Raw genomic sequence first — 144179 nt, forward strand, 5'->3', positions numbered from 1 at the left:
CCTCTAACTCCAGCCTCATGGGATCTGATGCCTTCTTCTGGCCGTTGTGGGTACCTATACTCATGCATGCACACTCACACACACATACACTCTCAAAAATAAAACACTTTTTTAAACAAGAAGACCCTTTTGCTTGCTCTTGGGACTCTTTTCCTCCTACTGGGTTGCCTTGCCCAGCCTTGATATGAGGGCTTTTGCTTTGTCTTATTGTATCTTGTTTTGTTGTGCTTGGTTGTTATCTTTTGAAGGCCTGCTCTTTTCTGAAGGGAAACAGAGGGGAAGTGTATCTAGGGGAGAAAAGAGGTTAGGGGCAGTTGGGAGAAGTGGAGGGATGGGAAACTGTGGTCAGGATGCATTATGTGAGAGAAGAATCTATTTTCAATAAAACAAACAAATTTCTACATTCAAAGTGCCATTGTCAATGCTGTGATAGCCAACACTTGCTTTTCCCTCCTGTTGCTAAGTTTATGAATGTACAAAACATGCAGTTATAGTCTAACTAGATTGATTTGTTGATTGGATCCTTCTTGGATAGTACATGGCAAACCCATGATGAGATTATTAGCTCTTTTGATCACCATGTTTATATGGAAGAGCACGGAAACTTTATATAACTGTGAGGATCTAATAAGGATGTAATACTGTGGTTAGTAAAGCAGAATTGTGACTGAATCTGAAGGGCCCAAACTGGAATGCTTTCATAGTTAAAGATAAAAATAATTTAATCAACGTAGAAGAAATGAACTTAAATATATTTCTTAGTCTGCCAAATGCTATGAAATGATAAAAAGGAGAATATTTCTATTTGCTCAACTTTTGTAGTTGGAAGTGAAAAAGGTATATGGAGAGTGCCATCTTTTATTTTCTGTTCTATCACCTTGCACTGAGCACATATTACTTCTCATAAAAGATTCATTTTCACAGCCTGCAGCTCGCTCTGAATCGGCTGCTGCCTATTCTGTGGCGATCATGTGATGCTCATCCTGACTTTTCTCAACCTCAAAAGTTATAAAATGCAAGCCTCAAGTATGAAATACTGAAATGAATCACCGTGGTTACCGTGCAGCTGGGTAGAGATTTGGGAAGTTCTCTGCAGCTTAAGAACAAGGAAACTATTAATTTCTAAAACTCCGTATTAACCTGGCAACTGTACATACCTAGCAGGTGTTGGCCAGGAAGCTGTGTTTCCTCAGAATTAATGACATGCCATTATTGTAGCAATTTTTCTAAGTCTCTAGAGTGTCTGTAATTAAGAAGTTTAACTGTACTTAAAATGATATAAAGTGCCATTAGTCCCATGCTAAATCATTTCAGATTACTGATTTATTCACCAGTGAAATCATCCAGGTAATTTTCTCTGCCTGAGTAATGTAAGGTTTCATACATGAGCACTTCTACTGGATAAAGCTTTGGGTTTTCTATGCAGTTAAAAAAATAGTAGGGCTAGTGCTGGAGCTCAGGGGCATAACGCTTGATCGGCACGTGCAAGGGTCTGTAATTCTTCCCTCATAGTGCAAGAAAGCAGCACATTCCTCAGTGCTGTCGTATGAACCTTCCGCCCATTGTCTTCCACCAAAATCAATTTCTTCATGGAAGGTGTTGGACTAGTCTAGTGGTTGCCATCAACTTTGAAGTCTTTCTTTCTATATTTCTGTAACCAGTGAAAATCTTCATTCAAATACAATGGTACTTGAACACCCTGAATTCCTTTGGCTGAAGGAGAAGTTCAGTAGACCCTGGCTGACCTCCCGCACCTTTCTCCACACTTTCAGAGACTCCTCAGCCTTTCTTTAGGTGCTACTACTTTTACTATTTTATTTCTAAATAATAAAATCTTAGCCTGAGTGTTTAGTCCATTATTAAACTTGTATTCTTAGTTCCTGTCTCCTAATAACATTCAAAGAAGCATTTTTTTTAATAATCAGGGAAAAAACTTGGATGGAATTTCTCTTAAGTACATGATCTACTCTATTGTTTTAAAGTAGAAATATTCAAGAACAAAGTACTTAGAATTAACAAAGTGTTCTCATTTTCCATATGGTTGGACAGAGTTAAATTCTCAAACAAAAATAATTATTGTTTTTTCCTGATCTTGTCTTCAATGTATCACTCTGCTGCATTCAATTTTTCTGAGAGTGGCTTTTCTAATAAATATATGATTATGGGGTAAATCTTACTATATGTCCAGCATTGTGCATGGATTTGTCCCAGCTTCTGCTGCTGTGGTAAGAGATACAGTACTATAATTCAGTTAGATCAAAACCTACCATACAATATGAGAGAGAATGACAGGATTTGATTCAAGAAACCTGAAATGTGTGTTCTTATATCTCACCACTCTTTGATATTGACAAGATCTTCCAATTTTCAAATTTCACCCTTTCTGGTAATGTTTATTCCTCTGACACCTTCATGCTTCACAATGCGCTGTCTAAATCCTGTAAATCTTTTTTTTTCTGCCGAAAGCAACTTCTTTTGTATTTCCATGCAAATCTGCTGTTTTTAATTGGTGTGCAAAACCATCTCATCGCCTTCAGTTTAAACGGATAACTTCACATTGATATAGTATTCCACATTGAGAATAATTCTCCCAGCTTGTTAATAATGCTCTGTTGTCTTTCTGCGTCCATTGTTGTTAACACAAAGTCAGTTGCAGTCTTGTGGTTGCTACTTTAATGCATTTCTCATATTTTTAAGACTTTCCAATTTCAGCCATAAGCAGTTTTCTTACATTTGCCTCATCTGAAATGTTTGAAACTGCTTGACTCTGGATTGAAGACCACCATTGGTTTAGAAAACTTTTTGTTTCTATTCTTGATGTTTTACATGATGTCACAGCAACAAAAAATGTATTTGCATTTTATTAAATGTACATGTGACAACAATGACCATCTTGAGTAAGAAAGTTGGAAGTGAAAAGATCAATTAGAAGTCAAACCAAGCTGACAACCAGGAGCCAAGGGCTTGATTTCTTTGTGGCTATTTATTTGATCCTATGCGTGGAAAGCTGTCTACATATTAGTCAGGCATTTGCCAGAAAAGGATAAATTCTGCCTCTCTACGGTTTTGGCAGCCACTGCCATTTTTGTCAGGGCGACCATGGTAAATGTGTCTTCTTTCCTGAGTATTTCTTTGCGCATTTAAAGGCAGGTGCTGCATTTCTCTGTACTTCCACTCTGTTATGATTTCCACTCTCTGCAGATCACAACTCCCACTCTATGTAAATTCCAAGCTCACATTCCAATATTCTGTGAGGAACTCAATTTTACCACAACTAAAACCAACAAGACCCCTCACGAACAGCTCCAACAACTCCTCCTCTGGATAGTCCCAGCGGCAGAGGAGTTGTCTTTGAGTCTATTGTTTGCCCAGCAGAGTCTGAAATGATGTCAACTGCTATGCCCTTGTGAATGTTAGCTCATGTGTCTCCCCATCCTATTTCCCCTCCCTCGGCTAGCACCCCCCTCTGCCCTGGACTGCTAACTGATCTCTTCACTTTCAACTGTCCTTTCTCAAAACTGTCATTGTTGTTTCACATACATTTAATAAAATACAAATTCATTAGACCCATGTTAGAGGTAATTCGTATCGTGTTCTGACTCTAGGGAATGTGTCTTCTGCCAGATACTAGTAGTCAAAATACATTGATTCAATTTTAACCTCTACTGTATTTTATATAAAACGTATCCTCTAGAACTGTGTCGTCAAGCACAGTAGATGCCAGTCAGTCATAAGCGGCTTCTGAGAACCTGAAACGAGGCTAGTACAATTTAAAATGTACTACAACTGTAAAATACTGAATTGTAAAAATGGATTATATGAAAATAATATACCATATGGCAATAGTTTTATATTGATTATGCATTGAAATGATAATATTTTGTTATTTTAGGTTAAATTTTTAAAACAAAATTATATACCTTGTCTTAACTTTATAATGTAGATTTTTGGGAATTTTAAAAATATATGCATGGTTTGAATATGTGGCTCCTTCTATTCCTATTGAATAGTTCTGCTTTAATGCGACAATACATATGTAGAGAGAGAGTTGCTGGAAAAAGAAAATGATTATGGAGTCAGGCTTATTTTCTTTTTTGGAAAAATCATCTTTGAATTTTGATTGTCTATAACAAAAATGTAAAGTTTAAAGATGATCATATTTCCCTCGGAGCTAACTCTACAGGAAGCCTTCCTTGGAAATCTCACTGGAAACATTTTTTCCTCAGTGGATTTAGTCTATCTATACTGGTTCCGAAGCTTACTGAGCAGAGGAGACCCATTCTGAGTATACTTTAAGAATTAATAAGATACCTAAGCCACATGAGCTAGTTTCTGAGTGGAGTCTGGTACCAACTGGGTAACCAATTTATAACCAACGGGTTATAAAATCTATACTGGAATCAGCAATAGACTATACCTGTGGCACTTGGCAGGTGTCGCCTTTTGGTGTGGTAATTTGCTTATTACCACACTGAAGTCTTGGCCCCTCTACTTCCCACCCTTCTACAAGGTGTTGTGCCTCAGTGCTACTTAGCAGGTTACAAAACAAACACTGAAAACCTGAGATGCATTTCTGCCAACAAAATCTTCTAAAGTAAATTCAGTGAACTTAGTGTGACAATGACTCCATTAGGTTCCTCCTAGTTCATTTCTTCTTTAATCCATTTCTACCAGGTAGGTGTTATCAGTATCCCTATTTTGAAGAAGGTGAAAAATATGAGTGCTCTGAGGCTATAAAAGGTCCACATGACCTTTGGGTATGACCAAAGGTCATCCCAACCAGAAGGGTACACAGAAAAAACATGTGATCTTTCAAAACTGGAGTTGAATGGGTGGAGGTGACCATACAAAGTCCAGCTGGGACTAAACATAGGGGTACACTAGAATCTGTTGCAGGAGATTTATATTTTATGATTTTCTCACCAGACGGAGAAGTATCTGCAAATGCCAGCAAACTAAATCATGTGCCCTCCAACATGCAAGGTCCTCAACTAAGAACTGGTGTCTGACGTTTGGTAGACACTAGCAATGTTGAGTATGTGACCGACTTCACAAATGTCTGAATAATGAATTTATAAGATATAGTTCTTGCTTAAAGAAACACAGTCCCTGGGGGGGGGGGCAGCGGTGGAGGCGGCGGCACACGCCTTTAATCCCAGCACTCGAGGCAGAGGCAGGTGGATCCCGGTGAGTTCAAGGCCAGCCTGGTCTATAGAGTGAGTTCCAGGACAGACAGGACTACACAGAGAAACCCTGTCTTGAGAAACAAAAAATAAAAAACAGCAACAATAAAGAAAACTCACATTCTGGTGCTAAAAAGTACTAAAGAATTAATGAGTCTAATCTGAGATGTGTTACAAAGCAGCTAAGTTCGGAGGGAAGGGTGAACATAAGAACTTACAGTGCCCCTCAGGGATGACCCTTTATGGAGGCAAAAGACCACAGACTTATCTGGAGAGAAAGGTTTCCCACTGAAGCATGACATGGCTCCCTTTATTTCAGTTATCAAGTATCCAGGAGTATGCCCAGTTTTTTGTTTTGTTGCTTTGCTTTGTTTGGTTTTGCTTTTTCTTTTTTTAATTAGCACTGACATCAGGGAGCTCATGTTACCTCACAGAGTGGAATTCCATCCATGTAGGAGCCCCCAGAAGCCAAGGTATTGTCCTCAACCCTGCTTCCCTCTTCCCTGCCTTGTTCAATCAGTAGCAAAGTCCCTCCCTAATATTGCTCCTTGATGGCTTTCTGTCTCCTGTTGTCTGCATCTCTGTAGCTACCACTGTAGTCGGGCTTCTGATAAATTCCCTCTTGGATGACCGTGTCAGCCTCCACATGGGTCTCCCTGCCCACATCTTATCTTCTGCTTCCACTGCATGTGGAGAGAGCTTCCTGAGGAGCAAGACTGATCAGGGCTCCCTTTCTTTGAATCTTAAGTGGCTCTGTATTGCACACATGTAATACATGACCCCTTTGATGGACCATTCGAGTTTCTTCTTGTACTTCTTCTTTTATCTGTGATGGACTGAATTGATTACGTATCTTGAATCTTGTCATAGTGGATGATGCTCCCAAGCTTACCACTGCTACTGTTCTCATGCTGAATGCTCTACACTTCTCCTTCACCCTTCTTCACTGGGTTTTCTTCTAGTCATCCTTCAAATCTCAGCCTCAGTGTGGCTTTTTTGACAACTGCGCATTAAAATCTCTCATACAGTGGTTATGCTACTGTATCATGATTATTTCTTCAACTGAGTTTGAGCACCTTGTGCTAGAGAGAAGTCAGGGTCTATTCCTGAGCCAGTGCAGCTCCCATCACACAGTGAAGAGCAAAGTGGACAGTTTGGTGGGCAGCCCTTTGTAGTCAATCTGCCCTGTAATAAATATCTTCTCTCTTTACATGCGGGAGCATCTGACTAGAGATGTTGTACTGAAGAACTTTCTGGAAGTTAGAGGCTGTGTGGGGTCCATAAGCAGACATCTGTGGGTATCCCAGCAAATGAAGGACAACTGTGCAATATTTATATAATCAGCACTAACTGAATAGACTAGAGAAAATGAGCCTGGAACCATTAAGCCCTCCCCTGGCCAATCTCATCAGTATGGATACTGACCAAACCATTGCTTAGCTGGCCATCTGGAATACCTAACATCCCTAGGGATACAATGACAGCCAGAATTGAAGAAATTTTCTATCACCATTGAGGTTTTCCTTGTTTTCAAAACCCTCACTCCAGTGAAAAGAAAACAGAACCATGTAATTTTCTATACAAATGACAAGAATACAAAAGCCTGAATGTAATATGAAGTTCATGTCTCATTACACATTATATTTTAATTAGATAAAGTGATATGAAAGTTAATAATGGGAACTTTTTGTGTAGAAACTGCTATTATTATCAGCAAAAAATACAACACTGAAACAAAATTATGGAAGAGAAAATATCATGCCTTTGTTTCTAAGAAAATTTGCATGCATTCAAAGAGAGCAAATAATGAAGAATAAAAAGTCTTTGTTACTCACTGAGTTCTGTGATCTGCCAAAATGCCAAATAATCCATTTTTAATCAATCAGAATATGAAAGAATGTGACATACCTCAAGCTCGTTTGAGAGTACAGCTGTGCAACGTATTTCAACTCTCCCTAGAAGTTATGTCACAATATCAATTACTTAATGCCATTTTTCTATAACTTAGTTGACGTATGAATACAATTTAGGTTGCAAATTAATTTCAGCTGTACTGACATTTGAACCTTGTATGGTTTATCTAAAGCTGTTTACACGAATCCTTGCAACTCTCAATTTAACAAATATTATTTTATAGGAAAATCATATCTATTAAAGTGGAATTCTAGCTAAAATGAAAGCTTAGTCAAAATTTCAATTGCAACCACCAAATCTATTCCTTAGACTGGACCAAGCTATGAAGATGATTTGGGGGTTTGGAAAAGAAGCATCAACTGTTCTAATAACTTACCCGAGGATGGAGAAACTATTAATTTCAATTATTCAACAAATGTTGAGTCCCTCCCATGGACCAGGCCCTCAAGTCAGCATTGAAGAAAACCAGACAAAACCAGAAGCAGCCCAGGCTTTCACAAAGACCAAGCGCTGACAATTGGAAAGAAGACCACAAACCAATTAATGACTCAGATGAATAATTAATAAAAGGCAGAGTCAAATGTCCCAAAAGGAAAAAAAAGAGTGCACTGGTAGGAACACAAGGCAGATGAATCTTATCTGGAGTGGACAACTATGGGATGAGGAACTGAAGTCTGAGAAGATGAACTAGCCAGGAGGATGAGGTAATATATTTGGAGAGGTTTCCAGTGGGGAGCTGCTGCTGAGAGAATAGAGGGGAGACCAACAAGGCCATTTGAGGACTCAGAAGATGTGGCAGTGATGCCCAAAGCAATGGGGATAGGCTTCAGATCTTACCGGATCATATATCCCATGCTGGTGCCTTTCATTTGGCAACATTAGGAAAACATCAAAGTGGGACCAGGACCATATCTAACTTGGTAAAGTGCTTGCCCAGCAAGTGAGATGGCTTAAGACTGATTCTTAGGACCAAAGTAAAAGTTGTCAGGTGCTGCAGTGTGTAGCTGTAATTGTGACAGAGACAACAGGTCCCAGGGCCCTGCTAGCCAGCCAGTCAGGCTTAATTTGTGTGTTTCGGGAAAGGGGATGGGGCGCTGTCGTAAGGGCAGCAGATGGCTCTCCTTAGGATGACTTAAGGTTTTCCTCTGGCCTCCACATTCATCTTTAAATAAGTGCATGTGCAGTTCTCCACATCCACAAACATTAAAATTATAAAGACTGCTATAGGACTTCAGAGAGAGAATACCGATATGTTGGTATTGAGTCTGCTGAGCTGTGTGGAGTTGCACCATGAGACTGTAGGCATGGAGAGGATGCAGACTGGAACTGTGTGGAGTTGCACCATGAGACTGTAGGCATGTAGAGGATGCAGACTGTAATTAATTGTACGGAGCTGCACCATGAGGCTGTAGGCATGGGGAGGATGCAGACTGGAATAGTGGAGAAGGACAGCAACTCTGTCATCATGAACTTGGGAAGTGGCAATAGGACCCCGATGGGGAGATGTGTTTAACAGATACCAAAGAGATTAATTTTAAGGCCATCAACTGATAGGAGATTAGAAGTGGATCAAGAATTGTGTCGCAGATTACTCTCCATGCTTGATTTTGTACAAACGGTCTATGAAAGCATTCAGGAGGCCCAGGTTAAGGTCAGAAGACAGTTTCTTTTTGGAATGTAGTGCAATGACATGCACTTGGAACCTTCTATTCAGGTTGTCTAGAAGACAGTTATTTATGGTGTTAGAATTGAGAAGATAGGTAGTATCAGTTACTTGCCTGTTGCTATAACAAATACCTGGCAAAAAGCAGCTTATGGGAGGCAGTATTGAATTTGGTTTGTGGTTTAAGGAGAGATAAAATTCAGTAAGAGTAGGAAGACATGGGTCCGGAGCTAGAGGCAGCTGGTTAAGCTGTGTCTACAGCTGTGTTAGGAGGCAGAGTTCAGCTCTCATCTTAGTCAAGGAATCCAGCCCACAGAATGGTATCACCCAAAGTTAGAGTGGCACCTAAAGCAGGTATCTTCTCACCTCAACTGAAGCAATCTAGAACCTGTATCACAGATATGCTCTGAGGTTCGTTTCCTAGGTGATTCTAGATACCGCCAAGTAATCATCATATTAATCATTACACAGACCAAGGAAAAAGCTGTGGAAGTCAGAGGCCTGAAGGAGATTTTTAAAGAGAGAAAAAGACTGATGTTTAGGAGAAGGTCCAGAACCTTGAGAGCTTTAGGTCAGAAATGGAAAAACAACAAGAACAACAACAATCCTAGGAAAGATGCTGTAAGCCAGCTATGGTGGCTTCACTTCTGGAATCCCAGCACTTGGACGACTGGAACAAGGGTATGGCAGCAAGCTTGAGGTTTGCCTAGTCTACAGTATGACACCTTATCTTAAAGGAAAAGAAAGGAAGGGAGGAAGGAAGGAAAGGTAGATCTATAGCTACATAGATAAGAAGGTAAAACATCATTATGACATTATAGGAAAAATGACACTGGAGAGAATATGGTTTTTTATAAACTCTGAATCAACAGGATAGGTGGTTATAGAGAAGTCAGCAAAAAGAAGACTTACATAGCTCATTAGATTTAGCTACACGGAAAGCACGTACGAGTCATATTTTATGGGCAAATTGGACTGAATTGAGAGTAAGTAGAAAGTAAGAAAACGGAAATGCAGGTTGCAAGCACAGTATCAGCTTACACCTTTCCAAAATGTCCTGTGTTCCAGGTACGATTTTAAGTCGTTCTTCATCAATGCTAGAATCCTCCTAGGATTCTTGAAGTATGACTATTTTTCTTTAAATGGGTTAAATTATGTGGTCAGGGTCACACACAATGACAACCCTCAAGTTTTATGTGTGAGGAAGAAAGATGTGATTAGGAAAATGGCTCACGGCAGCTGGGCGGCTTTGGTTTGATTTATGTTTAACCTTTAGAGGGAAGCACTTGGCTTGCATATGTAGAGATAGGAAATGGATTCTCATCCCCTCAAGGAAGGAGGGATGCGGTTGCTGTTTTAGACCTGTCAGGAGAAATGGGACTGTACTTCTGCTTCATGTCACCATGAGGAGGCATCAGGCCCTGCTCAGCAACCCAGGGAGGATCCATCAACATGGAAAATACTTTGTGGAAAAATTACCACCCTTTGGCTATGAATTCCTTTTAATTTTATTTTTACACCTGTGTGTGTGTGTGTGTGTGTGTGTGTGTGTGTGTGTGTGTGTGTGTGTGTGTGTGTAAGCAGACTGAATTGCCTTGCATCCTTAAATAAGGTATGGAAATTGCAACACAGTGAACTATGAACTCCTCATCCTAGCTTCTATAGTAAGCAAGCCATGGCTTTTAAAACCAGGGTGTTGTAGTTTGTAGTGGGTAGCCATTCCAGCTTTGATCTGGAAGTTCCAATCCCCATTGAGTCTTCGGTAACTGTCACACCTACAAGGCGGGGCCAAGAGAGGACCCTGAGATCCGGATGTGCGGGCGCTCTTGGTTCCTGGACCCTGGACGCTGAAGGTAGACTGAGCAGAGTTCTCCAGAGAACATCGCCGGACTGGGCTACACCTTTCCCGGACCCTGCAACCTATCCCTTCACTTGTAAGTCACCCCACAATATAAACCTCCCTTTTAACTATGTGGAATGGCCTTAATAATTTCACCAATAGTGGTTTAGATCTTAAAGGTGTTCCAAAAGTTTATGCATTTGTGGCTCAGCCCTCAATGCAGCTGTGTTTAGAGGTGGGGATTTCAGGAGGTGATTGGATCACAAATAACAATCTAGTGGATCAGAATCAATGGGTCAATCTATGTATGGACTCACAGTTTAATGGGCAATTGGAAAACTGTGGTAGCTAATATTACCAACTTGGTAGGATCTAGGATCATGGAGAAGTTAAACTTCTGGAAATACCTGTGAGATAATATCTAGATTCAGTTCACCTCTGGCCACGCCTGTGAGGGATTTTATTGACTAGGTTACCGATGGTAGGAAGACCCACCTCGAGAGTGGCCAGCACTGTTCTGTGAGCTTGAGTCCTGGACTTCATATGAAGGAGGAATCCAGGTGAGGTCTGGATTCCTCGCTCTCCGCTTCCTGACTATGCATTGTGCCTAGGGAGGCTCCTGTCCCTACTGCCCTGACTTCCTGGCCATGGCAGACTACACCTCTTCAGAAGTGTAAGCCAAAACAAACCCTTCTTTACTTAATTTGTTCTGTGTGGGTGTTTTGTCACATCAGTGATGGAAGTGACCAAGACAGAGGCAGAAGAAACTTTAGGATTTGGGGACCATTTGAGCAAAATAGGTCACTGGGCATATCCTTGAAGAATGTAGTCTCTAGTCTCTCCCCCTCACTTCCTTCCTCTCCCTCTCTTTCTCTCTTTCTTATTTTTCTTTTCTTTCTTTCTTTCTTTCTTTCTTTCTTTCTTTCTTTCTTTCTCTCTCTCTCTTTCTTTCTTTTCTCTCTCTCTTCCCTTCCTTCCTTCCTTCCTTCCTTCCTTCCTTCCTTCCTTCCTTCCTTCCTTCCTTCCTTCCTTCTTTTCATCTTCCTGCCTTCCTACTTCCAGTTCCCACGCATTGAGCCCATCTATCCAGTCATGTTCTGTGCTTCCTTCATTATTTGTCTTAGCAAATCCCGTAGCAATGTGGCTGAATGATCATGGGCTGAAGCTACTGAAACCATGACTCTTATCCTTCATCCTTCCTCCTTTTAAGCTGTTTGTTTAAGGAATGTTGTGTGCATATGCACTTTTATGTTCAGGTGTATATATGTGCATAGGTGAATACATATATGCATATAAACACACATGTGGAGGCCAGATGGCAACCTTGGATATTATTTCTCAGGTGCCATCTACTTACTTTTAGATACAGGGCTTCTCATCGGCTTGAGCTAGCCAATGCAAGGTTGGCTATCCAGACAGTTCCAAGAATGTCTCCACCAGCTCAGTGCCGGTGTTATCAGCGCTTGTCACCATACTTGGCTTTTGTGTGCAGGTTGTAGTCATAGAACTCAGCCCTTCATGCTCGCAAGCAAATCCTTTACGTACTGACCAATCTCTCCAGCTCTGCCTCACAGATTCTGTTATAGGGCTGGAAAGCTAGTAACACACCAAATTGGGTGTCACTTCTTCAGGAAACCTTCTTAGACCTTCCAGCAAAGGTAGCTCTTTGCATTTCCCTTGAACTCTGGGTATTTTTCCCAATACCCATTCTACTCTCATTACTTGTTCACTCTGTGTCCTTCCATCATGTCATTAGTCCCTACTGGAGACTATCCTTCCTCTCTTCTTCACAATATCGACAAACCTGGCTGTCTACAAGACATGGCACATGACTCCAAGAAGGAACTTCAAATGTGCATATTAAATTACAAGCAAATTGCTTCTCAGCCTTTTGGCCAGGATCATGTGTAAATTTCAAATGAAATGACATTTTTGCATTTTACAAAATAATAACCGTGCAGAAGTTATATGTCCACAGTGATGTTACATTTTACCAAAACAGTTCAGGAGATCAGTGTCCTCAATATACCTTGAGATGGTAAGGTTGGAAATCATTTCTGGGTTACTAATGAGTTGGATGAGAGTAAATGACTTCATGGGCATACATCCAACATGGGGCAGGGTTGAACCTTGAAGTTTTGTTCTGCTGTCTTGTTCCCCATTTGCCATTGTCTACTGTGCTCTGTGTTTTACTAGAATGTTTCCAAGGATAAAAAAAAATCATTATGGTGTAACAAGTCTTTCTCTGTCTCTCTGGCCAGCTCCCAAATAATGGCACAGAGACATATTAATTATGAAGTCTCAGCCTATAGCTTAGGTTTATTCCTAACTAGCTCTTATATCTTGAATTAACCCATTTGTCTAAAGCTATGTTCTACTATGTGGCTTTGTACCTTTCTTTCATTCTGTAACTCCTATTTGTTCTGTGTCTCCTGGCATCTCCTATGAACATAGATTCCTCTTCTTCTTTCCTCCTGCCTGGAAGTCCTGCCCATACATCCTACGTAGCTATTGGCCATTCAGCTCTTTATTAAGCCTATCAGAATGCAGTCACATCTTTACAATGTAAGCAAATATTCCACAACATTATGGAATCTCTAAAGTTTCTTCTTCCTTCCAGTGAGCTTTTGACATAATAGCAGGTGTACTATTAAATTCTTTTTTATTGTTGTTGTCATCTTTTTTTTTTATTAATTAAGTTTCTTTATTCATTTTACATCCCATCCACAGTTTCTCCTTCTTCCTCTTCTCTCATTCCCTCCTGCACCTCCTCTGTTTCTGTTCAGAAAGGGGCAGGCCTCCCATGGGTGTCAACAAAGCATGGCATATCAAGTTGAGGTAGCACTAAGTTCCTCTCTTTGTGTTGATGCTGGGTGAGGCAACCCAGTATGGGGAATAGGTTCCCAAAAGCTAGGTGAAGCATTAGGGACAGGCAGTGATTCTGCTGCTAGGAGTCCCACAAATAGAACACGCTTCACGACTGTCACATATATTTAGAAGCCCTAGGTCTGTCCCATGCCTGTACTAATAGAATTAGAATTCAGGCCCTCTTCAATTATGTTTTCACAAAGAGGAGGGGAAAAAGAAAATCTTGAAACTCTTCTCCTAAAAGATCAAGTGACTCTTTGTTGGTCTCATGAGAACTCAGGAGACAAGGTGTCTTGATAAGGCCTTCCCTACTTATTCTGGCATCATTTTGATTTTCAGTAAGCATTGTAAAAAAATGATTGACAATGCAGGCAGAAAGATACAGGGAGGTTACAGAAGGCATGTGCATAGGGGTGTGTGTGTGTATCTGTGTGTCTGTGTATTTAAAGCATCTGGAAAAGGTGCCTTGGGCATAGTGAGAAATTTGTAATCACAACTGTAGTGACATTTGTTATAGCTACTATAATTGAAATATACCTGGCATAGGCATTAATTAGGACAGATTTTCTTCTGGAAGTTGTAGGCAATGCTAGCCTGTTTTTCACTTTCAAGCCTTTCCTTCTCTGGGCAGTTTCAATCATTAGATGCCTTAAGCACAGGGTTATATTTATGGACAGGTGCAGTGAGGCATCGCTCCTTGATTGTAAAACACAGAAAAGGAAGATAAAGGTCTTTTATGTGTAACCAAAAGCAAAATACACAAGGCGGGTTGGACATGAAAGATGATATCTTGATAGCTGCTACATTCAATAAGATCCATGCCTTAGGTTTAAGCACTGATAGCGGGACAATGTAGGATTAATGTCAAAAGGAACCCAATTAATTACACACAGTACCTCAGAGTCTCAGTTCCCAAACCCTGATATATTTTTTTTGTTTGAGTATGTTAACCTGTTAGTGATGTTGTCGAGAAGATGAATCAAAATCACGTGTATAAATGACATGGCTTTTTAACGTGCCACGGACAGACTGTGGTTTTCGTGGTTCCTGTGCATATTGTGGTTCCTGCGCATATTGAAGATACTGAAGGAGAAGACTGTGGAGATGGATGGAGAGACTGCGAAGTCACAAACACTTCAAGAGGAGTTGTTTTCTAGACTTGACCAGACTGCAACTGTTGACAGATATGGGGAACCCAGCTAGCTTTCACAATTTGGATACGGCAAAGCTAAGAAAATATGCGCTGAAATTATTTCTATTATCTTGATAAGAGCAGGGTGTCATCAATAAATATATATTTAAAGCAAGGCTAAAATTTGCAGCAGTTTTTCACATCCAAGTATCTCTCAGGAGGGCAGTATGCCTTTCAAATAAGTTTAGGTTCCTCAACCAAGTGGATATAAACACATACACACACACACACACACACACACACACACACACACACACACACACACACACACACGCATGCACACGCACACCTACCTGTCTACACAACCATACCAAGCCATAGTTAAACCATTTCTCACAGCTCCTGGTGGGAACACAGGTCAATTTGAATCATTTGTTTTACCTGGGCTCTTACATTTTCTTTGGAGATATTAATGCTGATCAGTAAACATTACTGTGATCTGTGTAAAGAGTTTGGAATTTAGACCCCCTGCACTTAGTGTAGGCATACAGGCTAAGACTTACATGTATATAACAGTGGCTGTTCTGGAACACAAGGTCTTAGATAATCTATTAACTGCTTCATTCTTCACCAGCTCTGGATACAAACAGAGCCTATTAATTGTGCTTTCTTTTATCAACCATGTCAACTGCCATTTGGCTTTCTGCCCTGACATTCTTATAATAACCCAATATATGCATAAGATGAGAACACCCTGACTGAAGAGAAATTATGTGAAGATATGCAGAAAAAAATTCGAGGCCACTTTTGAAGATTTCAAAAGAAAGACAAAATATAATTCCGAATGTTATGTTGATGTGTATTTCTCTGAATAAAAATATGGAAGTTTATACATTTTTGTCTCTGAAAATAACTGTTGATATGCCTTTCTTTACAGGGTATAAAAGTGGATATGTGTGCTTAAATACTCCTTCCCCCAAAGATCCAATCACAATTTTTTGTGTTGACTGCAGAAAAGCACAACAATTTTGTCTGTAGTAAAAAGTCTATATATTTGTTGTATTTGTATTCAAAGGAACATGGCCAACACTACCAGCCTAGTGTTTATCTTCTCATGTTATGAAACTCATAAAGAAGATAAATATGAAGAAGACAGAGTGTGTAAGAGACTAAGACAAAGAATGGCAGAACTCATTAGCAGCAGAACATGTAACATGGCTTGGAATTGCATTCAACATACCATGAGCATAATTCACCTCTCAGGATCAAGAGATAATTCTTTGGACACTTTGACACTCATTTTAATAGAGGCAGGAAGACATTATTAACATTGTAGGGTAGTGTGGGGCACACTTGTTCTTTTTAGCTGACTCATGATTTCCACCATTTTCAAGTGCTGATTTGAGTCAAATACCCTGAGTCCCTCACTCTGAGTTCCGCAAGGCACCAGTAGATTGGTGACAGGCCACAGTTTCTCAGAAGGAGAGTGTGAGGGGTGAGTGTAGGTGGGTGGAATGCAGAATTGCAATCTGTGGCTTTCTTTGACTTCTAAAATAATTTCTTAATTATTTCTAGATAATTTCTTAAGCTGAAAAAGTAAATGAAAACAGTAAAATTTGATGACTACTCCTAGGCAAAATGAATCAAAGAATGGAGACAACAGGAAGACTGGAAGATCTGGCCACCTGTGTAGACATAAGCATAATATTGACATGTAAGTAGTCAATGGAATTCTCTGCATTTGAATTCTCCTAAGAGTGGGGTTGGTGTATCACACCTAGAAAGTAGTTTGGATACATGTGTGAAGACACACACACACACACACACATACACAACAAACAAACAAACAAACAAAAAAATAAATAAATATTAATTTTTTTAAGGAAATTGAGACAAGATCTTGGTATGCAGCCCAGACTTGCCTTGAACTTGTGAATGTGTGGTCCTCCTGACTCAGCCTTCTAAATGCCAGGATTACAGGCTTATGTCACCTACCTGTTAACTTATGATTTGGAATTTATTTCAAGATGGAAATGGATAAAAGCTAAAAGGCAAAGATATAGTGGAGCACTATTAAGTGGAAAAAGAAGGAAAGGAAAGTTATATGTGTGACAAGATACATGTCTAATTCATGCAGTGAAAACTGTAGACTTTTCACTGTGGTCCTAAATAGTAACAGTAAATAGAGCCTTGAATGCCAAGAACTTTCAGATAACCAGCAGCTTCAGCAAATGTTTGTGTATCTACTCGACATGGATGGGATTCTAGGCTTTGGGGAAGAATAGTCATCAGCAGAGACAGATTTACTCCTGGCCTCTAGAGCTTATGTTCTACTCTGGTAGAACAACAAAAACAAGCAAACAAGTAAATATGTAGTGTACTGGAGAAAAGTTAGCTTTACCCATGGAAAAGAGTCAATCGGGATGAGGAGTCTGGAATCCAGAGGAATCCGGGGAGACACAATTTTATAAAAGACAATCAGGACAAATATCACTGATAAGAGATTTCTGAAACATTTATCTCAGAAATTTTATCTCAGAGTTCTGAGGCCATGAGAAAGCCACATAGGTGGGTTTCCTAGAAAAGTATTCAGGATGGGAAACAGTACCCTCAAAAGCTCTAAAGTAGACGTCAATTCGGTATATTTCCAGAATAAGAAAACAGGAGTAGATGCGTTAGAGGAATGTGATCGATGAACTCAGAAAGATGTGTGACTAAGGGCCATGTGAGCCTATGGGTGACTACAGGGACTTGGAACTCAAGCAAGTGGCTGTCACCAACTGAACCTTCATTGTGAAACCTAATTTCAGACTGCAAACAAATTGCGGGTATAGTTTCTACTAAGACATACTCCAGTGAAATTCGCACGTCTTGCCTAAAAGCATTTGGTATTGCTCAAAACAGGAGAATGAGAAGTAAGCTGATGGAATGAAACAGTGAATGTTCCCTTAAATCAACTCTGCATTCTTTCTGATAAGGACTAGAGGTTAAAGGCAAGGTTGGAAGGCCAGGACATTACTATCTTTACCTATGTCTGGACTGCCACAAGTCTACAAGTTTCCTTCATGGGACGTTATAGGGAGAAGGGCCATCTAGTAGAATAATAACAGATGTTCTTAAACCTGATCCCACCTCATACTGGGGCCATCGGCATTTTCACTCCAGTGATAGTGTAATCTGAACTTTTTGTGGCAACCCTCCCTGCCTTCAAAGCTTTGGTTTAGAGATGGAAAACCTAGATTTCATGCTCAAGGTTCATGCTAACTATCACACACAGCATTTCTGGGTCCCCCTCTCCTGTGTGGATCTCCATCTCGATCTGGAGCTGCTGATTCCTCCTTTGTCATGCTTCATGAGCAAATGTAGGTGATTTTGGTAAAAAGGATAGTAGAGACAATGTGTGTGTGTGTGTGTGTGTGTGTGTGTGTGTGTGTGTGTGTGTGTGTCCGTGTCTGCACGTGTGCGTGCTTGTGAGTGGGCCCACAAATATATGGCTACCCTTAAACTCATGGGTACTCTGGCAGCTTATAGTCAGCCTATCATGCAGAGTAATAGCTAATTGCAGCCCACTGAGACTCAGCAGTAATTAATTAATCTAACAGTGTCCATTCAAATCCATTCTCTGCTTCTAATGATACTTGTGAAGATTTTTAGAAGTAAATACCTTCTCTAGGGTATAATGTTTTGCACGTTGGAAATTTTTCCAAGAACCATTCATAAAACCTTTTCATAAATTTTTTGACAAATGAATTTCAAATCTTTGACTCTGACCTTGGAAATTTGGCTGTGCTTCTAACACAGATTTTTTTCCCCTTGATTCTAGAGAACTTCCCTTGTGTGGAGCCATACACTAAGCTTGTCTGTGACTTTTGCCTTGAGTGGCCTAGTGCTCCTAAGATCTCTTTATTATTGCACACCAGTATTTACCTGTGTACATGTTTTTCCTCCCTTCCTTAAACAGCCATGTTTCACATGTGACTTAGTCTTTAACTCTTTTAATCCCCCTATAATTCTCCCTCTCTTCCCCCTTCTCTCTTGCTCATTTCTTCTTTTTGCATCCACTGGTTTACCAATGTCTGAATACCTCATAAATGTTCGGGCCATTAAATAGGAACTGACGTAAGGGTAGTCACGAGATCTAAAGGGAGACCCCAATGATAACAAAAGCACTCTGGATGCAAATCAAGTATCTCTGGTTTTCACCATATTCCCTTGTGCTATGCAATCCAATGCAATGCAATGCACTTACATCACTGTGGAATTTTTAAAAGTTTCATTATGTTTGCTCTTTCAAAGTTCTTTTCCTGACCCACAATTATTCTACAGACTTTCATGCTTTTCAAATTCTAATTTTTAGTTATCTTAAATAACTAGAGAAATGATCACCAGAGTTGCAATTACCCTGGCAATTCTTCCCCGCACACTGACAGGCAGTGGGCTTTGAAGGAGAAGGGAAACAGGCCTCATGGTACCCTCAGTGGAGAAGTGTAATTTGTCCTCTTGACAGCAGTCAGAGACTTAGAAAACACATGGCACTGTCTCATTGTATAGAGAAAACAGAGAGACAAGAGATAATAACACAAATAAAGTTTTATTCGAGTTCTCTTTTAAGAGTCCAAAATGAATATGCAATTCAAGAGTCAATATTAAAGCAATTCAAGCAAAAATAAATACAGAGAGCAGAAAAGATGAATATGGTTTGATAGTGCATCTTAAACAATTCAGGTAAAAAAGTCATTAAAACCATATGGAAAGGAGTCTTTCCTTGGAGTCGTTTCTTTCTCAGAGGTCCAGCTTAGATCCTCAGGTCTCGTTCTAGATAGACTAACATCTGAAGAAGGAAGGGGTATAGGAGGGGGAGAAAAGGGGACAGGAGGAGGGAGGGAGGGAGGGAGAGAAACTAATATTTCATGAGCTTTTTAAAACAGAGTCAAGGTCAAACATTGTGTCAAGCAAAGTTTAGATCTGTTCTTTCATTTAATCCTTATAACAATGTTGGTATCACCCCACCCCTGCCCCCCATTTAAAGATAAGGAAAGAGTCCCACAGTTTAATTCATATGCCCCAGTCACACAGCTGACTTGGTGAAGATATCCGAGCCCAACCCCTCTCCAAATATTTAAAGGCCTCTCCGTTACACCACACCTGCGAAGGGAAGGCGGCTCTTACGGAATCTTTGGATCTAGGTATGGAGCTAGCCCACTTGAGGTATACCTTTTTTTGGAGATTGGGAGTAGAGAAATCTGGACCACATTCCCAAGAGGACAAATCTGGTTTGTCTATTTCTTCTTTGTTTCAGAAGAAAGACCTCAAAAGTTGTCGGGGGGAAAGTCACAGACGGTTTGAACGCTGCCTACAAGTGGGTGGGCTATTCAACGTTTTCCCAGAGCATGTTCGTTAGTAGAAAAACGGAGGAGAAAATGTATGATAGACAGAAATGCGCAAAGTCGAATGTGCATGTTAATCGGTGGTCAGGAAGATGAAAAAACTCTCGCAACCTCCATTCCTTAGCTGTCAATGCCTAAGGATAAAGACACTCAAGGAAGACCGAAAGGTAGCAGAGCTGTCCACTAGCTCACGTCTCCATCACGTTCCACAGGCTACAGTTCTCTATACTGACGACCCCTTCTTAGTTGATGAATTTTCACAATGTATTTCATGGCTTCCATCCCTACATGAGACTTTATTACGATCACATAGGAATAAAAAGCCATAAAGCACTAGAGTGAATTTATCTTGGTCGGATGGAAAACTTATTTTCTTCACACGACTTCACAACCATTTCCAAGCTAACCAATCATTTCATGCTACATTAGAGAACATTTTAAGCTACATGTAAGTGACACAAAGCAACACTTAAATTTTAACATCACAAATTAACAAGATTTTATCCTTCAATGACATTCTTAGCTACGAAGACCAGAAACAAGACCAGGAGACACTCAGTAACATTCAACCATAGAATGTCATCAAAAACAAAGGACACTGGGGAGAATTTCTGGAGAAAAGCTCATCACTTGGACATTGAACTTAGAAACACATAAGGAGAGACAGAAGACAGACAAATCACTGTACAAACTGAAGCCAGGAGAATTATTTCAAGCCTCCTGTTTGACTTCCTTCCACACTCTATCTGTGTTCAGGTATTTCATGTGATACCAAATGGAAAGGAAGAATCTTAAAACCTGTGTGTGCTATATCATCATTAAGTCATATACACCCAAATAATAAAAAAGAAAGAAGAGAGAGAGGAGGAGGGAGGGAAGGAGGGAGAGAAGGAAGAGGAGAGTGAAGGAAGAAGGGAGGGGAGGGGAGGGAGGAGGGGAGGGGAGGAGGGAGGGAGGGAGGGAGGGAGGGAGGGAGGGAGGGAGGGAGGGAGGGAGGGAGGGAGGGAGGGAGGATCAAACCCATAGCACCAAGGGTTCACAAGTCCTGCCTGCCTATCTGTAGCCATTCACAATGGTTGAGGGCATCCCCACCCTTTTCTATGGAAACAAGTTTCTAACTAAGCCAGAAACAATGCTGGGTGCTGAAGTTGCTCAGTGATCTAAGGAACACAGGTCCAAACTCCAAGAACATTTCTCATGCTGCATTTAAGTGGCCTTGTTCCTGGCATTATAAAAACACTTACGCATGGCCGAACCGAAACCCTGAAAGCTTGATGTTGGAATTTTCCATATTTTTCTAGCCTTTCAAAACTCTATCTGAGGTGCCTATTTACCAACTCCAGAAGCAGCAGCATTCCACCTTGTCATCAACTGCCCTCTTCATTTAAAAAAGAATGCTGTTCAAATTCGAATGTACAAAACCCCAACCGCTTGAGTTTTTTCCCTTAGGGGTAAAGTGCTAAGCGAGCTATTTCTACCCAGAAATCACTAGAATGAAGTTTTGGTTTATGGGAATCACAAGGAGACTGGAAATAGTTAATGAAAGGAAGTGCATACATAAATTCAATTATCATGCACGAACATGCAAATGATTTAAGTGCTGCATCTGAAACTCTGGTTGATATTCATTAATCTCAGGTTGCACTTTTTTGAAGGAGAAAGACATGCTAATTGGGTCCAGATTAATGCACTCCCAAACCTCTCCAATTTGTTTTTAGGTGAGGGTTAAATGATATGTGTTAAAGTAAACACAGCTGTTCCCCTGCCTCCACCCTTACCTCTCTGCCTTACCTCTACCTCCTCCCCCAGCTGGCAATCTCCCCTGCCTCACTCCACTCCCAGGTGGCTCCCCTCTCCAACACAACCCACCCACAGATGGCTCACCCTCTCTCCTGTGCCTCTTCCCTTAGAGAAGAGCCCTGCCTTGTTCTTTTTGGAAACACATGGAAGAAATGACCCCTCTTCTTAGCCACTTCAATGCCTTCCCTTTCATCAGGAACCCCCACACTCTATAAAGGGGATCATCCAGATTCCTGCCCCCAGTGATGCTTAACTGTGGCACCAAACACATGTACCAATGGGAAAGCAGCCTGGCGTTTTCTCAAATAATGCATTCTTTCTACATGTCTTTGCCTTGGCCCTTTGGAATAGGATTGATGGATTGTTTGAAAGACGCCAGGCACAGGATTGCTGGGAGCCAAAATTGCTTAAGGTTGGCATGGCGATCCTGTGACCTGGCTGTGTGGGAAATCAAAGACTGAGATCCAACGTGGGGGTTTTGCTGCATTCTTTCTCTGTGACTCACAAAGACCCTGGACTGTCCCTGTCCTTACTGCCTAGCAAAATTAGTCTTAAAAGAAGAAAAAACATTATTACTTATTTATTTTCCTACTTGATGAAACATTAATTTGGCCCACATACAAACGACACATTTGGGGGAGAATAGTGCAATGACGGTCTTGAAATAGTAAACTATTATTTTTCTTGAATCTAATCTTTAGAAAAATAAAATGAAACAAAGATCTACAGTGTACTGGGGCTGAAGTCAGGGACTTTTTTTTTTAAACAAGTAAACATTAAGGGGTTAAAATAGCCATCACAAAAGAGAAGGTAGCTTCAAACTAATTTGACACCAAAAATGTCGTTCAATTTGATTCCTGATTGTTTGGTCATGTGATGACTCACACCCAATTGGCACCCTCCCTCTCTTGGTATGAATTGAAAATGGTGTGATACATTTTTTTTTTTAACCTTTTGCAAAAATCCAATGAAAGTCTTGGTCCCATCTTCTGGAATCCTATCCTTTGACTAATTCTCCCAGTGCACGTTCCCAACAGAGCAGAGACAACAAGAACACACACACATACACAGAGACATAAATTACTGGGCACACCATACAGCACAGCACTGCACATGAAGACAGACAGCCAGGGACAGACATGGGGCTCAGAGAGCCTTTCCATCTAAATTGATTTCTGCATATTTATAAATGTAAAATTAGTCATCATAAATAACAGCAAGGGCGGGCGAGGCTGATATTAAATCTGTCAACATCCCCACAAATGCCCCTGAGCGTTGCTTGGATGGGAAATACGCTTAGGATGGTATTCGCTCCTAAAAGAGAAAGTGATTATACGCTAACCAAACCCTAAGTACAAGCTAAAGATATTCACCTCATGAAGCCATTCCTCAACTAGCCCCTTGGCACTCGCCGGAATTATTCGCAGCACGAGCTCTACTTTCTCATTTTCTGCTGTCTCCATGTGGGTAATTTCTTTCTCATGATTAAAAGTGAGCTTGGCAGATCCTTCAAAACGTGGTTTTAGGTGTGGCGGGGCTCCGAGTGCATCATCCTTTGTCTAAGGTAGGATTCTAAGGACGGACCTTTAGAAGAGCAGGTCTCAACAATATTCATGTACCTAAAAAGATTGTGGGTTTTTTTTTTAAAGACAGACTTTATAGATATCTATGTTTTTATATATACATATTTTTGCCCTGAAACATGGGACTGAGAGATGAAATGAACTGTTTACCTTTGAAAGAATAGGCAGGGTTTTCTCTTCCAAATAATCACTCCAGCTTTTCTGAATGTCATCCAGAAGGGATTCTGCCTCCTTCGACTTATCCAACATCTGAGGTTGTGAGATAACCCTTGTAGCATTGGCCTCCTTCCCCGGCCCCTTCATTATTAGCCTCCTGGTGGGTGAGATAGAATACAGTGGCTGTAATAACCCTCCTTCACACAACAGGCTCACTCTCTCTTTTAAATTGAAAATCCCCTTATTACAAAACAAGGGGTGTTCTTTTTCTTCTACCTTTAAGTAGGAATGCCACATTCATCGCTTCTTACAAAAACCGCAGCTGCTTTTTAAGCTACAGATAAATAGAATGTGCTAGGCGGTAATTCGACGCAGTCTGAATGCATTATTTTCCAAGACACTTTGGCAAGGGGCTTTTTATTATAAACTAGAAGGAACAAGGGAAGTCCTTTCTCTCCTAATTATGGATGCGTTTGGTTCCCCACTATTAACCTATACTGTCAGATTGATCTTCTTTTGCTGTAGCCAGTTCAATGAATCAACTTTTTTTTTTCTTGGAAAATTAGAGGGCTAATGATTAAGTCTTCATGAACATTAATGATGAAAATAAAATTAGCGCACGAGAGAAGCAGATGCTGAAACTAAAAACACACAAGGGGCTGTGCAGCGGAGACCAAGGAAACAAACCGTGTTTTGACACCCAAAGTTAAGATCAACGGGACAGAGTTGTACATTTTAACTAATTTAATTTGAATGCAAGGAAAGCGTTGCAGCCATCTTGTCAGGCTGGCTCGTGCAGAAAGGGGCAGGGGAAACACATCTGAGAGCGCTACTCTACTTCTACACAGAGTGTCATACCATTGGTGTTTATTGCTTACTGGTTCGATATGGGTGATAACAGAATAACTATGCTGACAGTTAGTCTCATGGTTCACCTTGACCCAAGCAGTGAATTAAAGAGCTAAAGCCGAAGAAACTCTGACGAAGTGATCAACTTGAACTTCTACCGAAACCTCAAAGATTAACAGGGAGAAAAATCCTGAGCTCCTAACACAATCACCAAAACAAAAATGAAAATTGGAATACCAAGAAACTCCATCAACCTTGGTTCAATTTGGATCCCAATGTTACTGTTTCCCAATAGACTATCACGCCCAACCATGGCAATCGTGCTCTAGGTCTATAGGGATATATTGCCTTGCTAAGGGGGAGAATCCCACAGGGTGACAGTGGGGTTCCAATTAAGGCAAAATAAATGCTGCTGCAGCCTGACAGCAAGAGGAGTTTCCCAGTGCATGGGCAGGTGCAACACTCCGAAACCACAGACTGAGCCAGGCTGTCAGCAAGCAAAGTACTGAAGAGGAGCTGGGCGTGACAGGAGAGTGATTTATTCCTGTTTGCTCATATTATTTTAAGTGTGTTTTCCAAGAAGGTTGATAGTGGCAATCAATGGGGATCTTGAGCAAAGTGCAAAGTCTTCCCTGAACCCTGACTGCATGCATATTTAAGAGACCTCAGACCCCAGGGAAGAGAGAAAGAGAGAGCAAGGGAGGGAGAGAGACACTTTTAAATTACATTTGCATTTAAAACTATGCTGGCTTTTTTATGTAGATCTGTCTGAAAATTTTTAAAGGGGTGTATTTGTTTCTAGTGAAATGGTGACTGGATTTTCCAAGTATTCTCTTTAGGAAGACTGTGTGTGCAGTAAATGTTGGTGACCGCCTTCAAGACCTTCCTTACCACTCTGATTAAATTTGAATCAGTTTCCCATCTGATATGCCTGGGAACACAGGATGTGCTGGGCAGGTGCCCACCCTGACTTACAAGCCTGAGTGATGCCGTGGCAACCCAAAGAGCCCCAGTTTACCCTGGTAAATAATGGAGCCCTGTCCCTGAGCCACATCACGAAACGTATTAGACATTGCCATAAGAGGGAAATTCAATCCCTGGGTGTCGATATCTCCATTGAGCGGACAGCAAGTACTGAGCCTGCCTTGGAAATCAAGAGTGTTTTTGTTACAGAGATGTTGGAGGCAAATAGAAAACAAATTCTCAGCTGTGTGTTTGAAGGAATGTAATATTCCTAGATATCCTGATAGACAAACATTATTCAAGTGGAAGCAGATTTTTCACTAAATAAATAAATAGATAGATAAATTACCTCTGAGTACACTCCTGCTTCAAGTTGTTTCCCATGCTCCTGTCCCATTTCCCCTGGGTGGATATTATCACAAACAGAGATGGGCAAGGTGAATGTGACCTTTGTGAGAGTGATGTCCCGGTCACTGTCTTCTGATACCTGTGTTGCTCTAAAGTAATAAGAAAAAGTATGGTGATAATATGAGCCACCAGTCAGACCTCTTGGCCACCATTAAAGCTAGTAGCTTTACTGAAGGCCATTCTCTGACAGAACAAGCATGGCAGCCCCATTTAAAAAATAAATAAAAATGAAAGAAAGAGCCAAAGTGATGCTTCAACAGTCTGGCATTATTCTGTCCTCTCATTGGAAAAAGAAAAACAAGAAAGAGAATTAAGACAAAAAAAGAGGAGATGTAGGAAGATGAGAAAGAGGAGGGAGGCATCAGTAAAAATCAAAGTGCCACTCAGAACAGCTGAGTGATTTTTTTTGTTCTCTTCCCATGTAAAAATAGTCCTCTTCACATCCTTCTTCGGCTCCTCAAAACAAATCCAGTTGCAAATTCTCTAGGCCTGACTTCCTTCCTTCTCTATGGGACTGCTGTCCTTGTCTTATGGCCTAGGACACACCTGACAGCTATCTTTTAAGAAACAGCTAATATTGTCCTTGGCATTGTTATTTGGGCTTCTTTTTTCTCTTGTGCCTTTCCATCTAAAAGTTGCTTTCATTTCCCAGCCTCCCTAAGAACACCCAGCAAAGTAGATGAGCACAGTACAAACCAGTAGTGTGAATTCACCCAGGTTTAAATCTGATAGATTCAAAACACTTTACTATTTCAGTGGTAAGTCTTCATAGTGACTTTATTTTATTTTATGGGTCCTGAAGACAGAAAAATAAAATGATGTCTTAGGAATGAGACAGAGGCACCACATGCACTCTGTGTTCTCACAGACAAGACATAGCCAAGTTTCCAATGCAGTAAGAGAGGCATCCCTGGGGAGAAAATAGAATCTCCGGGCTCTGTGGTTGCTGCCTTCCATTCCCAAATTCAGGGTTGTGTGCATGCCTCCCACATGGCTGTACACACATGTCCGCACAGAGATGTGTACACTTAAACTCACAACTCCTCAAGTGCATGGTAGCTCCCCTCCAGAAATCAACTGCTTTCATTACATATGAAAACCTGTACTCTTTAATTGGTGAGAAGACACTTATCTTATTTCAAATAGTGGGTAAAAATGAATTTTAAAAAGGTGTCATTCTTTTTTTTTAACTTCCTCTCTACTGATGTGCCAGCTCACCATGTCCAGGTTGTCAAAGGACATCAGGATCGAACACTACTAATAAGATGGGTTAAGTTCCAAAGGACAAAGTAGCAGCCTTCGCTCAAACACACTCTGAAGATAACATTTTTAGTTTATTAAAAAAAAAATTAGGTACTCCTTTCAATGGAAAAGAATGCTATATTATGAATGGTGAACTTTGGTATAAGTCCGTGTGGTCTAGCTCTTGAAGAACAAAACCAACCACTATATATAATATATATATACATAATACATATGTATATATATATATATATATATATATATTACATATAAAAGCAGATTCTTTCCCCTTTCCCCAAGCCTGCTTTTTATCTTTTGTTTTTGTTTTTCAAGGCAAGGTTTCTCCATGTAGCTTTGGTGCCTGTCCTGGATCTCACTCTGTAGCCCAGGCTGGCCTCAAACTCACAGAGTTCTGCCTGGCTCTGCCTCCCGAGTGCTGGGATTAAAGGCGTGCGCCACCGCTGCCCAGCCCAAGCCTGCTTTCTGAATAGGGTTATATGGAACCACCACAGCTTTATGAAGCCATGGCTCTTATGTGATCAAACTCAACAAACTGCTACACAAGAAAGAGGAGACTCTAAGATGGGCAACTCAGAAAAAAGGTGTCCTCCTCCTGGTGGCTGTTTGTCCATGAACTCACCTCCCAAGTCAGAAGGGGGCTCTGGGCTGGACAGACCATGTGGCATGCTAGCCAAGGGTCTACTCGCTACAGAAAGCAGCACAGGGACAAGGGATGGGGCGACGGGATGGGGTGAACTGTCGAGTCTGTAATGTCCTCCAACACCAGAGTCACATTCAGCACGTGACGTTGTGACTATGAACGTCAAGGCTTCCTGACACCAGGAGCTTTCAAGAGGTATATATATATATGTATGTATTGTGTTCCTAGCTTCTGTTTCCTGTTCTCCTTCAAGGAGAACAAGAAGAATGGGGACCTCAGCTGCATTTTAACATGTCACACTCGGATAACTCCCTTACTTACCAGAGAGCTTGTCCATTCCATTTGGGCTCACAGAAGAAAAGCAAAAATCGATTCAGAACAAAAGAAACTCCTATGTTTTTGCCTCTTTTGTATTTTTTTTAAAGAGTGCCCACAGTGTAGCTAAGTTGAAAAAGTTTTTTTTTTTCTTCTTTTTTATAAAGACCACTGAGGCAACAAATCACACAGGTAAAAACCTGAGATTTAAGAGGGAATGAAACTTAAAAGCTAATTAAATTCAACAAGGGCTTCTCAAAGGACCACATAATCAAATTCGTCTCAGGCTAACATTTCGTCTTTTGAAGGGGGCAGTAAGTGGAAAGCCGACATGGTTGTAGATTCCATACTGTGGTAAAATAAAAAAAAAAATAAAAAAATAAAAAACTGAGATGGGGTGAGAAAAGATGAGATGCATGGATTTCTGTACTGACTGAATGCCAGGGCCAGGATGCAAGGAACAGATAAGTTCCAGCTCTGGAGGAGCTAAATTTGAAGGCAGACGGTAAAACGGATTGAACCTTATTACCTCGAGTCCCTGAGAAATTCCCGAGACAGTTGGATGCAATTTGAAAAGGTCAGAAAAATATTTCCTGCGCAGCACAGCTTCATGCTTTAAGGGTGTACATTTGTGAGATGCCAACTCTAATCATTTTTATTGACTTTGCTTTCTAGAGACAGACAGACAGTCTGGGAGACAAGACCAGCAGATAAGAGAAAGGCAATCTTACAAATGAAAACCTCTCTTACTTTGTTCTCTGGTTTGTGACTGTGAAAAATTCCAAGTCTTGCCCATTTGAAGAGAAATTACTCCATCTTCCTTCTGCTGGCTGACAAAATGGACGGGCAATACAGGGAAGCATCAGTTTAACTCTAGTGTGGCTCTTTGCTTTCAATTGCTATTTCGTTCACTCTTACTGTATGCTAAGCACAGGGAAACCTATGGGATGCTGCACTTGATTCTGGGGAAATGATTAAGATGAAATATCAGGAAGTATAGCATCAGCTTTTGACTAGCATGTCTTTTAAGGGTGGCTGTGGGGAAGCAGGAACCCATGGGAGAGAGTGGAATTAAACAAAGCATATAAATATCCAATGAAAATACGATTCTACTAAAGATTCCACTGCCATTTAAGTCTTCCCCCAAAACAAAGGAAAAATGGAGATTTCTCCCTTTAAATGTGATTGATGTTCAATAGGAACCTCCGTTAGCAAATATAGTTGTGGGTCTTTTATTTTTTCCTCTCTGCCTTTCTCTTCTTTTCTGTTGGCAGCCAATTAGAAGTTAAAGCTGACTTTTCAATACAGAATGCCATGATCCTTCCCAGCTCTGCAAAGTTTTAATTAACATCTGACTTCTCTTTCTGTGGGGAAGCAAACGCAATCCTGTTTACTCTTGTTTAGAAGCAGAGCTAAACTCTTTCATGGCCCCTAGACCTGTCTGCATGCTTTCCTAAGATGTTCTGGACCCACAGGGGCGTCTTGGCATCTCACTAGCCCCTTCCAACCAGCAAGCTGTCTTTTCCTATGGGCAGTCTTCACGCTGATCAGTTCTGCAGCTCTGTTACCCACAGACCATCACAATCAACAACGAAGGAAGCCAATCACATGGCGGCTTTGCATAATGTCAAGTACCCTTCACAAAGAGAAGCAGCAAGCTCATTAGTTGGACATCTGAATTCTTGGCACCAAAGGCAGAAAGTTCTTTTTGTAATTGCCTTTCTTTCAATGTTACCTGAATGTTTGGTATTGGTTAGAGATAAGCAACAAAATTTGTGAAATGTTAAAATTCCCACCTTCTACAATATCTTGAAACTTTAAAAAATAATCAAGTTCATAGGTTATACTAGACCTTTGTGCTATAAGCCTCCACTGAATCGTGTTTAATATATGAAGTTTCCTACATTTTCATTTTTATCATTTTACTTGCAAAAGAAAGTGTTCAGTATCCATCTCCTTGCACTGTTTATGTTACTCAAGAAAAGTCCAAGTCTTTTACTTGTGAATATCATTAATAACAAAAGTAGCAAGAATCATTCATATTAAAATGGCAGTGATCATAGAAGATAGTATTTAATAGTAGTGTCCATTAGTTGAGCACTTGCTGTCTGGAGCATTCAAAAAACACATTATCCTAGTCCTCTTTAGCCCTCACAGACAATTTCAGTAAACTGAACTCGAGAATGGGGCCAAGGGAGGCCAGAATATTTGTCTAGATTTGAAAATGTGTGGGTCTTCAAACCGAGACTCAGACCCAGGCTTGTTTATTTCTTCCAAAGCTCTAAGCTTCAAACCATGTTCCACAGGCAGAGAAGAGCCAGGAAGGCCAGTCCCAAGTCACATTGCACACCCTGGGAGGTGTGCCGAGGAGCCAACTTGAACTGCTCATGACTAGTGAAAGCCAGAACCACTGAAACTTCACTTCAACTCAAGCAATTGTAGCAGATTGTGTGTAGCTCTGGATGTTTCCTGCCCTCCTGGAACACAGTTCACAAAGAATACAATATGCCCACAGCGGCCTCATTAATCAGGTTGTGTGGTTCACAGTTTAGAGGACGCACCTGATAAATTTTGGTGCCTAATGACACACAGATTGTTGTTTTTATTTGGGTTATCTTTGAATTATTCACTGGAAAAAAAAAGAAGATGAGGAGGAAGTACTTCTTAGCTGGAACTGCATTAGGGCTAATGTGTTAGTTCAATAAATCATTCTTTAGACACAACTTTCGAAGGGGAAATGTGCAGCTGTTTTGCTATTATCACAGGTAAGTAGGTAGAATAAAAAGATAATAATGATGGGTCACTGGAGTTTAGCACATTAAATAATGCAGGTCTTTGACTGCAGCAAAATGCACCACACATTGTCAGATTTCAACAAAATACAATGTTATCATTACAAGACAAACATTTATTTTAGCTGATTTACTAACATATCCCAAGCAATGGTTCATCTGTTTATTGAGATTATGGCTAAAAATGTCAAAACACTGCTTGGCCGTCTGGTACACGCTGTTCATGTAGCGAACTTCACCTTGCCTTTTGTTGGCTTAGGAACTCCCTTCATTTGAAGAGAGCTTCCTTAAGGTATTAGGTCCCTTGACAGAAAGGGACTTTTTTTCCCCCCCAAGCCTGAAAAGACACTTTTCCTACTGACAAAGGTGTCTTGGAACTCAAGGGCCATTAAAATGAGCCAGTCAGTAGTGAGATATTCTAACAGCTGAGCTGCACTTCAGGCAAAATGATGCTACCCGTAAGGACTAAGAAGTGGAAGCCTTTGAAGTATAGAAAGGCATTCAGGCACAGCTATGGACAGGTGCAAAGAGGAACAGGTAAAGAAGAGGCTTAAGATGGAATGAGCTTCAATCTGCAAGAAGGCTCCCCTCCCCACAATATTTCAGACTCACTGCTTTTCTGCAAGGACCAACAACGATGTGGAGAGTCTAATAGGACATTCTGGCACTCCTAAAGTGCTTGGAAACAAAAGGAGTCCAATTTCCAACCAAGAGAGAATGTAAAGCACTATCCCAAATTGTCTACCTTAAATACGTTTTGTCAAGGAATTACATATCAAGCCTATTTATCTTCAAAAGAGGAATGCCCTGAAAAATGTTTTAAAGACGGGCTAATTGGCTAATTTAATTTTTTTTTCAAATAGCAATTTGCTCGTACGACAAATGACAATTTCATCAAGAAAAATCTCCATCATAAAAGTGCTGGAAGAAATGTCAAGCTAGCTTATCACACAAGTTTTTTGTTTTGTTTGTTTGGTTTTTTTTTTTTTTTTTTTTTTTTGCTTTACCTGGTCCTTCCTGTGTGCACAGACTCAGCTGCAGGCATCAACACTATCAAATTAACTGTTTAGAAATAATGCTGAAGAAAGATGGCACACAATTAAAATGTGGTATTATAGCAAGAGAGGCACTGACACATGCCAGACCTGGTGGAGAATTGAAAACAGCCGTTTCGTCTTTCCTGGACCACACAGAGTAATTTAGTGATTTCTCAACGCATATTATTAGATTTTTATTTTAATCATTCCTCCAACACTTCAATGTCAGAATGTTAAATGCTTTGTGTACCTGGCTGTCCTTCTCAGGAGGACTGTGGTAGTATGAGAACCCGAATGTTATCCCAGTCCATTTTCTGTGAATTAGAGGGTTCTCTGGAGCATATTATTTCTTGTGTTGGGAAAAAGCGTGGCTTAAATTTTTCTGAATAAATTTTCAAAATCAAATTTGAAAGTTTTCATGAGAGATGATCCTCCCTGGTGGGTGATGTGAAGCATAACCTGAGGGGCAAACATGAAAATAATTAGCATAAAACGTATTAGCATATAGATGCCTTTGAAATAATAAACAGCAGAAAACCCAAATGCTTATCCCCCAAAGAAAGTGATGAGAAAATACAAAATTAGAGTATTCTTCTTGCATGGCAACTCTAGCTTGAAAGCCAAAACGACATTCTCATTCCGTGAAGAGTGCAATGACCAGGGAGGTGGAGAAGTAACTCCCAACTCTTAACTCTTAGTCCTTTGCTATATTTGGTTATCATCACCATGTGAATATTCTCTACTTATCCTTTAGCTGGTGCTTCCCATCCCCTTTCATCATTAAACAGAAATAAAGCCAAATAGCTTCCTTTCACTTCCTTTACAAGCCACAAGTCACTCAGAGGTAAAGCTTATATTGTTTTTCCAACCCCCTTCTTTTATCAGCCTTTCTAAAGTTTTCTCGATGGCATACCAAATGCTGGAACTGGTAATTCCATTACCAAGAGGACAGAGGAGCCTAGTTTGAAATGGAATAATGAAAATGGAATAATATTCTGTGTTTTTATTAGCGATGGTCCACGAACTCAAACTAATTCTTTCTTTTTATTTATATCTGTAATACATGTTACTTCTGAGATAGTAGAATGATGTAGGCTGTCATGGCAGCAAGAACTCGGTCTTTGGCATCAGTCTCCATTTGAAAATCTGTTGTAGCTCACTTTGGGAAAGATGGCTGAACACAATTAACTCAGTCATCCCTTTTATAAGACACTGATGCATTCTACAGATCGGAAGGATTGCTATGACAAGTATAGGGTACATAGGCAACCTAGGTGCTGTAGCTCTGTTTACCTTCTTCAATAACATGAATGAAGATTCTACATCTTGTCATTTTAGGATTTGGTAAGTTCAATGCCATCCCACGTTAACTTGTGTGTATTTAGAGAAGAGTGGCCCTGGTGGCGTTGAGGAAAGATACTATAAAAAGACAATGGATCCATGGTGACACGACATTATAAACATTTACTCCCCCCTCAAAAAAAGTAGCCAAGGAAATAAAGATCCTAAAGTTTGAATTTATCCCATAGAAGCAAGAATGGAACTTCCAACTGAACTTTGTAACAACTGGCAGAAATTTATGACTCTTTCCCATAGTGCAATAGATGTAAGGATTCGCTAACCCTACTTTAAATTATCTAAATCAAAGGACACAGATAAATCCCTCAAGCAAGAATCCTGTTGCATGATTGAAACACAATGTATCCGTCTCTAGACTGCTATGCATTACTTTGATTTGTTTGTTTCTGAGACAAGGTCTCACTGTGTATCCAAGGCTGTTCTGGGGTTATCTATGTAACCCCTGCTGTTCTGGAAATCTTCTTGCCTTTGATTCCCAGTTTTAGGATTATAGGCCTGTACCACCATGCCAGGTGCTCGTTTTAATAATTAAAAGGTGTCAGTACAACACTTGGAACCCCAAGAAAGGGTACATCCACCGAAATATCATTTGGCTTTCTCAATTTGCCCTCAATTTTGAACTTCTGATGGAAGGTAATTGCTTCACAAAGGTGGGTTTTGGCCTCTTGACATATGGAAGCAGGAAAGAAACAGATACTGCCAAGCAACAGATTCGACGGAAATTGGAAAGTCAGTCTTTGTATATATCTCCGGTTTTTCTACGCGGCTCAGGCCTCAGACCTGCCTTTCCGTAACTAACACTGCTTACAGTCAGAGCTCATCGTCATCACAACCTATCTTTCTTATGTCTCATCCGTGCTTCACAGACTCCTGGCACAGCAGAATGAAACTGGGAGAGAGGAAATAAAAGCTTGCATTTGTACATTTGCAAGCTGCTTGGTTGTGTCTATGATACCATGTGGCTGAGGAAGTTTTCAATGCTCTGCATGAGCAGGTTCATGACTCTGTTTATCTCTTCCCTTTCAAACTGACCTCACTGAACCTGTATCAAGAGACTGACATCACACGTGGGGCCTTCCTGCCAAATGTCATTCAGACCTCATCTTTCTTCTTCACCGGACCACACAGAGGCTGAGCGCATTGCATTTCAGACTAGTTTGAAAAGGAAAATGTCAGCCGGGAGGAGGTAGCGCATGCTTTTAATCCCACTCTGGAGGCAGAGCCAGGTGGATCTCTGTGAGTTCGGGCTAGCCTGGTCTTCAGAGCGAGATCCAGGACAGGCTCCAAAGCTACACAGAGAAACCCTGTCTTAAAAAACAAAACAAAACAAAAAAATGGCAGTAAACAGTCCACACGCTAGTGTGTCCTTGGCTTTCAGGATGCACAGATATTCTGGTGGCCTGCTTGCTGCTGAGAATGGATTCTCTGGCTATGAAGGGAAAGGGCCTGTTTCGTGAGTTCTCTAAGTACAAATCTATATAAAAGCTGTACTATGTGCTTTGCTCGTCACTGGGAAAGGTAAAACATGCCCTCTGCTATCCAAACAGAAGTCCAGGTCTAACAATTGGTTCCATTAAGAATATTCCATGGTTCTCAGAGGACTTTGCTTCAATTCTAATTATGGACAGATAAAATATATTAGGCCTAAAGTTGGTTTCAAACTTTGGACCACATGGAAAGAATAAAATAAAAATAAGCCTTCCCTAAACAATTGCTATTGGTTGTTATTGGCTTATTCACCTGGTTAAGTTCATTTTTTTAATGTGTAGTGAACTTAGTTTTTCTTTCTTCATTCACATTTGAAGAGTGTTACTAAGCACTTAGGCACTCACACACCCACCAACTCTGTTTCCAAATATTTCAAAAGAAATTGGGAAACACAACTTTATAAAAGAAGATGGATTTATTTACAGTTTGTTCTTTTGGGGGTAGACAGCTCCTAGATACTTTCTACCTTGCCTCTATCAGTATTATAGTTTCATAGAAGAGATGAAGCCAAAGCCAGAAGATACACGCCAGTGGAGCTGTGAGTTGGCCTCAGGCAGAGGGGTGTTCTTCCTGGAAGGCAAGCTCCTGCTCTGTACTAGGACTTCAGCCTTTCCCTCTACCAGTGACAACCCCTAGGGAAATCCTAATTCTTTGTGGTCCATTGTGTTAGGAGTCCTTTTTCAGCATCTCTGAATTCGAGTAACAAGTTATCTAAAAAAGAAACCATGAAACCAATCTCATTTATAAGGGATCTAAAAAATTTAAGTTATATATACACACATATATACATATATGTATATCTATGAAAGACTTATGCAATAAAACCTACAAAATAATGAAAGAAATGAAGGAAACATCAGATTTTCCATGTTCATAGACTCAGGTTATCAGAATGCACACACTACCCAGAGTAATCTATAGATTCAATAATATCCCTATCAAAATTATCATGTTGTTTTCCACCAAAGTAGAAAAAAATAAAATTCATAATGTAGCACAAAAAAACCTTCATTAACAAGAATAAAGCTCCTGGAAACATCAGAATCCCTAACTTCAAGATATACAAGGCTATAGCAATCAACACAGCATGGGGCTGGCATAAAAACAGACACTCAAGCCAATGGAATATACTAGAAAGCCCTGAAATAAACTAACACTTTCAACAGTCAATTGATCCCCAACAAACATGCCAAAAATACACATTGTGAGAAGATTGCTTCTTTAAACTATGATGCTGGGGCAATTGGGCATCTATGTACAGGAAAATGAAACCAAGCCTATTTTATAGCATACAGAAACTCTAAGTGGATTAAGTTCTTAAGTGTAGGACCTGAAGCTGTAAAAGTACTAGAGGAAAACAGAAAAAAAATCTCCCTGATAATGGAATGTTATGATTTATTATTATTTATGTGCTCTTGGAGAATTTCATATATCTATACAATGTGTTTTGAACATATTCATTCCCATTATCCCTCAGCTCCCCCTGAACCACCACTCCACATTTCCCTCCCAATTCCTTATCCTCTCCCTCACACCCCATAATAGCCTGCCTAGTCCAGTTAGTACCGCCCATAGGCACGCGGGTAGAAGGTTTGGTTGTTTTATGCCTAAAACACAGATAGGAAAAGGAACAAATGGAAATGGTAACAAGCTAAAAATCTTCACATCAGGAGAACCCATCAAGAGAGGAGCAACAAAGAATAGGGGTGGAGGAAGTATCTGCAAGCTACACACCTTATAAGTAGTTAATACATGAGGCATAGGGGGAGCAAAAAGATTCAACAGCAAGAAAAGAAGTAACCCAAATAAACAATAGGCAAAAAAGACACAGGAGATGTCTCAAGAGATAACACACAAATAACCAACAGATACATGAAAAAAAAATGCTCACCTATCACTAATTACAAATTAAAATACACATTGAGAAATGGCTCCACAGCTCTCAGAACGCTATTATCAAAAGATAATGTGCTGGCAAGAACGTGGGGAAGTGGGAAACATTGTAGGCCATTGGTGGGAGTGTAAATTAGCACAGCCATTTCAGAACCTGGCAATCCCTCACTGGGTGCAAATTACAAAAAAATAAAATAAAATTAGTAGGCTGGTGAGGTATCCCTGAGTGCATGCTCATTGCATCATTCGTCACAATAGCCCAGAAAAAGAATCAACTTAAGTTTCAATCAACAGATGTGTGGATAGAGAAAATGAGGTATAAATAAAAACTGAGATGCTCTCGGGCTTTCAACAGAAGGAACTCTGCCATTTTCAGCAGCATGGATAAAATCAAAGAACAATGTGTGGATGAAACGAGCCAGGCCCAGGCAGGTCTCTCTTCCATGTCAAGTCTAAAAGGCTGAACCCTAAGAGGACAACATGGTACCAGGGGTTGGGGCATGGAAGTGGGAGTTAGGGAATGCATTCAAAGGGTAAAATATTTATTTTGGATAAATATGCTCAAGAGCTATGCATTGAACACAGTGACGATAGTTTAAACAGCACACATGAATTTTTGAAAAAATCACTAAAAATAGATTTTAAGTGCTCCCAACACGCAGAGAAACATCTGTGGGATTGTGCATTACTCAGCTCACTTCAGCCATTCTCGGACATATGCATATTTCAAAATATCACGTTATACATTTTATATATAAAACCTTTATTCAATTAATTATAATGGATGTGCCTCTTAGCTCAATACTCAGAAAGTTGAGGCAGGAGGACTCAAGATTGCGGTCAGTGTAGGCTAGAAAAAATAACACAATCTTTAAAAAAAAGTTTTTAAATCTTCTACAAAAAATAGTCACAAAATTAGTATTTTTCATAAAATATAGAGGACTAGGAACATAAAATGCTAACAAAACAGCTTTGCTCATCTACCCCAGGTAGAAACCATTTAAGGATGAAGGTGGCATCTAAGTCATGAAATGGTACTGATGACGCATCTTCTGCTCCCCTTAAATTGAATTGTATGTTTCCTTCTTCCTTAGCCCCCACAATTATCCCCCTTAGGGATGGTAAATACTGGCAGTGAGTTTTGGAGATGAAATTATCATGGTGATGATAAATGATTATTAAATAAGGACCAGCTGATTTCACATATACAGAGAGCCTAAAGTCTGCAAGGAATTCCATCATTTAATGGAAACATGGCTTGGTTGATGTATCCCTGACTGGGAAAAATCAAGAAGTTATCTAGGAAGTAAAGATGTTTTGCATTTTTCTTCCAAGGTATATCAAGATCTTCACAATAAAGGCCTAAAGATATATCATTGGGGTGTGTTACCAAGTACTCAATATTACTCAGAAACTTCTAAGAATGGTCTCAGGTTTGGGGGAGCAGGAATTGAGATTCTATGGCATAAGGTAATAGCAAGATTGCATGATATACAGCTGCTTATTATATAAAAGGAAACAATAGGCCAATAGGATGCAAACTCCAAATAAAGCCATGTCATTTTGGACATTATGAAACTGATAAATTCACGGGAGGAATGGATGTAAAAAAATTGATTTGGGCATCTGGAAGGATAGGCAATTGTGAAAAGGGAATGAGTTGGTGAGATCATACTGCTGTGTGGGGCATGGATAACTGCTAGGAAAGGCAGGAAACATATAATAGGCAAATTTCTTAATTATACTAGAGTTATGGTGTCTTTGGTCATGTACCTTAGCAGAAAATTTCATTCCTGAAAATCATACTATTATTCTGAAGACGTCTTAACAATTACATCCTATATACCAGGAGTTAATGTTCACCTGTTTAAAAACAGGAACTTATAATTCTGGTTTGGCTTCTCCATATTTTTTCCAGCATTCACCTGGGGCAGAGCCTGGAACACCATATCCATTCTGTGCTAAGGCACCAACTAACTACTTTTGAAAATAAACCTAACTAAACCCAACCGGCCAGACACATTTGCTCTTAAATGTGGTGTGTGTTCATCTTCTATTTAAACTTCATCGTTCTATCATAATTTGTGTCAAAAGAATCTGAGTCACTATGAGTAAGCTAAGATTAAATCCTTAATGCCAAATTTTCCATTCAGCCTGGCAATATGCTTTGGGCTTGTTCACGCACTATTTTAACCAGCACAGAACCCCACAGTGCTAATTTATAGCATTAATCATGCCATTTTCTTTTCTTTTCCTCTTCCTACTGAAGAGAAGGTAGGCAGGGAGATCAATGAAAAAAGCAATTCAAAACAGGGAATGTGACCACCTCTTTAGATAACTGCGTCTCAGAATAAAAATGGAACTGGTTCTCCTTGCACTGCTGGGTTGAACTGAATAGCGTGTTTAAAAATGACATAGAACTAATAGACCATGGTTGTGATAGGTTTTGCTAATTGAAAGGGTGGATGAATTCCTGAAATGACTTATAGCCAAACCCCAGAGGCCACATTTCAATAATATGTGATCTAGAATATCAGGCTAATGGGTCTCCAAGGGGCTCTGTCACATGACGTCAATGTTTCAATGTCCCTACGCATAAAGTTGGGAGGGCTGTGGCCCCTGCTTCTTAGGTTCCCGTTTGTGTTAGGGGTAAAGTGCTGAGAACAGTGTCTAGCATATGGCAGACACCATGAAAGTGTTAGGTAGGCATCACCATTGTCCACAAACACATGTCTATCATTGGATACAAAAGAAACCCCTCCTGCTGTGTTGCCTTCAGCATGAGGGAGAACGAAGTGCCAATCATCACCTTAGCACGCCTTAGCACGTGCCAAGCACCAGAGACCTAAATGGCATAAACGTATTCGTCCTTAGAGTTTACATTGTAGGGGGATGATAGATAATAAATGCATTTATGTCATGGATTGGTGAGTGCTATGGAAAACAACTATAAGACATCATAAAAAAAGATGCTTAGGGGGCATTCTTCTGCCCCCACATTCAGCCCTGTTTGACAAAATGGCTTAGCACAAGGCCATGTTTTGCCCTCCAGGAAAATTCTCGTGCTGACATTCTAGGTAACCGCTTCACTGAAATCCCAACCATTTGAATGAAACAGAAATAATCCAACATATGAACACATCCAGACAGACATATGTACACCGGCTCTCTGAAATGCAATGTGTATGCAATTTGCCGAATGGCTGCTTGTCACTTCCATCTGGTCTCATTTCCCTAGCACTTTGAACGCACCACCAGGATATAAACCCTAAAAGCTAGAAAACAGAATTTACATACTCAAACACATAGGAGGGTATGTTTTCCAAAGCAGCAGACCTCCAGCGAACACCGTGGTAACTTCATTAATTCCTCAGCCACAGTGGAGAGTAGCAGGGCCGGAGCACAAAGGCCATAGAGCATAAAAGACATTCCACTGCAGACCTCATTACAGCGGCTTAAGATAAGCTTGACAGGCTAATGACAAAAATCTAATTTGGATTTTCTGGACATAACCCAGAGTGAGGCCAAACACACCGCAACTCTACCGTGTGTACTGTCAGAGAGGGTAGCCACTCAGGGTCAATTAGCCCCATGGAGTTCATGAATCAAAGGTCAGGGGTGGATAGAGTCCTATTCAGTCACACTGAATAGAAAAAGCATGCCCTGTGTGTTTTGGGTTTGAGCTCTGGTCCTATTTAAACGGCACAGATGTCATAGGTCCCTAAATTAACAGTGGTTACCAAGGAAATGTTCATCAGGCTGCATCTGCTGAACAAAAGCATGGGTAGCTCTAGACACCACACTGTACAGGAAGCATCTTTGTTATTTGCCCTTTCTCCAAAAGCCCTTTCCTAGTTCTACATTCAAGACCCATGGAATATGGGTGGTGTTACACAGTACTTTTTTATGGCTATATTATGATTCACTGGTTGCTCTAGTATATGACTATTTCAATTCAGTTAACTACTTCTCCATCTCCAAGTGTACGTACCTTGCAGTGGGAAGCTCCTTATACACATTCTTAATGCCCATGTCAATTTTATCAACCCGTCTATAGTCAAGAGAGCTGAAGATTCAAATAATTTACCCTGTCCCTAATTAGGACAGCAGCAAGGATATGAACCTTGGCCATCTGTCTTCTAAACTTATGTATGTATCCTGCTACCCACTGTGAGGATAAACAAATGTTTGTTGAATGGATGTAGGAGTGAGTGGATGCACTTTCTTATATCCCATGTATTAAAAGAGGCAAGATTTACAGTTTTAATCACCGTGCTTTTGAAGAATAGGTACATAATCATAGCTTAGTGGTTGGTGGTTTAGAATACATAAAGGCAAATGCCCTGTAGTCTATTTTTCTATGATACCTTTTAAAATACCTCACAGATAAAAGGTGTTTGTGTGTTCCTCTCCAATCTCTTCTGTGTCTTGTGATGACCCCCTGAGCCCTTATCTTCCTGCCTCTATCACCAGAATACTGGGACCAAAAGCATGGCTACTATACCTATCTAGGTGCTAATTTCTCAAGAAATCCTTAGACACTTCCCCATGCTTAGATCACTGGACATCTGCCCCAGCTTAAGGGAGACCTCCGTTCCTCGTCTCAGGTGTTCCAACTCTGACCCACCTAACTTTCACTCAAGCCCTAAGAATAATACAGGTAGCATATGTTTAACTACTGTAAATAACACGGGGATATTTTAGTAAATGTGTGCTGAGGAGGAGATACTAAATGCTTTGCTTGTCAAAGCCTGGTTAGTATGCTGGATTTCTCAATAGGCTCATCCTGGGCTCTGATCTTGGATACAGTGCTAGTTACAGAGAATATCCCACAGATACAGAGCACTGTGTGCTTTTATCCAAACCGTCCAGATGAAGATGACAAGTACATCCTACATCTCTCCTCCCCTCTCTTCCACTTTAGTAAGTGGCCTGAGCTAAGTCACTATGCCCCATTCCTAAGTGTGAAGGCAATGTTCCCTCTCCCGTTCTGCCATGAAATCACACAGGACAATATGTACGGAACTGTTTCTGAGCTGAAATGTTAGTGCTTAGAAATTAATAGACAAACAGAAACCAGTAGCTTATGTAGTGCGGACTTTCAAAAGAGCCAAGGGTTTGATTTTGTCTTTTGCCCTACGTATTTGTACAAACACACAAAAACTTCAAGACATGAGGCTTAAAAGATATGAATACAAGTTGAAGTAAGTTATGAGTGCCATTTAAAAGTTTTCACGGGTTGCTTGTTTCTCTCTCTGCCTCTCCTTCTTTCTGTGTGTATGTGTGCATGTATGTGTTCACATGTGTACACATGTGCACGCAGGTAAGAGGCCAGAGCTTGACATTGGCTGTCTTCCTCAGTCACTCCTCACCTTGTTCTCTGAGACAAGGTTTCTCTCTGAACCCAGAGCTCAGGTTGGCAAGGCTTGCTGGGCAATGAACTTCAAAGATCTGCCTGTCTCTGCCTCCCCAGAGCTGGGATCACTGACTTGTGCCACCCTGCCTGGTCTGTGGGGGTGTAAGGGAGCCAGAATCAGGTCCTCATGTTTTCGTTGCAAGGCTTTTCTGACTGGAGCATTCTCCAGCCTTATGCCTGTTGGTTTTTAGTAGAGAGTTACTGCATTTTACATAGTGGCTACAGTTAGCACTTTCTTCATGATGCTAGGAGTTGAGTTAAAGCATGCATCACACAAACATACATGACTAACATAAAGAGTTATTTTGCAGATGGGTATACTAAGGCCCAGAACAGTTAAGAAAATGCCCCGAGGTTAAACAGTTAGCAAACCCTGAATTGAAGTACCTGGCACAGAGCTTTGCTAATCACTCCAAACCCATTCATTCAAAATGTGCAGTTATTCAAGGTAGCCCACCCACCCACGCTATGCTTAACTGAGACCCAGTTCAAATGAACTACATCTGTTGTGAAACATGAGAGATCCTTTGGTCAGAATACAGACTCATCAAGACTTTACATCTTCAAATACCTCACATGTCCGGGGGCTTTAAAAGTTTTTGAGTGTCCTCAGAAGGTTTGAATCCCTAGGTTAGGGATACAGATCCTGTAACACAGTTACTAAGGGTTACAAATAGGATTATTGGCCATGGTTCTTAATCTGGTACAGCTAGTCATTCCAAGGGCACTTAGAGCACCTACTGTGTGCATGGCGCCCTCTTGAGACTAAAGCTGTGGGAAGGGTCTGAGGAAGGCTTACTGAGGCAGCTGATTTCCCTCAGGGAGCCTTCAATCTACCCTTTGGGAAGGGACCTGGGATAAGTAAAGCAGTAAGAGTCAAATTAATCTTAGAATACATTAGCAATACTTACAAGTATTAAAAGTAAATCAAAATTTCTTCAAAGGATTAAGTCCTTCAGCCTTCAACTCAGTCAGACCTGCCTCCCCCACATGCCAATTAGAGTTCAAAGAAAAGATTCATACACCTCATTTGGCGATCAGTTGAACCTTGGGCACAAGTGATAAATCCTTAATAAGTCAGAAAGATAGATCTATTTATTCTTAAAATTAACTAATTTTCGCACCAAGGTTAAGTGTTTTGCCCCAAGACAATTTACTGGGATGTCTGATAAGACGCCACAGCCACATCTCTCATGTGGCATCTCTGACCCCACTCCCCTTGTCAAAGTGCCCCTGCAGGAACGCTTCCATGTACCGACACAAAACAAGCTCATGCCTGCACATGGAAACAGGAAAGAACTATTTTCACTGAAATACTAGAGAGGCTCAGGGGTGGCAGCGAGGAGTAGCCCGGACATTGCTCTGTAGAGAACAGGGAGCTGAGAGGTAAGGGGGCTGCTTCTTATGGCTGCATCTTGTATATAGTCTTGGGTTTTCCAGCAGTTTCTTTAGCACACCCAGAAGTACAGAGGTTAAAAAACAAAAACAAAAACAAAACCCTCCCAGATAATTGAACTAGTTGGCCAGGCACAGCATTCAAAGTCTTTGTTTATGTCGTGTTGTGGTTTGGAGTGTGTGTGCGCGCACACACACACACACACATACACACACACACACACACACACACACACACACACACACACACACACACACAAACACACACACACTTTAAATCTGTAGTGCTGAGCTCTCTCAGATTATCCATACAACATTCAGCAAGTTGCCTTCAGCCATTGGGAAATAGAACCTTCCAAAGTGTGTTTTTTTCCCCCTCAAATATAGGAATCTATACCAGGCACCTTTGGAAGGAATGATAGTGGTCATCATTATGACATGTATAAATTTCATTTTAAAAGATTCTGAGATTATCTGCATTAGATAGATAGTAAACAGCCCAAACTGAGTGTATGCTAGCATTGGTATTGATACAGAAAATGGAAACCTGGATACACAATGTCCTCCCAACACCCTGCATGCTTTTTATTTAAGCTCTGTAAAGCACTTCAAGTTTTCCTGAGCTAGTCAGCACTACATTTACATTTTGATAGCAAAACTGTAGTTAGGACAGATTCATTGCTTCAGATTTCTTATTTTGCCTATTAAATTCCATTATGATTTTTTTATGTCTCAGTCTATGTTAGAGAACCCAAATTACACAAAACTTTGGGGATAGACATTAGCATAATTGAAATAATTAAAATTTTGGTAATTATAATTCTCACTTAAACCTAAATTAAATATGCCAAACTATAATTATGTTCAAATTTGCATCATGAAAATTATCCCCATTTTGCTCGTGGCATCTTAAAATATCTAACAAGGGATCTTAAACCCTTCAGGTTGAGTCAAGAGGCCTTATCTCCCCAGCCTTTGGGAGGAAGAGACATCATGCATTAGGCACAGTTATTCAGCCTCTTGGGAGAGGGAAGATGGTCCATTACTTCTTCACTGTGACATGTAGGGTTAGTACAGTAATCTTCAGATACCTTCCAGTTACAATGTCATTAATGAGTGCAGAGAGCTGGAGCAGATGGTAAAATATGAATGCTTCCTTTGGAGAGACACCTTAAGCAAAGCAGGTCATGTTTTAGGACAAAGGTAAACAAGGGTAATGAGAAACAAAGACATACACACAAAGGCTGTAGCATCTTGAAGCAGACACAGGAAAAGGACCACTGTTTCTTAGCTTTTTAAAAAAGAATAAAGATGGAAATCATGTACAGACAAGGGCACACACCTTTTGGCCCTGGGGATGCATAAGAATTTTTAAGACTTCTAGGATTCAATCTTTATGGTTTATTTGGGATACAAAGATAAAAGGCAAAAATAACATAGTGTAAGCTGTGTTTTTAACTAGCCTTTCTGCTCTACAGTTAAATTAACCAAATGGTGTGATTAAACTTGCAAGATGATAGTATATTTATCTTCATCTTTGGGACAGTAGGTGGATATAATCCGTGACTATGTGACTATATTGATCAAGAAGTTGATGAGGCTCTGTGTACAGCTTTGGCACACTGTCAAAGCACACAATGAGTTTCTTACAAAAACATACGAATGTATCTCTAGTTGAGTAAAATATTCACATTAATAAAGGAATAAGGCAGAAGAAGCCTGGCTGACATCCCATCTGTTCTTATGAATTAAATTTAGCAATCATATGTAATATAGACATTCTGTCTGAATATCATAAAACCCTGACATATCCAGGCTTTCATTAGAAAGCTCCACAATGTGACTTGAATCACAATCTGTCTTAGCTAATTAGTATTTTCACTTTAGCATATTCACTTCCAGACATATTGCTGTTTGCACATGGTAATTTAGGTAAACAGATCCCGTCCACAGCTGCATCAATTAACACTGCTAATCAAAACTGAATTCAGGTAATTAGGCACATTTATGCAAAAAATGTGTAATTTTGGGGAAAAAGCTAGATTCTTCAGTAATATGTCAATAAGTAAAAAAAAATCTCATTTTGTTTGTGAAAATGAAGAATGAGGGGAGAAAAATATCATCATTAATATATATGTCATGTAGACAGAGTAAAATTCCTAAATTAAATCCCAGTCTTTAATTGGCCTGTATTTTCAGAAATTAGATCATATTTTTCATAAATGTTTTCCTCAATGTTTCCATATAGTGAAGTTGATTCCTATCTGCCTAAGAGTGTAATCACCATCAAGCAAGATGAAATGGTTAATGAAACCTCAAGGATTCATACAACTTGGCGGGGGAAGGGGCGGGGGTGGGGAGGGACTGTCTGCTCACACTTGCTAATCCATCTTGCCTCACATCTCCAGGCAGGACTCTTGGTGACTCACTTCACCAGACACTGAAATCCTCTCCGCCAGGAGTCCTTTTCTCTCACAGTTTGAGTCACAATAACATCCTCCCCACCCCCATTTCCATGCCAATATTATTCAGAGTTTGGGCTTTAAATTTGTTTTCAAAACAGATGTGATGAATTGTTCAAGTTTTGTTTTGTCTCTTTAAAGACATAAACCAAAAGGATAATTCTGAAGAACTATTCTGCTCTGTTGAGAGAAACCGGTTGGATTTTTGGCGAATAATAAGTGGGGCTGACAAGCGACTGACTTTAAAAGCCATCCGATACAGAAACAATTTAGGAATTATCAGCCTACACACCTATCTATCTATCTGTCTATCAACAGCTTATACATCTATCTCTCCTCCTGTTCTTTCAGTGTCTTTTCTTCCTCAAGTTGTGGTTTTACTTTTTTGCACACCTGCCCTTTCAGTGAAGTAGAGCTTCAGTCCTCTTAGTTTTATTTGAATGGTAAGAGGTTCTGTCAATCCAATTTAACTAACATTCCCTTAGTTCTTGTCATTTATTAGGAACCTTCTAAAACCCCGAGGGAGGATACAAAGGTGGCCTTAGAGAATGCACACACTCCTTTGGGCCAACCTGAGACACTGTACACACCAACAGAATCAACTTTCAGAAGGTAGAAAAATCACCATGTGAAACTGTAGCATTGCATTCCCAAGTCCGGAATTTGCCGGGCTAACCTCATAGAGATTTGCTTTTTTGTCTAACTCAGGGTAAATCTCTTTTTCCCTTAATAATAAATTAGGAAATGAGAACAAAAGTTCTCTTGCTAAGAAGTGTCCTGTCCTTTCTTCACATTATAGAACGCCAGCACAATTTTTGCTCCTTATTTTTAATGGTTTTCAAAATGATGTTAGTTTTTGCTTTTTTTTTTCACATAGCCTTTAGATAAATTTATCATAAACAACTGGACAATTTCCTACAACCCAGAAACCTGACAGATGCTGTCTTTGGGATACAATTTCAGTAATGGGTGCTATCAAATAGAAAGGCACATTTATCAACAGAGTGTCGGAGTACAGTCACCAAGAGGTGTAAAGAAAGCAAAGACGCACCTTAAACAAAGTTAGAGAAGCAAGCATAAACCTTTTAAAGACAGCTTTGTGTGTGTGTGCACGTGCGCGTGAGTGTGTGTGTATGTGTGTGTGTGTATGTGCATGCAAAAGTGTGTGGGTGCGTGTGTCAGTGTGCACATCAAGCTATGTGTTTGGAGGTCAAGGATAGCCTTGGGTGTCAGACCTCACTCACTTCTACTTTGAGACTGCAGCCTCTCCTGCACACTTTTGCAGACGCTAGGCTAGCTAGCCCAGACATAACCTGTCTTGCTCCCCTCCTCCAGATAGGGATGCTCTGCTAGTCACAGATATCTGTGCTACTGTGTCAGTTCTTTAGGTGTCTTCGAGAAATCGGAACTTAAGTTATCATATTTGAGCAACCATTTCTTCGCCCTGGGCTGTCTTCCCAGCTTTTGAAGATAATTTTTTAAGTGTTCACTGGCTATTCGTCAGCAAACTAAATGATGTGAATACTTTAGTACAAATTGCTCAGACAAGGTCAAATAGGCCACTCCCCTGACTCTGCTAGATCAACATCCTGTGAAAACTAGTATTAAGGAATTAATTGAGCTCATTAATCTGGAAAGTTAATCGTCAGGTGTTTATTGTTTTTTGAGTATTTTCTTCTTTTAGATGAGATCAAACAAGTTATAAGAAATAGTTCACTTAACTACTATTAGCCAGTAACTTTCCTCTAGTGTCTGTTGAAGAGAATAACATCATGAAAAAGTTGTAGGTGACTGTTTTTTAACTGTGAGAAGAAAATCCTGAAAACCCTTAACTGTGAAACTTTCTGTCTTCCTTTTGTTCAGTGAAATAAAACTCCTCATGGGAAGCGTTCTCTTGAGTTTTGTGAACTTAAGTGGTTGATACCAAACACAGCAAAGGATGCTAAGCAGTGAGTGAAATGTCATCAATGGCTGCATTTTCAAAGTCTGAGTTTATTTTTTTACACAGGACTCCAACACAAGTATGTAGTCCACACAAATATCGAATGGATTAATACCGGCTTATTAATGGCCAATTATTTTATTGCACAGCTGCAAGGGAAAATGTCAAGGTTGGGAGTAATTAAATCAGAAGGGAACCAATTGTCAGAAAACAAAGGCAACACACACACACACACACACACACACACACACACAGTCTTTACAGCACACTGAAGCAAAACAGATGATTGGATTTGAAGCTTACCAACCTAGAACTTTATCCTACCCCCCATTTCATTTTCCACCAATTCATTTTCCTACACTAAGAAATACGTATTTCACCATTCTAGCTCTGATTCCCTCACATCAAAAAGACTCCTGGCTATTGGTAACATTACAGGGTAAGATATGGGCAGTACAGTGAATCTTAGCATGTTATGCCCATAGAATGTTATATTTGCAGCATGTCTTGCTGAGAGCTATATTCCTTCATTCTTTTTCCCCCCTTCATTATTATAAGAGGTCAAAGGAGATTATGCTAAATTAAGGAAGATTTGTAATTATGTCTGAAGAATGAATAGCGTGTGTTTAGCGGATTTTACATAGCAGTGGTTTGTTTTTCTTTTGTAAAAATTGTTTTTAATAAGCAAACAAGTATTAGCATGGCAAGAATGAGGTTTTAAAAGTTTGACAGTTCACTGTGCCAAAGCCAAGGCTGGCAGTCTGCACCTTATCAGAGAGTAAAGAACAACACATTTGTCTGCAATTTAGGGGGAATATTTGTCCCATGATTAAGAATAGGAAATCATCCTGACAGCAAACAGGATCTAGTCAAACATAATGTTAATCTGGGCTTTGAGGTATTATAAGTCTCTGGAGGAGGCCAGAGTCGTTCCGCCTGGTGATTCGTCTCAGTCTCTGTCACAAGTATTTCCTCTGTGACTTTCTTCACAGGCCTACTGTAGAAGCCTGTCTTTGAGAAGGTTGTTAAGAGCACACATGAAAAGCTTATGCAAAAATAAATGATAGCACCTCAGGCTTCTTAATTTTATACTATAATACATCGGACCTTTCTACCTTTACACATTCAGAGTGGATTCTTTGATGAAAGGAGAGAGAAATGAATTGCATACCCTATGAAGGGAACCTTTATTACCATTTTAATAGTTCACAGACACATAAAAGGAGGACACATTCACTCTTGGAAGGACCCAATACTAAAGAGATCCACTGGCTAAGTAATAAGAAAAGTAGTATGATCAAGGAAAATAGTTTTTGAAGCGTCGTGAATATGCAAACTTTTCACAAAAGCTTCCAGAAGACTTACCAAAGGGAAACAAAACAAAATCATTGTGCGAAAGTCTAAAGAGATAAGTTTGTCTTTTCTATAACCGTTTTTTTGGGCTCAGGGAAAATACTCAATACAGCTGTAGACTGTAGGAGATCATGGGAACGAAATTCCAGACATCAGAAATCAACTCTCAGAACTGCTCAATGAGAAGCTATGGTGGAAAGCTCATACTCTGAGGAACCATTGTATAAACTGAACCCTGGCACAGTGTGTAGTGACCACTGTTGCTTTGGGTTGGGACAGAGATAGGACGGCCATTCGGGACATTGCTTCGCTATGGAGAGCATTTGTTTTTAGTTGTACTGGGCTTTATTTTGTTTTAGCTGGGCTTCATGCTCCATGTCTTGAATGTGGTAGAGGCTTTTAGGTTTTGTAGCAGAGAAATAGTACTTGGGATTACCCTCGATGGCTCCCCATTATGTATTCATTATTTCTAGGTTTGTTTTTTTTCTGCTTGAGCAATGCTCTCACCAGAGCTCTGGTCCTTCCCAGACATCATTTCATTGAGATATGCAAAAAAGAAAATTAAAATACAAGGGTTTTATTGTTATTATTATTTTAACGACTCGGGGCCTGCTTGATGTTTGCATTTAAATTAGACAGACTAATTCAGATGGGGCTTTTAATTTCAGGAGGTTAATCACCCTAACAAAGGTCAGTCAAACTTGAATCTTCAGTAAAATTGCTACGGGCCCAATCACCTGCAGGACATTCATTATGTTCCTACTCCCATTTGAAAGAATACGTTTTATTCATCAGATGTCACTAATCTTCTTTTTGCCACATTTGACTGAAAATATTAAATTCTTTTGGAACTCTGACAAAAGTCCCCTTCTATATATCTTAAGAGATAACTTATTTTTTTTAAACAACAAGAAAAACCAGGCCTTCAGCTGCAAATGACTTTTCCAGCACTTTCTAATCCTTAGATACCTTTGATACTCACCAGAGTTCTTATACTACCAAATCTCGAGTACACAAAATAATCAGGTTTTACTTACAACAGCATCATGTGGTTATAGGGACTTAATTTTCCACATTGTCTTGGATTATGATGATCATCTACTTGGTTCTATTGATGAAGCTTACTGAAAACCAAAACTATTGATTTGGAGGAAGTACACATTAATCATACTTGAAGAGCAGCAGACTACTTCAATTCACTAACTCAGTCTGTGACAGTGTATTGAGATGTATAGTGAGTATCTGTTATGGGGAAGGTACAGGTGAAGGGGACTCTAAGTTAAGAAAAAAAGGTCTCTATTATGATATGTATACTATGAAAATGATCCTCAGAATATAATAAAACTATTAAAAATCTTCACTTTCAGCTTTTCTGAGCGGATTCATTAAACTTTAGTGAAGGCTTGAGAATACTTAAGTCAAATTATACCACAATTTTGATAAACAGTGCTTAAAATCATTCGCATATTTAAATACTTCAAAACTCGTAATTCCACAAGGTGACTCATTTCTTATTTTGATAATGTGAAATTTGATTGTCAAATTTTCAAATCAATATACTTGAGAACATAATGCTTTCGACGATTAGGAGTCAAATCATGAAAAAGTTGAAACGGGGCCTGTTGAAAAGACATACACCACACATTCCTTTTTTAAAGTGTTGAAAGATTTAAAAACTGCTCCGAACACAAAAGACAACAGTGAGAGGCAAAAGTCAAATCCCTGGCTTTTGTCATGACAAAATGGCCTGGGTTAAGGGCAAGTAATGTACGTCCCCAATTCTACTGCACACCAGTTACCAGGGTGTTATAGCGGTGGTGTGACACAGCATAAGTAACCCAAACCTGCCTGCTGCACAGTCTTGAGACCCTCCCTCCCTCCTTTGGACTCAAGCACACAGGCATGTGCACAAAGGCGCACGGCTCTCCTCATCAATATTCACACTCATTAATTAACAATATGGGAAGGCTATAATTCGAGAAACACCCCAGAGCTCGAATATTCAATCAAGCCAAGCAAATCACAGCGTAAAGAAAATACAGGTGAGGCAATCAGGGGCTCGGCTGGCAACGGAGAGGAGAACAACATTTCAGGAAATATGCTGGGAGTAGGAGAGGGCCCTTGCTTGGTGCGGACAAAGCCCACCCCTCTCCGATTTGGACCCTTCTTCAAACTAAGATTGAGTCTACACTTTCTATAACTGAGCTTGCCCTTTCCTCCCTCTTCTGAGCTGACAGATAAAAAGAGGAAACGACGGCTTTTATATGGTCAAGCAAACACCTACGATGTTCCACAATATAAATATTCAACTGATATTTGTTACCAAATAGTTATTCTGAAAATGAGAAAGGCCAGCTAGATGGCAACGGCAAAATATTGTTCTATAATCTATCGTCAGTATCAGGAGCTATTTGATTACTGTTTTGAATTTTGAGATTTCTGAGAAATAAAATCTTAAAGCTTTCAGAGACTGTGATACAAATGATCAAAAAAATATGGATCTTTTAATAAAGCATTTCAGTCATGAAACAGGAAGGAACCCACCAAACTACCACAAAAAAATCTTAACAAGAGAACCCTGGATGTAGAATTATAAAGGAAACATACCTTTGGCTGAACAAGTTCACAATTTTTCATCTCAGCTACACAGCCTTGCCGTTCCACCCGGAGCAGAAGTCGGCTCCGAGTCCCTTGTGATCTTGGTGACAATGCCATCACACCACTGGTAAATTTTCCGATTAAACTTTGCAGATGTGGTAGCAACTTTGTTAATGATGATATTAGCCAGCTGGCAGGGGCAGTCAGTCACCCACTGTAAGGAAGCCAGACAAAGAGACATCTAATCATCGCAACCAGGGCAGATAGATTTTGTCCCCTCCCCGCACGTGTCACACATCCTCTCCCTGCTGACCCTCTCCTCAGCCGTCGACTGTCAAATTTAGATTCCGCCAGCTCCCAGGCTTCCCTTTATCCCTGCCTCCGATCTGAGACTCCTGGTTATCAGGAAGACACACGTCACTAGCTGTCTCCGCGCAGGAAAGCAATCAGGTGAATACGACTTATTATCTTGCACTGCTTTCCGAGGACTGACAAGATTGATTTGAGACCAAGAACACACTGAGATCTGAGACACGTCGTTCCGAGGGTTTTGAGTTCAGACAACAGGCTCACTGCAAAGTTACAAGAGAGGAACTGACCTGAAGTCCAGTGCTAAGGACGATGCACATTCATTTGTAGATTAAAAAGCGACTGTCAGAGTTTCCTTTCTCAGCTGCCCTTCTGTTTTCCTTTCCCACCCTATTCTGCCCTAAGAACATGTCTAAGAGCACTGTCCCCTGGAGACTACCGCTTCACAGCTGGATAGTCTTAGATCAACCCTAGGGAAGCTATGTTCTGACATGACGTCATCTGTGCCCACTCTCTTTGCGTGTGGGGACGTCACTACAAGAGGGCTCCAAGTCTCCACACTGGGCTGACTTAGCCTAAAAACCAAAGAAAATAAACATGTAGATTTTAATAACTTAAAGCTATGTAATGGAAATAAGGGGATATATTCATTAGGGGTAGTGTCTGTGTGTGTGGGGGGGGAGGGGGATGGGGCTCCAAAATCTCATCAGAATTAGATAGGAAGGTCTCAGAAATTTCAAAAATCTATTTATATATTCATGCCTCTGTTGATCTAGGTTTCTTCTTGCGAGCAATAGAACCTTTAACCTTGATCTCTCAAGGCTGGCATTAAAAAAAATGAATCATAAAAAGCAAAAGAACAAAGACGCTGGAAACGTCAGAGGATGGAAGTTTGTCTGTCTGGCTCAGCTTCAAGGAGAGAAGCTTTGATGATCACTTTCAACATGCTTTGCTTGGAAGTGAGGACTTCCTACCGTGTCCACTATGACAACTTTGGCAGCTACCTGAGGTCTGAGTGCATAGTAGTAACCCAAGTAACGTACGCTGATGAAAAGTGGCTGCCTGTTCTATGCATATCATCTTGATAATGCATATATTCACTCTTTAGGCCCTGTATTGATAAACATACATCAATTATCCATACACTTATTCTTTTTTTTTTTTTTTTTTTTTTTTTTTTTTTTTTTTTTTTTTTGGTTTTTCGAGACAGGGTTTCTCTGTGTAGCTTTGCGCCTTTCCTGGAACTCACTTGGTAGCCCAGGCTGGCCTCGAACTCATAGAGATCCGCCTGTCTCTGCCTCCCGAGTGCTGGGATTAAAGGCGTGCGCCACCACCGCCCGGCCCATACACTTATTCTTAAACATATTTTTAAATTAATAAAAAAAAACTTGATTCCAAATGGAGTTAAAATACTCATTTTTAAAAGAATGCCAAGTGTATCTATAATTCTCCCATGAAATGATTCTGATTCAGGACGTTACAATTTGTCTAAAATATCTTGACTCAGACTGAAAAACAGATTTTCCTCTTAGAAAATTCAAAGAAAATAATATACTACACACAAAGTTTTTCATTGCTGTAGACCCTATAAGAGAAATAGAATGAAATGTATGCCTCTAAAGAAAAATTAATAAATAAATTTTGCCATTTGCTCATAGGTAGTCATGACGTGATTAGAAGGAAGACTGAGAAAACTGCCTTTTTAAGAAGAAGACTAACTTATGATGAAAAGTCTAGAAGGAGCAACGCTTAATAGAAACCATAGCCATCCCCATCATTCATGGTGGGGAGGTAGGGGGGTCCCCAAGATCTGCATTGGTCAAGTCAGTGTTTACATTTACATATATCCCATGCAACTCTCCTCTATATTCTGAATTATATTTAAGATAGTTAACATAATGTAGATGCCATATAAAAATATCTGCATGTTTCTAATTCAGATGTCATGTTTTTTTTTTTTCTCTGAATATTTCAACCTGTGGGTAGTTGAAGTCACAGACACAGAACTAGTAGATGTGGAGCATCAAGTATGGTATAGAGAGTTAGAAAGCGTTGCCTTTTACTGCTGTGACTCAACAGCAGAACAAAAGACCTCAACTACCAAACAGACACAGTAATCATGACTGCATGGCAGGACTTCGATGTTAAAGCAGACAACGCATGTAAAATCCCTTGCACATATCCTTCGTTATATAGCTTAATTATTTCTCTTATTATAACTACCATATAAATAATTATTACATGTTTTCTATCAGTCATTATCCAGTACCCATGAAGTTAAATGAAACATTTTGAAACAAGGAAAATGTGGTATCTTCAGCTCAAAATGCCACACATAGATATGACCAAGATCGCAAAACATAAAAAAACACTAAAAATACTAGCAATACCCCCAAATACACAAAATGTCAGTCACAAAGTTATAACTGGACCAAGAAAATATGTTATCAAATACACAGTTTCCATTAAAAGGTTTGAATTCACCATGACTGTCTTTCTCCATGAAGATGAGAATTTCCAGAAACATGGCAATTACACCATGTATGTACAGAGAATGGACAGCACCCAGAGAAGCCCCATGCTCCTGCTTTGTTTGGAATACACATTACCTAGTTTGATACTTGCTGATTTCTGCTGCCCGTAGCCACAAAGCCTGACTAGGAGCAGAGCCGGCTAGTGCCTCTTGTCATTGATAGGCTATTGTTATATAAACATGACACATGGGTGTGGGATATTTTAAAGGTTGAAGCAATCAATGAGGATGAATCACTCCTCATTTGAAAATACTTCCCTTGGATGAGGATTCCCTTGGGGTCCACACAGGACACTAAACTTGACTCTGCTGTGGATGCTCTTGCTAGTGTGCCCTGAATCTTCTCCCATTGGCTCATGGGACAACACTTCCTACCTAGCCTCTGATGGCTTGAATATGTTTAATTACATCTCACATGTACATACATTTCATTTCTGTCTTCCAGAACATTAAGCATGTAAGTGAATGCCTGGAATTTCATCCTCTGCTTGTCTTAGTCTCAAGAGTCTGATGTCCTGTCTCCTTTCCATTCTTAGATCTTAACTTATTATCTCTGAGACTTGGGGAAATTGTTAAACTTCATTAGGACTGTTAGACAATAATAAGATATTGTGATACCATGACAAAGGTTGCACATAATACAGGCCAGCTGCTTATCACACAGTAGGTATCTAATAAATGCACCATCACTAGCACAGGAGCAGCAGAAGCATTGGAAATCAACACATCTTTTCAGAACAGCAAAGGTTCTAGAGTCAAGCTTCAGGAGTGGACTTCAGGAAAGCCCGGCTTTCTCCGCTGATTAATAACAACAATAACACAAGTGTTAATATCTAACTCAATGAGGAATAAGAATTAAAGGTGTAATTACAAAGTACCACATAGTAAATGATGTTGCCAATTATTATTGCTCTGCCTTCTGGGCTAATTGGTTAGTTATTTGCCGTTTAACTCATTTCAGTCAAAACAAATAAGAACTTTGAATGTGAAAACCTGGGAATACACACACAGTCACACCACATACATAGACGGCAGGTGTACACATATCGCATGTGATGTAGCAACGTGTGTTCACATGTGATCATGCATGGGAAAGAGCCTACATGTAGCACTGTTGGTAATAGAAAAGAGTGTAGTATAATAATGCCATGAGGTTACTGAACTAAATAAAAAGTTCTGAGATGAGGTTGTTTCTATGATTTATTTTAAGCAAAGAATGGCACAGAACCATATGTGCTGTAAATCACTCTTTTGTATGATAAGAATATTGTATTTAATTTATATACTGGGAGATTTTCTGTAAAAAATGATGGGTGCTTTAATAGGGAAAGGTCTTGGAATAGAAAGAATTACTTTTAAAATTCTGTACAAATTTCAGATACATACTTAGATGCGTGTACACTCTTTATGGTACATTATAATTGCATACACACGTGTAGCTTTAAAAATATTAACATATGTAAAAAAACTGTAAAAAAAAGGCTTTGAGGGAGGAGTATGTAAGGGTGGAGGGTGGGTATCGAGGGACAGGGAGATGAGTTGGATGGGTGTATGATGTGAAATTCATGAAGAATCAATACAAAGTTAATAAAAGAAAGTTCACTGTTCTTACTTGAATAGTTGATTTCAATTTTTGTGTGAATAGTCCTAGAAATTTCCATTTTCCCATATCTATCAATGGTATTCACAGCTTTTGTGTAGAACCTTTTATATCCACCTGTGCCATGAAAAGACCTCTCTACTGCTTGCTTCCAATTCTCATTGTAACACTACTTCCAATACCATGTGTTGCACGAGTTGATTTTCTTCAAATACTAAATGTCGAAATGCTACCTGCCTGCAGCCTCTTCTCTATCCTGCATCATCTCTATCCAAGAACGCCTTCTTTAGACAAGATTTCATTCAGAGCGACTCAGTAAATTCCCACATTTTATTCAATTCTAGAGTCATATCAAGTAAGGCGCTCTCTTCTCGTGTATAAAAATACAAAGGTTTGTTGTCAGAGGAAGAGACATCAAGACCTCTAGATGCCAGAAGAATACAGAGCTTGGGGCTTCGGGTGTGCAAGCCACATAACACATGTTCTCTGTATGTAATGAAGTGTGAACTGCTAATATCAGAGTCTGACATGAGCTTAAAACCCAAGGCATTCCATGGCATCTAAATACACAAATCTGACAATATAACGCTCATTACAAATATCATCTCAAGGACCCCTGGTATTCACTTATGAGTCTATGAAGTATCACAATTTTCCCTACATCCCCCTCCAAAAAAATGTGTTTCTTAATTTTTAAAGGTGCTCCTACCAATGAAACTATCTTGGGAATAGCTGGCGCTAACCATCAGAATATCTACGTTGGTAAGGGGTGATCGTCTTCGGTAATCCATTGCTTCAGTTGCCTCATTGTAAAGCATCCACAAAACTTAAAGGAGAAAGGCAACTGCTAAATGCATCAGTTCGTAGGCTAGATGGTATGGTCAGTACCTGAAGATCCTTAATACCTAATGGGTGGTCTCATCAACAGCACTGTTACATACACCCTTTCAATCCATTCTGAATAGCAGTAGGGAGTTAGTACCAGCTGTAGAGTATGAAAACTGCTATTGCTTTCAGTTTTTCATTCAGGGAATGTTTTATCCAAGAAATGGACACAGTCAATATGGCCACTGGTAGATCATATCCCATATACCTGTTCTCAAATTTAAATGACAATGGAAAATACTGTGAGTATTGTTAAGGTGTGGATTTTGATTCAGTAGCTTTGGGTGGAGCTTGGCACTCCACATTTCTACCAAGCTCTCAGGTGATGACAGATACCCCTGCTGGTGGCCATGGGATGCCAAAACTGTTCTACTGTGAATAATACAGAATGGCGTGCTTGATAACAAACATGGGAACTTTAAGATATGAACTCATGCAAGACCCAGGTATATAATTTTTCTGCTTTCTCACTTACCTTGCAGAGCAGCATTTAGTCATTTTCAGTGATGAGATTCAATGCAAATGTGCAATAAAAGCACAAATTTTAGTTGATTTCCTGTGTTAACTCCTGGCAGATGCAAAGGAAAAAAAAATGGTTGTATAATTCCTAATGAAAAGAAGGGTCACATCTTCAAAGTATTTTTACAAGTAATGACATAATTTCTTTTAACCTGGATCTGTTTTCTTTCTTGTAACACAAGAATGCAGCCATAGTTTATATTCATTATGTTTGGCCCAATAACAAAATAAGGTATTAACCACAATTCTTTCAAGAAACTTCTCTTGTGCAACTAAATATTCATGCCTTCTCCTTATATAGCTACCTAAAGCTAAATGGTTTAATCAATGAGGCCATTGTAAGCGGATACAGCATAGCTTGTAATAATTCTGGAAGCATTTGCTGGGCTTCCATGATTATTTATTTTTGCCAAGAGCTAATTCCCTTGAATTGCTTGAGGATAATTGTTTTTAAAAGAGAATGGGAAAATAATATTCTGGATTTAAAAGTCTAGCATTCAAGTAAAATCTTACAAGAGGATATATAATTTAGTCCCGTGTTTAGAGTTTGTTTCCATTTTCAGGATCTCTTCCACTGAAACCCATAAGAAAACATTTACCACGTAGGCAAGTATAACAGACTCAAAATATATTCATGAAGCAAGTCTTAGCCTCATGTAAGCAGTGTGTTCTGATATTTATAATCTTTGTATTATTTATTTTAAGTTACTTGGTAGATTTCATGACGTGTGTGTGTGTGTGTGTGTGTGTGTGTGTGTGTGTGTGTGTGTGTACTGTTTGTACTGTGTATATATCAACATGAATGATCACGGCAGGGGGCCTAGGTAGGTGTTTGCATTTGTATAGAGGCCAGAAATTGATGTCATGTGCCTTGCTTGATTTTTTTTTACCTTATATACTGAGGTGGGGTTTGTTGTTTGATCCCAGAGCTCACCATTTCAGCTAGTCTACCCAGCCAGTCTGCTCTTGGGATCCCTTGTCTCTGCCTTCTGAGCACTAGGAGTATATGCAAGCATTCACACCTACCAATCTGCATGTGGGTACTGGGACCTGAATTCCAGCCCTCATGGCTGTGTGGTCGGTACTTTACCAAGAGAGCTATCTCCCTAGTCTCCTTCTGGCCTTTTAACTGCCTGTTCATGCTCACAATCCTGAACAGGACAGTCACTCGGCAGACTCTGGGACCTGAACCTGGTCCTCTGAAAGTTCATGAGTATAAAAGACATTCAAGGAGTCATGCTACAGCCACAATGTGATAGCCATAGACCTGAAGGAACAGCCAGGGAGTCTATGCAAGGACATTCAGGAGAAATTCCTTTAGGTGAAACCATTTCTCCAACAACAAATTCAACACAAATGGTTTGTTTAGCACGTTCTCTGGAGATAAATGCAGAACAATTATGGAGACTTAGAATGATGGAGGTAAGTCTCACTGCTCAGTTACTACTAGAAATTTATAAGAAAGCAAACGAGGAATGAAGTAGGTCAGAATTAATAAACACGTGGACCAACATACAGCACTGTTTATCAGTTTTAATACAAATTCTAAGGTAGTAAGTTACATTCCCCTAAGTATTGCATCAATAGTCTGAATGGCCATTATTCTAACACACTTTCAGGAACATATAAATCACGAGAAAGCACAAACATAAAACAAATGACTTTAATCTGTCTTGACCTGTTCCATGTGGGAAAGGCCAAATAAGGCCTTTAAGAAGTTCAAATAGCAGAGAATCTCCATAGGCTAAAGTATGGGCATTTTATCTCACTATTAGAAAAGAACAGACATCAGATGTGTGAGTGTGAGACACACTGAAACAATCCATCTATGCTTGACTGGGTTCTATGTCTTTTCTCCGGAGCTGAAACACTAATTGGTTAAGTAAATAAAACTGTATCCCAGTTAATAACAAGACAGACACAGTGAATATGAGGGAAGCTATCTTCAGTACATGTCTCTGAGCAGTTGTGCCTACAGAAAGATTGGGTAACCTTTCCCATCTCCTTCCTGCCGAGTTATTCTAAGCCTCTGTATGAGAAACAAAAATAGCCTTGAAAAATGTGAGTTCGGAGTTGGATATCTCAGAGGAGCTTGAGGGTGGACCACAATTGAGCGTGCTATAAAAACAATATTGTAACTATGATGGTGAATCAAATTCTTCATATTTTTTTTATCCCTCAGTTTATCTAAGAAAAGCATCTATTCCAACAATCCACTAAGAGCTATTAGTAGATTTGGTTCACATATGTTGGGATAAAGTCTGCACTAAACAGAGCAGACAAGGCAGCCGGCCATATCACCGTCTTCCTCTCCGAGAGACATTTGCATAACTCTCAAAGGCCTCTGGCTTTTAGGAGACATCAATTCCTTGCTCAGCTGGAATTATTCTGACAGCTTTGACATTACATTATCATCACAAGATCACGGCATACTTAAAGAAAAATGAAGATCCATGAGAATTAAAAGTAAAAATAATGCAAGTCTCCCAAATGCTTGATCAATATCCAAGTGATTCACATCAAAACTTAACAACTTAGAGTTCAATTAGTCATCACTCTGTGTGCTTTCAAGGGCATGGCTAAAAACAAACATACAACTAAATAATTCTAAACAACTCTTTTCTCAATATGTCTCTATTTCCATTTCATACCAGAACATACGTATTATACATTTTTCATTTTAAAGATCTGGTTTTTTTTTAAGGTATCTTATTCTGAAACTGATTTCTCTGTATAATTTGTTCTGATTCAAATGATTTTTTCTGCAACCCAGATTTCCTCATTCTCATAAATAAGGAATATTTTTTGATAAGTGTTGGTAGGATCTCTAAGTAGGCTCTGTTTTTTCCCCCACAATAAGGTTTTTAATAAGCTTTTATGCTATTATATCAACTTGCAAAGACTGCTAATTGTCATTTTTTTTGCATGTGACCCTACTCCATCAGAAACATACATACCAGTTGGTACCTATATACTTTCAAATCTGGTCATCTATTCCAGGGCAGCAAATTAAATTGCTTTTGTCTTCTTTTTCAAGAAAGCTCACCATACCACAAAGACTTTTTTTAAAAAAAAAAAATTATGGTTTTATCTGCATCTTAAATTGCAATGTTTGTTTTTGTTTATTTGTTTGCATAATTATGGGTTTACTTAAGGAATACTAGCTAGGATTGGAGTTTGGAAGACTGCATTAGGAAGAAAGATGAAGCAGATGTAATACACAGCTAAGATCAAAGAGCCCCATCAATTCATTCCCAGAGTCAAAACCCAGCTGAGCCTCAGAGCCCTGTCTGCATAATAAGAAAGGCTGACTGAAACATAGGGATTAAACAGGTGGACTGTGTCCTGCAGAGGCTAGGGAAGGACACCCCACGGAGTCACTTGTAAAGACACTTTGGAAGCTCACACCTGCTCCTCCTCAACCAAGCTACAGGACACTAATGTGGCCAAAGACACACAGCTTCAAAGAAAGGAAAGTGTGTCCGGTGTACGTGGCTTTATTCTTCCAGACAGTTTCTTCCTTGGCGAATGACAAATTAATAAATTGCTTCCATTTCTCCAAGGTGACTTATCCAGCGCCCAACTTTCAAAATAAGAGAGGAAATCAATGATGAAATGTTCCCCGGGCCTTGAAATCTTACTAGAATATGGCTACCTCATGAACTTCATCTTCCTCAAATGAATAGCGCTTTTTTTTAAGTCAACCTTTACAAACATTGGTCAATAAAATTCATTTTGCGGCCTCAGAAAGTATTCTTTTCAGTCACATGAATAACACCTCAAATGTTTTATAAACTCATTACCAAGGTCAACACAAATCGTACATCTTAGTTCTATGCACTAAGAATGAAGTCCAGGAATTAAAAATACTTGAAACAATCTGTTCCTGTGTCATTTATTCTAATGATCTTAGTACAATGATAGCTTGTAACTACTGATGAATTACTCTGAACAGTAAAATAGTTTTCTTTGAAGAAAACTGAGATAAAGTTAAAAGTTAAGCAAGCTAGGTCTTTAGCAAGATAGAGTGACCAGTGAGTGCCAGCATTGTTTTATAAGATACATTTCAAATAACATCTATAAGCTCTAACTCTGGTGTGGATTAATTTCCTCAAGCACCGAACATTCCATGATTTAAATATGCAGTTAACACACTCAAATAAATGGAAAGCATTAGCTTTTATTGTATTCACCAAAATAAGGAACATCTAATTAGCAGCTAGGGCAACATGGTCTCCCTGGAGTGGGGCGAAAGTGCAGGCTTTGGCTTGCTGTTGACATTCATTTCCTCATTCAATCATATTTGTAGAGTGTTGACTTTATAAGACAAGGTGGGGGGGGGCGTAGAGAAGAATCATACATGAATCACAGGCAACAAAGAGAAACTCCGAATGCCACGTATATGATAAAAGAGACACCTGTAACAGTAGACCATTGTGGAAAACATACAGAGGCCACATGTAAGAAGTGAGGTTAGGCTTAGGACTTGGTAATGAGAGGTAAGTAGAGAAGAGAGTCAGCTTTCCCAGGAGAAGGGCCAGGCATGGAATGGACTAGACTCTACTTTGAGTGAGTAGGTGATTCTAATTGACTAGGGAGTAGAGAAATGTGCTCAATAAAACAACCAGAGAATTCAGTACAAGGACTCTTCAATACTCTATAAGCAAATTACATTTGCTTTTCCTGTTTTTCTCAAAATTCAGACTTGAGAATCACCTGCCAGGCATTTTGTTCAAACTCACAAGTTAGCAGACCCACTCCAGATGTTGGGGCGCTAAGTCATCCGAGATAAGACATGGCGACTAGAGGCTTGAATGCCTCTACAGAATACATTATACTCAGTACTAGTGAAGATTCTGGAAGGAAGCAACTCGTATCTATTGATGGGCGCTTAGTGTGATCTAGCATTTCAACAGTCATTTGAGAGTCCCATTGTATCATAAATAATAAACAGTGCACATGACCCATTTTTTGAAAAGCAGCTATAGAGTGACATGACAATACACGACCGACAGATAACTGAAGGTACACATACATCTAACGTGGGAGACAATTAGCAAGTACGTCAGAAGCAAGGTAAGGAGACACCAGGAAACGCATACTATTACAATCTAAATACTATTTGATATAAACCACTGATTTGAAAGAGCAAATGAGATTGAAATATGTCATCTAGCTTTTAAGGTAAATAGGGATGTGTTCTTGAGACTGTTGATGTCTGAACCTTAGTTTCCAGAAAATGTTCATTCACAGTGGACATGGAGAATGGGGCAATAACAAGACTTCCCACTGCAATGTACATGTTGCAAAATTATTCTAACTTTTTAAACGTGAACAAAAGCTATTGTTTAAGAAAGGGAACTTAAAAGGCAAAAAAAAAAACCCAACATGTCAACTTTCAAGTACTTAAAAAAATATATATAGCTATTTGAAGACAAATTAAATGCTCATTCAGACAATAAGGCCACAAAGATGGTGGTTAGAACGGGAATCCGGCACCTGTTCCTTTTGCTTCATTAAAGCCTCATATTTTAATGCAATTACAGCCTTTAAAAATCACTTAGAAAAGTTAATAGATACACATACTGACTTCTATATTACAAAGAGCCTTTTATCTTAATTAATCTATCTTTTCATTGATGGAAGAAAATTTGTGTTTACAATTCTCAAGAAATAGAATGTGAAATAAATACCTACATATGGTGTCTGAATTCTTAGACTAAATTCTGCCATGTTATCATTTGATGACTAAGACAGCCCTCCACTCATTCCTTGACTTAACATGGTGCAATTTCAGGTTCCCATAGAATACTGTGACTCAAACAGTGAGTACTTCACAGCAATTCATTCTGAAAAGGGTGTCCCAGAGATACTATTGAAATCAATAACTCTACACTGAGCAAGAAGGACACTTTTCTATATTTATCCCAACAATTTTTAAAACAATATAACTAATTTAGGAATTTTAAGATCAGAAAAATGTCATTGAGAATTTAAATATTTTCATAAAGAATTTAATTCTGCCATTAAATTCTCAATATTTTTTACATTTTCAAGCAGAAGATTTTAATCAGAGTTTAGTGCAATTCCAATGTTAAGAAACATGTAGAAAAAGCTAAATTATCAAATAATTATGACGTAAATTAAGTCAATTTTTCAAATGTTTTTAATATAATAGCACAGCTGATATACAGATCTCTCACTGGCTGTTCCAGACAAGGAACAGCTTTACCAAGCCCAGTCAGGTAACATGGACGAAAAAGCTACAATTTCAGGATTCCACAGGGTAGGGTCACAATCAGCACACCGCCTCAACACTATTATTTTATGTAGATTACTTTTAAAGTCATATTTTAAAGTATGGGAATACTTGAGCAAGTGTTCTTCATTCATTAAGTAATTACATAAAATTTTTCTCCCATAAATGTAAAATCAGACCATTGAAGGTGGTGAAAAAGTAATATCATAGATGTGTCTAAACATACGATAAAAGGAAATAGCCAACTCTGAATTCTGATGATTGAGCCACAAATCTATAACAAGTGGAAATTCATATCAGGTAAAATTGACCTTTCAGAAAGTCTAGGAATCCAAAGAAATTAACCCTGACACTTCCTCCTGGACTTTCTGTAGGTATTTAAATACTTCTCAGCTTCACTGAGGCCCCTCTGACTCCACGTATCCCACTCCTGGGGTTTGTCACGCTACATCATATGTTGATGAAAATTAGAACGATAACATGCGTATTCCATAGCACATATTAGCAGCTCAAGACACAATGGTTACTCTGTGCTCTGTTAATGGAGAATTTTCTGAAAATGAAGGCTCAGTCAGAAACATGCACAGGAATACATCTCTGTTTACCTTAAAGTTAGATGACTTATTTCAGTCTAATTTGCTCTTTCAAATCAATGGTTTAGCTTGAATATCATTTCACAGTAGCACAGATTTTTTTTTTTCAGAATTTGAGATTATCGCTGCATGGATTCTAATAGTATGTGTGTCCTGATATCCCCTTACTTTACTTTCTTCTGTAATTGCTAATAATCTCCCATATTTCTATAGGTGAATGCTAACATGAGTGTGTGCTGTTATCTGTCTGTTGTCTACTTTCATGTAACTGTGTAGTTGCCTTTATAGAACATCCGTTTAATTCACTATCAGGAAAGTCTGTACATTTAGCAGATGTTTGGGAGCTTGTACTATATAATGTATATTGGGTACAACGCTAGTTGATGAAGATACAAGATGGATAAATGGGGACAGTCCCAAACAAGCATGGATTTATCTATCTGTCTGTCTGTCTGTCTATCTATTTTTCAGATAAAATAATGCTGTGATATCTCCTGTTTTTTGTTTCAACACCTTAAACACTAACTCTTTGCTTCTAATATCTCATCATTTCCCCCCAGTGGTCTACATAATTTAAGCCAATGACAAGGTATGCATGTTTTATGATACAAGCCATACCTCTAAGATGTTAAATTAAAGAGCATTGAGCAGCAAGGCAGAATAATTAAAACCTATTAATGCTTGGTCTAGCCCTATCCTAACTACTAAAAAATTAGAGCGAAAATGAATCAGTTGAAATATAAGTTGCCTAAATTACATCAGAACATTGACTGCTCCCCAGAGGCATGTAATCTTTCAAATTAACTTTCCGTTGATCATGATTTACTTCTGTTCTAACTCACGCATGCTCATGCAGGCTGGAGGGTACATGGCAGGGCTTGAACTTTGAAGGCTATGACTACTAACTTGCTTAAAAGTTTTGACAGAAGTAGTACCTCTTCAAATACCGATGCTTGTCTAGTTCTGCATTGTGTCGACTGCCGCAAAACTTCTCATTTTTTTCTTGAAATACCCTTTCTACCTCATCATCAACAGAAGAATTCATTAACTTCATTATTAATTCATATTTTATTTCATTTCAGTAAGGCCCGTGTTTGCCTCACTGAGATCAGCTCTCTTACTGTGTGCGTTCCATAAAATATAATCAATCTCTATTATGGTCATGAAAAAGGTATTTGTCACTTTGCTGAGAAAAAAAAATCAATATATCATCCAAGGCTGAACAGGCCTTTAATGCAATGAATTGAAAACTATTAGAGAAATTTAGCTTGCCAAGAGTCTAGGACAAACTAATCGAAATCCAGAAAATTCACTGAAGGGGTTGCTGATGAAATACATGGATGTGCCATAAAAATTAATACTGGGGCATTAGAATAACCTGTCATTTCTAATCCTGGCTCCCCCCAAAAAATGGATTTAGACAGTCAAATCTCAGAGGGTCACCATTTAAAATTGCAAAAAAAGAAGAGAGGTAAAATTCATGTATTACGTATCTTTTTTTTAAACAATGCTGGTAAGTAGAAAAAGCTCCATTTTATTTTTGTGTAAAATCTACTGGACAGATAAACAATTTTAAAATTGCGAAACCTGAAATGTCACCACTTATAGGCATATTTTTATTTGAAAATTTGTTGGCTCTGGGGGCTGTAAAGATGGCACAGTCAGTAAAATTGCTTGCTATACAAGAACAAAGACCTGAGTTTGAAAGCCAAAGCCTATGCAAAAAGTCTGGGTGTGGTAACACTTGCTTCAAATCCCAAGAGCTAGATGAGCAGAAATAGGCAAATTTTTGGAGCTCACTGGCAGGCAGTCTAGCTTGCTTGGTGAATTCTAAGCTAGCAAGAGAAACTTTCTCAAAAACAACACAAAATGTAGATGGTACCTAAGGTATAGCCCCTAAAATTGTCCTTTGGCCTCTAAAAGGATGTGCATACATGCATACATATGCAAACACATCCATATAGACAGAGTTAATTAATCAATAACTCAATCAATCAATTAATTATGTGAATTTTGAGAAACTACACATTATACAACAAAACTGATCTTAGAAACTTGGAGACTTTCAGGTACACGTGGCCCACTTTCTACTCAGACATACCCTCGACCATGTTATTCTAGCTTCTACTCAATTACCATCATCAAAAATGAACTTGGCGACATCTTCCTTGAGACATCTTGTTTACAGAATAACTCTTGTGATTAGAAGATTCTTGGTCTTAGGCTAAAAATCTACCACTTAAAAAAGTTATTCATTAATTCTAGCCCTACATTATAACTTCAGAAACTGGATCTGTTACTTCTCTTTTAGATTGGATCCTCAAAGGCCAAGTACAATTTCTCCTGACTCTTGGCTGGACACAACATATCAAGTTTCCTTACACACTACTTACAGACAAGCCAGGTCTCTTATATGCTCTACCCTAAAAATCCAAATAAGGGTTTTGGATATGCTGAATATTGTCTTGCTGGTTTAGACAAAGTGTTCCAATAGCTGACATTGCACTAAAATACATAAGTGGTAAGGGGTTGAGCATAAAAGAACGTCCTGGTTGGGCTAGCCATCCATCACGGATTGAGTTACTCTAAATTTGTCACACAATGGAACAGTGGTTCTAACACTGTGACCCTTTAATACAGTTCCTCATGTTGTGCTGACTCCCAACCGTAAAATTATTTCCGTTGCTACTTCATAACTATAATTTTGTTACTGTTATGAATCAATGTAAATACTTGATATGCAGGATGTCTGATATGCAATCCCTGTGAAAGGTTGTTTGATGCCCCCAAAGGGGCTGTGACCCACAGGCTGAGAACCACTGCTGTATAGTTTTCAACTCCAAAGTAAACACCACTGTCTCCAGGTTAATTTACTCCCATTTTAATCCTGTAATGATTTATTTAATTCAGTCTTCTAAATAGAACCCATTTATACAGGAGACCACGAGACACAGTAAGACAGGGTAATATGGAAAACATTCAAGGTCAGGTGTCTTAGGATCCAACTCCTACATTCTTTTCACTAGCCCATACGATCTTCCTTAGAGACCTAAAAGGCACTGTGGCAAAGAGCAGGGAGGAAAGCCTTTCCTGGAAAATTCTGATCTGTCATCATGAAGAGATGACATACAATTTCCCCAAAATCCAAACGGAAAAATAGAAAATGCTGCAATAATAAAAAAAAAAAAAACCTATATACTTGCCTGATGGAAATGATGCCAATAGACCAGTGATAAATTAAAATATTAAACATTTCTTTTTCATTTTACTGCAGCAGTGTAGCTGCCTCCTTTGTTCAACTGTGGGACTGGTGGGTGTCACAAAGAGTGAACATTCCTGATTAATATTGATTTCACCTATTCCTCTGCAGCCAGTAACTCGTGGTGTGAAAAAAAAGACCAAGGAGGCTCTAACCAAGGAATTCAAGCAATTGCCATTTTGGTGAAAATGTCCCTTTCAGATGGGATAATTGTGTACTCAGAGTAATGGAATAATCAGGTCTTTGAAAAAAATGTTATTATGAATATACAATGTACCGGAGCTTTTTAACAATCATGGAACTTTTCTTATTCACTAACAGTGAGTGATAGCCCATCTTTATTTTTGACAAAGCTGTGGGCGCTCATTTCGTTTAATGACTTGCTCAATTACAAAACAAATAAGTGACTCACCGAAAAATCACTTATTAGACAACAACAATGAGAACTGAAGATCTTATTTTTTATGTGCGCTTCATCTGCCTCTCATTTTTATGACCAGAATTTCATAACACCTTCATCAATCGCTGGCACTCTCAGAAGAATGCTTCTGGTGGAAGTTTGACTAGAAACTTTCACCAGAATTACATAGTTGTTTTCATTTACTAAGCCATGGGAGAAAGATTCAGCCCACTAAATGAATTTCTTTGTATTCAACATTATGGAGGGTTATATGAGTTCATCCTTAAATATGTGTTCTCTATTGTACGTCTCAGAGTAGAAATGAGTATGCATGCATATTAGTAAAGCATTAGCTCCTGATTAACTTATCCCAAAAGCTTTATTGACTACCCACTCTGTGTCCCACATGATAGTAGATGGCATGGATTTGACTAAATGAATTATGAGCCTCCTCTTCAGGGCTTAGTATAGTTGGTAAGTCAAATTGGAAAACAAAGCCTCATTCGCTTGAGATAAAAAATAGCAGTACAGAGCCACTTAGGTTCACAGAAGGCTGTGGAACCTAGAAAGATATCTATACCATAGTAGGCTCTCAACAAATACTTGTTGGCTGGCTAAACAAGTGAATGAAACATTGCTGTACCAGGACCACAACGGAGCAGCTTCTGGATTGGTAAGGACACCTATGCAGGGCACATAGTGATGGATAAGGAAGTAATGCCTGGCCTGACGAATATTTATTTCTAGAATATTCTGACCTCATTCAATATGAGAATGGAAGGGAGAGAAAGGGAAGGAGAAGGGGATGGGTAGAAGGCTGGGAAGGAGAGACAGAGAGAGAGAAGGGAGAAAGGTGCCCTGGATTTTTCACCTGTGGGAATATGATTATTGGATCATTTTTCCCATGTGGCAGGCTCTCAGTCAGAATATGGAGGAAAGCACCGTTATTTTTGTGCATATTTCACTGAGGCTCTGAGATGCAAAGTGGTGTACTTGGATTTAAGTGGTTGAGGGCAGAATGGGACCAACAAGTTCAGCATCCCCACACACTGTATCACATCCCGCAGAATGTATGAAGGGAAAGTCTTTTTCTACGCTAAGGCAGACCAGCAAATTTCAATAGCAGCAAATTAAAAGATAGACTTCAGATGACAACGGAGTAGATCCATATGCCCACGGTGGACCCTTCATAAATGAGTCTGTAATGATCTCTCCCCAGAGGTCAGCCCTTATTCTCCCATACCAACTAAATACAATGGGAGACACAAGCTGTTATAGACGTAGCTGCTACCATAAAGAATTAATGATTCCCCAGTTAAAACCCCACTCAAAAGACGAACTTCCTGAGAATTCATTTTACTTCAGCATCTCAGGAAAACTATGCCAGAGACTCATGCCTTGCTTCGCCGATGTTGCCTTACACAATGAAGAATCCAGTAAAAAGAAAAGTTGATTCCTGTCTAAATATTTGCTGTCTTTTAAAGCTGCCTTGGAATAAATTAAGTCTTTCTGCCTACACCTCTGAGAGTGGAGCAGGGAAAAGCAGGGCAAGCCACGAGTATTGAGTCTCTGCCTACTGCGCCCTCCGCCTTGCTTCTTTCATGGGTTTATGTTTTGCCCCGTTGTCCTTCTGCCAACCTTCTGGGTAAACTGAACAAAGCTCTTCTCTCCTCCTGATCCCAAGCTACTCAATGACGCCGAGAAGAGTGACGTCCTGGCTAGAGGCTGTCACCACAGGGATGTGGCCTTGGCTCTTAGTGTGACACTATACTGCTACTAAGGAACGCCTCCATTTGCATCTCCTCAGCTCCCCGCTCTGCGCTGGTCTTCAAACCAGAAGCTACACACGTATCTGTAGAGTTCTGTCAGTGCTCTGATGGCCACCTTGCTTCCTGCTGTCAGAGTACCAATGAACCTTAGAGATAGATCTCGATTCAGTGTACCCACTGACAAATTTAGCTTCTCTCCTCCTCCCGTCATGGAAGAGGGGGGGGGTGTTCTCATTTTCCTCTAAGGACCCTCTTCTAGCTCTAAGTAGCTGTGTAGGCAACGTGTGTCTCTTCTGCTTCTATTTCCTTCCAAGCAGCTCTCCCTGGAGCAGCCCGACTTTATCAAAAAGCTTCCTTTGGTCCTAACACCCCTTGTAGTAAACACCCCTACTCCTTCCTTCGTTTACCTCAACACCGGACTAGTGGAAACTGTAAGCTGCCTGCCACTGCTGACTCAGTTTCCTCCTCGTCACGTCGTTATTCCATCCCTTTCCACTAATTCACTCTTTTCGAGATAGCTATAAACTTTGTCTCTCACCAAAGCCTGATGCCAGTTCAGCCTTGTCTTTCCACTACTTGTAACTGAGTGAACCTTGACCCTGGGGCCCCACTCATCATAACATCCATTGTTGCTTGGTTCTCGGTTATGACTCCTGTCTAAGTCCTTTTTGCTCCATTATGCATTGGCGTGCTCTTCCTTCTATAGATCCCTTAAAAATGACCAGGGTGCCAACTGTGGGGTGGTGCTCTTCCTCCTGATCTGATTCATTCTCTTATGGGTCAAGAAATATACGGCTGGTGCGACACAAGCACCAGCTCCTCTACCCGGTAAAGAGTTGGGAAGCAGAAATGAAAACAGAGAGGTTATGCACTGATAATAATTTTAGGTCAATGTGCTAATGCCATGCTGTAAATGCTGAGATAAGAAGCACATTTTAAGAAAACTGGTCTTTAAATTAAGCTTCATCATTCAAAGGAATGTCTATGCATTCATAATCAGGTACTTACATTGACTTCCAGTTAGCTTAAGATTCAGTATAGCTTAACAAGATTGAGCCATAATAATAAACAACAAGTTTTGCATTTCTTGCTCATCTTAAAATTCCCAGAACTCCATTAAAATTAACCATAGATGTTATAGTTGTGTGTGTGTGGTTTAAAAAAACTGCTAAGTATTGAGAACCAAGAAAAAATGAGTTTCAGAAGGTTCAATTTTACATGGAAATATGAAACAGAATGAACAGGCAGGATGAGTGAGGAGGAAGTCACAAACCATGGAAGTGTGTTGGGCTCTGATCTAGAGTCTGAGGTAGTGTGTGAAGGAGCCACCTGAATTTTTTAATAAGGGAGTGGCACATTCAGTTCTGAAGTCAGCAAATCTGACTCTGAGGGCTGCATTAAATTTTATAGATGAGGGAAAAAAGATGAGAAAGTAAGCAGGTTTTAGTGAGAAAAATGTCTTAGCTGTTTAGTGACAAGGAGCTTAAAATCTGCCACCCACACGACTCAGGATTCTAGCTCCATGTTCTTTTTGTATACAAAAGAGTATTGTTCATTATTATGACACTGACGCTCAGTTCAAATGATTGGGATATATGACTGACTTTCCCTTATTCACATGTACCCAAGAGCATAGTCTCCTGGTTGGATATAATTCATACTTGGTGTGTGTGTGTGTGTGTGTGTGTGTGTGTGTGTGTGTGTGTGTGTGTGTGTGCATTTCCCATTGACCCATATCATGTTCGTATTTGAACTAGACAGACAAACATCCAAACAAGTTTACATACATATCTGAATTCCTAGCTTTAACTTGAAATCTTTAAAAGCTTTGGCCCAAGGCAGTGCCAAGGTTTTGTTTTAAAAGCAACGCCATTTTAACAGTGACAACCCATCTTAACCAAGAGCAGCTGACATTTATCAAGGACTGTTTATCAGCACCATCTCCTGTATAACTCTATTCATGGGAAACATGTGGCCTCCTGGATGGGGATGGAATATGTGTCAAAACTGAGCTAGTGACACCTGGTAACCACCCAAGCACCCTCTTGGCATATACAGAGTTTTGCTGCCTTCACACTTCAGCTGGCATTTCCACAGTGTTGATGTTTATGAGTGGTTCTTCAATTCTGTGTGGATCCACGGATGCCTCATTTACCAACAAATATACAGCTAGCCTCGCTGGCTCATGTGGGCATGTGTTAAACATCTCTTCTCCTTCTGGACCCTGTCTGACTGGCACTTAGCAGCGTGAACTTAGTCTTTTCATGAAGTTCTTATTTACTTTCTTTTTTTTTTCCTGTCTTCCTTTTTTTTAAAAAAAATCTCTCATCTACAATGCTGGGAGTGGAACCCACGATCTTTCACATGGTAGACTGGTAGTCAACCACTGAATCACAATTTCTCCAGACCCTTGCAATCTTTTTTTTTAAGGGACAAAAGGTGGAGCCTTCATAAGCTTGTGGTTGTTAAGTTAAATGCTGGCTTTCATGCGCTTTCTCCTATGGACCTCTAGTAAACTACAAGTTTACTTTTCAGTCACACTAACTACTTAGGTGTTTTATGGAACATGATGTAGAGATGCAGGAAAACCACATGAAAGCACAGCCACTGTGCTGAGAGACTGAGAGATAGTCCCAAGAAAAGAGGATGTGAATGTAGAATCTCTGGATGGTCATCAACAACTTGTTAATTTTTTTTCTTTTTTTTTTTTTTTTTTTTTTTTTGTCAACCTTTTGCTGAAGCATTTCCTGACTCTAACCACCCAAGTTTGTCATCACTTCTACAATCATAGGGACAGTCAGTCTTTTCACTACAGGAAGGGTTATGATACTCTAACTCTATCTTGATATCCTCACCAAGCATTCATTTGTGGTGGTGAGGTCAAATGTTCACAATTGTGTCTCAGAGACCTTAACACACATACCCCACCGCACCACCACCACCAGACTTAATATAGACTGGGTGCCCCATAAACACAGAATCAGTATATTATTGTGTGAACTCAATTTGTATCACAAAGTAGATCTCATAGTAGAGCAATGTTTAAGAAAGAGAATGCATGTGAATTTCAAGGTGCTGAAATGGCCAGCATAATGATTGGCAAAGGCTCCATTATAAGGACAAACTAAGGTCCCTATATGTCTTTGGCCATCATTTTTACCTTCTCTGACTGCAGAGGAAGCTCTACACTGATATGGATGTAACACACGAAGCACAATGAGGGGGCCAAACAGAACTCTGAGTAGCTGCCTCTTCCCTGAGCTCCGCTAAGACTCAGAACAGCCTTGGCGATGGTGGCACAAACATGTCATCACAGCACTGAGGAGGTGGGAGGCAGAGGCAGAAATATTGCCTCAAGTTCAAGGCTTGGTCAACAGAGCAGGAACCTGTCTCAACAAAAGAAGCCAACAAAAACCAAAGGTCCTCCAAGCCAGCATCAATACCTATAACACAACGTTACAGAAGTCAGTGGTATGCTCAGAACATTGAGCATGGTCAAAAGAAACTAAGCTTTGGCTTGAAATCTAGGGCATGTTGCTCCTAGATAAACAAACACAAGACTTCAACCTTTTTTTTTTGTTGTTGTTTAATCACCCTTTTCTTCTCATCAATTTTCTGTACATAATTCTGTAGATGGAATGAACATTGGTACCTGCCCTACTACCTACTTCCCATAATCCCCTGGGGAGAGATGGATTTCCTATTTATTCACCTTCATATTTATTTTGAGATTTGCTTCAGGGAATGCTACAAAGGGAACAGAGGCTTAAGTACCTTGTTCAGTCTAGCAAGTCACAGAAGGAGAGAATGTCTCCCATTACTGTAGAAAAGAACCTACAATGTTTGCTTTCCTGTCTTTGTTATCTTCTTCTTTGAATTTCTTGAATCTCCCTAAATGCAGTGGGAAAGAATGTTAATTAATCAGCACAACACTGAGCCGGTCCCCTAGAGAGGAAAGCTATATACCTCTAGTACATGGTATCTCTATTATCTCACAGGAACTCATTTAATGGGGACTTCATTCCTTGGTCATGTGGATGATGAGACAGTAGGCTTTCATATTAGATACATACCACACAAAATGAGTTTAATTCTTATGGGTATATTGTTAAGACATTCTATTTAATTTTGGTTAAATAAAATAATATAAAAAAATAGCGACAGTGACTTCCAATTGTATTTTTCTTTTTTTTTTGTCTATTTCCTACCTGGGTATAACCCAAGGCCTCTGCTATAAATATTAAAAGTAAAACCATTGGGTATATGCCCATCTAAAGAGTAGTATAGGTGGCTCTTGAGAGAGATCTCAGCTTCCCGAGGAACTGCCACACTGATATCCACAGTGACTGTACCACTCCCACCAGCAATGAATGACTGCCCAGCTTTCCCTGCATCTACACCAGCATCTACACCCTTTGTTGTATTGCTCTTTACCATTCTGACCTGTGTGAGATAGAATCTCAAAGTAGTTTTCATTTGCATTTCTCTGACGGTTAAGGATGTCGAGCATTTCTGTAAGTGCTTCTCATCCATTCGTGTTTCATCTTTTGAGAACTCTTTGCCTAGTTGTATAAGCCGTTTTTTTTTTTTAATTGAATTATTTGCTTTCTTGATGTTCCAGGGTTTTTAGTTCTTATATGCTTTAGATAGCAAGCCTTTATCAGTTGTATAATTGGTAAAGATCTTTTCCCATTGGATAAGGAGATGAGGAGGATATAGGAGGAATTGGGGGAGGGAAAAACATGATAAAATGCATTGTATGAAATTTTTTTCACCAAAAAAGAAAAAGAAACATCACATATACAATGTATAAAAGTTCTTATCATTCAATTCTAAAAAAGTTGTTTTTGTCATTTTATTTTTCTAGTAATTTCATTTTATTCTATTTGAAGAAAGCATCAATTTATGGTGAATTATATTAGAGACAATAGGAAAAAAAACATGAACAAAAATAATGAAAGGTCCTTCCTAAGAATTCGAACACCCAGGATGGCACGCGAGGTACAGTGTAACCTCATGCATTCCAGCTCTTCCACAATGAGCCAGGCAGACAAGTGACTTGAGTGTTCTGTGACCTTAACTGTCAAATACACAAAAGGATATCTGTGTATCAGAGTCTTTGGGGTATACTTAACAAGCACTGCTCTTGGAATTCATTTCCTCAGTTGTACAGCAGACAATAATGCAAACGTCACAGGTTACATTAAGAACTCAGACAGCTTGTATAAACTGGTGCCTGTTTAGGGCCCAGTAAAAACCCCAAATTAGCTATTACTATGACTACTATCATTATTGTTATATAACAATTATTATTATTATTATTATTATTATTATTATTATTATTATAAGTGTCTTATATTTAGCAAGTATTCCGTAGACATTAACATTTATATTTTCTCATTTGTGCAGGACATTCTGAAAATAGCATAACTTGTGGCTTTAATGCAAACCTGGACATTGAACCTGGGCAGGTAATGCACAATGCTCTGGATCCTGGCGTATCCATCTGTTTCTAACTGGACATTTGTCCTGTCTACTTCTGAGAAGATTCTCCTTTTGGATGTCTGTGTGCTAAGTAGGGTAGCCATTGGCAGCTACATTACAGGATACCACAGAAGAGTTCTGCAGGCCCATGGAGGGAATTTATGGAGACACAAAGCTATCTAGTTTTTACAAGCTACTAAATATACTGCATCTCTCCAAGACCTCTCTTAGAACAAAACTCATTGAGAGGGTAGCTGATATAGAAAAAAATGTTTTTTTGAGACAGGGTCTTACTGTGTAGTCCTGACTAGACTGGAATTCACTCTGTAGACCAGGTTGGCCTTGAATCCACCTCCCTCTGCCTGGGATCAAAGGCTGTGCACCGCATTTAAAAAGATTAAGAAAAATGTCTGCACCACTGCAGTGTTGAAAAATGCAGTGATCTGATTGGTTCTTACAAACTGTGGGCGGGTCCTTTTATTCCCATCCCATGGATAAACAAGGCAGTTAGTCAAACTAGACAGGGTTATCTCTCTTTTAATCCCCCCATTGCTTGGAAGGGCTTTTCTGTGACATCCTGTAACATGGTTACTCTAGAATTCTTTACTTACTGCACACACATCCAAGAGAAATTATAAGGCTGTTGAAACATGAACCCCTAGTGAAGGTGTACCTTAAACTGGAACATTTCATATCTTAAATCTGCCTCCAAGTTTCATAAAGGACAAAGGAAAATATATCAGAAAAAGTATCAGAAATACCATCTGACTAATGAAAAGCTTTCAACCTTGAATCCAAACCTTTGTGAGAAAAATACAATGGTCAAGTAAGAAGAAATATATTGATAGGATATTGGTAGAAAAAAAATATATATCCAAACAATAAGGAGAATATGGGGACAGCTGTTCAAAAGGCTACAGCTTGTGTCTAAGGCATAGCAAGATTCAAAGCCCACTGTCATAAATGAAAAGTGGGGTTTAAAAAAATGGAAAAGCTGACAGACATTCCTAAATGGCCCCAGGCTTAGAGAGAGGTTGCCTTTGAGGATGTCGGACAAACCCCACAGAGAGCCCCAGCAGGCACCTTCAGCAGCTGAACTAACCTCACCCCTTGGCCCAGTTAACCATCCAAACTCTGGGGAGCACTCCAGAGAGCAGGCAAAGACTGCACAGTCGGAATAATTTCTCCAGCTGCTGCCTGTGCCTACAATCTTCTCGGCTCAGTACTTCATCCCCGAGAAGAGGTCAGTGACCTTTCTAAGGGCAGTCCAGCAAATGTTTTTAGTCATCCACACCTTTGTGTGTGTGAACTGTGGGTTCTGACTTGAAAGACTCTGCCAGCAAAGAGGGACAGAGAGGCAGGGCATTGGGCATTGAGTAAGAAGAGGACGCACCTGCTCACTGGAAGATGCCAATGCTGAGGGCAAGCAGTGCCTTTTCACGATTGCCCCTGAAGATTAGCCAGAATGCTCTGAATAATAATGTGTTGTGTTGAAAAATGTGTATATGGGTTATATGTGTGCATGCAGGCAGATAATAAATGCTAGCTACCTGAAAGATGGTTACTGATGTTTTTGACCTTTAACCATACACTAAGCATTGTTCTTAGGGTCACTGTACTACTTAACTTCTATTGCTACACTGAGGGAGAGAGTGAATGTCCTCATTTTATAGGTAAGGAAGCAGGTTGAAAACTCTTTATAGAGCTAATGAGTAGAAACAGGGATTCAAACTATGAAAGTCAATTCTACTTTAACGAGTACATGTGTGTACTAACATGGGCAATGTTCTCTTTGGGTCACATACACATGCTCACACAATATGAACACACACACACACATATACACACAGATAGATACATACACACACATACACATATGTACACACAGACACACACACCATCATTCTAGTTCCATACCAGGGAAGCCAGGACCCTCTACGCCAATTTTCCATTCTTCTGGTTTAACACAATCCATGTACACAAGATTTGAAGCAAGAAATAAAATGTAGCTGTTAGTTTTCAGAGAACAAAAGTGAAAAGAAAATAGAACCTTGAAGTGTGGAACACTTGCCAAAGATAGTGATGAGGAGCCAAGAAGAAGTTTCTCTATCTCTAAGATACTGATAACAAAACTACAACCTCCTAAAGCTTCAAAGAATTGATTTGAGTTCAATAAATTTTTGAAAATTCACAAGGAACTCATTTCTATTTTCTGAGGATGATCACCTAAAACCTCTGGGTAGAAAAATAGGTTCAGGTCTGTGACCATCATTTACAAGTCACTCACTGGTTGCCCATTGGTGGTTCACAACTCCATGTATTTCTAGTCTGTATTTTTCAAATTTGATTTAAGTGTCTGATGTGTGGGCTAGGATGCTGGGCATTAAACTGCCTGGTGGGACACAGGAGACACTCCACAAAGGTCTATCAGGGTCCAGAGGGGAAGACATGGCAAACCTATTCCAAACATCAGCTTTACTCACAGAGGAGAATATTGAAATATATATATTTTTTTAAACAATGAAGTACATGTGATAAAACTAGAACAGAAGGCTAAATCCAAACTCCAAATTTGAAATGTCCCACTTTGGAGCAACACCCCTAGACCCTGAAGTCACCCTCCCCTTATGTTTTTATTACTTCCTGAAAGATGTGCACAGTTCACGAAGGCATAGGCACACGTGTTTGTCCTGCATCCTGGACCACTGGGACTCACAATTAGAAAAGACCCAGATCAAGGTGGACTGTTATCTTTATACATTAGAAACAGCAATGGTCCATCTTTTTAGTTTCAAGCTCATCAACAGCTTATCAGCCTAGTGGGGCCTTGGGGACCCCAGCAGCTGAAGGGCACTTCTTTTCTCCTTTACTCCTTCTCATGATGGACATGCTATGGTCTGCATTGTATTCAACTATTTGATCTCCAAACAAAGACATTTTCCTAGGATTTTTTATTTAACAAACTAAAATAATTATAATAATAATAATAGTAACTTTTTGAAAGATTGCCTTTTCATTCTACCACTCCAAACCTTCCTCTCACATATAACTACCCTGCAAAATTATCTTGAAAGCCAAAACACATCAGATGAACAAAGGTAAGGCCTCTTCCTGATAGCAGAAAGTGCACCCACCTAGTGTTCTAGAGTGCAGTGGAGCTGGCCTTCTCCACCTTCTGAATGGATCAATATCCAAGGTGGTGTTGTCAGAGGCAAGCAGAGAAGTAACTTGAAAAACTTTTTAACTTATTGATCCTGAGTCTTACTTTAGAAAACAAATGAGTATCCAGCACTCCTTGTGGATCCTACAGGACATTTATAAATAGAAAATCTTTGTCAGCCTTGACAAATTGGCTAGAGGAGCTGTCCAACTGCTGAAGCAGAAGGGACCACAGACCTTTGACAAGGTCTAGGCATGCTCATAGTGTGGTCATCCATGGGCCTTCAATTCATAATTTGCCTTATAAAGCTTTAGAGAAAGGCTCTGTTATTTTTACACTGCACCCTTTGTTAAGGTATGACCTAATCCAGAAAGAAATATCTATAGGATGCTCAGAGACTACAAAACAAAATGCCAGTCAAAGTCGAAGGTAAGATAGCTCGTGCGTAGGCGCTAACTCCAGCAGAAGAAGCTCTGTGAAACTGACTTCAATAGCTGTGAATTTGGACACCAGCTGGGGAGCCTTTGATTCATTCATAATGAGTAATGTTCTCATCACATTAATCTGACATATCTCCGAACTTCCGTCTCCCACCATAAATGTGACAGTATTATCCTCATTTGTCCCAGGTGACTCGTATCTAGAGATCTAACCTCCCTTAGAAATGTAAGCAGCATGAGTGCAAACTGATGTTATGTATCCAAATTTCACCAGTCATGGGGAAATTCCTTCAGTCTACTCCTGCTCAGGGAGGAAAGCCAACTTGTCTTGTCTCACAAGCTCCTGTTTGCACGAACTTAGCGGTGTCTAGCACAGCAGAGTGAAAGGTCACATGGTCAAAGATCAACATATGATTTGCTTTGCGATGTTTGCTTGATGAAGTGAGTTTCACTCAGTATGGAGGGTGGCTCATACTTACCACTTAAGAAATCATAATCAAGTTAACAGAACACCATGAAATTGAACCTCAATGTCTCATTCTCACCGATCAAACAATAATACACATTATGCACAGATATCCATAAGGCCGTGAAATTTTTTACTTCACATATTCAGTTTCTAATAACCCAAGGGTTGTCGCAAAAGCACTGCAACTCTTCCGCTATATTCTGTTTAGGGGGTGGTGGAATGGCAGCAGACCAGTTCCATGCTGTGTAGAAGGGGGCGCCCATTTGAGCTGACGAAAATGCACCACAGTAATCCTTAAAAGTGAAATTTCTGTATCCTGTAATCAGGAGTTGCCAGGCATTTGATTAAATACCCCAGGCACTGGATCCCCAACCAACTTCCATTTCTGCCCCTGACGGGCAAGCCAGAAAAATTAAACCAAAAAAAAACCTGGAGAAACAAAATGCGTATTTTAATACAGAAATGCTTTTACCTGCCATCCTGCTGTGAATGAAATGGGCCGGGCTCTCAAAATGTTTGTCAGCTTAACTCGCAGTTGGTGGCACGGTGAAAAATGTAGCCAGGCAGCCTTATTGTTGCCTCTGTCCTTTAACTGCCAGGTGGGATACAATAGAAGCATCAAAGAGAAACAGAGGAGAGGGGAGTCCAGAAAGACCCCCAAAGGCTGACGAGCAGCAAACAAAGGAAAAGTTCCTAAGTCAAAGACATTGTGTTCTGCCATGTTGGCATCTCAGATCGCTTGCACACTAAAGATAAGGATGCCTCAATAATTGCCGCTTCCCCCAAACTGATTAGGAAATATTCAACTTGAAAAACTCACGAGACACGCTTAACCTTAGTCTAGAAGGAAAATGGCTGCATCACACTGCTTAGACGTAGATAACAAATATTCAGTATCTTATGAGAGATTCCAATTTAATGTTTTTTGATAGGCATGAAAAAAATGTTTTCATTTTGATCCATACAACACTCATGCCGAGTGAAGTGAGCTAGAGACCGGTGCATTCTGGACTGTGTACACAGATATCTGGAACTGTATCCAGGTCTACCTCCTGCATAATCTCACCCTTGGTGGTTGTAATTTTATTCTCATAAAGATATTCCATCATTGCAACAGTATACATGTGGTTATCACTCATCGCAAAAATCTTTATTTCTCATTTTAACCTCAGAGCCCTTGAAAACTGCTATTGTCTTTGGTCACTTCAAAGAATTTACGCACCAGTCATTAAACTTCAGCAAGGAATAGAAAATAGCATGGCCTTTCCCCCAAAGAGTTCTAATGTACACCATTTTCACTTTATTTATATACCTTCAATGATAGTCTGAGTCACAGCTAAGGAAGATGGAAAAGAGTAAAAACAATTTGATTTATATATAAACATAATCATTAAATAGACTAGTTTTAAACATCTCAAAAGAGTCACAGTTCAGACAAAGCATATGAAGCCTGACGGGACAGTGGTGAAGTCAAATGCAGTTTCATGGCACTTGATAAAATCTTACCGCATCAAATGGGAAATCCAAAGATTTTTCACTTTCAGCTATTTTATGTGTAATTCTGTGCTCTTCTAGCCAGCTGTCCTGCACATAACAGTGATGTGGGAACAATCAGGATCAGGACACTGTCTAATGTATCCAAGTTTGAGTAAAGATTGTACACAGCGTTTAGTGTTTCAGCCAATTTAAAAGTTTAGGCTAAGGAAAAGAGAATAAGACTGTTTTAACTGGCCAATTAAAAAAAAAAGCAACCCCAGCTGGGTGGTGGTGGTGCACACCTTTAATCCCAGCATTCAGGAGGCAGAGGCAGGCAGATCTCATTGAGTTTGAGGTCAGCCTGTTCTACAGAGCAAGTTTCAGAACAGCCAGGGCAACACAGAGAAAACTTGTCTCAAAAAAAAAAAATTAAAAAAAAAAATAAAAATCAAAAACCAATGAACAAAAAATAAATGACAAGATCATCACATTCACTACCATGAACTGGCACTTTTTGTAGATTGATATTTTATAATCAATTTCTGATTGCCCAAATGAGTATAATTCAAATATATTACTTTCTAGCTAGATTAAAGTAGTAATTTGGCCATTTTCTGCTTTTAAGCCTGAATAATCTTCCTGAATCATCAACTCTGCTCAAATTCATTATAAAAAGTTCCCCACACCACTTCCCATGAGGAAGACAACACCACAGAACCCAGGCTCCAGGACAGAACACACCAATCCCACCAGGGACAGATGAGTGTGACATCATGTAGGCCAGCAGGCTAATCACCACAATTATGCTTTACTTAGAAAACAAGTTGCACGTTCTCCATTACAACTTGCAAAGAATATACACATTGAAAGCAGGTTCCACTAGCACACAACATCCTCTAACTCTTTTAGTCAATTCACAATAAATCTCTTACCTTGTGGAGAGAGGGAAGAGCTTCAGGCTCATAATAGAATGAGCGATGCGTAAAATGTTCTCCAGTTGACTTCCCACGGGATTTATACCTCCCAAGCCAGGAACACCTCTGCCTGCGCAGATGGAATGCTAAGCAATGTAGTAAAACAACTAAGGAATCAGAGCTACAGGTAAAAGGTCAAACAATTATGCTTTTAAATAAAATGTACCAAGAATGTGTAATGTGTGTGTATATATATATATATATATATATATATATATATATATATATATATTCTTATTTTAAAGCAAATTGATGAAAACTGAATGACACCAACTTCTGTGCTTATGCTCTCATTGAATTTCCACACTTATTTGTTTGGCGAAGTTACTGCATTTTTCTGGAAGTAAAGGGTCATGTCACACTTGTTTCCAATCTAAATTTGGTCTCTGTTCCTTGGGCCCTATTTCCTCAGGCCTGAGAAAGAAAATCAATGGCCCCTACTCACCTTTGGAAGAATTTCACTGCCAAGTCTCCACGGTTCCGTGGGATCCAATAATCCGTGGCTCAGCATCGATTTTTCTGTGACACCTGTAGAGACAGCCTCTCTTTCCTTTCTAACAAAATACAGCCATGGAGACGGTGTAGTTCCTGAACGAATTAAGTGCCTAGGCTATTAAGCACAACTTGATCTTCTAAAGAGACATGGTTTATGTTTTCTGAAGCTGTTAATGTTGCTTGCTTTTTTTTGGAACCACTTAACCACCATTTAAAGATAATGTGAGTATCTATTTTGAAGAGACTTTGAAGGAAATATTTTTAAGTTTCTCACAGTTCATATCACCAATAACACTTATTCCATGAGGAAATAGACTAATGATAAAAAAGAATCAAAGTTCAAGTTTCAATTTTTTAACATAGCTCCCAAATCAAGTTGCTTTTAATATATGAAAAACTATCATCATGCTTTTAAAATTTACAACTTGGAAACTTGGTGAGATATAGAGAGATGGTCTGGGAAAGCCAGGTTTGGAGTATGTCACATCCTGGGAGACAGTGGTTTGTGTTAGGGGCGTGTTTTGAGGCTTAAGCCACCACCTTCCCCACTTCCCTTGGTGGGCCTAAGTGCAAGACAAGAAAAACACAGACACTAATTCATGTTTCCAGCATCCTTCACACACCTGATTTAAATCTCAGAGGTATCTCAGTGACCCTGGCCCACTTCTCTGGGCAAGACCGAAAAGCATTCCCTGCAGCCATCCTGTGCAGAGTGCAAGGGCTGCTGTTCATAAACCTCCTCTTCTTTGCTGACTCCATGAGCCTGCAAATCTGCAAAACAGAGGCATGGTGTTAACAGAGGCATCCCCTCTGCATTTCCTATCTCCGATGAAATGAGTGTGCGCGCGTGTGTGTGTGTGGGGGGGCACAAGGCAAGTTGCTTCCCATGAGGTAGGTGACATCTTGGTTAAAAACGACGTGACCAGGCAGCACTCTGACAGGTTTAGTGCTAAGACCTGACAGATACAAGCCTGCAAGAACTTCCCTGCCGCACATAGTTAAGCTCACAAGAAACCTTTGATTTGATAGCCCCTTGATTAGCTTTTGGAACACTCAGCCCTACCTCCTTTGAAGTTCATTATAAATTACGCTACTCATCACGTTATCACCAATTCAGGATCCATTGGACTAGAAACGTCATCATCTCAACCGTTCATCAAACCTGTGCACACTTTTCTCTTAAAGGATTAGATCAATCCACACTCCAGTTCTCAAGGGAGGAGTTCCATTGTTTATCAGGCCATGTCTACACTGGCTGAGCAAAGCGCTCTGTTCAGAAGGAGAAGCGCCTTTGGCAGCTAGAGTCCACATAGCTGACCCATGGACGATCGCGAGGTTCTCCTTCACCTGATTACCCAAGTGTAACGGGATCACTAAGCATCACATGAGGATGACCCTAGACAACAAAAAGCATGACGTGATTGTTGTGCTAATTTATTTACAGAATTTGATTCAAGAAGCTGAGAAGCACGTGTGTGTACATCTGGTACAAAGGATGGCTATTAGTACGGAAGCAATTCATGGCTCCATAGTGAGCTTGACCATGCTCCTTCTTTCTAAGCAAGACATCAGTGGCTCCATCTTTTCTAAGTAGTTAGGATTAAGTTCAAAACACCATCTTTTTATTTACACAGGAAAATCTTCACAAAAGACAATTTAAAAAAAAGAAAAAAAATGGGACAAAAGTACTCAATATTTTGGGGTCAATATTTACACTCTGTGCTGTATAGAATTAGTACCAAGTCTGGGTGGATTCTATTCTGGTGACGGAGCAGCCTAGAATTGTCCTGAGTGCTAAGATTCTTTCAACCAATTTTTAGAATAAAAAGAGGTTTAGCAGAAATGTACTACTAATAGCTACAAAATTACAGGCTTCCCCTTAACCCACCCAAACACACTCCACCCTGTGACATAGCAGATATAACACAAGCCATCTTTGGAATTTTGCCAACTTTTCCCATTGGTGAGCTGGCAGAGTTGGCCCAAACTGTCTTAAAACGGCCTTACCCCATGAGAGCCCTCTAAGGATTCCTCGTGGAATCCAGTCTGATTCTTTGGCAAAAAGAGCAGTGAAGACTTGTATGTGTGAGAATCGATCAGACCTGTAAGTATCTTCCCAAGACAAATTGTCAAGATGAAATGCTATATCTGGGCTTCCTAGTCATTTGACCTTTGCAGATAGGAATATTTCCCTTTCTGACATGTCAAGATTCAGAAGTGTGTGTGTGTGTGTGTGTGTGTGTGTGTGTGTGTGTGTGTGTGTGTGTGTGTAGCATGCACATGCTCACCTGTATCTGAATATACAGAGGTTAGAGATTAACATTAGATGCTTTTCTTGATCGCTCTTCACCTTAGTTTTTGAGAGAGGGTCTCTCACTGAACCCGGAGTTTACTAATTTGACTAGACTAGCTGGTCAGCGAGCCTCAGAGATGCCCCTGTCTCCGCCTCTCCATCAATGGGATTAGAGGACCATGATCAGATTACGGGCCCATAGTCCACACATACTACTTTTCTCTGTGTGCTCTGGGCATCTGAACTTGGGTATTCATGCTCGTGTCGCAAGCACTTTGTTGGCTGAATCATCTGCCCAGATCAAGATTCAGACTTTCAGAATAAATTTTCAGCCTCTGATTTCATTGAAAATCATGCCATTTATATGTTATGTTAAATCCCTTCGGCTAGGTGCAAAATTGTAATTTCACACAGTGCCATGCAACCTATTGGTTGACCAGCTTTTCACTTACCTCTCCAATGAAATAAAGCCAGAGAGTTCTAGCCCAGTAGTTCTCAACCTTCCTAACGCTGCGGCCCTTTAACATAGTTCCCCATGTTGTGCTGACCCCCCACCCCAACCATAAAGTTATTTTTGTTGATACTTTATAACTGTAATTTTACTACCATTATGAATTTTAATGTCAATATCTGATATGCAGGATATCTGCAGCCCTAAAAGTTGTCGTCGTCACTGAAATGCATCTAACAGGAGTCGCTTTTTACGTCGTCTCCTATATAAAGTTCCTGAGAGCTTTTTGTATAAAATGCATAAACCCTCTGTCCCTGCCAGTATGCCAGAGGTCACCACCTCTTCGGAGCAGATCGTGAGGATGACAGGAAAACCAGCACCTGTCCAGAGTACTTGACTTGATAGCAGGAGCTATTCCCAATCTGCATACCTGACCTCCTTCATCCCACTGCAGCACAATTACACTCGCCATGCAGACCAGACAGAATCACCGAGACAGCAAGTCATTGGCCTGGAATCACACAGCTTCCAGAGGGTGGAGTTGGGGTTTTAATGGGAGGCTCGGCTCCTGCAGTGTCTATGCTGACACCGCACAGAAATCTGCCTGTCTGAGCCATGGGTCCCCGAACTGCAAGCTCTCGACTCTCAGAGGCTTACACAAAAAGATGATCTCTTTACACTGGCTCTCTTCTTTCTATCTGAATGAAATCAATTGGCTTGGAACTAAATTTGACTCTGATTGGCCCTGACCACCAGGCTTACCTGTCTATTTCTCATTCACGTAAAAATGACTAACTAGACCCTTTGAGAAGACCATTGACCTAACTGTCTCCTATGGAATCAGGCCCCCTAAGTTTGTATCTTGGCTCTGTCTTTGCAAGCTGGATATGTGTGATTGTATCTCTTCATGAATTGGCTTCCTTGCCTACAAAATACAAATGTAAATAAATCTACTGCCAATTAATCTATGGTAAATGCTTAACCCAGTGTAGGCACATTGGAGACGACTTAGTTTATGTGCATGAGCCGCCAGCTGTGATGACGATCAAAGGCTGTCCCTGGCTGAGAAAGCAGCACACATTTCAGAAAAGGCAGATGTGGACACAGGAATGACATGGCTTTCAAATCTGTATTGTCATCCATAGCCCCATGTAACTTGATTCTGCTTCCTTTTGCAGGAACATAGGCGTATTCCTGGAATATGTCAGAATCACCTAAGGAGGCCAGAAAAATCTCATAAGCCAGAAGAAGCAGTCTCTGCAAGGGAAGGGAAGGTTTGTTTGAGGGGTTGTGGCAGGATGGCTGGCTTCATTGTTTTCTTATATCATAAGCCAGATTCCAACACAGAGTCACACAGGTGCATTTGGACTAGAGAGTGATGAGACAATTTTAACAACTCTTCAGTGTGAGACTGGGGCAACTCTCTGTGTGTCTCTCATGCCTGTTTCTACTTTGCCTGCTTCCCTTCCTGGAACCACAAGCCAGTGGTTCTCACCCTTCTTAATGCCGCGACCCTTTGCTACAGTTCCTCACGGTGTGGTGACCCCCGACTATTATTTTCATTGCTACTTCATAACTGTAATTTTGCTACTGTTACGAATTGTAATGTAAATATATATATTTGGAGAGAGGTTGTTCCAGGGATTGCGACCCACAGGTTGAGAACCACTTCTTCAAGTGCTTAGACTTCTTTGAGGCTATATGGATGTCTTGGAAAAGGCTGGCTAGGAACCTGAAAAGACGATTCATATTCCAAAGTAAGAGTAATACAAGTTTTAGGAGAAAATGGCAGGTTCGGTGCCCATTTATATGACACTGTACAACAAGTGAGACACAAAGAAAATGGAATGGACTAAAACTTCTTTCTCTTCAGTTCTAAAATGGACCTCGCCACTGGGGAGCATGAAAAGCTCAGAGGCCCAGCAGGAGACCCAAAGAGAAGCTATTCTGGGTCACTCCCCCAGGATGCACTGGGTTGTCTATGTGGCCTGCTTGCCATGGGATGAACCAACCAATTTCTGGCACCCAAAAGGCCAACAGTGAGAGGCCCCAATACTTCGTTTTGTCTGCCTCAGAGACCAGACATTCTCTGATATATCCGAGGAAAGGGGAACCTTGATGTACAAAGCAGCATCTTGGTCCAGAATTACGGTTTTGATGAAGGGATGTCTGAACAGCCTCATTTGAGAGGAAGACAGAAAAATAGATGGTAAAAAAAAAAGCACATCCATTCCCCTGTTTGGACCCTCCAGGCATCTCTGCACAAATTCCTCCCCACCAATATCCAGGCCTCTCCTCAAATAGAAAGAACCTATCACCTGTATTCTAAGAGACTCTCATTGTGAAATGAGGTCTTGGAAACACACAGCCTCTGGTTTTCTAGGTGCGGATGGTGTGTTTCCAAGGTAGCCAGGTGTTGATCATGGGCAGTTCTAAAATTAGAACCCTTGGGAGGTCAAGAGTGGTTGAAGTCTTAGAAAAACATTACATTTCCTGATATCAACTCCACACAAATGTCCTCACCTAGCAAGGGATGACAGCATGATCTACCAGGAACCATCTATAGAGCAGAAGTAGTTGGCCTTGGGTGATGGACAGCCATGAGGGGGTGCAGAGTGAGGGGTTGAGCTATCCGGTCTGGCCTCATACCTGTCAACATTAGTCCTCTGTACAGACAAAGGATATCATCTTTCGGCTCTGAGATGATGTGAGCTGAGGCTCTAGCTTCCTACCTCAGAGTATCTCTCAGCCAGGGCCAGCATAGCCTTTACATTTATCTTCAGAAAGCCCTGGTGTGTGCAGCTCCAACTGAGGCAACTTCATGAATCTTCTCCCCCGTGTCCTCTCTCCTCACCCCAGCTTCACAAGAACATGAAATGTGCTTTTCAGATTTTCTTACCAAAAATGTGTAAGTCTTACTTTATTTTGGAATTGTCTTCTTTTTCTTATTACCACATACTTGGAAACCATGGAAAGCCATTTATAAACTTTAACTTGTCATTTGTCTTAAAGATTCTATTTATTTTATAGCATATAACAGTTTCAGAATAACCTCTAAAAGCACCAAATGTGTGCTTGTCTCTATGGGTTTGGATGTATGCACGTTCCTGTGCATATGGAAGTACATGTGTGTGTACGTGTGTGCATGCCCCTGTGTATGTGAATGTGTGTGTGTGTGTGTTTGTGTGTGTGTGTGTGTGTGTGTGTGTGTGTGTGTGTGTGTGTGCCTGTATGTACATGTGGAAGCCCAAAGACATCTAATGTCATTCCTCAGGTACCACCCACTAGGTCTCTCACCAGCCTTGAACTCATGAAGTAGAGTAATTTGGTTGGCTAGTGGGCCCTGCAGTGCCTCCTCTCTCTGTCTCCTCCATAGGGAGATTATAGTCAAGTGCCATTGTACCCAGCTTCTCTTTTTCTAACATGGGTTCTAAGGATGGAAGAAAGGCAATGACTTTGGAGACTGAACTATCTCCCCTGCCCACCAAAAGAAACATTAAAAAATAACAGAGCGGGGAAAGAGACTCTGCTTACCTATGGCCTCCTCCCTGGTCCCTCCACGGACCTGTTGTCATTCCTCATTATTCATTTTTTATGATTCCACACACAAATTCAACCCAGGTGATTTGGCTCTCAACAAAATGAATGTGAATTAATTCGGGTCATGCATTTTAATGAGACGACACTTCAGCAGCCCTCAGACATTCCAGAGGCAAAAGTCGCTTCTTTTGGTGCTAACACTGGAATTCCTTTTCTTAAGAAATCTTGCTTCTTTAGGCTCTGCTAATTGTCCACTAGGAACCCGCTGGCACAGGAGCAAGGTCAGAGGAGAGGAAAGGAAGACCGGGCTGTCAGATGTCCCACATCCTCACTCCAAGGCCACTCACTGCCACACACCTCTATTCCCTTTAGTTCTTAGGTTCAAAAAAGTCTTACAGTGTGACATCAAGCTTGATCTTGACATTTTGCTTGACTATTCAAAAATTACACTCATCCCAGAGTGATGGCAGGATTTCTTTCAATATTCTCTCCCTCCCTCCCTCCTTCTCTCTCTCTCTCATTAAATGGTAGAGTCATACTTAAAGAATGATGATTTCTGGGGTCATTCATTCAATTCTTTAAAGACTGACATCATGTTAAAATTTCATTCTGCTAATCTTCTCCAATTCTATTCCTGCTATACTTGACATGTCAGGAATAATTATAAGTGCTTAATAAATACAGAAGACATTTCTTTTTAGTATTCCTGAGCAGAGAAGCACAGTATTGCTTTGTTAGCAGCTTTCCACTCACTGGCAATTTGCATGTGGAATCAGCAATCCCTCATGAAAAAGCAGAAGTCTGCCCAGTGTTTTGGTTTCTCTAGCTGACTGTGGCTTCCCGGGGACCATTCCTTCCTTACACATAATTAATAGCCCACGCTTGACTTCCTCGGAGATGTCCCTCACCTTCTCGTGCCACTGTGCAGATGAGCGTGTTCAAGGCAATGACTTTGCTATGTCACTTGTTAATATCAGGATGGCTTGTTTAAAAACGGGTTCTGATTAAATTGAAAGGTTGATCTGGAAGCCTGTGTTCAAAGTTATCTCTTATTTCACACTCCCCAGGAAGAGTGGGCACTGTCTGTTCTGTTCATCAGACAAAGGCAGAGAAATCTATTTTGTATCCAAGGTAAATGGAGAGCTCCTGTCCCAGTATTTCCTTTCAATGCTTCCTATTCTCATACATGAATGTTTTTTTGTTTTTTTTTTTTTTTTTAAAAAGTGACTACAAAAGGACCTGCCAGGTTATGGTCTTGTTTCAGCTCAGAATAAATAAAACTGCCTCTACAATGATGCATTGGGTGAACATCTCCCAAGGTGGGTGCACTGTAAGGGAATGTTGAGGACATCATTGGACCATGATGATGGAGATTAGAACCAGGTGCCTCAACCTCAAATTTGTTGGTTGAGATGAATTCTTCTAACATCTCCGGAAAAAAGAACTACCAGGCTAGCCCTCATGTGAAGAGACTCAGTGCTGGCTGAAGCTCCCAGCATCAATTCTGCAAGACTAGTTTCTGATGTGCCTGCGGTTTGATGGGAAAAGTTTTTGACTTGTGTGGATAGAATTTTGTTTCCCTGTCACTTATTAGTTATTTGGCTCTGAGCAACATATGTTTCCTGGGGCTGACTTTATATGATGCCAGGAATAATACCTCACGGGTCTCATGTGATATCCGATCATGTATGTGACATGGGAAGCATTCACTTATGCTAAAGCATCATAATGATGCACACTCAGCATGGTTCCACTTCAAGAAGGACTTATGACTAATGCGCACGGGCGTCAGGATGATTGACACTAACAAGAAGTGTAAGGGGAAGTCCTCCTGCGATTTAATGGCAGTCAGCATTGGGTATTGGACTTTCTTTTACAGAACTACTATTGTGAGACACATTTAATCATATGAACAGATCACATATATAGGGAACCGATTCTCAAGGAATGACGAGGCAGTAAAATCCTTGGACTGTATATCAAAAGGACATAAATGAACACCTTTTAGTAATTAGGAGGTATTTCATTGTCTTATAGCACCTAAGGGTCATAATTATGATTATCAGGGGCTAATTTACAAGAGAAATGGATCATGCCCAAATGACTCTATGATATAAGTGAGAATAAATTTTTTGGAATTAATCCATAATATCCATTTTTAATGTTGTCACATGTCTCCATAAAAAAATAGCATGACCTCAATAATTTGCAGCTATCTGACCTCAGTTTTTAATGATTTGAATTATCTCTAAGTAGAAATTAACTGCAGTGTGCAAATTTCCACACATCGCCAAGCAGGATGACCAACCACCATGCCTTCTGGGAGGTGCTTATGGCTGGTTTTCACCTGTGTCAATGATCTGAGGTATCAGGTTTAGAAAGAGCAGCAGGAAGTCACTGGAGGGCTGGGACACACAGAGGAACTAATAGGGTCTGTGCTGGCAGATTGACAGACTGTCAAAGGATGAGATGAGTTAGCAGCCGAAGGGGACTTTGTAAGTTATGTGGCCCTAGACACATGTAAGGTGTTATTGTTACTAATGATAACCTTAGTCATTTACAATGGGGAAGTTATATATAGCTGGAAAGGGAAGAGTTCTTTTTCAGATGATGACACGTTTTCTCCTTCCTCACCCGATTCTTGCTCTCTCAGCTTATCTCTGAGCCAGCCTGAGTGACACATTAGTCTACCCCCGTTTCCTTCTCTTTTTGTCATAGTTTGACACAGTTGAAATAGATGGGAAGATCTTGCAGAGAATGAGGCTGCAAGCACATTCTGAAAATTTAAAAATAACTGGCTCTGAAAAGTGTAGTATAAAGGTGTCTGTACGCAAGAGGCTAAGTGTTCTTTGTTTATGTGGCTAGAAGCATGCAGCAATTTTTATAAGGGTGGTAGAATATTCTGGAAGCTCAACATCTGCATACTATCTCCATTAGATGTCATTTTCTCAACAGATACAAGCCAGGATGATCTCCATTTGTGAGCTCAGCTATTTGAATCATCTTCTTCAAATACACAAGCCTATATATGTAAGTAATTATGAATGTGTGGTTGTATAATTATAAACCTATGTAGTTATGCAGAAATACACACCACCATAAGAAGAGAGGTTACATGCAGGAGAAGGCTGTAAAACTCTACAATGTCATCAACAATCATTTTTGAACTATATAAAAGTAAAATTAGATTAATACAAACAAATAATCATTTCCCTACCATAGGAAAGATTTTTAAAAAAATCTCTTTAGTTGATTAATACAAACACATTTAGAATATTGTTATAAGCATAGGGCATACCACCCACAATGCTCAAGCAGGAATGAGTAAAAGTGTAAAATTGCAAACCCAGCTCTTAAGGAGCAGAGCCGGAAGGGAGGATCAAGAGTTCAAGATCATCCTAGGCTAGATAGTGAACTTGAGGCCAGCCTGGGCTACATGAGAGTCTGAAGAAAAACATCAGTCTGTGACCATCTTAGGCTAGATAGTGAGCCTGAGGCCAGCCTGGGCTACATGAAAATCTAAAGAAAAACATCAGTTTGTGACCATCTTAGGCTAGATAGTGAGCCTGAGGCCAGCCTGGGCTACATGAAAATCTAAAGCAAAACATCAGTCTGTGACCATCTTAGGCTAGATAGTGAGCCTGAGGCCAGCCTGGGCTATATGAAAATCTAAAGAAAAACATCAGTTTGTGACCATCTTAGGCTAGATAGTGAGCCTGAGGCCAGCCTGGGCTACATGAGAGTCTAAAGAAAAAGCAAATCAATTGTTCACAGCTGTTCTATCCAGGAAAAGAAGTGGAAGTGAGGGCCAAAGTGTGGGTTGTAGTTGCAAGCAGTTCCTTTTTACTCTTTCCATTTCACTGGGGACATTACTAGCTTTATAATTAATTAATTACTGAAGCAATGCAGGAATGAGAGGCCACAGCACTTGCACTCAGAGAACACTGAGTGTAACCCGAGGCTCCTGCAATCAGACCTACAACTGTCCCTGCCGGTCACAAAGCTCTGTCAAGTAAATATTTGTACCCGATGGGGACAGAAGTAGCACCTTCTCCTGCCCCTGGCCACTGCCCTTCACAGGATCTTCCAAAGCTCTGTCTGGGACATGATGTCCATGAGGACCTTCCGTCCAATAAGGAGAAAGTAACAGTAAATCCACCTTGCCTGGAACCCATGCTCACAGCAAATAAGATTTTCTTCTTGTTTTTAACTGGACAGGTTAAAGTACTAAGCTTAAAAACTGTAGCCAATTTTTTTTAAACCACCACAAAAACATCACATACAAGAAAAGAGATGCTTAAAAATACACCCGTTTTTTTTTTTTCTTTTTTTTAAACCTTAAGGGATTTAAGGGTTTATTTGGAATGTATCCTAAAGTTTTATTCAAGGTAGAGTAAACATCTGGCTTCATTTTGTGATTTTAAAATCTATGTAACAGTTACTAGTGAAAACAATGAGCTACATGAGGGATTGGTAAACAGCGAGCAGGAAGTCAGACACAGGATGCTGTCTGTCTGTCTGTGTGAATAAAAGTTACTGGGACACAACCATCCTCATACATTTGAGCATCTCCCCCCCTCCCTGCTCTCTTTAGAGCCACATCAGAAAAGGTGAGTCTTCACTGAAGAAACCAGGTTCTCCGTGAAAGCTAAAATACTCACTAACTGGACAGATTCAAATATGTTAATAAAATGTTGAGGAGGGGGGCACACCTTTAATATCAGCACACAGGAGGCAGAGGCAGGCGGATCTCTGTGAGATAGAGGCCATCCTGGGCTACAGAGGGAGTTCCAGGGCAGGCTCCAAAGCTACACAGAAAAACCCTGTCTAGAAAAATCAACAACAACAACAACAACAACAACAACAACAACAACAAAGTTGATGCTGTGGCTACTTAAAAAATATGCATGTGTCTAATTTGTCTGTTTTTGTACGTGTCTAATTTGTATGTCTGCTCCTTTGGGGAATCTGGTTTTGGGAGAGACTTGCAGTTGTGAGTTCTTAAGGCGAGGGTATATGTTTGTTTTCTCTGTTACACAGAGAAACAGAAAGAGACGATGAATACATTACATCCTAAAACCTTGGTGGGGAGAATAGAAGCTTAAATCTAAGTTTTTCTACTTCATTTACATTCCTGTTGGTCCTAGACCAAAGTCTTAGGTTGAAGCTACCAAGCAAGGCCTGAATTGAAGGACTGCAAACTTAATGGTTGCTACTTAATGTGTCTCTAAGTGTTTCTAACATTGTGAAGACTTCCCCAATTCCTGAATGCCCCAATTTTATGCTGAAAAGAACCTGGCCAAAAAAAATTATAATTGCTTAAGCTACATTTTTGCAAAACATTTGCGTGGATGGAGCAGTGCAGGGTACTGCCAGCGATGTTCTGATTTCCTTCTGTCTGGCAAGTTGGCTGGGCTTGTTTGGCATTTCATTAACAAAAAATGAACCTCACTTCTCTCCCTGAGAAAATAGCATGTGTAGTATTTTGGGGACAGCAACACTCAGTGTGCTACTTTTTAGTATAAAAAATATTTTTTCTGAAATGTGGATGAATAAAGCTTTCAAAAGCTTTTCTCTGGCATGGGAACTGGCTACCTCGGGAGATCCATGTTCTAGGTATGTGACTGAATGAAAGTGTTAGAGAAATACCTTTAAATGTTTAAAAATCACCAAGAAGCAATGCTTGAAACTATCAAGGGAACTGATCTGGAATCCATAAAATAGCTTCCTGTGGCACTGCAATTATGATGTGCCGTGCAAGCCAAAAGCTAGTTATTTTGGTTTCTCTGAGAACAAGACATTGGTAACGTGTAGTATATGTGCTCGGAAAGAAGGTAAAATAAAGATAATTGTAACGTGTGACTTGGTTACTATTCCTCAGATGGGGTGAAAAGAAAATTAAAGGTAAACACATATACACATAAGCATTCTAAAATAGCTCAATTATCAGTAGGGGAATGAGCAAACATTTCTCCAGTCCTGGGCTAAATTCTTACTTAAGAAAGTCTTCACTCTAGTGAAAGGAAGCAAATTTCTCCCAGTGATCAACACAAATGGAAAAGCCATCTTACTAATGCACAGACTAGCTTAGGTGCGGGATACTGATAAGGCTTAGCACAACTGGGAATGGCATAAAGACAAGACGCATAGAGGAAGAGGCCCTCAGGAAGGTGACCACAGTGTCATCTAAAAGAGGAATAAGAAGAGGGCAGGAAAGAGGGGTGCAAGGGGAGGTGGAAACACCACAATCAGTAAATGCACACAAATAGTATTTACGTGTGTAAGACTACACTGCTGAATATTGCTAGAGATACAAATTTGAAATAAGACCTGGGTGGTCAGAGGAAAACAAAGACCAAGAGAGAGGCGGCAAGTGGTGGCTTTAAGGTAGATTACAGGTTGGGCCGTTTGGCTCTGTATCTGGCAGGGAGGGGCAGCACTGGAAGGAAGCCTTTGGACTTGGCGCTGCACATCTACTCTAGGTTCCGCACTGGATGGACTTGACACTAATGGATCAGACGCCTAAATCGTTCAGATGTCCCAGCAGGAGACAAACCCCAAGAGGCAATAATTCTGAACTGCAACTGGCGATGATAATGAATGGCCATTATAAAGGGACTCGAGAAATATTTAGGACAGAGAATTAACTAGTTCTAGCCCTTGGTCTGAAGTAGAAACAACAAGAATGAAAAGAGGAGAGTAAAAATGGCCATTGTCTCTCTGCTTCTGATGAATAGACAATAATGTCACAAAACCAAATGGAGAACATAGAATGAGAAACCAGGGGAACCATGATGAGGTTAATTTGTGCATATTGGGTTGGTAGTGTCTGATGCACAGGGCAAGCTTTTGGGAACTCAGTTCTGGATTTTGTGTGACTATATATAGGTTTAAGAGTCTTGTAAATCCTGACATGGGATGGCAGCACAGGGTATGATGTGTGTGGCAGGAGGAGGAACTTGAAAAAAGGGAAGGAGTCAACTCTGTGACGGAGATGGATGAGGAGACACAATTTGGATAACCTGGTATCATGAGAGACTGGGAGGTGGGAACTTTCACGATTGAATGCATCATCAGGACCAAGCATGAAGCAAGATCTAGGGAGAAAGCAAAGAGTCCAGTTGGAATCTCCAACCCAGAAAGCACTAGTTCAGTGATGCATTAAGGTAGGCAGGCAGGGACAAAGACATACCCCAAATACATAGACATCAAGGTGACATATTTCAAGGAAATGGAGACACCATAATGAATATGGAGAGGGACCATGACAATGTTAGGACATTAAGGACAGGAGACACACTGTACTTGAACCATCTGTGCTGAGTTCCAGCCCAGACTTCAGCTTCCCTGAGGAAACTCAGCTTCCCTGAGGAGCTTTCCTCCATTTCTCTCTGCCCTTTGTTCTATCTGCTTCCTATGATATTCATCTCTGAGATACTTTCCAGGGAAGTTGACCTAATCCTGATAGTAGTATTCAGCCTCTTCAGCAAGCAAGACATAAAACAAGTCACATTCAGTGTTTTTTTAATATTATCTCTCCTAACAAAATGAGAGAAAGGGGGAATTGGGAATTTGTTTCTTAAATAATTACTATTTTCAGAATATATCTTCTTTATTTCATTCCTACTTAACCCCTGTCCACTATTGTCAGAGTGCTTATACTTTACAATAATTCCTTTACAAAAGATGTACTAGTACATTATGGGATCTCCATAAAGGAGGCCTGATTTATTGATGAATAGTTACTGTACTTCCTCGTATTTTTCTACAGTTTTTAATCTCCTTTACTGGAACAGAGAGTAAAACATAGTTAAAAGAGATTTATCTGAATATGAATAGATTTTTAAGTTTTCCTGGCTTGTCACCACTTAGCCATGGGACCATCTCCAAATTCGGTCTTTATTATAACTATCATCTTACTTTACTAATGGTTCCTTCTTCTAGAATTTACAGGTAAGAGAAAATGATAATAAACAGTCTAGCAATGCATTATAAGATCTAGGAAACTAAATATAAAGATGTTTCATGAGTGGGAAGCAAATCCTGAGTCATGCACAGGTCATAAAATCATGGTGTATGTCTTAGAAGAGACATACTTGATAATAATTGGAAAAGATAGTTCCATGTACTGGCTTTTCTTTTTCCAATGAAAAGCTCATTTGAATCTCACAATATTTTTCTTTCAAAGTCTACCACCAAGAGTTTGATGACAAATCAAAGCAGGATTGTTACAGCCTCAGTACCCATGCCAAGAACTCCAAAAGCAACGGCAAAGAGACAATTTCTGGAGGCAAATGATTCATTTCTGTTTCTGCTCTATTCACTAGAACATAACCACAGTGGAGATTCAATCTAAGCTCCAGTAATACAAAATCTATGTCCTCGGTCACCACACAGACAGCTGTTTCCTCCTGTAGAGTCTCCACAGACAATGCTGAACAAAATGGCCTCAAAGAACTTTAGAGTGGGGGGGGGCAAGCAATTAAAAACTGCTTTTAGTTTTATGTAAATTTGAGCAACACATATTTGTGATCCTGGAGATAAAATGGGATAAATTAAATTGCAAAGAATTATCCTCATGCTCTTTCTTCTCCGTTCCACAGACCAACAGAAGGAATCATGACAGTAAATATGGTTGGTCCTTTTTCTAGACCATTCTGGAAGTCTGCATAGCCTCTGTTGGCCTTGTTCTCTAGAGCATTCTGGAAGGCTACATAGCCTCCACCAGTCTTGCTCTCTATGGGTAACTTTTCCTACAAGCAGATTTTAATCCCTTCCAACCCTTGGTTGTTTTGATCCCACTGCTGTACAGCGTTGGATCCTGTCAAGGTTTTAAGTGATTTTATCCTTTGCAACTCCTGAATTCAGCTCTGTTTCTCTTATATTGCATCTTTGGTCTCAGTTCACTTACTGCTCTCTTAACTGGGTTCTTTTGGCCTTTTTAAAAAATCGGATCTACTCTCTGAGGGGTAATAAACTTCTTTGGTTTCTATGGTCCCCAGTCTTCACAAGCAACTCTGCCATCAGTCCTTTATAGAACTGGCAATGTTCTTCCCCATGACCTCTCTTTGACTCCTTCTTTGGGTGTCTACATTGATATTTCATAGAGTTGGCTCTCCTAAATTCATAGTGACGTGGGCAACCCACTCTGCCTGCCACATCTGTCTCCTCTCTTGCCCCTGACATATTTGTCTTGTGCCTACATCCCACCACCATCTACATCTCTCACATCTGTAACTTCTGCCAGTGTCCATCCCCAAGGTTGCAATCCTGTCTTCAGCTGATCAGCCTTCTCCCTGCCTTCCAATAGCCAAGACCCTATCTTGTCCTTAATAGAAAAGTCAATCTTGTTAGAAATATCTGCAAAGCAAGCATCTCTTAGCTGTAGTTTCTGACATACACAACACATTTTACTTGGTCCCCTTTTCTAATACTTAAACTTCCCCTAGTAGTCAATGTCCCATTGCAGCTTTGTCCTATTTTCTCTCTGCAAATTGATTAACTTTCTATCTCCTCCAGTGGATTTTGAAATTCAGATGGATGCAGAAATTATAGCTATATATCAACTTTTTGGATCTTTAATATTTATCAATACTTATAGTTTTAAGATATAGAAAATCTAGTGGTGACAATGAAATTAGGTCTCATGTAAATTTGCCTGTCCTACTATGAAGGACATTAATGAACAAATTCATCCTGGTAAGCAGATAGCTTGGCTCTATCAGCTCCCCCATGGGCCATAAAAGCACTAAGACTGTTTGGTACCTTGTTCTCTGTCCTGTGGAGCTAATCCAACCATGGACTTGCTTTTGAAGTCAACTGGAACATCACGCATGGGTGAGCTCCAGAGAGCACACAAAAGCAAGAGAAGAAAACTGACATGTTATTCTTAACTAAAGAGACTGAGCTATTTCTGAGCTTCTATACACACTTGGGCATCCCACAGACTTCAAGAGCCTGCAGATGAAGTAGAAGAAGCTCGAGTTAAAAAAAAAAAAAAGTCCTGAAAATGGGCAGCGCATAAAGCCACAAGAGAATGAAAGTTCTAAATTCTAAGTGTATCTTCATCATGTTTCTTTCTTTCTTTATCAAGCCATACAAGTTACAGATAGAGAATTCTTTAAAGCTATAAAGATACTCCCTAGGAATGTCGGGCTCTTTTCAAATGTCATAGACTACTTATCTTAGGTATAAAAACTGCCATGTAGACTCCCATTCAATTCCAAGCAATGGACATTTATCTAGAGTTTTTATTGAGGAGTCAAGCCCATCAAGTTGAGAGTTCCATCAGCATCTTCACAAAGAAAGTCATGAAGTAGCTCTCATAGCCTACAGCCCTCCACAGCCACTTAAAAAGCCCACTTCAACATCAGTCTGCGATGTGGCCACATGGGTGAAATACACATTCAAGTTTTATAATATAGCATTAACACGGCAGTATAACTTTAATCCTATACACAAAGGCTTAAACAAAATGACAGCTTTGGCAAAGTTGATTTGTGTGTGTAGCTTTTGACCCCATGTGTCTTTTTCTGAAAGCAAAGCCCACTGAATAAAAAGAACCAACTAATGAGAACTTAACTAGTATTTATCTGGTGATGTTTTTTCTTTACCATCCCAAGCCTTTATGTAGTTACTTATAGATGGCAGATAATAGCATTTACCTTATATTATATATGACTGTGGTACCTGATGAGGAGGAAATGGACAGAAGACGATAACAAAGTCAGTAGTATAAGCTTTATTTACAGAAGAAAGTGCATCTAAGTGCTGAGTCATGGACCAAGGTAATAGTCGGTCTGGAACTCTGATCTAATTTTGTCTGATTTAGAGTTTCTGACTATCCTGCCATCTGGCCATCAAGCTTACTGATACTCTTTGAATCTCGAAGTGAACAAGAAAAGGACACATCAGCTGGGCAGATCCCCAACCATCATCACACAAGGATAGAAGCCTTCTAACAAGCATCTCTTCAAAATGTGAGCTCAAATTTAGAATATCAAACATAAAAAAAAATCTATTACTCTCAACCAGGTACTAAATTCCAATGTGGAAAAAAAGTGGCAGAAACATCACCAGTGCTCCTGTGTTCAGAGAAAATGAACATGCCTCTGAGAATCAGAAATGCATTGATTACTGACAAGAAATGAATTCACTAGGGGGCCAAGAAAATTGCTCTGTGCTCCTGGACATTGATGCAACACTTTAACCCTACTGCTTATTTAAATATTTCAAGATGAAGCCTGGAAAATTGTATTTACCATTAAGAGGACCATTATTCAAAATAAGTCAGCTACAGTGTTGGACTAAAGACTCTGATGGTAATAAGCAACCTATGTCAAAGTTACATTATTATGAGGAAGCACATTGGAGACCCAACAGAATGAATTGCCAGCTCCTTAGAGTGGGCAGTATGAGGATGTCTACCCTAAAACATATTTGCTTCAAAGGTATAGCACCAAATATTTGTTCATATTTATGCAAACAAGAAGTTGAGTTACACAATCTAGTGAGGCAAAGTCAAGATGAAAATAGTTGAGTCCATAATTGAACACTTGACCCTTTTCTTTAAATATTGTTTTCCTCTATCCTGATTTACAAATTTAAATACCTACTGTATTCTCCAGTGTGTAGTACTTGGGTGTGCTCAAGTTTTGGGTTGATTTTTCTTTGCTTCAAACACTACATGCCTAAAGTGTATGTGTATCATGAGGTCAGACACAATGCCTCTTGTCTCTAATGTTTATGTTGTATATCACCCTGTGGGAAATGGAGATGTGGAGAAAGAAATCCTACTGAGTGATTTCTCAGCCATACTTTTCACATTGGATGAAGTTCAAAGGTACCTTCTGCAAACAGCTATCAAAATGAAATATAACTCAAAGCAGATGTGGGTGAGTAAGCATCTTTATGTTGGAGGCCCAAAGGCAATCCTAGGCATAGGCAGAAGGTGTATCCTGTCTCTGTTGTAAGTATCTTTTTAGACAGGTGGAGGGAGGTGAACCTTGTCTCCTAAAGATACAGAGAATCCACAGCTGTCATGCCATAGAGGATGCTGTAACCTGTTTTCCAAGTGGTCTCAGCATCCTTTTGTCTGATTCTTCCTATGGTGGGCCCAGTATAATGTCCTTTCATGTGAAAGAAGTCTTAAAAGAATTTACCCGTTGTTTGTCTCTCTCACCACCCTGAATAAAATGATATTTGCCTTCTTCTGTTTTAAAGAACAACATATGTCACCCATAGGAGATGAGTTACGAGAATGGTTGTATAGTTTTCTATCTAATTCTTCCCATACCTGAGCAGAAGGGGGGCTAAATAAATAACAGATCTTCTCTCAAAATTTACAAAAAAGACACAGTAAGTCATTACTGTATTTTGTTTTTCAACCCAAAGAAGTAGGGGCACAACTTGATTTTTTTAATGAAATTTTAAAACACTGTAGCTGACTAATTTTGATTTTCTGGGAAAATTATGACTCGCATGCATACAAAGTCATTGGTTTTTTTTCCTTTACAACCTAAATTTTTATATTTAAGATTCAAACTAAGACATGAAGTTTAGCTTTTAATTATAGTAGCATTTTTATCTAAGAGGAATGAAAACAGCACAGTGTTTCCAACAGCAAATGAAGGTTAGGGTAGGGTTCCTACATCTGTGGTTGTTAAAGACGGTTTCGTAAGCTTCTCATCACAGTGTAGGAGTCTATCTTCCCAAGATGGAAAAGAAACGGAAGTGTTTCAAAGGAGAGACGCATAAGCAATGCTTAAGAGTCCTTTGAACATTTCAACTTTCTTTTATGCCCAATATCCTGAAATATCATTGTAGTAATAGTCAACTTTACTAACCCTCGATCCCCAACACCACACACACACACACACACACACACACACACACACTCACACACACACACACACACATGCACACACACACACTTTTATTACGAGCCTCTGATAAAGCACAGAACAGTTTAATAATTTACAATATTACATAATTGATCCTTGAAAGTTCTGATGAAGCAGACATCTTGTGTTTTTGCTAGTGAAATCAACTAACAATGCCCAAGTCCATTTTCAAGAATTAGCCTTCCTTCTGCATATTTGCGCTGCCTCACAGATAATCTGAGCCAATATTCTAAGCCTGAAAGCTACGTTTGGTTATTAATATTGCTTTGTACCTGTGAAGAAATAGCCTTTCCGTTTCTAGTGCTAAAGTCTGATTGCTAGAGAGTAATTTCATTATATTAGCCAATTAGTTCTTTAAGGTTCTTTTTCTCCCTCCAGTTATTACAGTTGATGAAGGAAAGATCACATTTCCTGCTTATATAAAACCCTTCATGTAGTCTTAACAACAATAGTTAGATGAGGTAATGAAGAGGGGAGAAAGGCCAGTGAGCTAAGTGAAGGAATGCCTACAGCTTCCAAATTTATAACAATCATATTCGTTGAGTAAAATACACACCGTTTAGAGTTACCAAGGCCAAGTAGGACATCAACTTTCTCCTGATTTGAATTGTAAATATTAAGTTCTCTAAATGGTAGAGAAATGCTAAATTTAAACTACTCCATGTCCATTTTCCTTATTGTATTTTAGACAACAAAAAAAATTTTAAACCACCAAAGAGACTGAGTTTAAGATGTTTATATAGCCGGGTGGAGGCGGCAGCACACGCCTTTAATCCCAGCACTCAGGAGGCAGAGGCAGGTGGATTTCTGTGAGTTCTAGGCCAGCCTGGGCTACAGAGTGAGTTTCAGGAAAGGCACAAAGCTACACAGAGAAACCCTGTCTCGAAAAACCAAAATAAAAAATGTATATAAAGGTTAGAAATCCACAGGGTAGCTGGGTGAACTCAAGCAGGTGGGATGCAACTGTATGGAATTCTGGGATGAAGATGAAGATCATTAAAAGGATTCAAATCGTTTTAGCTCTTTGAAAACACCAGACTTTAAAAAAAAAAAAAAAAAAAAAAAGGTCCAGTCTGTAAAATAATAGCTTCCTCATTCAAATAGTTTTATTCTCTAGCATTTACCACTTTTGAGACAGGAGCACAACGTGGGTGAGAGCCACCGTGGACTTCTGGTTCCACCATGCACGTGTGCACCTTGCAGGTATGCCTTGCCACTTGAGAGTTTCGCCATTCTCCATCTATCTTTTAAATGAAAATTAAAAGCTGCTAACATGAAACTATTTTTGTAAATGTCACCACATGGAATTTCTTTTAAAGATCAACAGCATCATCCTTCAACACGCCTAAAAACAGAATATTATTCGTGCGTCACTTACAGCCTTTTTTCTTTCTCGCTGCTTTCTTTTTTCCATCTTACGTCCACATCTAACCAACAAAGTCGAGAGTGCAAGCAGGTTTTCTTTGTAATCTTTCAATAAAAATCAGTTAGAAATAGCCTATTTCTAAAGTACAATCCTTATATTTGTTCATTCCAATTAACAGTCAATGTGTCCAAATTTGTGTATTTTGAATTCAAGACAGAGGCAATCAAAAATTCAGAGTGGGTGAGGGACTTCAATCAACTTAACTCATTGAGAGTGCACTGGGGAAACTGTCTAACTGAATATTTATTATCAACTACCTGTGGCCTGTCCTTATGGCAAAATCACGGGGGCTAAATATTGTATGCCATCCACTGCTCTCTACTGTGCATCCAGGTGGCAGCCAGAGACCAACAATTATACACTGTAGCGAGGTGCCAGGGTTCATGCCTGAAATTAATGTCAAAAAGGATGGAAGCACGGGAAGTCAGGGTTAAAGGAACTCTATGCCAGCCTTTGCCCTTTATCAACATCACACAGAGGACGATAAGGGTATGGAGCCCAATTTGTTTTTGAAACACCAGTGGCATGTTCGGCTGCTGCTGTGTCAACTGACTGAAAAATATTCCTTGTTTTTTAAAGTAAGGCCAGCTCAGAGGCTTAAGGCCAAAGCTTAACCATCCCCTATTTCAAAGAACAAGGAATCCCCAAAGCACAGAGCAGTTCCAAAAGCATGCATCCCTAAAAGTCTGAAAGGTACATCACATAACATATTATGCTCAAATTTCCCAGGAAAATTAGTGCATATTTTACATATGTGTGTGTGTGTGTGTGTGTGTGTGTGTGTGTGTGTGTGTGTGTGTGTGTGTATGTGTATGTGTGTGTGTATTACTTTCATGGAGCAAATCCTATATTCATATCTACATATATAAACCTGCCCATCGTAGGCAATAGAAAAGCCCTAAAGCAGAAGGCAGATGCAGTATCTGCCTCTAGAAAAGTGCCCACTGAATTTGTACCTAAATAACTTGTAATGAGACAGTACAAAAATAGATATGTAGGTACTTCTCTATGTGCATCAAGGCTACTTTTTAATACAATTGAACAAAACCATAAATAAAAATAAACTTAAGAGCTGATGGTTAATAGAAAGTTTTTGCATCAGATCCTTGAAGATTGAATTTAACTTTTATTGAAGGTAAAATCTAACATGGTTAAAGAGATGGCTCTTGGGTGGAGGTGAGAGTGGGAGGAGGAGCAACTTTTATAATAGTGAAATATGCCCCAGATAATAGAAGCATCATCATATGTAGAGTAAAACCATGAATCCAACCAAAGTATGTGTCATCTGCACTGTGGACTGAGTGACAGAGTGTATCACCATGTCACCACTGCATTTTCTCTTAGAAACAACAGATGTCCATCCCATATCAAATGTATAAATGTTGTTTTGAAAGGGCAGCTTATCCCAAGAAGAAGCAAAATGTAGTTGAAGATTGTTGTATTGTATATACCTGTACGATCCTTGATGTGATCTATAACCAAGATGGAAGCATTGGAAAGACTTTAAAGATGTTGAGTTCTGAATTTAAATCTCCACTGTCTCTTGCCCCTCTTTCTCCCTCCCAAGCATGGATGGGATATGTGCTATGTGGTATGTGATGGAATATGTGCTTTGTGATGTGTGATGGGATATTGTTCGGGCACTGAGCACTGTGTTAGGTAGGTAGCAGGGCATTGAATCTCAAGCTTTCCAGCCCTACACTTTTGACTTTCTTCCTTTATTTCATGCTGTTTTCCCGGAGTCCTTGATAACTTGTCAGCTGGGCACATCCACAAACACTGACAGCAGAGATGAGAGGGGCCTTTTTCAGTTTCATTTCACCTTAGCTGTTGGAAACGTCACGGGTCAAATGGTCACAGCAGATAAGAACATTTGAGGACATTTCTAAGACAGGTTTCTTGGGATCCACAAGTTCTTTCTGGGGCACTAGAGAGCAGGGGAACTGTTTGAAAGAGCACTGGAAAATTGTTTGGGGTACATGGATAATGAGGGGAAATGCAAAACAAGCTTTCCTGGGGTGATGAGGAAGATGGGCTTCCAGTGTAGAAATCCTGTTTAGAAACAGGCATTAATGCAGTTGGAAAGGAGGACTGAAGCTATGTGGTAAGAGGTGTGAAAAGGGTAGATATTTTATGATTGCATTCCTTTGGCTCAAGGGAATCACTGGATGCAAAGGAGATATCATCATAATGTTAAGTTGGCTATGAGGTACCCTTACTCTATAGGCAGAGGTTGGAGCAATTGAGCCCAAGGGGTTTAAAATGACACCTTTATTTTGAGTATCTTCAACAAGTCTAAGACATTACAAGGGCTCAATAATATTTGTTGAATGACTAGAAAATTTAATAGAACCTGAAGAACCTGGGCTTTAAGTCATCATAGCTGTTTACGAGCTCTGTAACATTGGGGGAGATTATCTAACTTCTCAAAACCTTTTTTTCCTCATCTGCAAAAGGAATGTGGTGATATCTTTCTTACAAGTAATTAAGAGGATTAGACAGTGAAAGAAAAGGGCTTAGAGCTGCATATATTGAATAAGTGTTAGCCATTAATAACCAGAATTGGAATTTCTTTAAATCGTAGATTATAATTTAAACTCTCAACATAGTGTAAGAAACATTGGAAGAGGAAAGGAAGGAGAAACTTCTTTAGTGTATGCTGTATCGGAGAACTTAATGTTGGAGAGACAGGATACATTTAGATAATATGTTTAAATATACATCAGTAAGATGACTTCCTGAGGTGCATGCTGACTGACATACCTAAACTTCTTCTAAACTGGTGTGTGTGTGTGTGTGTGTGTGTGTGTGTGTGTGTGTGTGTTTATGTGTGTATGTGTTTGTGTGATGTTTTAAGCATTTAAAACATCAACACGAGAAATACGTTCCAAGATGATATATGTACATCTACTAAGGTGCCTATAAGAGTGAAAAACAGATATTGTTGATTACTTAATCATTAGCGACACGAGAACACACTATAAACACTAAATAATGTTTACGGAAGGCACACTTTCTAAATTCACTATGAAAGGGTGTTTTTAAACATATGTCTGATTTCCATGTTTGAAACTTCTAGTAAATCGAATTGTTCAAATACTTCCTGTAAAATTAGTATTTTTCAAAAGGACTATGACAAACTGTTAAAATCTTTAAGATTTTGATGATTAACTCTATGCCATATGTTCCTATTCACTACGTGTGACCTTATCTTTCTGTCTCTAAGGAAACTCCTAGCCTAGTAATTTATTTCAGGATTTGCATTTGAACTGTGAACTCAATTGTCAGAAAAATGAGGGAAATTCAAGGATTTATACATGACAAGCGTACTATGGCTAAATAATGTCAAGCAACATCAAGGACATCAATATGTGACTTAGAGACATTACTAAGGATGCAAAATGTTCTGTTTGCTAGTATTATTAGAAAATCATAAAGTCTAGCAATGTTAGAAGGACTCAAGGTCGTTACAAATGTATACAAGCCATCTCCCAAGAAATAGATCAGGAGAAAAGAATAACTTAATCAAATTAGAAACACCATTAATACAATCTTTGCATTCCAAAATCTGAACATTTCTTTTTTAGTAAGTCGCAGACAATTAAGCTTTGAATATAACTTTTATTTTCTTAAACCATTCTAGTATCATTGATGGCCATGAAAATTAAAATCTCTCATGGGTTCATGAATATAATGCGATACAAACCTGTGGATAAAACTTTATCACGAATCCTTGCCAACCTGCTAGAATAGTTACTCGGGATGATGTCTTCACTCACTATCTCCGAAGGCCCAGCCCCTGGCAGTTAACATTCTGTAATCATTTTACTAGATAATATTGTTTGGGAAAAATAAACTAAGGTAGCTTAAGGAAATATTTAATGGAATGACACAAGGAACTTCTTACTGCCAGGAAAAGGCATTCCAAGAACCCTTTGAATAACAATATTCCAAGACCAAACACAGACCTTTTGATATTTCAGACACAATCTCTAATGAGACAAATTTGGGGCCAGTTTTCAGCCCGAACTCTGACAAATAGGTTAGGTAAATAGCCTCGAAGACAATACATCTTTCTAGAAGACAGGTAAGAATAATGGTACATCAAAAGACAAAATTAGAGTAGGCAATGAAAAGATACCCTCTTAGTACCCAGCTGTACTATAACAAAGATGTTTGAAAAAGAATATTATTTACAAAATAAAAGCAGATGCCAAGATATTTTCAAATATATCACAAGAATGGAATAATTTAATCAGATATGAGAGTTTAATTTTACTTTGATGAAAAAAATGGAACTAATGGTGTATTCATTCAGCAGGATTATATTCTGACTTTAAATATTCACTCCCATCAAGTTAAATTGTATTTTTTAATTCCGAATTAGCATTTAGAACAATGCAGTTTAGAAGCAATTGACTCTGTGTAACTTGCACAGGAAAAATTGATGTAAGGATTTCATTTGAATTCCATGAAAACTGATCCACTGTGTCACAACTTCAGGTCCCAAAGGCTTTTATTCTGTAAAAGCTACGTGATTAACTCTACTTGTGTGTACAGCTCCCGAAAGAATTGAAGTGCAAAGATGTTCCTGGTAACATTAACTGGAATCTCATTAAGCTGATATATCTGCATTTACCTATTAATAAAAAACATATCATGTCTGCATATTTATGGACATTATTTCTTAGTCTAATTTAAAATTTTAAAAACATGCACACATCAGTCATTTCTTCTGTTTCTAGGTCTCCTCTGACTTGCATGCCATTTTCTGACTGCCCTTTAAACCATGGGCTATCATCTTGAGAACTCCTTCCTTTAAGAATCATTAGGATATGACAAGTAAAAGCAGATGCAAGCTGGAAATACTGTTTCATCTCAAGAGCGGAGCTGAGATAAAGGCAGTAAGACTTTCCTGAAACAACTTTTACATAAGGATAAAATGACTCCTGCATACAAGAAAACAATTACCAGCCAACATTAATAGCACCAGAAAATGGCAAGCTAGAATGAGCAATAAAAACATAGCATTCGGAGTGAGATATTAGAGAGTCGCTATTAAAATATCTTACTCAATTTCTATTACACCTTAAAATGAAAGTCATCAAAATGTCATTACAGGCCTTTTCCCCAGATTCTTTAGAGTGAATTGAATCGTTTCTGGAAATGGAGTGCTATCCAGGATTCACTTAAAATCCTCTGCAATAACAGCAAAGCAAAATACATCGTGAAATTTTTGACATCTTATATTACAACAATAAGCTTATATACGTACCAGGATGTATTTGTCTTCAGATGCCTACAATTAAGTATTTCTTTTGAAATTAATGACTCACAGAAAAATGCTGCCTTCCAGAAGACCTGAAGCCAGAAACCCAAGCAAAGGGAGCCAGAGCTCAGCTCTGCAAAACTGAGGTTCACAAAGCACACATACAGCAGTTGAAAAAAAAAAAAAAACTTGTGAAAAAAAAATCAATTATTTCAAAATTATTCCAAGCCACCATGTATTACTCCAGCAAGGCAGCATGGAACTTTTGAAAGCTTCTCAGCCAAGAGTTGAACAATTAAACAATAAAAGCATCTTTACCCTGGCTTTGGAAAACTAGGACCCTGTAAAGAATTTTCAAGCCAGAAGAGATCTTTGACATGCTGTAGCTCTGGCTGAAGTTTGCTAGTTCTAACAATAACATCTCCACAAAGTAAAGATTATTTTTACCGGCACCCCCACCCCCACCCCCATGAGGATGGACACCAAAGCTATCAACAGCTCTGGATTCCCAAGGCTGAAAAGAAGCATAGGAGGCACCTGATTGCACTTGGTTAACAAAAGCTAGGCAGTCTTTTGCAAATGACTTAACAATACAATTTCAACTGGTTCTCTTCAAGCCTAATACGTTAAAAGAAAACTATTCAGAATTTAAATAGTCATATTTAGAAAGCAGTTTTTCCCAATGCTCTTAGTAAAAAGCACATGCAATGTTTGAAAAAACGGTGATTTTTTTTTCCTTTACCTTTCAGTTCGAGGAGGGCGTCACTTCTCCTGGATCCCATTTTCCGGAGGATAGTCAGTGCTGGTCGATTTAGAATAAAAACCATTAACATATTACTTAAAAAAAAAAAAAAACCAAACCCCAAACCTATCAAGCCGCTTTGAGAAGGTCCTAGTGGCAATACACGCCTTTCCTGATTCCCATTTCCCATCATCATCTTATTTGCTGTGTCTGTTGCCCGCAGCATCCATCAATTAGCAGTTTTTAAGGGAGCAGGACCGTACTCGGGCTCATCTGCTGAACGGGGCTGCGTTCTCCACAGCCCCTGAATCACCCAGGCTCCTTTCTAACAAGGGTCTAGAAAGCAAGCGACCCGGGTCCGTTCAGTAGCACACAAACGCTACGTTCCTGCGGATTGCCGATATCGGACCCAGCAACTTTCCCTGAAAGAGCCAGCCTGCAGTACCGATCCCTAGCACCGAGCTCGTCCGCCTGGGTTGTGCCTTAGCGCTTGGGCAAAGCGACGCTCACCGGCTCAGGGGAACTAACGCTGACTTAGTCGGTGCTGGCGAATGCGGCTACGCGCCAGGGCGGCCCCAGTTGAGAAAGAGAGGACAGCGAAGCACCCTTCCTGCCTCCCTCGGTCCACCTACCGTCTCATCATGCGCCTCACAAATGAAATGCTAATAGACGCGAGGACTGATGCCAATTTCCTGCACTTTGCTCAGCGTTTCCGCGGCCCCAACACAATAAAAGATAGCTGTTTGCGGAGAATGCCTTGTTCCATACCATTAACTCCGAACAAAACATATTTTTAGTGGGACAGCGGTGTTTACTCGTAAGAACTGATGAATTGTTCTGCACCATATATCACCCACAGACAAAGACTTTCAGCTACAGTTTTGGACATAAATCAAGGTACATGTTCCTCAATTTAAAAAAAAAAAAAAAAAAAAAAAAGACTGCTTAAGTCCTTCAAACCACAGAGATTGAGGTCAGGCTGGCCATAGCAACCACAAGCAGAACGTGGGCTTCCAGAAGGACCTAGCAACCGATAAATGAGTTCAGATCTCTTTTCATCTCCACTGGTGTGAAAGCCAAAATTAAAAAGATTAGATCGCCCTGCACCCATCACAAAAGGTACCACAATGAAAAAGTCATTTCCAGCCTCTGAATCGTATCAAATAAATAACATTCATCCTTGCTATAATGAACAACTTTCAAAGTAAATTGAATCTCCATAGCCCGGCTTTCCCTGGCCGAACAGTATTTACATAACAATATATCACAGGAAGACCTGAAAGGATCTTGTAAATGGGGAGCTGGGGATGAAAACATCTTTAGCCCAGATCCCTGCTTTGCAGAGCCCCTCATATAAACAGTGTCTTGCACCACGAACACAAACAATGTTTTTAAACTGTGGGAAATGAAAGTTCTTAGATACCTTTTAAAATGCCTGGACTCACCCTGCGAACTACCTTTGTGGCGCAAAAATGAAGATAAAAGAATCACTTACTGCCCCGATCCACGCTCTAGACTCATTTTGTGACAAAGAATTTTCACCTGTGTGGATCCTTGTCTCTTTGTTCATACCAGCAATCTTTGATCCCACAGAGCTTTTACATGGTACTTAAAATAAAAACACATTTGCAGATTTTTCATTCATCATTTGCTATTTCCTCGAAAGTCCAAGACACCCTCTATTGTCATGACAATAATGTCTATGAAGTTTTAGGAATGTCTCCACACACAGCGTTCATCTTCAGCAGCTTAACTGAGACTGGATGTCTCCTAGTCACTAAACAATAAATTAAGGGCTGGTCTCCAAATCACATCAACTCCCCGAAACTATTGTACCCTGCATATGTTTCAAATAGCGTGTATTCAAAGTAAGACAGTCAAGGCTATGGCCAAAATATACCAACCTAATCTTAGCTCTTTGTGGAGGCTTGCATAGATATTACTATTTGAACTCCACAGGGAATCTCATTAATTTTTAAAAGTCTCTGACCTCAGTACAGTTGAGTGTAAAAATAATTACAAATTAAGAATGAAAGAACACCACTTGAATTCTGCACAACCATATGCTCCCCCTTGCACAAAATGTTACTATCGTCAAACAGATATTCCTTTTTTTTACAGATACAGATTTAAACAGCATGATAAATGTCACCACACAGGCATAAAAAGCAGCTCACCCTTCCTCCAGCCCTGCTCACACCTCACCTCTGAAGATTCTAGTAACACAAAGCCCTGTGTGAACACAGACAGGTTCCCAGGCAAGGACGGCAGAGAAGATGCCCTCTTAAATACATTTCCCTATAGAGACTTCCTTTTTCAATCACAAATGTCTTTCTCAGTCACAAAGATAGCAGAAATGCAAGAACTGCATATAAATATGTTCTTACCTAAAACTTGTTAGAAGAATGTTCCTGTCATTGTGGTCACCTCCTCCGGTTCCCTCTCTTGCCATCACGGGAATTGGCTCCTCCGATATGTTGATTACTCTGTGCCTCAGTTACAGCTGGGACACTCATCTGCCTGCATTGAACCTACGAAAGGAAATGAGAGAGGAAGGGTGGCGGAAAGAAAATGAGAGAGAGGGAGGGAGGGAGGAAGAGAGAGAGAGAGAGAGAGAGAGAGAGAGAGAGAGAGAGAGAGAGAGAGAGAGAGAGAGAGAAGGCAACAGAGAGAGACTAACAGAGAAAGAAAGCAAGCGAGCATAACTACTGACTTGAGACTGGGAACCTAAAACCTCTAGCCAAGTGAAACCAGGACAAAAATGATCAAAGCTTTGTCCTTCATCAACACAGTCGACAGCTATTTTTTCCCCTCCTCTAAAAAGTAGGGCTGTCATTGGGGATTCTCACCAGGAAGGCGCAGACAGAGGCAGACCTTCTCCAGAGTGCTAGCGCTGCCCAGCAGCCCGTGCAGAATACAGGTACCTATTGTTCCAGAGACAGATATGTAGCCAGCCAGTCAGCCTCTGACAGATCTCAGCAAACCAGCGAGCCTGCCTTCATTTTAACTCCTTCTTTCCTAGTGCCTTTTGCTGAGAAGCACAGGTCTTTTCATTACCCATGAGAAATAACTGGGGCTGAGGCTGGGGAAGGGGGGATGTCTCATGGCAGGGACTAAACCTGCATCTTTTACAAAGAGGGACTTTAGCTACTAGTCTTGAAATTTGCATTTGATGGTAACTGTCTTCTTTTTCTGGGAAGAAATGAAGTGTTAGATGAGAAGAAGACAGTGCGTAAGAGAAAAACCTTGACATGTAACATGAACAGGGCTGTCTATTCAAAAAGGACGATGAAAATCAAGGTTATTTCAAATATCCTGACTGTGGATATATATGTCCCAGCACAGATGGGGTTCCCTAAACCAAGAGGGTCCCAGGCTTGAGCATAGGGGTAAAGCCCATTTAAGACATTCTCTATAAAAGCCAACCCCAGTAAATCTGTTTCCCTAGGGTTTGGACTCATTTTGGTCCCCCGTCTCCCCTCCCCCTTTTTAATAAGCTCTACTGTTTTCTCAAGAATCCCCCCCCCCAAATATCTCTCATCTCCAGTTCCTCACCAATGCCTAAATCATGCAAAATTACAGAAGCTTGGAGAAAAATGACTTATTCTCCGTTCTTGTTGGGCCTGAAGATCCAGACAGGACATTTGATTCTCTAAATTCCAAGACCTCAGCAGACCACACTGTGTTCTAGTTTTTACCTGTGTGTATTAATTGAGTGGTTTTCCTTCATGGGGTGCAAATGGAAGCTTTGCTCTTGGTTATATGACAATAATGGAAAATAGGGAAGAGAATGAATAAAAGAAAAGTAGCTTGTCACCGAGTTAAGACAAGGAAAGACCATGAGCCCTCTACTTTCCCTAGAATGAACGTCATACATTGTTGCCAGAATTTCCCCAAGGAAAACTGTGCATATTCTGGAATAGTAGGTACGCTGTGGAGAGCAGAGAGGGTTATGAAATTCCTTTGTAAAATCCACACTCAGGCATCACTTTACAAAGCCAGAGGGTAAATACTCAGAGCAATAGAAGGAGATTTAGTCATGCATGGCTGTTAATGGTAATGAGACATGTAGAACACAGCTATGTACTGCCGAACAGCTTCTCCCAGCACTTAGGGTCTGCTTTATTTATTTTTTAAAAGCAAACTAGATTACATCAGGGTGTTTTAGAAAACTCTGCATGGGGATAGGGGGCACTAAAAAGTGTAGTGGCTCTTCTAAATTCCAGCATTTTGAAACCATGTTGAGCCATGCTGCTTTAACTAGGACTCTGAGCAGTTAATATAGGCTTTAGAAACCCAGAAGCGAAAATTGCTTAACTTGGTGACATCTGAAAAAACCACCTTAGGTTCTCTACTCAGGGGACTTAGACCCAGGAAGCCAGCTGACTTCACCTGAGCAAAGAGAAAAAGTATGAATATTTTCTTACTAACACATCTAATGTTATCGTATAAGCCGAGAAGAAAACAAGAGGATGGATCTTATAGCTGATTTCTTCTCTGGGTGTAATCTGATTTTTTTCCCCTAAGCCCATTTTAGAGAATGTGTTCTCGGTTTGGTCCACAAACAACTTTGTTGTGACTATCCTAATAGCAAAATAGCAGAAGCCCATTCAATGAGTTCAAGGAAGATAGGACCTCCTACAGAAGAGCCCTGGATCTCAGCAGAGGTGACACCTATTCCAAGCTCTTAGTGCTGCCCCTAGGGCTGCAGTTGAGAAGGGACATGTAGCCTCTCACTCCTGAGCACATGAGAAGACATAGGAGTAAGGGCGTTTAATCAGAGCATCACCCAGCCCCTATCCAGACGTTATCTTTTATGCCCTCCCCCTTTGGATCTTTCTGTTCCTCTTCTGTTCTCTTCCGAAAACTAGCTTTGGTGTGCCAAACTGGTTTTAAATATTCAGCTCTTCACATGTTTGAATACGGAGAGTTCTCACAGTCAGGGTGCGCCATTTTCTGGGTGCAGGTGAAGAGGGCTATCAATATTAATGAGAGTCATATGCACAGGGAAACACACAGCAGACATGGTATGGAGAGTGTAAGCACGTAAGTGTGTCTTCTGGGCTTAAATAGGTTTCAGAATTTGTGCCGGGTACACATTTTTATATGCTTTGGAGTTTGGGAAAGATCTTAGTGTTGTTGTTGTTGTTGTTTTCCATAAAGTTACTACTAGGATGCCTGTGTCAGCCTACAATCCCTCATGTTAGCTCTAAGCTTATATTTCACAGCCACCCCAAGGTGCCAAATAAGTCCCTCCAAGTAAGAGTCCAACAGGATGTGCCAACTGTTCTTTGAAAGGAAAAACAAACTGCCATGTGCTGGGTCTGTGAAGTCTAAACACAGGAGAGTGTGGGGCCCTACCCTCCACAGCTGCCAGGGTACTCTAGGTCCTCTGATGTTAGGTATTAACTCTTGGTGTCTATATAGCTTGATCTGAGAGATCCAAGATGGAGTTTGCCAGAAGAGATGTGGAAGGAAACATAATGTCTTCATTATATTAGAGAATATTCCAATTTTTTATAATCCCCCCCCTCAGGACATGCCACAGTCTGATTCAGTTATTCATTCACACAATAAACCCCATGCTGCTTTGACTTCTGAAGGACTCTTCAGGAATGCTTGAAGTAACTCAACTCCAGTTAAGTTAAAAATAGTCTCTCCACCAAATTAAACATTATCTAAGTTCTCCATGCAGCTATTAGATACATAGAAAATCACCTCTGTGCACAATCTACAAATGGCTTAGATTACATATTAAAATTCTAATTAAAAGTCCCTGTCTTATCTACATTGGCTGATTTGAGATTACAAAGTAAATTCTGATTTGGAGTAAAAACTTGTCAGGAATGGTGATTTCTGATGGGTGCACATTAATGACAGGATTGTAGAGATTTTTGTAATAAAGAGAACATTAAAGCAATGAACAAATTCTGAGACTCCCTTCAGACCATGGCTACTTAGTGTCCTAAGATCTCCTGTGACTTCTACTCCCCAGAACTTTGCTCTCTTGAAAGTTAGTGAACAATAGTCAGGAAAGCTAACCTTCCTTCAAGACACAAGGGGGAAGTATTGGCATAAATGACAAAGAAAATGGAAAGATAAAATAAAAAACCCAACTATGTTATTCAGAAAACATGTAATAAAGTATAAACCAAGGCATTGCAGGATTTCAGTCCCAGAATGCAATACAGGTTGGTTACCTGGGTTTCCATTTAATTCACTGTTAGATAAAAATACTGTTTCAGGGAGTTTTGTTCTAAAAGGTCATGGATAATTTAGTGGAAAATATTAGGAGGTACCTGACACCCTCCAAAGCACACAGTCTTTCTAGTAGGAGCAAAATCACACATTTCCCCCATTATTCTTTCACTGTCCCACGATTTGAACTGCTTTGTGATTTAGCTGATCTATTCCCTGCCATACAGTTTAAATGAGATAACTACTTGGCTTTAGAAAAGCCCTGTGAGGTATTTTTATTCATCAGTTAGTAAGCAGTAGGATGCTTTGAAATAATGGCAGCACACCCTGCCTTCCTTATTCTAAAGTAGCTGCTGGAAGTCAAGTCAGTGAACACACACCCAGGGAAGAGAATGTTAATATTTTGAGTGGCAGCAATAGGAAAACATTTGCATTGTAACATGTGTAAATGAAACAATATGTTGTTCTGTGTTCCTGTAAATGTGTTTCCAAGTACTCCCAGACTTCCAGCACAATGAATAAGAAGTCAACATGAAACTGACTGATGAGAGTTGATATCCAACACAAAAGCGTTTCACAGAAGTTAAGAAACTCCCACAAGGGGATTAGTCAAGGGAAGAAAAAAAATGGAAAAGATTTCGCTACATTTACTTTGTATCTTTGCATAATCCTTTAAAAAATAGAACATTCTAGAACAAACATTTCCTTCAGGAATTCCCATTTTGGAAGTTTTTCTTGATAGACACCCATTCATTATTCTATAGTCAGAGCTTTGAGTGAAATAGGACCAACCTGGCTTCTCCCAGAAAGAGCTTTACAGCAACTGGTGGTGTCCGGATACAGGAAGAGTCTCACAGGAAGGGCTCCAGTCTTAAGTTTCTGTCCTATGCAATCTTTCCCCATCCAAATCTTTTGCTGAAAGTCGGGATAAGGTGTCATTTATTAACATGGCAAAGCCATTACAATCTGAACCAAAATGTTATTGGACATTTCCCTAGCCACTACTGTTTAAAGAAGTCTTTAAAAAACAATTTCATTTCCTTCCACCCAGTCAAGTTTTCTCCACAGATAATTGACTTTCATTATATGCACAAAAAGCATCAGTGAAGTCAGTATGCATGAGGCATTTAAATATTTTCAAATGAAAGTATGTCTGTATTCCTGTTTGGGTGCCCAAACACACTCTCATTGGATCATTAACAGTCCTCGAAGGTAAGAGAAAGTACCCTTGGAAACTGGAAAGGCCACGCAAACAGCCGGGTTCCTCATTAGTAGAGAAAGACGTACAATAGTAAGTGAACTATTTTAAGCAAGTTGCCTACAGAGCCCTGTGTCCCTCCCTGGCGATCATGCTGACTTTGGGCAGCCTCCCTCCTGGAAAAGTTCTGTCTTGTTCTTTCTTTTTTCCCTAAGTATCCTTTTAGGATTTTAGGGCTAATGTCAGGATACTCTCAAGTGTTTGCGATGCTAGTATGTGAACACTAATTGTTCATAAGAACCTTGAAACATTAGATTAGCAATGTTTATAACTGTCTAAATATAGCATGACAATATGAAATCAATCAATTACCATGTACATCATTTTCGACATTTCAATATATCCCCACTGTAGTAAAATTGCCTTAAACTTTTTAAAAAGCAACAGTTACTATTGCTTGAGAATTGAACTCATGAAATAATAATCAATTGTAAACATTGGAGAAATAAGTATAGTAGCTGTTCAATTCTAAAACAGAATCTACTTACATGAATATCCATCTTCTTTTGATTTAAGAATCTATTCTTGAAGTTGAAGAATTTCAGTTTTTGAGAACTTTTCCATGTCTTCTTGGCCCCGCGGTTCCTCTTCCACTGGCAAACTATTATCCAATTTTAAAAAAAGCCATATTTAAATAGCAATTCAGCTACTTTATGAAAGTCATCAAACTTCTGAGCACCGACTTCTATTTGGAAACTCCTTCAAGACACAGGTGTCTGCTGCTGTCCAGTGTCAGATTAGTGTCCCTAGAGCTGGGTGGTCACAGTTCCATTAGGTTATTTTACTCCCCCCCCCCAGGACACAAAAAAGAGAGGAAAGTGGGAAAGCCTTCTCCAGGAGAGTGACTTTCCATTGGATGAAGAGGAGAGGGTTAGCGGTGTCCAAGACAAGATCAAAGCCTGATGTGCAATGAGAGGAAACGTAGTTTCCTGAGTTAAATTTGGGTACCAGACTTTATTTCTCAGTGATTAAACCAAAACAAAAGACAGAACAGTACGAGTCTGGGTGCTGGACTCCACCAAGTCATGCACATCAAAAGGCAAAGAAAAGCAGGCAAGAAGAAGAAAAACGAACGTTCTAAGCAAACAGTTTCTTCTTTCATTCCTGCACGATGCTCTCAGTGCCCCCAACCCTCCCTGCAGACCATGCGGTAGGTCCTCTTCCTGTTGAATCCTTACTATTCCTGAACACGGGACCCTTAATGAAGCAGAGGTCAGGCTGTGTGGACAACACATCAGGAATGATAGCATTGTCGTGATTTGTGAATTTTATACCCCCATAGTCACAAACATCAGACGTTTACTTTCTAAAGAGAGCTTTTAGATCCTTCTCGCAGTTTCCATAGTGATTTCATTTTTTTCCCTTTTATCACAGATTGGCTGAGGCACCGCTGCCCTTTGTGCGTTAAAAGGCTTGTGCTACCAACTGTCGATATAAAAGGTAGCCGAGGCAGAGACGTAATATATACTGCCAAAAATAATTGAAGCGGTGACATATCGCTGGAAGGTTCCAGAAGAAGATTTTTTTTCCCATATCAGTGTGATAGTACAGGAGAAAAATAATTTTGCCTGAATTCTCATAATTACGGTGAGTTAAACGTAGTTGTAATTTATGCAGCGTACTATACTTATATTAAAACACTCATCATACAAAACATAATCTCTTCATAAAAGGCTTTAATATCACTTACATGGTTCTGAGTGTCTGGGCTTGTTAAACATAAAAGTTCACAATGAAAACATTTCCTTTCAGTTACTTTAGTTTTTACAGCCATGTGTAACCCAGAACTGCTTCTTCTCTTTTATTTCTCAGTTGACTTGATTTTATGTGTATCAATTTTTCCTATTCTTTTAAAACACATAGCAGTTTTTCTAATCAATGCAGACTACCCCTAGTCAAAAAGTAAAAGCCTGTGCAAGAAGCCAGGTACTGCTCTTAGGCTGCAAGGATTTGGTTATTAATGGATCCTCTCTCATTTCACATGGTCCTTCTTTCTATTAAAATTGAGTATTTAAATAAATTATAAATATTACACTGATTTTTCTTCTGGTCCTCATCGTATTTAATAATGTTGGCACCTGAGTGATCCTAGTCAGAGGTTGCTATACTCCTCAAGGAAATATCTGCTTTCTAACTACTTATTAAATATATTGAATTCTTGTCACAGAGTTGTGGATGTCTGGCAAATAAACTTTTAGCTCCAAATAATGCCTTTTCAGGTCATGAGGAAATGAATACCTCTGTCTATTATTGCCATAGTGAATATTTTTATTTCTACATATTACTGTGTGGAGATGACAATCAATATAAGAATAATTGTCACTTAAGGAAAAAACATTTCTATGAAAGCACTAAAGATACATATTATTAAATGCTTCATATTAAAAGCTAATGTCTATATAGAGACCCATGAGCTTCACTCTATGGTTATTATAACCTATACTATATTTCATCTCATGCTTTCTTTTGTTAAAATTTCCAAAGACTGTTCAGCCTAAATTGGCTAGCTAATATCTTTATTCTTAGTATTAACACAATTATGCACCACAGTAAGATTAGTCCTACTCTCCTTTTAAACACTACTATCATCCCAGAAAATAAGTACAAAATTGATTTTGAAATCAAATATGAGGACTGGCATGTAATGTAGGGAAGTAGACATGGTCTAAAGACCCTACTTTGGCAAAATGCTTTGAAGGTCAAGAGGTAGTGATTTCCTATACTTTGGCAAGTGGCATAATTCTACAAGTATACAAAATAATAATTAACACTGAGATCTTGTGCCAACCTACAGGATATTTCTGAAGTTCATCGTCTAAATCCACAGTCTAAGAAGCACTAGAGTCTATCATCTAAATTCCTAGTTTAGTCATTGAACCAATCCGTCTTAAAGTCATTATGTAGCCAACTCTTTGGTGAGTGGGAAGCAGGGTTCTGAAAAAGTGTTTGTTCACGAACAAAACACTCTACCCTTGTAGTCACAGAACTTCCAGTGTGGGTAGGAAATGATGGAGTGATGGAAAATTAGTTAGCTAATACAACATTACAATTTTTTTTTTTTAAAATTAGGGAAAATAGCAATGTCTTTGAAGCAGACATCTGTAATCTCAGATGTGGGTTGTGTGGGAGAAATGTTCCAGACACAGAAAGATCATTCCTTGTCTGAAAAAACCAAGAAGAATACTGTCATGGACACAGTGAGGTAAGTGAGGTGTTGATTAGAGTGTTAATAACTAGGGTTCAGGTCAATTATTGTGCCAGCCACAAGGGAATATTATTGAAGAGTTTTAAACTGGGGGAACAAATAGTCAAAATTTAATTTTAATGGTTATCCTACACCCCCTGTGTAAATGAGATTAGAGCAAGATGAATGTAGAACCAAGAAGATAAATCTAGAGATGACTATATGAGCCAGCAGAAGATGCTAAGGGCCAAGGTGACAATTGCTGTGAGGACAATGAAGATGGATTTGAATAGACAGTAGCAGAACTGTCAGCATACGGAGCAGAACAGGCTGTGGGTGGTGGGGCTAGTTTTGAATGGGGTGGTTATGAGGTGAGGAATATAGAGAAAAGAGCTACAGATGGCCTGGATTGAACCTGCCAATGTGTATAGCGTCAACATGGAACTAGTATGTAAAGAAACTTTTTTTTTTCTTTTTGAGAAAAAGACAGACTCACCTACAGAAATTCTGCCCAGAATACAGAAAATGAGCTGAAAGCTGGAGAGCTGAGAAGGTCAACATTGAAAGGAGTGGTAGACAAAGAGGCAGTGAAGAAAGAGTGACTGGTTGGTGCCTCAGAAACTCATGAAAGAGGCCATCTCAGGAGGTGGCCCGCTGCGTGTGGGATTGCCAGAGGCCAGGAAAAGAAAAGAGGCCTGTGGGCTCAGCCCCATGGAGTTCACAAGCATGGTGTGGGATACCAGAACCAGCAGTCCCATCATGACAGGCTGAGGGAGAAAACTGTGAAGTAAGAAAGCAGAGATTTTTACATCCTACATAGAGTTGAAAAATTTGGTCATGAAAGGCAGCAGATGATGTAGTAGCTGTGGGGGGCATCGTAGGTTCCTGTGTGTGTGTCCAAGGGACAATCTTTGTTTGTTTGTTTTTGCCAGAGAACATAAATGATGACAAGATTCAGCTGTCCATAAAAAGCGATTTAACGGTATTTATTAGGAAAGGGAGGATAAAGGAACAACAGAATCCTTGACAAATCAAAGACAGATAGGATACAGACAACAGGAGGAAGGATCAGTCTTCGTGAGAGGCATTTCTCCACCGGAGGAGGAGAGGGAAAAGTCGAAGACCGAAGAAGCAGGAAAGTCATAAAGTTGGTCAAAAAAGAGGTCTTAATCTGATCTTTTTCCAACAGAGGCTACCGGGGGTTTTGTCGTGGTAAAAGAGTTCAGCTCAACTCTGAGCACCAATGGCAAGGACCAAAGTTGGGGAAGTGAATGGAAAATGCTAAGGAAAACATCAGGAAAGGGGGGATCTTGCTGAAGTAGACTTGACAGTAGTTAGAGGTAAACCAGAGTGGTAAGATAAAACAGTAAGGGTGGGGTGAGGAGTTGACTAGATGAGGAGGAGGATCAAACAACCAGGGCAGGGAGTTTACACTAACGGACCCAGCACTGTTGCTAAAAATGCACTAACCATATGAAAGAACTCGTGGTTGGGGCTACTTTAGCAAAGGAGTCTCAGAGGAGGTTGTGTGGCGTCCAATCAAGGAGAGATGCTTCACCAACTGTACGGTGGGCACACGAGCTTCTTAGGAGACAGAAGGCTGCTCAGGCCCACGTGAATGCCCATGTGAGGTTTATGATCTTGAATGTAAGGTGAAGCATAGCTGTGGATTCATTTTTGCTTTTTTTCCAACAATGAAATTGAGTTTTTTTTTTTTTTTTTTTTTTTTTTTTTTGGTAAGAAAAGGCACCAGCCTGAGGCAGTGGCAAGAGAAACAGTAGGAACATTTGCTGGTTTACTGGTAATATTAGTGGATTAAGAAAAGACAGAAGAAAAGCCTTCCCAGGGAACAAAAATGGCCAAGGTCAGTGGCTGTAGGTCTTGAAGAGGTTGAGATCGAAGACTCTAAACATAATAGAGATGGGAGGGACAGAAATGGACGTTTGAAAATGAGGTGTCATGGGTGGTGTAGTTTCATAAAGGCCAAAGGTGATGGTTGTTATGACATCTCTATTATCTGTAGTTTGTCATAGCCACAAGAAGGGAATATGCACTTTGCATGCAGATTTGTGAAGGCTCTAGGTAAATACAGATGGATGCCTGTGTTTTAGGAGGAATAACAAAAAGCCCGTTGCCTCAAGGGCAAGGGGAGCTCATTAGAATCTCAGTTCTGGAAAATAATACAACTGATGAAGAAAAGCTGCCAGGAGAAATGGGAAGACAGCATTACTGTTTGTCAAGGTGCACTTCAAACAGGTGTGGATGAAGAAAAGCACGTAAACAGCCAGAAAGGAAGACACTTTTCAGGGATGGGGGGAGCAGGAAAGCAGTCTGTCAGGAAGAGGAGGCCAGAGTAAGGTAAGCTATGTGAAAAGCATAACAAATGAGAAGGTTTGTTTTTTCTTTTTTTTTTTTTTTTTAACCTATATTCTGAGAAAGAACAAGGAATCAACTCACTGTTTGGAGAAAAAGAGGTCATCTGTTCATTCATGCAGCCATTCCAAGAGCTTTTACACAAGTCTCTAATGTGTGCTCTTATGTAAAGATGGACAGCACCCTGAGATACCAACAACAAACATTTCAAGATAGTACTGACTAGTAAGTAAATAAGAGTCTCCTCTGAGATAGGCCTTGTTTATGATCATTTCCATGAGCTATTCCATCTTACTTGAACCTCCGTGGGTGGACACTAACTGTCATTTCCATCTACAGGTAAAATATTTGAGAGATCTGAGGCAGTGTTGGTCACCCAGATTGTTCAATATCTCACAGTGTATAGAGCTGAGACAGGGTTTCAATGAAAAATATTAGGCTAGAAAATCCTGATCTTAGGCTGAGAAATGGCCCACTCAGTAAAGTACTTGCCAAACAAGATGGGGGCCTGACTTTGATCCAAAGAACCCACATAAGCTTGGTGCTTATCTGTGATCCCAGGGCCAGGGAAGTAAAGATAGTTGGTTACCTGGGACTCCATGGCCAAGCAGCTTAGCCTGTTAGATGAGCTCCAGGCCAGAGGGAAAGCCTGTCTCAAATAATAAGGTGGATGATTCCTGAGGAATGACAGATGAAGTAGACCTCTAGCCTCCACTACACACACACACACACACACACACACACACACACACACACACACACACACACACACACACCATTCAAATCTCCCCAGAAAGTTTGGGAGCTAGACACTCCTCAAAATAAAGAAACATTTTGTACTTCAGGGTTATAAGAAAATGGATGTATTTTCATTTCATAATGTCATCTCCATAATCTGAGGCACTAGTTATTACATTTGTATCACCTTTGTGTGTGTGTGTGTGTGTGTGTGTGTGTGTGTGTGTGTGTATGTGAGAAGTGTCATGTTTACTATACCATGGGTCAGTATAAAGATTGCAAACTTTACAGATAAACTCCTGTTATTTCTTGAGGCCAAAGCAGTTTTAGTTGCAACATGGAGGGAAGAAGAAAAGAGAAAAAGAAAGGAAGAAAAAAAGAAGGAGGGGAGCCAGCTTGGTCTTAACTCCATTTCAGTTTTGGAAAGTGGATAACCAATAGTGGATGAGCCTATATTCTATAGAGATCACAGACGAGGTGGTGGTGGAATTAAAAAATTTAATGATTGCGTAGCTGGGTAGTGGCCAATTAAAGGGAAGAACAGGAACCAGCGCTATGGGAGAACCCTAAAGGCCCCTACCATGTCATGAGATAACATTTTAATTGCTACATTTCAAGAAAGTCCAAAAAAACAATTCAGAAGGGTGTCTGGGAGTTGCCAGGAAGACAGCATATGACATCCCTGTATGGAATGTTAGCCTTGAGGTAACAGCTTTTGCAAACAGCAAGGAACGTTACCCTATATTGCCAACCAGGACCTTGGAGAGAGACCATCACATTAAGACAGCACTGTTATAAACATACAGAGCGGTGTAGCCAAAAGAAGGAAGAGCTGATAAATGGTAGTGGGGGGGTTGTGTGGAAAGGGGAGTAAGGGATCAGAGAACGTTGTTTGTGTTACAATTCACAACAAACACGATGCCAAATGATTATTGAGCTCTTGTATGTGACAAGTGTTACTCTAAAGATTTGATACTTTAAAAATACTCATTTAATCCTCTCAATAGCACTAGAAAGGGTCCTAACAACTGCAACCATTTTGTAGATGAGGACACTGGAACATAAAGCAGCTGAACATTTTGTTGCAAGCTAAACCCACCGGGTAGTGGAGCTATGAGTTGACCCTTGGTTTGTCTTCCAAGTTTGTCTTCACATGTGAAACCACAGTCCACATTGCAAGCATGAAGGGCTTTCCACATTTGCATGCTGCACTGAAGATTCAAATCTGAGGTCGTGTCTCACTCTTCCTGATTTCCCTGCACAGCACCGGGATAATTGGTTTCCTTGTTATTATTATAGAACACTGAAGGAGATATTGACCAGTTAGGAACACCAAAGGGAAGGCTTCCACAACAGTGTCACCAAGGCATAGGAACCTGTGTCAGCAACACCCATGGTGATTCTGTTTCACTCTCAAGGGAAGAGTGTTCACATTCAAATGGGGCAGAATCAACAGTAGTTACAAACTCAAAACATATCACGGAGCAGTTCAGTGGCATCAGTGAGTGAAAACCTGAGCAGAGAAAAATAGAAACCAGGAGAACAAGAAAGGGGGATGCCCTGCACACAGGCTGCACATTCAAGCTTCGGGAAGCCCTAGTACTGTATCATGGTGTACAGACATTTAAAGATAAGCTGATAACATGGGTGTGTGGGGGGCAGTGTTGTGGGTGTGCATGCCTGTGTGTGTTTGCAGAGACTAGAAATCAACCTCATGTCTCACTCCTCAGGAACCATCTATCATGTATCATTGTTGTTGTTTGTGGGATCATGCTTTTCACTGGACTGGAACTCTATTAAGAGGCTACAATGGCTGGCCAAGGAACCCTAGGAAGCTGCCTGTCTCCATTACTTCAGACCTGGGGTTCAGAGCAGGAACCACGACACAGAGGTTTTTCTCATGGGTTCTTCATTCTTGTAGTGGAAGTAGTTTCCCAACTGACCCACTTCCCTAGCCCAATGTTTCCTCCTCCTCTTTTTCCTTCCCCTCTTCCTCCTTCTCCTCTTCTCCTTCTTAAAGAACATCTAGGGCTGGTCAGTGGTGGCACACGCCTTTAATCCCAGCATTTGGGAGGTAGAGGCAGGCCCTCTATGAGTTCAAGGCCATCCTGGTCTACAAAGTAAGTTCCAGGACAGCCAGAGCTGTTACACTCTGTCTTGAAAAACCAAAACATTTAGTGGCTTTGTGAAATAATTAAAAGTCAGGGTAGGGGAAGAAGCTCTAAGATTCTGTTTGATTCTCTTTGTGCCAACTGAGGAAAGGGGAAATACCCAGAACATGAAAGATGGTGAAAGACAATGCACCCACCTGATGAAAAAGGAGACTCATTCATTCTTCAATCTGCAAATTCATGTGTGAGATGCCAACTTCTGAGAGAAATCCTAGTAGGTATTGTTGAGTACATTGGTTTAGATAAATAGCAAAGAAAGCATAAATAATCTGATGCCTCAGGTTCTCAAGGTTGTGTGATCCTAAGCCATACTCTTTTTGTTCTTTGTCAAGAGTTTTCTAGGTTGACCTCATTGTCTTAAATCATATCGTGAGAACACATGGAAGCCTTTGCAGAGAAATCTTTGCCTCTGTCTTCTCTTGTAAATTGGTGAGGTCCCTAAAGAGCATTATGCACAAATTTGGGAATTCAGGCTACAGTCAGGGACCCATGATCTCTTCCAGACCTCTAGAGTAGTTGGTACTATCTTCAAACTACCTCAATTACATACAGCAATCAAGATATTTGGGCTAGAAATTGGCAAGGATAGGAATGGATAACAATATGTCTTCTTCTAGGGCTTTTTTGGTGTGTAATTTGGAACAGGAGTATGGTGTATACAAACATAGACAACTACCTGTATGGAGAAGCCAGGCATGAGATCGAAGCACTAGTAGGAAAACTCCTATGAAGTGGGGTAGCCTCAGATTGTTTGTCTGTTTGCTAGTATCTCCTCCAGACTTATCTCCACTACTAGGGAAGCTGAGACTGAAAGAACATGGCTTTATCCAACACCATATTGTGGCAGGAGAAAACCAAGTCTGAGTTCCTATTCCCCGTCTTTCAACAACTCTAGAGCACCCAGAAGCTAATTCAGGTCTTCTTCATGGTGCTGGGAAGTCAAAGATCTTATTAATTACCTCACCAAACTCAACTGCCTTTCCCCACAGAGCTGGAGCACTTCTAATGGAAAAATCCAGAGCCTGCAGGTTTGGAACAACATTTCAGCTTACTATGTTATAGTCCTTTAGTGTCATGGAGTGGCTGTCTCCTTCTGGGCGATTTAATCTGCTTCATGAGGCAGATGGATTTCGACTTGCTGGTCTGTGCTTAAAAAAATTGTTATTTTCCTGGTTGATAGTCAAGTCTTTTAACCTGACAGAGAATTGAAGCAAGTATGCAAATACTGCCCCCATCAACACATTAACGAAAGTTTGGTGTGCGCGTAGCTGCAATTTTCAATCATAAGAGTGTGTAAGTTTGTCTGTCATTTACAGCAGCTACCACCACAGGGGTCATTTTATAAACCACTTAAATACTTAGTACAGGGGAAAAAAATCAGTTCATGTTCCATGTCAGGTAACGCTGACATGATATATTTACATGGTGCTTTTCCTGAAAGTCCTCAATAGCCTGCCTCTGTTGGATGACAAGGCCAACTTCAACCAAGCAGGGGCAAGTGGCGTCATCAGCCTTAGGACAAAGAGGGCATTGGACCAAAGCATGCACCTTTAATATGGCCACATTGTTGCAGCATCTGTTCCTTATTGTAATACCGGAACTATTTAATGTAATAATTGCACAATATCTGCAAATCAATTCACTGGAAAATGAGATCTAGGAAACAGGTACCAATATTCTAATTTTGATGATATAGAAACGAAGGTTCTGGGGCTGGAGTGAAGACACAATGGGTCAGAGTGCTTGCTGAGGAAGCCTGAAGTCCTGAGCTAAGGTTCCTCAACACCCATGGAAAAAGCTGAGCATTGTTTACACATGCTTGTGACCTCAGCACCATGGGGGACAGAGACAGAGGGACTGCTGAGATCAGCTGGTCATCAGTCTGACTCTAAGGCCAGTAGTAGAACCTGTTCAGGGGAATGAGATGAAGAGTAACAGGGCAGGACATTCAATGTTCTAATCTGGTCTCCTCACATGCTTACAGGTACAGGCACCCAGATACACACAACATAACACACACACACACACACACACACACACACACACACACACACACACACACACACTGGAAAGAGAGAGAGAGAGAGAGAGAGAGAGAGAGAGAGAGAGAGAGAGAGAGAGAGATGTGTGTTAAGCTAGTAACTAAAAGGGGCCCTAGAAGCCAACACAGAACAGCTAATGCTAAAGCTCTGTGCATTCTTTTGGTCATTCAAGTACCACATAAGTTAAAAACAGCACATTACACATGTATGCGTGCACACATACACACACACACAAAACTCATGCACAACACAAGTTTGTTGACTATGGACTTGAAAATCATATGCATTTATGACAGATTTCTGTCATTATTACAAAACTCATTTCTTTTTATGATGTTTCTCATCTCTGTCTAAGCCAAGGTCACTAGAAAACTTGATTTGATACACATCAGGTACGGCCTTGGATCTAACCCTGTCTCTCTCCAGTTTCCTCATCTGTAGGAGGAATGCAGCTGAATAAACTATGGGGTCCCTTCCATCTCCAGCCATTTCCCCTGCCCTCTCTTCTCTCACAAACTCAAAGGAGCCCCATCAGCACAGGATAAATGTGAGAAATTAATGCTCTGAACTTGTAACAGGTGCATGTGGTTCCGGAAGACAAAGGCCCAGATCACAGTACATGAAAGCGTTTATTTCATGCACTGCTATCGGCTGCTTGACTTAGTATTGGACTAAGGGGTGAAATAAGAAATGTGTGGGAACATTTTATCTGTTTCTTGTAACTCTAATCCAATTACAAGCACAAAAGACCAAATATACCTCCAAAACCACATCAACAAATTCCTTGCTCATTTTTATAACTCAAGAGTTTAGGTATTTCGGATGCAAATTCAACACTCCTGGGTACCTTTTGCATTCAACAAACACATGAAGTAAATATGCAAAACCTTACAACATCAAAAATTTTCCTCAAGGACCCTTAAATAGACTTATTTCTTTCTTCATTTTTTTCTTTAAAAACATCTTTGCTCTACTTCATATTTTCTCAAAGGAATGTCTGTTATATGATAAAATAAGACAGGTGGCTGATACAAGTTAGTTCTCGGTGATAGTTTCTTAAGTAATTGTTCCAGTTATTCATTCAACAATTATTTATTAAGTACCTGCTATGTTCTAGACCCTGTGATAAGCACTGGGAGTGAAATATTGTGCCAACAGGGAGACTCGTAGAGTTTGTAGTTAAAGGAGATTGGAAAATTGCAAGGGAATGGTAGATTTTAAGAGAAGGGAGGCCAGCACAGGGAGTCAAGAAAGCCAGAGAAGAATCCTTGAAGAAGAGACATGGAAGCTGGGGGTCTAAAGGACAATACTTCTTGAGTAGAAAAAGATGAAGGGCAAGTCTTCACAGGCAAGAAGAAAATCATGCACAAAGGCCCTGAGGTGAGGTCATACGCTAAGTATAAGGGAAGGAAGGACTTTTATTCCAGTATAAACAGGACTGAGTCCAGATGAGAGATAGAGGTGGACAGGCAGGCAAGAGGCTAAGCAGAGAAGCCCAGCTTCTGTGTTAAGAGATCCAACTGATACTCTAAGAGAGATGGAGAACCACATAAGGATTTTACAGACTAGGATGAATGGGACAAGGAGGGTGAGAGATCATGTGTTTGGAAGTTACTGCCCTAACTTAGATGTTGCTTCAGAAAATCCCTCTGAAGCTTTCTCTTTTAGCACCATTTCATACACCTGAGTAGTGGTGATGGTTAATCTCGGCTAGTATATGGAATCAGCTGAAACTCAAGCTGCTGAGCACTGCTGTGAGAGATTTTCTTGATTATTATTTGAAGCAGAAAGACCTCCCCATATATCTGGATGACATCTTCAGGTGGCAGCCCAGATAGAAGGACATAGAAGAAGAAAACCGATTTTTGCCTGCTTGCACTCACACTCACTGGCAAGTTCATCTCTCCTGCTGCTGTGGCATTCCTCCACTGGTATTAGAACCTGTGTTAGGATTCCAAAGCAGACTGATGACCAGCAGCTCTCCAGGAGTCCTCCAGGTCTTCAACAACTCTGAAACTGCAGAGACAGCTGGCTGTGTGGGCTGAACAACTATGAAATTCTTGGCTTCTCCAGTGTGACACAGCAATTGTTGGACCACCTGGACCACATTCTGTCTAATGTGGCCAGTCTAATAAATTCCCTTTTAATATTGTGGTGGTTTGAATGAGAATGGCCCCAAAGGCTCATATGTTTGAATACTTCGGGGAAGATTGGGAGGTGTGGCCTTGTTGGAGGAGATGTGTCACTGGCAGCCAGCTTTGAGGTTTCAAAAGTCCAAACCTTCCCTAGTTAGCTCCCTGCTGCACATTTGTGACTCAAAATATGCGCTCTCAGATACTACTGCAGTGCTATTCCTGCCTATCTGCTGCCAGGTTCCCTGTCATGATGGCCACGGACTTTCACCCTCTGAACTGTAAGCCCCACATAAACACATCCATATATAAGTTGCCTCGGTCATGGGGTCTTATCACAGCACCATAAAAATAACTAAGATGTGCATGTGTGTGTGTGTATACATACATATATGTGTGTGCGTGTATATATATGCATATATGTATATGTATGTATGTATTAGAGATTCCTGACTAATACAGTGCAGTTTCTAATCAGGTCCTTCCAACCAGACATAGACCCCCAAGCAAAATGGAGCAAGCTGTGACTCACTGAATTTCATATACCCCATGTGGTCATCTTATGGAGTCACAAACACTTTTGACTAAGAGACTCAGGAACTAGGAATTGTGGCACTAAGAGGCCACATAAACTATGTATCCAGTTGTTTTAATGCTTTTACTATGAATAAAAAAGTCATGTAAAAGTTAAGTACTGAATCCTTTAGATCTTAGGGTCTGTCAGTTCTTATATTCTTTTAAAACAAAAAATAAATGCATATTTTAAGGACAATTCAGACTTTTTTTATAATTTAATCATCATTGAAAATGATCACATATAATGTGGTGATTATTTAAATTTGATTGAAAGAAAAATGACCAGAATTAAGTGATTAGTAAATGTAAACATTCCCATCATCCCACGGTGAGGTGCGGTTATTTCTGGTCATAACTAAAAAACATTGCTGAAGTACCTTAAATAAGTGTTTAGATTCAATTAATGAATTAAAAACATTTCAAGTTCTAATATGGTAAGTTATTGTTATGTATATCAGATTTTATTTTTTTAATTTTTAAAAATTTATTTATTTATTTATTTATTGATTTATTGATTTATTGATTTGGTTTTTGAGACAGGGTTTCTCTGTGTAGCTTTGCGCCTTTCCTGGATCTTGCTCTAAGGAAAAGACCTAAGTAGTCTACCATGAGAGACAAAATAGACACAAGACGGAGGTAGGTGGTATGGTGGTTTGAACAAGAATGCCTCCCACAGACTCATGTGTTTGAATGCTTGGCCCATAGGGAGCAGCACTATTAGGAGGTGTGGCCTTGTTGGAGTGGGTGTGGTTTTGTTGGAGGGAGTGCATTACTGTGGGGGGCAGGCTTTGAGGTCTCTTATACTCTAGCTACGCCCAGTGTGGGACGCAGGTCTCTTCTGCTGCCTGGGGATTCAGGTGTAGAACTCTCAGCTCCTTCTCCAGCACCATGTCTGCCTGCATGCCACCATGCTTTTTGCCATGATGATAATGGACTGAACCTCTGAATCTATAAGCCAGCACCAGTGAAATGTTTTCCTCTATAAGAGTTGCCGTGGTCATGGTGTCTCTTCACAACAACAGTAACCCTAACTAAGAAAGGTGAATCCCTAGATATTTTATGTTATTGATTTTATTTTTGAAGGTCTCACTGTGCAGCCTAGGCTAGGCTAATTTTATCTCTCCTGCTGTGATAAAGCACTCTGAACAAAAACAATATACAACCTATGAAGCCCCAAAGAATAGATGATGTTAGCTGCTAGCTTCTAGAGAGAAGTCTTCTAGAGGCAGTCTTTATTTTTTTTTCAAAAAAAGTATGTGTATATCTATGTGTGGATATGTGCATATAAGTGCAGGTGTCCCATAGTGGCCCACAGCTGGAATTACAAGTGGTTTGAGCTTCCTGGCAAGGGTTCTGGGATCCCAACTCATCCTCTGCAAGATCCATTCCCACTCTTGCCCACTAAATTGTTTCTCTAGTCCCCTTTATTAGTTTTTATATGCAGCACAAGACTACCTGCCCAGGAAACGGTGCTGCCCACACTGGCCTGGGCCCTTACACATTGATTAATAATTAAGACAGTCCCCACACAGGCATGCCTTCAGGCCAATCTGATCTGGGAAATTCCTTAATTGAGGCTCCCTTCTCAGATGAATTTAGGCTTTGTCAAGTTATCAGTTCAACTAAAATTGGTCTTGAACTGGTGACCCTCCTGCTTCAGTCTTAGAACTGCTGAAATTACAAGCATGTGACACCATGCCTGGAAGGACCATGGGCTTGATTTGGTTCTGAAAAGAAAGGAGTTGAGCCACTAAAGAATAATATGAAAAAAATTTAGATTTTTTTTTTTTTGGCACCAGTCTATGACTGTGGGGAGAAAAGAAAGTTTGCATCATGAACCACTTCACAGTTAGATTTGTCTCTGATCTAGGGAGATATTTAAAAGTGAAAACAAAGCAGACACAATCTTCTAGGAAGAAAAAATATGTAGCCAATTAATTCATGGTCTTGGGGCCTCCTCCACACAGAACCTACCCACAAACAGTGGTCATGGAAATAGAAACCTATTTCAAGATGAACTATTAAAAAAGGAATATATAAGGATACCACACAGTGATACCACAATAAAGAAATCAAGAAAGACAAGTCTAAGTATAATGATAGATTATTTTTTTCTAATGAGGGGGATTGAACTCAGAACCTTATGGTAAACTGCCAGCCACTGAGCCCCATCTCCTGCTCTGGAGTGTGGAGGTTAAGTTTCAGTAGGGCAGATGGAAATATAAAGACATGCTTCACTGTGAGTGGAATGGAAATATAATTGCTTCTAGGATGCAATAAACCAGCTTCGAGGGCTGGGCCCCAGAAAAGGGTGGATAGAAAAGAGGAGGAGATAAAAACACAACCTTCTAGAGGCCAGGGGAAAAGGGGAAGGGGAAAGGGAGCCAAGGATGAAGACGTGAAAGAGAATGGCATCTTCTGGAATCGCACTAAGCGACATGAAGAGCAGAAGGGAGGTAAGAGAAAGTGAATGGAAGGAACGGAAGAAGGGAAGAAAGTGGGGGATAAAAAGACAGGGGAATGAGGACAGAGAGGATGGTGCCTAAGAACATGGCCATGAGCAGGCACAGGAGTTCGATGAACTCAGAACGAACAGTAAATACTGAAGTAGAGCAACGTTCAAGCATATAAAAAATGTTTCCAATTTTAGCAAAACATTTTAATCTTCCCGGTTAGAAAGGTGCACCATTCCTAGAGTGGGGGAGCAATGTCTCCAAATTCCCAGTGCCAACGTATTAGTCAAGGATGCCAAAGAATTCTTGGTTAGCCAGGCAAAGTGGTAAAGCGATTTGTAAAAGTGAAGATGAAGAGCCTTGATTCCAACCTCCCAGAGCAGTATACAACCCATGAAGCCCTAAAGAATGGACAGTGTAAGTTGGGCAGTGGTGGCGCACACCTTTAATGCCAGCACTCGGGAGGCAGAGACAGGCAGATCACTGAGTTCAAGGCCAGCCTGGTCTACAGAGTGAGGTCCAGAATAGCCATGGCTACATAGGCAAAACTTGTCTGGAAAAAACAAAATATATAAATAATATACAAACAAGTAAATACAAAATAAATATAAAGATATTGTCATCTTTAATATCAAAGTAGTCAAAATTCCACTCAGGTCTAAAGAAAACCATTAGCTTTAAACACTGAAAAATTGAAAAAATATTTTCTGTGATCAACTCATGAAGATTCTACTAGGGAGTAAACATAAGGCAACAAAGGAATAACTTAAAAACATTACTGCAACAGATTCATAGTGGAAATTGCATCTATTCCAATGTGGGATTCATATTCAAACAAATACCAGCATTGTCTTACAGAAAACTGCACAATAACAGAGACCTGGGGAATTAGAAATGTTAAGACCAACAAAAGTTTGAGAATTTAAGATGGAACATGAAATGTTCACAGTGATTTTTCTAATATTTTTCACAGATGGAGACCAGAGAAAATCAATTAAAGCTGACACAGTGGAAAAGAAGGAACCATTTATTCAATGTTGCCAAGGTAGTCATAAAAAGATAAGCCCATCTACAGTGGGATAGAAGAGAGGCAGAGGAAAGGGGGGTCAGAAGGAAGGCAAAGCCTTTTATTGTTACTCATTGCAGGGGATTAATGGGTGAGGATAATAGATATTACGAAAAGTTGCTACAAAGATAGGCACACACAAAAACACACACATAAACACACCATACAAAGCTTCAAACTTGTTAGAAAAACATGTAAATCAATTAAAAGTGCTACATGAAAAGTAGTTATGATACTGGAAGCAACACAGAAAAATCTTCAAACCTGTTAGAAAAAAAAATACATAAATCAATAAGGAAAAAGCGTCATGTAAAACATTTAAAAGTAACGGTAATAGAAACCAAACCTAAAATAAACCTAAGACCAAATATATGTGTCATATCACTACTCAAAACTGACCTTATTTCATCAAAAAGAAAAATATTTGTAGAAAACCTTCACCCTGTATGATATAGTAGGCAGAGGCAGCTGGGTATGATGATTCATGTCTTCAATCCTAGCACTCTGGGAGACAAATGCAGGTAGGTAGATTACAGTGAATTGGAAGCCAGCCTGGTCTACACAGCAAGTCCTGGGCCTGCCAGGGCTATAGAGTAAGACCTTTCCTATCTCAAAATTTAAAAAGAAAGAGGAGAAAAAAAAGAAAAAGAAGAGGGGGAGGAGAAAGTGGAGGAGGAAGAGGAGGAGGAGGAAGGAGAAGAAGAAGAAAAAGAAGAAGAAGAAAGAAAGAAAGAAGAAAGAAAGAAGGAAGAAGACGGAGAAATAAAAAAGTTAAAAGGAAGGAAAATGCAGAGAGATTAAGACTGATTGATAATAATAAAATGGCTGGCAGGCATTGTGATATCAGCAAAAGTTCGCCATATAAAATAATAACTAAGACACTGAAGTTGCTGTATAGTATTAAAGATACAAAGTACAGAGAGAATCTCAGTATTTCTTTATCAAGTATACAGCAACAGTCCTGGGGCACCAAAATTATAAGTGATACAATAAGAAATTCCCAGACTTTGGGAAGCAGACGGAGGAAGATCAGAAGTTCAAAGTCATTTTAGGAATGACAAAAATGACATTTTTGGAATTTGAGGCCATCTTAAGATATGAGTCCTTGTTTTTAAAAAAGGCACAATAATAAATTACATCAATATGAGTGCTTTCTATAATATATGAATATATACACATAGACCTCCAGTGAATACAGAAGGCCTAAAAACAGTAACTATGGTACCTGTAATATGCATATATGAAATTTCTTATTTTGAAAGCAATGTCTCTGTTTTCAGGTATCTAATGAATAAGCTTTAAAATAAAAAAGAGGAACTATTTTGGACCACAGAGGAGACATTTTTTTAAAAAAATTAGGAAGTAAATGTAGGATTGAAAATGTTACTTTGTTCCAGGCAGTGAAACAAAACCAGAAATCACCCACTAGCTGAATATCTCATGGCTCTCTATCAAGCAGCAACTCCATCAAAGAGGATATTAGTAAACTGAAATTACAAAATACCTAAAACTGACAATAAAATTTTAATGACAAGAACCCATGTGATTGAGGTAGAGCAACTGTTTGTCACTGGTAATGTCACCCTTAAAGACTTATGTTACTAGACAAGAAATTGAAATGAGTGTATTGAGTACCAAACACATGAAATTAGAAGCAGATCCATAGTAGAGATGCGAAGAAAGACTTAAACTCTAAGTCAGTATATTATAACATAAAATGTGCATCTGTCTCTGGGACAAATACATGCATTTGGAAAATAGAACATGGATGCATCATTATGGCTGCATCTTTTCTCTGTAGAGATAAACATCTCAGATATACATACGGAATCAAGAAAGGTAGCAGTATATATAAAACATACTCTTATTTATGTAGAAAAAGACAGGACAGGAAGAAAGGAACAGGGTCAGGACAGGAGAAGGGTAAAATATACACTGTTTGTAGGCATATAAACTATTTCTAGAAATCTAAAGAAGAAAGTATAAGATACTCATGCACACAGTGTACAAAAATATATTGAAATATTGACCGAACACGGTGTCCTTTTTTCAAAGCATGTGTAGGGAGAATGCCTTTTGTATAACATGGTTTAATTCAACTTTTCAATTAGCTTTGGCAGATTTATGAGCTTTGGTTTTTGGCTTTATTTTGTTTTGTTGCTGTATTTCCTGATCACCGCCAAGCCCCTTAACAGTATAGCCGGAATTTTGCCTTCCTCTTTATTAGGTGGCTCCAGACTGAGTTGAAGCGGCTGTGCTCCAGGCTAATCCTGCTCATTCTCCATCAATATAGTGGCCACTTCGGATATCAGCTCACATCCCATGATACCAATCAGTGCCAAATGCTCAACACTGCTGCTTGACCTATAGAAGAAGCAGCCAGTCTTCTGTGGATCAGGGTAGCGTTAAAGGCCACACATCAAATTCAGTAACCTGTTGTGGAATAGTCAGTCATTTCTCTTTTCATACACTCACTCTGCAGATTCCCAATAGACTTGTGTTTGAATTTCCCAACTTTTACATGAATAGTTACTCATCAGGGAATATATCCTTTGTTGATGATAGTGAAGGTGAGAGGTAAATCATTACAATGGTACCTAGACCCTAGGTCTAACTGCCAGAAGTACTCACAGTCACCTTACTTACAACCTTTCCCTTACGTCATCTTGCAGAAGGTTATGTGTCACTCGTCACTGAAGGGACTTGGCTGATAGCGTAGGTGCTGTTCTCCTGCATCACATACTCCACTGGGTTGCTGGGAATGGTAAACATGCAGACACAGGATTGAATTTAGAGTTATCTGATTCTAAAGGCATTCTTCTTACTCTAACACCCGAGGCCACGGCATCATACGCTAGAGACAAACAGAAATAGAGAAAAGGAAGAAGCAGGAATGGAGGGAGGCCAAAAGGAGGGGGGAGGATGGAAGGAAAGAGAGAGGAGCGGGTGGAGGGAAGAACAGAAACATGCATGCGTGTTAGACAACAACCTGTAGGAAAAGATCAATAGCTGAAATGACAAAATGTTGAACAAAGCCATGACAACCATTAAATGCACCCGGTCACACGTATTAAAGACCTCAAGGTCATTTCACACACTCAGCTGCCCGCCCTGGATTCTGAACGTGTTTAAAGCGTCAGTTGGGTTTTTCTCCTACAGACTGTGACCAAAGACTTTTGACCGTCAGGCAGAAGGTGAGATTTCATGGACAGCTCCTTCCCCGCTTTCTTCCACACCCCTGAAGGATAGGAACCTCCGAGATACGCTAGCGGAATAGAGTTAATAATTTAAGTTATGCTGTATTCTTTACAGGCAGTATTTCTTTTGGCAGTTTCTAAAAAGGAGGAGGGGAGAGTGAACAAAAAACCTGCCCCAGGGTCCCGAACTCCAGGTGGCATCAAAGGAGCTAAAAACCAAGAGGAAAGTTCCATTCCTCAGCTTCCCACTGGGCAGCAATTTTCCGTGATAAGAGCCCATGGAAGATCACTGTAAGACATAACCATCCACTTTTTCATACTGTTTTCCCTGGTGGCAACAGAATTGGTTTTCTAAAACATTCCAATGGCTTTGTAGGCTACAAGGTGCTAGAAAACAGGAAGCGGCAATGCTAGTCACAGCTCTCCTTACCAGGTAAAGGTGGTTTAGGGGACCAAGTCTCAGCTGGGAATTTTGATGTCTAACAGTCATTTGCCAATGCCTGAATATATTTTTGGTTGTCATGCCTATGGGTAGAATTAAGTCTTCCATCTGGAAGACAGAGGCCAAGAATGTTTTTTGGGAGGAGTCGTTCTGGAATTACAGAGATCAAGATTTGAATTAAGATGATCTGTTTCCAAAGTCCTAATTTTTTCTAATAGTTCGATGTTGAGGTTTCAAAAGGCAGAAGAGAGAGAGGGTATTTTAGACAACAAAACAAATTAGAAATATGCTTGACAATCTCTCACAGCAAAAACATTTTGACCTGAAATGAGGCCCTTGTGTGTTGTCCCAGTAAAATGATATCAGAATGAGCTGTGTGTGAGTGTGTGCGCGCATACACATGCACAGATAGGGGAGGGGATAAGTAGACTCCATCCATTCTCTTTCAACACCCAGGCATCTACTGGGTATCCATAGTTCATCAGCACACCTGAGCATTTGACCAATCAAGTCATCATCCACACCCACCCCTGTTGGATTTCCTTCAGGCTTCTCTTGAGGAAGGGAAATCAGATGTTCTGTTGAACATACAACTTCAATGGCATAGAATCGATTAGCCTCTATGCTGAGTCCCTGCAGCTATCCAGGTAAGTTCTTTTGGTTTCTGCAGTTAGGGGCAACATTTATTCATCTTTCTGGAAGTACTCTTACATGTTTAGGATCCATTATTGTTCTGTCTTTAGTGTTAGCCCCTGCTTATATGATGAGGATGAAAATGATTCTCTTCTAGCCTATGCTGCCTTGTCCTAGGTTTCTCAGCTTTCCTGTCTTATCTTCCATATAGTATGTCTCCTCTCATCACCGTTAATAAGTGATCCGTCTTCTAAACCACCTGTGGCCACACTTCAGCATATCTTGAGAGACTCTCAGAAAATGCATTCTAAACAAACTCATTAGCAAAATGTACATCACCAAATAAGAGGCTTAACAGAAATCAGAAAGAGAGAGGTGAAAGAGTTGGCCTATTAGCAATTCTCTCATGAACCCGGAAGCTCCTTCACACAGGACCAGAGGACATGGTACAGACATCTCTCTTGGTCAGTGTCCTCCATGGAAATGCCATGGAGGGCAATGTTTATCCTGAAATGAATTAGTGAATATTAAAGACATCCTAGCCAAGTCTGAATGCTCACAGAGTTCTGGGGGATAGCCAAAAATGTGATCCATACTATTTTTAAAAAACTAATCTGAAAATAGAGTGAAAAGCTTGCCTCTCTTTATCGGCTACTATAGTATTCTCTTTAAGAAAATGCTTTGGAAACATTTTTATCTATGATGTTTTCATAAACAGCATGCAACAATCTCATGCTCAGCCTTAAAGATATGTGAAGTTCTCTCTCCTTCAGTGAATGGGGAAACGAGGATGCAGACATGCTGAGGAAGGTAGTCAAGGCTGTCAGATGGAAAGCAAGTGGGTGAACACTGAGACACAGTCAGGAGCAGCATCTCATAGCCCCCTTCCCAAGGGGTGGCATCCTAGAGTTTGCATTCTGACTATTTTCAAATGTGGGGTTATTCAGAAATTAAAGTAAACAAAAATATTTCTAGCAGTGATTTGCAATAAAAATTTCTTTTGTCAGTGTCCGTTCTGGAAGTTGAAAACAACTGACATCAGGTCATGCATATGAAAGGCTTTGATTGGTTCTTTCCACTAAAGGAAGGCCAGTAAAACATCCTAGTCCTCCTCCATCTTGACCATTTCCTGGGAGTCTGACAGACTCATATGTTGAACTTCACTGTCTACTGGCAACAACTTAGAAGCTAGGGTTTTGCAGCTTCTTTGCTTGGAGACCCCAAGTTATCCAACATGTCTCCCAGAAGCACAAGCAGCCCAAATAATTATGCAGAGCATCATTTCTGGATATTGTCAGTGTTCCAAGTTCTCAGATTCCAAGGTGTCCCGAGAGTGTTGGAACAGTACAAATGGCCTCATACAACACATGTGAAGGACACAGGCTGTAGAGTCGGGTGGCCCAGGGTATTGCGTGTAAGACCTTGTGTACAAGGCTGAGTCTTTTTGTGAATTTCCTCACTTGTAACAGGGCACTACATCAGGGCCTTCCAGGCCTACTCCATAGGTGTAAGCAGTGATTTTGAGTTGTATATCATTTAATGTCTTCACAGCACTTAAAACAATGTTCCCAGAGTTAACATTTTGTAAATAGTTACTACACTGCAGAGTCACCTTTAGGTCTCTGTAAACTTTTTTCCTTAGTTACAAGTCAAATAAGTCAAACACTGGAAGATGCTACCCAATTGAACATAGCAAACCCTCCTTGGATCAGTTAGTACCAGTGTTCCATGCCTAACAGAATCAGAGTGATTTTTGCTTCCTCATATTTCCTACATCCTTTTATTATTTATTAAAAATAATTCATTTTAAAAATAACTTTCCCATCTCGACTAATCAGAGAAAATTGAATGACCAAGTCTACATTATAAAGATAGACATCACCGATGTTATTCCTAGTGACTTAACTCTAGTTTCTTAACCACCCTAGACTAAGCTGTGACTACTACAACAATGAATATGGTAACTATCATCCTGGTCACCAAATGCTAGTGACATTAGTGTGATGTCAGCAGGACAATGCTAAGACCAATTATTATTGCTATGATACTCACTCATTTTTCTCCTGTGTCATTTGGGCTCAGTCATAGCTGCTCTATACTTCCTAAGAGAAGAAGACAGCATAAAATGTTACAATGTAATAATGAGATTGGCGTCGATGCACATAGCAACAAAACATACAATTATAGAATTCACTGTTGTGGCTTATGTTCTACTTGATGGAGAAATGGTGGAAAGGCATCCTTACCCTTGCTGGAGTAATGAAATCGAGAGACAGAGTACTAACATTGACTTCTCAGCTCACGCACTGGACAGTGCTGGAGACCAAAGGAAAACTCAGGGACTTGATGTTCAATCAGTTTCCAGTTGTTTCCTGGCTCGGCCTTTACCTTCTTTCATCCAGAGAAAGGTTCCTTCGGCAACTGTCAGTTTGCATCCCCCGACTGATTGCAGCTCTGCTCCGCAGCAAGTCTCGGAACCCTGGGGGATTTTTAGAGCCCTTTAGAGATGAGGGAGTCTCAATGACCTTTCAATCCAACAATGCTAAAAGACAAGCTGAAAAGGGTTTTGAAAGCACAGCCAGAATCAAGGTACTGCCTGCCACTGTTGATCGCTAGGCAGTTCCGCCCCACATCGTTCTTTCAAAAACCTGGGTTCCAAGTGAATGTTGGAGAGACAGGCTTTCGAGTACTGTCTGCTCCAGATATGAAATAAGGTAAAAATTGAAGCTAGAGATGTAATTTGATGGATAGATGATGAGATGTGGGAGGAATCTTAATATTAAAACTCTGATTAAAAGATCACACACCCAGCGATCATAGCTAACGTTTGACTAGTCACAGTGCCTCGGAAACGAGATAGAGTGATTATTTTGATTATGATTGAAGGATTTCTTCAACACTTCTTTAAGGAGCTGAAACTATCTGTGTAATCACTGAACATTGGGAGGTGTGGTTGTTGCCCTGTGACAAAGAGGCAGTGGAAAAGGCTTGGGGAGGAATGGGTATGTCTCCACCTCCAGCTACTGGCCTTGGTGGAGCAAACCTTTTGAGCCTATAACTGAATCAATGGTTTAACTCTTTGCCTTGGTTACTTTAGTAAGCCTGGACCTACGCTGCACTAGCTGGGCAGTGAAGCATGCCAGGCAGTTTTCAGGGAGTTTCTGGGAATGGAAGTGGTCTCTCCTTCAGGGAGAGTCAGGATTTCCTCTCTTGATCAGGCGTTTGTGACATTTAGACATAAGGCCTAAAAACTTTACCGAGTTAGTGATCTCCCCAGCCGTCCCCAAAATTGATTTTTTTTTAATGTTCTATTTTCTGTTAGCAAATTAAATAGGGCTCAAAGAACAAGATGTCTCTTCTTTGAACATGCTACCTATAAGTATATACAGATATTTTAAAAATTCAGATTTCTCAAACTTGAGGTTCAGGTGTTTTGTGGAGCTACTTGCTTTATGATAAGCTCACTCATTTAGAGCAAAAGCTGTGATTTTGTTGCCTTTAAAACTGGAGAAAATGGCCGGGCGTTGGTGGCGCACGCCTTTAATCCCAGCACTCGGGAGGCAGAGCCAGGCGGATCTCTGTGAGTTCGAGGCCAGCCTGGGCTACCAAGTGAGCTCTAGGAAAGGCGCAAAGCTACACAGAGAAACCCTGTCTCGAAAAACCAAAAAAAAAAAAAAAAAAAAAAAAAAAACTGGAGAAAATGAACTATAATCCTAGCAAGAGGCATGGAAAACATAGATGAGTTGATGAGTTGATTAGCCTCATCAGACATTTGATAAAATTATGAGGCAGCGGCCAAAGGATGCGCACAGACCCTACCTTGGTCTCTTTGGAAAACAACTGTTCTTACAAGGATTTCAAACTCTAATCACACTTAATGTATCTTCAAGTAGGGGATGCACGGATCCTTGGAATGTTCTTTCCATTCACCCGAAGCTGGGTGATTTTCCACACGTCTGTTAATTAAGAAGCAGATTCGACCATATACCACATTTCACTGATGGGCTAAATAGTTAGCATGGAAGTTGGAGACCAATAAACAAAATGCTTGCTGTACACGGAATGTAATCTTTCCAACATTAATGCTGCCAGTCAGACTGTGGAAAGATTAAGTACAACAAAGAAACATACTCATTAGCTTTTAATGATTGTAACAGACAGATACCATGGCTTTAAATTGCTTTTCAGAGTCTGGATGCTATTTTTATAATCAATGCTCTAGCTAAACATTCATCATTATGAAGACAAATCCTGTAAGTCACACACATATTTCTGTCTCCTTGTGACAGACATTGATTTAGAAAGGAAAGGCTAGATCCAAACGTCAGGAAACAGCTGGCCTCCTTAGATAAGGAAACCATTGAACTGGCTTTTAATATTGTAAGAAAAAAGGAGAGAGAAAGGGAAAAGAGAGAGATTTACTGTATGAACAGACAACAAACATCTGAACTACCTACACGAGACAACACAATTTATAATTCACAGAACATAACTTAATTATTACATTTCTTGATAGCTGGCTTGGAACTATAGGCAGTTTTTTTTTTCTCAAATCAGAGCCACCCGCTTTTTGCTATTGACAGCAAACTGAGACACTGAGAAAAATGTCAGGTGGCATGAAAGAGTTAAAGAGACCTCAGAAAGCCTGGGATATAACAAAGCTGCCGTACCTGGTGGGGCCGCTCTCAAAAGCACAGGTAACATTAATAAATAACCCCAGAAAATGCTTGGCTTCCTGCTTCCATTAATAGCCCTGTGATTCAAACCATACAGATTCAAACCAGGCTCCCAGAATTCATTGGTAAGAAAGCACTGATTGCTCAAACTTCAGTTTCAGAAATGAAAGTGGGTTTTATTTTAGTGGCCAAGAATGTTCCTCTTTTAAGAAATTTTAATCATACCCCCCCACAGTAGTCTTAGGGAAAATCTCTGCTGGAACCTGCATAATCTCAAGATTTGAAGAAAAGCCACATCATGTCTTCTGTATTTGAAGCTAAAAGATGCCTTAAAATGAAAATATGACCAACGAAAGACAATTTCAGGTCTCTAAACTGTTTTCACAACAGGTTCCTTTGGCCAACAATTTTGAGAACCAGACTACTGGAAGTGATGGCTATGAATCTGTGAACTAGGCTGGGACTCTAAGGATGGAGGTAGCCACTGAGTAAACGGAAGGGGATGCTGAAGTTGCTCTGAGTGCTGGAAATCAAGCACAGGACTTTGTGCATGACAAGCAAGCGCTCTGCTACCCAGCAGCATCACCAGCCCTTGTTTGCATTCACAGAATCTCACTTTGCAGTCTGATGATCCTTGAACTCTCCATATAGCCCAGGCTGGCCTGAAACTCAGCTCTCTTCTGGCTCTGGCCCTGACAGCATACACCACCACACCCAGGCAAGAGAAATATTGAGTTCATGCCCCGACGGGTCCTTACTATATACAAGCTGCTGGGTGTCAACAAGAAATAGCGTAAGTTATTACACTTTGTCCTCTGCTCTTCCTTCCCAGTATATATTTTGTTCTCCTGTCATGAAAGGGAGTTTAGGCAATATGCCTCTAGGATTAAATGAACCAAATATTAATTTTCAATTAACACCCCTCCTGCATGGAGCAAGTCATTGGCATTTATAATATCAACCTGAAGACAAGCCCTAAATCCTCAGTTTAGGAGGGGATTAAACTGTGTTTTATTATTTCTTTTTTATATAAAATGGTTTAGTTTTCTAATTCTGATTATTCTTCCTTAGTGCTTTGACGGGCTTGGCTATACATCAGTGGCAACCTCTAAACACTTTAAATGGTAAGAGAAACTTGTGTGGTCTTCAACAAAAACAGTCAAAGTTATAAATAAGTAAAAAGTGGCTAATAGTGCTTTAGACAGAATTACAAATGAGCACTCTACCATTGTACTTCAGTGAAAACAAATAACATTAGAAAGCATTATTAGTGACAGGTTAGTCATGAAATTATCCATAATCCCACCATGCAAATACAATTATTGTATTTGCATTCAAAATTGCAGCTCACTGTCTGTGTGCATTCTTAATTCTCACATGGACTATTTTCAAAAAGTAAGAAACCTGTAGACAGAGTTCAGGAGTGATCTTGGGGAAGACGCTATTGATGATGAAGGGCGGGGGAATGGTGGGGAATGGGACATCTAGACATGGGGCAGAAAAATGGTGTATGGAGAGATGGAGAGCGATGGTAAAGACAGAATTACAGGAAAAGTGAAGGGGATAAAAATAAAGTGAAATCCCCTGAAACAAAGACTTAAAAAAATCATGGCTATGGAGCTGGTGAGATAACTGTTAAGTGACATGTACTTGATACAGGATCCTACACATGGGCAGGGGAGAACCCAAACCCCATGAATTGCCCTTGGATCTCTATGTGCACACCATGACAGGCATGCTCCTGTACACACACACACACACACACACACACACACACACACACAAATATATACATACACACACATGCACATACACTAAATACATACATACATACATACATGCATACATACATACACACACACATATACATACATAAAAAGTTTTGGATATTAGTAAGGTAAAGGAGCCCAGACACAGACAGGTAGTGCTTCATGGGGGACCTTGGCTCTTTGTTCCATCATTCCAACATATGGCTTCAAACTCAAGGCCTGTGTGACCATGTCAGCGCTCCCATTCAAGTTCTAAGACTGAAAAAGGAGTGGGGGCACCTTGCCACTTGAGCATCTAATTGTATTGTTTTCCTGAGATTCTCAC

The 144179-nt window shown here is 39.9% G+C and overlaps 1 protein-coding gene across 5 annotated transcripts; it reads right to left on the reverse strand.

The window, feature by feature from the left end:
* Positions 1-19172: 19172 nt before the first annotated feature.
* LOC107399647 (uncharacterized) lies at positions 19173-111897 on the reverse strand. 5 transcript variants are annotated; one of them, XM_076554625.1, is made up of 15 exons: positions 111796-111897; positions 111334-111477; positions 108947-109006; positions 82947-83094; positions 82274-82356; positions 81787-81914; positions 80885-80957; positions 79851-79970; positions 57502-57594; positions 51709-51913; positions 32044-32252; positions 25688-25835; positions 23521-23683; positions 23161-23406; positions 19173-19431 (listed from the first exon to the last, which is right to left on the reverse strand). In XM_076554625.1, exons 4-9 carry the CDS (start codon positions 83080-83082, stop codon positions 57571-57573), a joined length of 564 nt encoding a protein of 187 aa, XP_076410740.1. In that variant the 5' UTR covers positions 83083-83094; positions 108947-109006; positions 111334-111477; positions 111796-111897; the 3' UTR covers positions 19173-19431; positions 23161-23406; positions 23521-23683; positions 25688-25835; positions 32044-32252; positions 51709-51913; positions 57502-57570. The 5 variants fall into 5 exon arrangements, 1 of the variants encoding a protein (XP_076410740.1); XR_013045834.1 differs by having other exon boundaries at positions 80885-81898; XR_006065176.2 differs by having other exon boundaries at positions 80885-80962; positions 81787-81898; positions 82274-83094.
* Between the last annotated feature and the right edge of the window lie 32282 nt (positions 111898-144179).

This window comes from Peromyscus maniculatus, chromosome 18, assembly GCF_049852395.1.
Source record: "Peromyscus maniculatus bairdii isolate BWxNUB_F1_BW_parent chromosome 18, HU_Pman_BW_mat_3.1, whole genome shotgun sequence".
Taxonomy (NCBI): domain Eukaryota; kingdom Metazoa; phylum Chordata; class Mammalia; order Rodentia; family Cricetidae; genus Peromyscus; species Peromyscus maniculatus.

Bases quoted from the DNA above. Each gene is read 5' to 3' on its own strand.
- LOC107399647 (XM_076554625.1), bottom strand. From the start codon at position 83,082: ATGGAGTCAGCAAAGAAGAGGAGGTTTATGAACAGCAGCCCTTGCACT. The intron at 82,357-82,946 runs GTGTGTGAAGGA...CTGTCTCTACAG, and splicing joins ACCTCTGAGATTTAAATCAG to GTGTCACAGAAAAATCGATG. The intron at 81,915-82,273 runs GTGAGTAGGGGC...TACATTGCTTAG, and splicing joins GCAGTGAAATTCTTCCAAAG to CATTCCATCTGCGCAGGCAG.